At 35.8% G+C, this 144179-nt stretch overlaps 10 protein-coding genes, 2 long non-coding RNA genes and 3 pseudogenes across 17 annotated transcripts; 9 read left to right on the top strand and 6 right to left on the bottom strand.

Moving 5' to 3' along the window:
* The first annotated feature begins 19676 nt into the window (after window positions 1-19676).
* On the top strand, window positions 19677-22035 carry LOC144552634 (NAD(P)-binding Rossmann-fold superfamily protein). 3 transcript variants are annotated; one of them, XM_078300625.1, is made up of 5 exons: window positions 19677-20180; window positions 20450-20709; window positions 20805-20898; window positions 21042-21168; window positions 21500-22035. In XM_078300625.1, the coding sequence occupies exons 1-5, from the start codon at window positions 20024-20026 to the stop codon at window positions 21627-21629; spliced, it is 768 nt and encodes a 255-aa protein (XP_078156751.1). In that variant the 5' UTR covers window positions 19677-20023; the 3' UTR covers window positions 21630-22035. The 3 variants fall into 3 exon arrangements, with proteins under 3 accessions (XP_078156751.1, XP_078156749.1, XP_078156750.1); XM_078300623.1 differs by having other exon boundaries at window positions 21479-22035; XM_078300624.1 differs by having other exon boundaries at window positions 19684-20180; window positions 21042-21153; window positions 21479-22035.
* A 4583-nt stretch (window positions 22036-26618) lies between these two features.
* Window positions 26619-28395, bottom strand: LOC144553310 (PIF / Ping-Pong family of plant transposase). Its single transcript, XM_078301408.1, has one exon. It carries the CDS (start codon window positions 28301-28303, stop codon window positions 27044-27046), a length of 1260 nt encoding a protein of 419 aa, XP_078157534.1. The 5' UTR covers window positions 28304-28395; the 3' UTR covers window positions 26619-27043.
* Window positions 28396-31404: 3009 nt separating this feature from the next.
* Window positions 31405-32414, bottom strand: LOC144552500 (uncharacterized). Its single transcript, XM_078300477.1, has 3 exons — window positions 32376-32414; window positions 31880-32120; window positions 31405-31793 (listed from the first exon to the last, which is right to left on the bottom strand). Exons 1-3 carry the CDS (start codon window positions 32412-32414, stop codon window positions 31405-31407), a joined length of 669 nt encoding a protein of 222 aa, XP_078156603.1.
* Window positions 32415-35926: 3512 nt separating this feature from the next.
* LOC144552722 (putative disease resistance protein RGA3) lies at window positions 35927-42002 on the top strand. The gene is made up of 2 exons (XM_078300716.1): window positions 35927-36479; window positions 38625-42002. Exons 1-2 carry the CDS (start codon window positions 36024-36026, stop codon window positions 41901-41903), a joined length of 3735 nt encoding a protein of 1244 aa, XP_078156842.1. The 5' UTR covers window positions 35927-36023; the 3' UTR covers window positions 41904-42002.
* Window positions 42003-49719: 7717 nt separating this feature from the next.
* On the bottom strand, window positions 49720-51628 carry LOC144553637 (uncharacterized). The gene is made up of 3 exons (XR_013511403.1): window positions 51145-51628; window positions 50353-50626; window positions 49720-50278 (listed from the first exon to the last, which is right to left on the bottom strand). It is a non-coding gene; the product is annotated as an uncharacterized LOC144553637 (long non-coding RNA).
* Window positions 51629-52082: 454 nt separating this feature from the next.
* On the top strand, window positions 52083-57357 carry LOC144552723 (disease resistance protein RGA2-like). The gene is made up of 2 exons (XM_078300717.1): window positions 52083-52604; window positions 53920-57357. The coding sequence occupies exons 1-2, from the start codon at window positions 52269-52271 to the stop codon at window positions 57211-57213; spliced, it is 3630 nt and encodes a 1209-aa protein (XP_078156843.1). The 5' UTR covers window positions 52083-52268; the 3' UTR covers window positions 57214-57357.
* A 2533-nt stretch (window positions 57358-59890) lies between these two features.
* Window positions 59891-64551, top strand: LOC144552721 (putative disease resistance protein RGA3). The gene is made up of 2 exons (XM_078300715.1): window positions 59891-60411; window positions 61110-64551. The coding sequence occupies exons 1-2, from the start codon at window positions 59959-59961 to the stop codon at window positions 64395-64397; spliced, it is 3741 nt and encodes a 1246-aa protein (XP_078156841.1). The 5' UTR covers window positions 59891-59958; the 3' UTR covers window positions 64398-64551.
* A 1913-nt stretch (window positions 64552-66464) lies between these two features.
* LOC144552499 (phosphoglycerate mutase-like protein 4) lies at window positions 66465-90923 on the bottom strand (annotated as a pseudogene). Its single transcript, XR_013511161.1, has 7 exons — window positions 90879-90923; window positions 81280-81335; window positions 80882-80939; window positions 80681-80790; window positions 80438-80483; window positions 80180-80284; window positions 66465-66648 (listed from the first exon to the last, which is right to left on the bottom strand). The product of XR_013511161.1 is annotated as a phosphoglycerate mutase-like protein 4 (transcript).
* On the top strand, window positions 67926-78904 carry LOC144552725 (disease resistance protein RGA2-like; annotated as a pseudogene). Its single transcript, XR_013511210.1, has 2 exons — window positions 67926-68475; window positions 75430-78904. The product of XR_013511210.1 is annotated as a disease resistance protein RGA2-like (transcript).
* LOC144552498 (disease resistance protein RGA2-like) lies at window positions 90776-96189 on the top strand (annotated as a pseudogene). Its single transcript, XR_013511160.1, has 2 exons — window positions 90776-91374; window positions 92898-96189. The product of XR_013511160.1 is annotated as a disease resistance protein RGA2-like (transcript).
* A 5000-nt stretch (window positions 96190-101189) lies between these two features.
* On the bottom strand, window positions 101190-101948 carry LOC144552497 (uncharacterized). Its single transcript, XM_078300475.1, has one exon. It carries the CDS (start codon window positions 101946-101948, stop codon window positions 101190-101192), a length of 759 nt encoding a protein of 252 aa, XP_078156601.1.
* Window positions 101949-103620: 1672 nt separating this feature from the next.
* Window positions 103621-105219, bottom strand: LOC144552724 (phosphoglycerate mutase-like protein 4). The gene is made up of 6 exons (XM_078300718.1): window positions 105063-105219; window positions 104905-104955; window positions 104716-104823; window positions 104494-104625; window positions 104249-104324; window positions 103621-103946 (listed from the first exon to the last, which is right to left on the bottom strand). The coding sequence occupies exons 1-6, from the start codon at window positions 105171-105173 to the stop codon at window positions 103720-103722; spliced, it is 705 nt and encodes a 234-aa protein (XP_078156844.1). The 5' UTR covers window positions 105174-105219; the 3' UTR covers window positions 103621-103719.
* Window positions 105220-114736: 9517 nt separating this feature from the next.
* On the top strand, window positions 114737-117103 carry LOC144553010 (protein ACCELERATED CELL DEATH 6-like). Its single transcript, XM_078301075.1, has 3 exons — window positions 114737-115315; window positions 115821-116356; window positions 116448-117103. The coding sequence occupies exons 1-3, from the start codon at window positions 114742-114744 to the stop codon at window positions 117039-117041; spliced, it is 1704 nt and encodes a 567-aa protein (XP_078157201.1). The 5' UTR covers window positions 114737-114741; the 3' UTR covers window positions 117042-117103.
* A 5935-nt stretch (window positions 117104-123038) lies between these two features.
* Window positions 123039-123507, top strand: LOC144552441 (uncharacterized). Its single transcript, XR_013511152.1, has 3 exons — window positions 123039-123084; window positions 123313-123359; window positions 123441-123507. It is a non-coding gene; the product is annotated as an uncharacterized LOC144552441 (long non-coding RNA).
* Window positions 123508-127321: 3814 nt separating this feature from the next.
* LOC144552786 (phosphoglycerate mutase-like protein 4) lies at window positions 127322-130415 on the top strand. The gene is made up of 6 exons (XM_078300779.1): window positions 127322-127532; window positions 127856-127906; window positions 127992-128102; window positions 128212-128343; window positions 128966-129041; window positions 129925-130415. Exons 1-6 carry the CDS (start codon window positions 127350-127352, stop codon window positions 130149-130151), a joined length of 780 nt encoding a protein of 259 aa, XP_078156905.1. The 5' UTR covers window positions 127322-127349; the 3' UTR covers window positions 130152-130415.
* Window positions 130416-144179: the final 13764 nt, after the last annotated feature.

Raw genomic sequence — 144179 nt, 5'->3', positions numbered from 1 at the left:
CTCTAATAGTGTTTTTAGATTGCAAGATAATAGGGCATTTACAACCCTAATACAACACTCCAATTGAAGGTGTTCGGACCACTCTATTACTGTGTTTAGATGGCAAGATAAAAGGGCCTTTACAACCCTAATACAACACTCCAATTGAAGGTGTTTGGTGAACTTAAGTAGTGTCTTCAGATGGCAAGATAATAGAGCATTTACAACCGTAATACAACACTGCAATTGAAGGTGTTTGGAGCACTCTCGTAGTGTCTCCAGATGGCTAGATAATAGGGCATTTACAACCCTAATACAACACTCCAACTAAAGGTATTTGGAGCACACTCGTAGTGCCTCTATCTGGCAAGATAATAGGGCATTTACAACCTTAATACAACAATCCAATTGAAGGTGTTTGGAGCACTCTCTTAGTGTTTCTAGATTGCAAGATAATAGGGCATTTACAACCCTAATACAACACTCCAATTGAAGGTGTTTGGACCACTCTATTACTGTGTTTAGATGGCAAGATAAAAGGGCCTTTACAACCCTAATACAACACTCCAATTGAAGGTGTTTGGTGAACTTAAGTAGTGTCTTCAGATGGCAAGATAATAGAGCATTTACAACCCTAATACAACACTGCAATTGAAGGTGTTTGGAGCACTCTCGTAGTGTCTCCAGATGGCTAGATAATAGGGCATTTAGAACCCTAATACAACACTCCAATTGAAGGTGTTTGGAGCACTCTGGTAGTGTTTCTAGATTGCAAGATAACAGGGCATTTACAACCCTAATACAACACTTCAATTGAAGGTGTTTGGAGCACTCTAGTTGTGTCTACAGATGGCAAGATAGTAGGGCATTTACAACCCTAGTACAACACTGCAATTGAAGATGTTTGGAGCACACTAGTAGTGTCTTTAGATGGCAAGATAATAGAGGATCTACAATCTTGATACAACACTCTAATTGAAGATGTCTGGAGCACTCTCGTAGTATCTCCATATGGCTAGATAATAGGTCATTTACAACACTCCAATTGATGGTGTTTGGAGCACTCTAGTACTGTCTCTAGATGGCAAGATAAAATGGTCTTTACAACCCTAATACAACACTTCAATTGAAGGTGGTTGGTGCACTTAGATAGTGTCTTCAGATGGCAAGATAATAGAGCATTTACAACCCTAATACAACACTCCAATTGAAGGTGTTTTAAGCACTCTAGTACTGTCTCCAGATGGCTAGATAATAGGGCATTTAGAACCCTAATACAACACTCCAATTGAAGGTGTTTGGAGCACTCTTGTAGAGTCTTCAGATGGCACAACTCTAATACAACACTACAATTGAAGGTGTTTGGTGAACTTAAGTAGTGTCTTCAGATGGCAAGATAATAGTGCATTTACAACCCTAATACAACACTCCAATTGACTGTGTTTGGAGCACTCTCGTAGTGTCTCTATCTGGCAAGATAATAGGCCATTTACAACCTTAATACCACAATCCAATTGAAGATGTTTGGAGCACTCTGGTAGTGTTTCTAGATTGCAAGATAACAGGGCATTTACAACCTTAATACAACACTTCAATTGAAGGTGTTTGGAGCACTCTAGTTGTGTCTACAGATGGCAAGATAGTAGGGCATTTACAACCCTAGTACAACACTGCAATTGAAGATGTTTGGAGCACACTAGTAGTGTCTTTAGATGACAAGATAATAGAGGATTTACAATCTTGATACAACACTCCAATTGAAGATGTCTGGAGCACTCTCGTAGTATCTCCATATGGCTAGATAATAGGTCATTTACAACACTCCAATTGATGGTGTTTGGAGCACTCTAGTACTGTCTCTAGATGGCAAGATAAAATGGTCTTTACAACCCTAATACAACACTTCAATTGAAGGTGGTTGGTGCACTTAGATAGTGTCTTCAGATGGCAAGATAATAGAGCATTTACAACACTAATACAACACTCCAATTGAAGGTGTTTTAAGCACTCTAGTACTGTCTCCAGATGGCTAGATAATAGGGCATTTAGAACCCTAATACAACACTCCAATTGAAGGTGTTTGGAGCACTCTAGTAGAGTCTTCAGATGGCACAACTCTAATACAACACTACAATTGAAGGTGTTTGGTGAACTTAAGTAGTGTCTTCAGATGGCAAGATAATAGTGCATTTACAACCCTAATACAACACTCCAATTGACTGTGTTTGGAGCACTCTCGTAGTGTCTCTATCTGGCAAGATAATAGGCCATTTACAACCTTAATACCACAATCCAATTGAAGATGTTTGGAGCACTCTGGTAGTGTTTCTAGTTTGCAAGATAATAGGGCATTTGCAACCCTAATACAACACTCCAATTGAAGGTGTTTGGAGCACTCTAGTTGTGTCTACAGATGGCAAGATAGTAGGGCATTTACAACCCTAGTACAACACTGCAATTGAAGATGTTTGGAGCACACTAGTAGTGTCTTTAGATGACAAGATAATAGAGGATTTACAACCTTGATACAACACTCCAATTGAAGATGTCTGGAGCACTCTATTACTGTCAATATATGGCAAGATAAAAGGGCCTTTACAACCCTCATACCACACTCCAATTGAAGGTGTTTGGTGCACTTAGTTAGTGTCTTCAGATGGCAAGATAATAGAGCATTTACAACCCTAATACAACACTCCAATTGAAGGTGTTTGGAGCACTCCAGTACTGTCTCCAGTTGGCTAGATAATAGGGCATTTAGAACCCTAATACAACACTCCAATTGAAGGTGTTTGGAGCACTCTAGTAGTGTCTTCAGATGGTAATATATTAGAGCATTTACAACCCTAATACACTCCAATTGAAGGTGTTTGGAGCACTCTCGTAGTGTCTCCAGATTGCTAGATAATAGGGCATTTACAACTCTAATACAACACTCCAACTAAAGGTATTTGGAGCACACTCGTAGTGCCTCTATCTTGCAAGATAATAGGTCATTTACAACCTTAATACAACAATCCAATTGAAGATGTTTGGAGCAGTAGTGTTTCAAGTTTGCAAGATAATTGGGCATTTGCAACCCTAATACAACAGTCCAATTGAATGTGTTTGGAGCACTCTAGTTGTGTCTACAGATGGCAAGATAGTAGTGCATTTACAACCCTAGTACAACACTCCAATTGAAGATGTTTGGAGCACACTAGTAGTGTCTTCTGATGGCAAGATAATAGAGCATTTATAACACTAATACAACACTCCAATTGAAGATGTCTGGGGCACTCTAGTACTGTCTCTAGGAGGAAAGATAAAAGGGTCTTTACAACGCTAATACAACAGTCCAATTGAAGGTGTTTGGAGCACTCTAGAAGTGTCTTTAGATGGCAAGATAATAGGGCATTTACAACCTTAATACAATAATCCAATTGAAGGTGTTTGGAGTTCTCTGGTAGTGTTTCTAGATTGCAAGATAATAGGACATTTACAACCCTAATACAACACTCCAATTGAAGGTGTTTGGAGCACTCTAGTTGTGTCTCCAGATGGCAAGATAGTAGGGCATTTACAACCCTAGTACAACATTCCAATTGAAGATGTTTGGAGCATACTAGTAGTGTCTTCAGATGGCAAGATAATAGAGCATTTACAACCCTAATACAACACTCCAATTCAAGGTGTTTGGAGCACTCTCGTAGTGTCTCCAGATGGCTAGATAATAGGGCATTTACAACCCTAATACAACACTCCAATTGAAGGTGTTCGGAGCACTCTCGTAGTGTCTTCAGATGGCTAGATAATAGGACATTTACAACCCTAATACAATATTCCAATTGAAGGTGTTTGGAGCACTCTAGTACTGTCTCTAGATGGCATGATAAAAGGGCCTTTACAACCCTAATACAACACTCCAATTGAAGGTGTTTGGAGCACTCTAGTACTGTCTCTAGATGGCATGATAAAAGGGCCTTTACAACCCTAATACAACACTCCAATTGAAGGTGTTTGGAGCAGTTAAATAGTGTCTTCAGATGGCAAGATAATAGAGCATTTACAACCCTAATACAACACTCCAATTGAAGGTGTTTGGAGCACTCTAGTACTGTCTCTAGATGACAAGATAAAAGGGCCTTTACAACCCTAATACAACACTCGAATTGAATGTGTTTGGGGGCACTTTAGTAGTGTCTTCATATGGCAAGATAATAGAGCATTTACAACCCTAATACAACACTCCAATTGAAGGTGTTTGGAGCACTCTCATAGTGTCTCCAGATGGCTAGATAATTGGGCATTTACAACCCTAATACAACAGTCCATCTAAAGGTATTTGGAGCACACTCGTAGTGCTATCTGGCAAGATAACATGGCATTTACAACCTTAATACAACAATCCAATTGAATGTGTTTGGAGCACTCTGGTAGTGTTTCTAGATAGCAGAATAATTGGGCATTTGCAACCCTAATAAAACACTCCAATTCATGGTGTTTGGAGCACTCTAGTTGTGTCTACAGATGGCACGATAGTAGGGTATTTACAACCCTAGTACAACACTCCAATTGAAGATGTTTGGAGCACACTAGTAGTGTCTTCAGATGGCAAGATAATAGAGCATTTACAACCCTACTACAACACTTCAATTGAAGGTGTTTTGAGCACTCTCGTAGTAGTGTCTCCAGATGGCTAGATAATAGGTCATTTACAACCCTAATACAACAGTCCTATTAAAGGTATTTGGAGCATTCTAGTACTGTCTCAAGATGGCAAGCTAAAAGGGCATTTACAACCCCAATACAACACTCTAATTGAAAGTGTTTGGAGCACTCTAGTTGTGTCTTCAGATGGCAAGGTAATAGAGCATTTAAAACCCTAATACAGCACTCCTATTGAAGGTGTTCGGAGCACTCTCGTAGTGTCTTCAGATGGCTAGATAATAGGGCATTTACAACCCTAATACAACACTCCAATTGAAGGTGTTTGCAGCACTCTAGTACTGTCTCTAGATGGCATGATAAAAGGGCCTTTACAACCCTAATACAACACTCCAATTGAAGGTGTTTGGAGCAGTTAAGTAGTGTCTTCAGATGGCAATATAATTGAGCATTTACAACCCTAATACAACACTTCAATTGAAGGTGTTTGGAGCACTCTAGTACTGTCTCTAGATGACAAGATAAAAGGGCCTTTACAACCCTAATACAACACTCGACTTGAAGGTGTTTGGACCACTCTTGTAGTGTCTTCAGATGGCAAGATAATAGAGCATTTACAACCCTAATACAACACTCCAATTGAAGGTGTTTGGAGCACTCTCATAGTGTCTCCAGATGGCTAGATAATTGGGCATTTACAACCCTAATACAACACTCCATCTAACGGTATTTGGAGCACACTCGTAGTGCCTCTATCTGGCAAAATAATATGGCATTTACAACCCTAATACAACAATCCAATTGAATGTGTTTGGAGCACTCTGGTAGTGTTTCTAGATTGCAAGATAGTTGGGCATTTGCAACCCTAATAAAACACTCAAATTGAAGGTGTTTGGAGCACTCTAGTTGTGTCTCCAGATGGCAAGATAGTAGGGCATTTACAACCCTAGTACAACATTCCAATTGAAGATGTTTGGAGCACACTAGTAGTGTCTTCAGATGGCAAGATAATAGAGCATTTACAACCCTAATACAACTCTCCAATTGAAGGTGTTTGGAGCACTCTCATAGTACTGTCTCCTGATGGCTAGATAATAGGGCATTTACAACCCCAATACAACATTCTAATTGAAAGTGTTTGGAGCACTCTAGTTGTGTCTCCAGCTGGCAAGATAGTAGAGAATTTACAAACCTTATACGACCCTCCAATATACGGTGTTTGGAGCACTGTAGTAGTGTCATCAGATGGCAAGATAGTATACCATTTACAACTGTAATATAACACTCCAACTGAAGGTGTTTGGAGCACTCTAGTAGTGTCTCTATATGACAAGATAAATGGGAATTTACAACTCTAATACAACACTCCAACGGAAGGTATTTGGAGCACTCCAACGGAAGGTATTTGGAACTCTAATACAACACTCCAAATGGGAATTTGCAACCTTAATACAACACTCTAAATGAAGTTGTTCGGATCACTCTAGTAGTGTCTCCAGATAGCAAGATAAGAGGGTATTTACAACCATAATACAACACTCCAAATGAAAGTGTTTGGAGCAGTCGAGTAGTGTCTGTAGATGGCATGATAGTAGGGCATTTACTAACCTAATAAAACACTTCAATTAAAGGTGTTTGGAGCACTCTAGTACTGTCTCTAGATGGCAAAATAAAAGGGCCTTTACAACCCTAATACAATACTCCAATTGAAGGTGTTTGGAGCACTCTAGTAGTGTCTCCAAATGGCAAGATAGTAGGGCATTTACAACCCTAATACAACACTCCAACGGAAGGTATTTGGAGCACTATAGTAGTGTCCGTATATGACAAGATAATTGGGAATTTTGAACCTTAATACTACACTCTAATTGAAGGTGTTCGGATCACTCTAGTAGTATCTCCAGATGGCAAGATAATAGGGCATTTACAAACCTAATAAAACACTGCAATTGTAGGTGTTTGGAGCATTATAGTCTCCCTATAAGACAAGATAATTGGGCATTTCCAACCTTAATACAACTCTCCAATTGAAGGTGTTTGGAGCACTCTAATAGTGTCTTCAGATGACAAGATAAAAGAGTCTTTACAACCCTAATACAATACTCCAATTGAAGGTGTTTCGAGCACTCTAGTAGTGTCTCCTGATGGCAAGATAGTAGGGAATTTACAACCCTAATACAACACTCCAATTGAAGGTGTTTGGAGCACTATAGTAGTCTCCCTATATGACAAGATAATTGGGTATTTGCAACCTTAATACAACACTCTAATTGAAGGTGTTCGAATCTCTCTAGTAGTGTCTCCAGTTGGCAAGATAATATGGCATTTACAACCCTAATACAACACTCAAAATGAAAGTGTTTGGAGCACTCGAGTAGTGTCTCTAGACGGCATGATAGTAGGGCATTTACTAACCTAATAAAACACTCAAATTAAAGGTGTTTGGAGCACTCTAGTACTGTCTCTAGATGGCAAGATAAAAGGGCCTTTACAACCCTAATACAACTCTCCAATTGAAGGTGTTTGGAGTACTCTAGTAGTGTCTTCAGATGGCAAGATAATAGAGCATTTACAACCCTAATACAACACTGCAATTGAAGGTGTTTGGAGCACTCTCGTAGTGTCTCCAGATGGCTAGATAATAGGGCATTTAGAACCCTAATACAACACTCCAATTGAAGGTGTTTGGAGCACTCTGGTAGTGTTTCTAGATTGCAAGATACCAGGGCATTTACAACCTTAATACAACACTTCAATTGAAGGTGTTTGGAGCACTCTAGTTGTGTCTACAGGTGGCAAGATAGTAGGGCATTTACAACCCTAGTACAACACTGCAATTGAAGATGTTTGGAGCACACTAGTAGTGTCTCTTGATGGCAAGATAATAAGGTAATTACAAACCTAATATATCACTCAAATTCAAGGTGTTTGGAGCACTCTAGTAGTGTTTCCACATTGAAAGATAGTAGGAAATTTATAACCCTAAAACAACACTCCAATTCATTGTGTTTGGAGCACTCGAGTAGTGTCTCCAGATGGCGAGATAATAGGGCATTTACATCCCCAATACAACACTATAATTGAAAGTGTTTCAAGCACTCTAGTTGTGTCTGTTGATGGCAAGATAATAAGGCAATTACAAACCTAATATATCACTCCAATTCAAGGTGTTTGGAGCACTCTAGTAGTGTCCCTTGATGGCAAGATAATAAGGCAATTACAAACCTAATATATCACACCAATTCAAGATGTTTGGAGCACTCTAGTAGTTTTTCCACATGAAAAGATAATAGGAAATTTATAACCCTAAAACAACACTCCAATTCATTGTGTTTGGAGCACTCGAGTAGTGTCTCTAGATGGCGAGATAATAGGGCATTTACAACCCCAATACAACACTCTAATTGAAAATGTTTGAAGCACTCTAGTTGTGTCTCCAGAAAGCAAGATAATAGGGCATTTACAAATCTAATACAATAATCTAATTTAAGGTGCTTGGAACACTCTAGTAGTGTCTCCAGATGACAAGATAGTAGGGCATTTACAACCCTAATACTACACTCGAACTGAAGGTGTTTGGAGAACTCTTCTAATGTCTCTACATGACAAAATAATTGGGTATTTACAACCCTAATACAATACTCCAACTAAAGGTGTTTGGAGCACTCTAGTGGTGTCTATATATGACAAGATAATAGGGCATTTGCAATCCTAATACAACACTCCATTTGAAGGTGTTTGGATCACTCTAGTTGTGTCTCCAGATGGCAAGATAGTAGGGCATTTACAACCCTAATAGAACACTAGAATTGAAGGTGTTTTGAGCACTCTAGTAGTGTCTCTATATGGCAAGATAAAAGGACATGTACAACCTAATACAACACTCTAACTAAAGGTGTTCGGAGCACTCTAGTGGTGTTTATATACGACAAGATAATTAGGCACTTACGACCCTAATACAACACTCCAATTGATGGTGTTTGGATCACTCTGATAGTGTCTCTAGATGGCAAGATAATAGGGCATTTACATCCTTTATACAACACTCCAATTGATGATGTTTGGAGCACTCTAGTACTATCTCCAGAAGGCAAGATAATATGACATTTACAACCCTAATACAACACTCCAATTGAAGGTATTTGTTGCACTATCGTAGTTACTCTGTATGGCAAGATATTAGGGCATTTACAGCCCTAATACAACACTCCAATTGAAGTTGTTTGGATCATTCTTGTAGTGTCTCAAGATGACAAGATAGTAAGGCATTTACAACCCTAATAGAACACTAGAATTGAAGTTGGTTTGAGCACTCTAGTAGTGTCTCTATATGACAAGATAAAATGGCTTTTACAACCTTAATACAATACTCCAATTGATGGTGTTTGGGGCACTATAGTAGTTTCTCTAGATGGCAAGATAATATGGCATTTAGAACTCTAATACAACACTTAAATTGATGGTGTTTGGAGCATTCTAGTAGTGTCTCAAGATGGCAAGATAATTGGGCATTTTACAACCCTAATGCAATGCTAGAATTGAAGGTGTTGGGATCACTCTAGTAGTGTTTCCAGATGTCATGATAATAGAGTATTTACAACTCTAATACAACACTCCAATTATAGGTATTTGCGGCACACTAGTAGTGTCTACATATGTTATGAGAATAGAGTAGTTGCAACCCTAATGGAACAGTTCAATTGGAGGTCTTTGTTGCACTCTGGTTGTGTCTTAACGCCTTGTATTTTGAGTAAAAATAAATACAATTTAGTGTTTGAATTTTGAGGACAAAATTTTTTTTGAAGAGGGAAAGAATGTTGCACCTGGTAATTTGAGGTACGATATAATTGAAAATTTTATATTAAAAGTATAATTGATTAAGAAACTACAACATAATAATTAAAAAGATTCAGTTTTATTTGTTATCGATTTATTTTATTTTTATTTTGATATCCCTGAATTCATTTTAATAACAAGACAAATTAAGCCAATAAAATTAGATCAGTCCATATGTTTTCATTTTTTAAATAACCAATTCAAAAATAACTACCCTTCAAAATTTAAAAATCGCCTCGTTAGTTTGAAACCACGATCCCGTTCCCTTTGTTTGAAACTACGCATCCCCTGATGCACAAAACCCCCTTCCTATAAATTAAAGCCATCCATCTCTGTTTTGTGCCAAGACCGCTCCCTCTCATTTTAATTACTTTGTTGCCTCTCAAATTTGAGTACAAACTGCCCACATCTCTGTATATTTTATTTGAATAAATTAGAAATGAGACATTTCTAAAAATCAAAGTAGAAACCACTCTTCAATCCTCGGCCGCACTATCTCTCCTCTTTTCTTTGCAACCCCAAAACTGCACCACATATCAAAACGATTGAATCATCTCTTTTGTTTGGAAATTTCTGCAATTAAGGTACTCTATAAACTTTGATATTTTGTTTATAAAACTGATACATGAATTTCATTGATTAGGATATGATGATTATAATAAATTATTTTTCTTAAATAGTACTGATTGATGAATATATAAGTGTTCCTTAATTAAAATCTAAAACATTTATTTCTTCAACGATATTATGATCTGAAAATTTTGTTCATCAATGATATTTTCTTACTTGCATACAAATATTATATAGTTTAAGATATTTTTCACTTACCTCTCATACTTTCATATCCACGACTATGTATACTAATTTGATATTTTATTTCAAATATAACTTATGTTACCCACTAGAAATACCTATCTCCAGGTGCTCACTGACGAGATCAGTTATTATATATTTTATTTACGTTTAATAAATAATTCTTGACATAAGAAAAGATATTACTTTCATATAAATATTTCTTGTTAATAATATATTAATTTAGTTATTCTCATCCATAATTTCAAAACATAATTGAGTAATGATTTACTTTCCCAAATATAATTATATAATTACTGTTTGAAATTAATCATTATAAATATATAGTTAAATAAATGTAGGAGACATGATTTCAAAGAATGAAATTGATAATTTAAGGAAGTGTTATTACTATATTGATTTAAAACCCATGTGTACATGATTTAAGCTCACGTGGCAAGGAAGTAGAGTATGCGGAAATGATTGTTAATCATCCTACGACTACAGGTACAGATTTTTTGGACATTGTCAAATTGTTACCATTTTATTTGCATTTATTTATTTATGGAATTCTGCATGTTGAATCAAACGATCTCTTTAGCTTTGTTTAGAGAATACTAGGATAGCATTATTCGATTGATCAACGGACTCATAAGATGTGTTGTTTTGAGTATGACCTCTGTGTGATTAAACGAAACGAACGTGGAAAGTAATGGATAAGTTAAAGGAAAGGGGCCAATGTGCATTGAACGCATGTTGGAATGTATACATTGGATCTAGTATTCGACTGGACCCCTCGTTAATGTGGCATTGGTTGGACTTCCCGTCACGGGTCAATATCTTGTGGTGGTTCGAGTCTCCGTTTAGCGAGACAGTTGAACTAGTGGTGGTTCGAGTCCCCCTAGTGAGATGCCAATAGCTAGGGTGGTTTGAGTCCCCCTGGTGAGGCAAAGAAGATCTAGTGGTGGTTCGAGTCCCCGTCTAGTGGCACGGCCAAGATCTAGTGGGGTTTGAGTCCCCCTGGTGAGGTAGTTAAAACATGAAAGATAACTAAAGAAGTGTATGTGTGTTTGTGGGTGTGTGTGTGTGTTTTAAATATGCATTAGTAAGATATCATGTGAGGATATAATTTTAATATCTTGTTTGTGTTAATAAGTGAATTTGACGAATTCCGGAACTAGAACTAAATCCCATACAGACTGTTCGATCTCTCACCCGTTCTACTTTTATATGGGTTCCAGAAAATGACGAGGCCAGGAATGAGCACGAATAGAAGGGACGTGGATTAGGAGATCAACGAGCAGAGGCAATGAAGAAGGAGCGCTTAAGCAAAGATCGTGAGTAAGAGCAAGTGGAATGGTCTATATTTTGATTGAATGCCACTTATGTTCATTTTTAATTTTGTATGTTTATTTTTCAGTAAATTTGATACACTTGAACAGACATGGTTGTTGTCATATTTTCAACCTTATCTATAGTGATAATTATTGTAAGTCCTTTATATTATGAAATTGATGTAGCATTTATGAATGTTATTGATAATGTATATAGTGTGCACACGCCTTATATGTAAATACGTAGCGGGTTGTCTTAGAGTGTGACATGTCTCCATATGGAAAGAGCTTATTCTCAGTTTCTGAGCACAATATTGTGTTGATATAAATCTATTTCTTACTTTTATCCTCGGTAAAGATTTTTATATTTTGAGGACATGGTTTACCCATCTACTGAATACTGAAATATATATAGATAGGCTAATGTGCTTCCATAAGCACTTGGTCCGAAGTGCTGCCACCCCATTTTCGATTTTTCAAAATCCAAACAGTCGATCCGAACCGTTCATCTCGTTCTCCATATTAATATCTGCTTGGAGACCAAATTTTACATTTTTTCGCTATTTATTAAGCCACTTTGAAAATCGCTGATCCAACGGTGAACCCCTGATTTTACTGTTGGGCAAGCCACCGTTGGATCAGCGATTTTCAAAGTGGCTTAATAAATAGCAAAAAAATTCCAAAAAATGTAAAATTTGGTCTCCAAGCAGATATTAATATGGAGAACAAGATGAACGGTTCGGATCGACTGTTTGGATTTTGAAAAATCGAAAATGAGGTGGCAGCACTTCGGGCCAAGTGCTTATGGAAGCACATTAGCCTATCTCTCTCTCTCTCTATATATATATACTAGTATCATACCCGTGCGTTGCAACGGGGACATATTATAAGAAACACATATATCAATGAAAATAATAATTATCTAAAAATTAAAACACATGTTAATAGAAAATTTATATGATTATGTATTTTTAATTAACTTTAATCCTGATTTCTGAAAACAATTTGATGATGTGATGATTTTTTTATTTTCAAGTACCAATGATATCAAATAATAGCTCGATTCGAATCTAATATCAAATATCATACAACAATTCAATATCAACATATAATATGATATCAAAAAACATAAATAAAAAGTGTTATCGTGTGTATGTATAGGATATATACACACACACACACACATATTATAAGAAAAATATATATTCACACACACACATTCCAATTTATACTCTTCTTTGTTTCCAATTTAGAACACACACACACATTGATATATTCTATATCGGAAATATATTATAAATTGTCCACACCAATATGTATAGAAACAAAGAAAGAGAAATAAGGAAATAAAAAAAATGATTTTCATTGTGATCCGTATAGAAACGAAGAAGTAAGGAAATAATAAATAAGAAAATGGAAGGTGGAGTCTTCTCAATTGAAGATGAGAAATATGGAAGAAAAAAAAAAAGGAAACGGATAAATATATCGCTAAATTTCAGAATTTATTCAATTTTAATTGTAACGTATCATGTGGCAACATATGTGGTGGGTATGTTTTTAACTAAATTTAGGCTTCTATACATAAAACAGATGCATTTAATCAAAAGAAGACAAAATATGTAATTGGAGAGCTGAGATCAAATTCGAAGTTTTATCTCTCAATCGTAGCCGTTAGCGGATCGGACACCCAACGTGCTTAATAATAGAATAGAGATATAAAGGCAAAATGTTGTACTCAATTTACAATGTTTTACAGAGTTGTATGATGTATTGTAATGTATAGATTTTTTATATTTTATAGCAAATTACAAGTCACTAAAAATGGAATAAGATTAATATCTATATTAAAATGGGCTTCAACATCAAATTTCACATTTTTTTTTAATTTCTTTTGCCATTTGTTTAAATTTTTTGATAATAGTAAAATAACAATATTGTAATTTGCACAGGAGGATCTATACATTGTAATGCATCATAATTCATCTCATATATTTGATATTAATCTTATTCTATGTTTAGATATTGATTTGGAATTTACTGCAAAAAATAAAAGAGTTCTACACACTCTCCTTAGGGCTCTTTAGAACTCGTTAGAAAACTGAGTCTTAAGCTTGTCAAATATTTGCTTCTTTGTAAAACTCAAAATCACTTTCTTAAGTTGCTTTTTACCCATATTTTTAAGCTTGCTCCTATTTTAAGCCATCATTCTTCATTTTCTTAAAATTTTATTGCCAAACACTCTTTTTTAATTTAATTCCACCAAACTTGCCGATAGCTAAGAAGATTTATAAATAAATGGTTGATAATTTAATTACAAAGTCACGATATTTTCAAATTGTACTACTTTAGCCTGAAAAAAAAATGGAAAAGAAAAAAAAATGAGGTTTGTCGTGCATGGTAGTGCATTTAGAAACTTTCCACAAATTGCCACAGACGAAATGCAATAGAAAACTGGGCAAGTTAGTCAAAAGGAAAACTAATGAGAGAGAATTTTTTTATTCTTAGAAATTAATATAAAATAATAATAAAAATAGAATAACTGATTCAATTTTCGATGTGATAGACAGATCAAAGAAAAAAATTTAAATCTAAAGTTTGAAGTCAATTTTTTTCTTTTTCTAATCCAAAGTTTTCTTTGCTCCAAACTAGAATGAGTGTTTCCTTCCTTTTCTTTTTGTGTGAAATAGTTTGGATTTGAATTTTTTTAGCAGCTTCAAACTTTAGAAATAACCAACTCCTTCCACCATATTGAAAAACAAAGTCACTCATTCTATTTCTTTATATTATTTGGTATAAATTTCTAAAAATGAAAAATTATTCTGATCAGAACCACTAGCATAAAAGAACAAAGCTTATCATTATCTCGGAATTAAAGCAGCTTGGTTCCTTGTACATGCCATATCTGGTTGTACTATATACCTTTTTTGTAATTATCTAAATTTATGAAACAGACCCTAATTTGTTGGTATATCCAGATTTCCTGCTTCTTTTGAACATCCTTAATTCTGGTGAGTATGATTGACAGATACACTCTTAGAAAATTAGGAGTCAAACTATAAATTTTAAATTGAAAAATTGAAACGTAAAAAAAACATGATATGAGATATGTAGCATTTAAATTCTTTATAATTACAAAGTGAAATTATAACTACTAAACTACAAATACACATTTAGTATTTATGAGTTGATTAAATTATATAAAAAACTTTAAAAAATTTAAATTAAATTAAATTTAGTATATATTTCTAAATTTTTGAAATAATAGGGATAGCTAATTAAGCAACCCTATAATTGGTTGCATATTTGTCTTATCATGAAGGACAAAATGATAACCATATTCCAAACCTTTTCAAATTCTACAACTTAATTTACTCCCTTTATTTTAAAGGTTCACTATTTTTGTAATTTTGAAGACGAAAATATAATAAAATAAATAGAGACACAATCCTTATTTTTTTTCGTCAAAAAACATGTATAAGCGGCGATCTAGAGAAGTAAAATCTAAAAGCACTTTTTTATAATTAAAAAATTAAATTTCCGCATGCAATTAGCTCCTTAATTTTGGACTTGCGAACATTTTCGATCTTAATACAAATAAAAATAAATTCAATTATAATATTTGCAATCTTTCTAATTTTTCAGTATTCTTTATTTTAAACAAATGATTCTCTTCATTTTCATTTTTTATTATTAAATTAAAAATGTAAATGGGTATAGCTTTTTATGAAATCATCAAACGCAAACATTAGCAGAAAACTCAAACATATGCATTATATATGGTGCCTTAATCACTTGGTTATGTGGGGATGGCAAATCGAAATGCTATTTTTTTAGAGAAAAAAGATAAAATTTAGTTTATAAATGTTAAGGGAAAAAATCGGGAAAAATTTGCGAATAATTCGTAAAATTTGGAAAAAGTTCGTAAAATTCGCAAATCATTCGGATTTAATTCGGTCAAAGTTCGGTCAACCGAATAATTCGGCGTTCGGTTCGTCATCACTAAAAAACGAATTATTCAGGTATACTTCAGATATATTCGCAAATCTTGTGACTATGATACCATATGCATATTGGCTACATGGATATTGTATATGTTGTGTTCTCATATAATCTGCCACACACAAACTAATTAACAAGTCCATTCCTAGCTATCAGACGTACGGTTTGGACCGTTTGCAGACAAGGAAATATGATAAATATCATGGGATGTACATATTGATAAGGTACCTCTACTTTTGTTTGATCAATGTGCTGTACCAGCACTTTAAATTAAAAAACGTTCAGAAAATTTCTTTCAAGGAAAAGTTTACTTCAAGTAAATTTAAAAGAAATATAATAATAAAATATAAACACATTAAAATTAATTAACTTGTACATTTTTTATATAGCTTGACTTTATGTTTATAAATATAAGTAGATCGGTTTCAACAATATAAATTCGTTGTTTGAAGTTATTCCAATAGATTTTAGAGTTAAGCTCATCAAAAGATTTAATGAGAGTAAGAACACCTTAGTTTTACTCAAATAACATTGTCTACTACATTTGTGAGTATCCATGAGTAAAAGTATTTAACAGCATCGGTATCCTCACGGATACTGGCATTTCAATATTATTAACGACGTCCCTAATAATTTTACGGAATATACATATTTGATACGGTTATACCTGTATTTTTGTTTGATCACACTTTTATAACTCTCAATTATTTTGAATTATAACCTTGATTTTCTTTAAGAAAAAAGGTTCACTTTAAAAGTAAAATGCAAAATATATATAATCACACTCTTTTTTCATTAAAGATATATCAATACATCTTTTTTTGAAAGAAGAGTTCTAGTGTAAAAAAATATGAATTTTTTTTTTTAAAGGTACGAACTAATAGAAAATATTATGAGATAATTTAATGTGCCAATTTTATAGTTAATGTGGACTGGCGCGCTGCAATAAAATATGATTTCAGAAAAATCAGTAAAAACGAATAGATCCTTAGCCTATGTTAATTTTAGTAAGATTAGACTTCTGTATTAGGTAAATATACCTTGGATGAAGTATTTACAAGTTCTTAAACCAGTTTATTGAGAAGAAATTAAAGACCAGTTAGATGGACTTAGTACCAGTATTGTACCAGTACACATAGTACAGACCAGCTGAGAATGGTGACAATTGAAGGGATATCAGAAAAAACATATTTGTATGGGGTAACCTTTTTGTAATAATAAAGCTTTTGGGTTTTTTCTATATTTCCATTGTTGCTTGGATTTGGCAAACGTAGTACAATTAATGGCATATAATGTTTTTTTTTTTTTAAATTAGTGGCTTTTATGATAGTTTACTAATAATTTGATTGATAAAAACATATTTACAATGAGTCAAGTGATTTTAATTCTTATATTTACTTCTTTATTCTCACGAAATCTCCTAAATTACTCAAAATTATTCTAATCGCTCTTAATCACCATCTAGATTCCTAGATCTATTTTTTACTAGATCTATACTTCTAATCCTACTTGTATACACTCATAATCACTACAATATCTTAATCCCATCTTGCTCTATGATTAGATTCGCTCTTTCGATCGCTGCTGCGCTCCGACGACCGGATATACTCACCGTCGCATTCAGATCAAGATGATGACTCTACTCTCCGAACTCTAACGATACCGCACTCTCGGCTCGGCTTGACTCGGCTCCCTCTCTTTTTCTTTATTCTCATCTCCACTCAAGGAGGTAGAGACGAGAGAGAAGAAGATATTGTTGTATCGGAAGTGAAAACTCTAAGGCTGTGCTTCAGTTGGAGCGAAATATTGCTATATTGCTCATTAAAGGGAAGGAACGGAAGAGGAGGGGAAAGGCCAGTAGACCGAATCTGACCGAAATTGTTACCTTGCTCCAGAAGAGGAAAATCAGAGAAGAAGCGGAGGGGAGTGGAGGTGAGAAATTAAGGAAGAACTTGTTGTAGAAAAGCTCCGAATTTTATCACCTCCAAATTAGGGTGTAGACAAAATAAACGGCCACCGATCTCTACGTTCTCCTTCTGTTCCTTTCCTCTATGCAGTGGTTTTGTGAAGCACATCCTAAGAAGAGAGGTGTGAAGTAAGAGGCGGCGGCTAAGTAGATATAGGATTTGAGATGAAGAGAGAGCAAAAAAAAATTAATAAAAAATTCTATGAAATATAATGTTATAGTCGTATAATTAATTAGGTACTGACACTGTTGCCAGTGTTTCAGACTTTCAGGGGTGTGTGTGCCGTGATTTTTATATATAAGAAAATTGGAAAACAAAATATTAAAAACGAGAATGGGTCTGTGAAAATTTTAAAAACAGGAAGGGATACACGACTCATGGCGTCCCTGAGGGACGCCATACCAAATTCAAGTCCGACGAAAAAAAAAAAAAGAAATTTGAAAAACCAGGGACGCCATGGCATACAGCCCAAGAATTTCAGCAAAAAAAAAAATTAAATTAAATTCTAGGGACGCCATGGCATATCTAGTTCCATATACAAATCTCACGAAAGCTTTTTTTTCAGCTGAAAAACGCTGAGTAAAGTTTCATTTTCAGCTTTTGTATATGGGACTGGATATGCCATGGCATTCCTGGATTTTTTTTTTTTTTTTTGCTGAAATTCTTGGGCTGGGGTATGCCATGGCGTCCCTGGTTTTTTCAAAAAAAATTTCTTTTCGTCGGACTTGAATTTGGTATGGCGTCCCTCAGGGACGCCATGGGTTGTGTACCCCTTCCTGTTTTTAAAATTTTCACAGACCCATTATCGTTTTTAATATTTTATTTTTCAATTTTCTTATATATAAAAATTGCGGGTGTGTGTGCATGCTATATTTATTATAATCATCCAATTTGTGCTGAGAAGTGGTATTCATAGAGAAACTGGATTACAAGTCAAAAGATGTGGGGACAAAAATAAAAGTTGATAGTACCATGCATATAGGTAAGTGGTGGTGTTTTCTATGATTCGTTTGCTTTTGATTGGTTGTTAATGATTCAGGTGTAGATCTGTAGTTTTAATTTGGGTATTGTAATATGATTGGTTTCATGCAATGAAGCTTATGATCATAAATTTATCATTTTTGATAAAAAGAAATAAAACTGGTTAATAGGAGTCACATTTTTTAATAGATAATTTAAAATTTAATATCAAGAAAAAACAAGACTACAAAATTGACAATTTCAAAATTTAAAAGCTTACATCCATTCTATGCGAACTTATTGTTGATCTGCATGCAGAAAATATCAATAAACATATTTTTACATGATAGATGATATATAGTTTTTTTTTTTTTTAGAATAAGGCATAATTGTAAATTTGTAACACACATCCATTTTTTGATGTTACATCGAACCTGTATGGCATATATTTTTATTTACGTTATAAAATTAATTATCTACGAATAAAAAAATATAGTTCATGAGATCTAGTGAGAAAATAAACACACTCTAATATAAAAGGTTGCATGTTTAAATTGCCGATGAAAATTTATTGTGAATATAAAATCGGTCTTTTGACCACAACTTTACTATAGAAAAAAAAAATTGATTTTAATTTTCACGTTTTTTTAGTTTTCATGTCGGCAATATTGATTTTTAATTTTTACGTTTTTCCATATTTTTTTCTGTTTCTTGTTCTTTTTAGTGATATATTAATTAATTAGATAAAAAGAAAAATTGGATTGAAGCAACTTGGGTATTTTTCCAGAGAGCGGTGAGTGTATATATATACTGACGTGGCAAAGCATATTCCATTGATTTGTTTCATTTTTTTTCTCGACTACACAAACAAACACATGACATCAACCTCGAAATCGTAACTGCATTGGGATTGTTGCAAGATTTTATTGTTTAATTAGAAATCAACAAATTGAACTTTTGATCTAATATATATTGCAAACAAAATTCTTGATCAAATTTTCCATACTTTCACTAAACATGGGTTGTACTAACAAACAAAATCTAAGGCTGTGCTTCACAAGCTGAGAGTAAAACTTCATTAAAGGAAAGAGAAGAGAGGAAATAGGGTGAAAGCTCCCCTTCAAACAGTAGTCTGTACACTCCGATTTGGGAAGTAACGATTTCATCAAAATTGAACACGGAGCTTATCTCCGAACAGTGTTTTCTCCCCTCCGCTCCCTCTCCGATTCTCTCTTTCTGGAGCAAGTAAACTCGCCCGGTCAGATCTGATCTGATGTGCGTTCAGCTCCGCACAGTGATTTCACTCTTTCCCTCCCTCCGTGTACCCCCGTCTGGAGCACGCCCTAAGTACGACTGTTGAGTAACTGGCACGTGGCATCCACGTCATGAACATAACAGAATCCTTTAGAGATTTTGGTGTGGCTATCCGCTTCTTATCAGTACAACTGTCTTTCATTATACCAACCAAAACATCTCTCTCTCCTTCTCATCTCTCTTTCTCTCTCGGAGATGAATAGTCCTTCTCAAAAGATGAGGTCTGTTTCAAGCTACACCTCTGCAAAGGGCATAGCTGCCATTGTCGGCGTTGGCCCGAAGCTCGGTCGATCAGTCGCATGCAAATTTGCACATGAAGGCTATACTATTGCCATTCTTTCTCGTGATCTTGGTACAATCACTATATATATATATAGTGAGAGAAAGAGAGATATCCTTTCAATTTTCTTTGTTCTCAAACTAAAGTTTACTTCTTTGAATGCCCAAAGGTTTCAGAACCTTAAATTAATCAAAATTATTCACTTAATTCATCACCTTATCATTGAAATAGTTATGTGTAGTCGTTTCTTGTATCGCAATTTCTATAAATTGAACCGGCTGATATGATCAAAATATATAAATGCAATTAATCAACAGGGGTTAATAAACTTGTGTTTCTAGATAAATTGTCTCAATTGGCTGATGAGATAGCATGCGAAGCGAAGGCCCAAGTATTTGCTATCAGAATCGACTGCTCTGATTGTAAATCGGTTAGAGAAGCATTTGAAGGGGTTCTGTCACTTGGACCAGTAGAGGTGTTAGTCTACAATGCATGCGAATCGGCATCATACAAACCAAGTAATTTCATGTCTATTAGGCCTGATTCGTTCCAACAGTCTCTTGCCGTATCAGCTCTTGGATCATTCTATTGTGCCCAGCAAGTATGCCAAAAGGATTCTTAATCTTACATAATATCTACTTTTGTTATTTTTGTATACGTTGATCTAACAATCGGTTGTCGGACAATTTTGTGAAGGTTATACCCGGAATGGTTGAGAGAGGAAGGGGCACCATTATATTTTCGGGATCTTCGGCTTCCATAAATGGCTTTGCTGGATATAGTGAACTAAGTAAGAGTCTTGATCCTTGACAAAAAAAATATTTCAGTTTTTATATGAAGCACATCATTTTCATAGGTTTTGTATATATATTTTGATGTGATAAAAACACATATTCATTTCATCTACAGAGTTATAATTTTGTTTGAATGTAGGTTGTAGCAAGTTTGCAATGAGGGGTTTGTCTCAATGCCTTGCAAAGGAGTTCTTTGCATCTGGTATTCATGTTGCACATGTAGTAATTGATGGTGCAATCAGTACACCAAAGTTAGTACTTTACAGGTTTCAAATTCTGTTTACCTTTACATATTTTTCTTTATTTGAAGATTGACATGTCATATTCCAAATAATTGGGACATTGTTTCTTATCAGAAAGGGATTCTTTGGTTAAAAGGGAGAAGGTTCTAGGTGCCCACAACAAAAACTGCTCTCTCTTTTTATCTTTTTCTCTGTCTAGAATTCTCTAACCGAACAAATATTTACAACCGTCGATAATAATAATAATAATACTAGGTATCTGAGATTCTAGTTCTTTAACCTTGATTTGTTTTCATTTGTTTCTATCTGAATTCCTAATTTGTTAATTTTCAAGGTCTTCAAAAGAAGAAGAAAGCACATGTACAAATAGTACATGTTTCATGGATCCTGATGCAATAGCACAAAGTTACTGGCACATACACACACAGGATAAGAGAGCATGGACTCAGGAACTGGACCTACGGTCCCCATATCAGAGATTCTGATATTATAATTGAAGCACAAACATGATTTCTTTTATTTTTGTTACAGTTTTCTTGGAGTGTAGTTCTTGGTCAAACAAGGTCGGAATCAGTGGAATCTGGTATTTAATGGATTGGAGAAAATGTTGTGTGGCAGAGGCTGTTGAATCGTGTCATGTTTCTCTCCTTGTAATATTGCATCTTGCATTTCTGTGCCAGTGGAAGGCAAAATATCTACTAGGGTTTTCACAGCCTATTTGTTTCTCAATCTATTCTGTATTGAGTGTAATTTGATTTGCGATCTAGCTAGAATTAGAGGTCCAATTTGTAAGGACGTCTTACAATTTGGTATGGAAATTAATGGAGAGTGAGAAATTCTCTTGCTTGTAGCTTTAATTTTCTGAAAGTTTAAAATGAGGGATTGGCAATAGCATGATTGCACTTATCTACCAATAAGATTTTACTAATTTGAGGATAAAATTTTATTATTAGTTTGGATTTAATTTCGAATCTCAAAATAATGTCTATGTATCAATTGTCTCTTTCTGAACTGCGGGCTTAGTGTAGTGGTACGAGTCATTGTCTCTTTTCGAAGAGATACATGTTAAATTCTTGAGAATATATAGAATCTAAAAGATGCATGAGGTGTCTGGGCTCTTTAATAAAAATAAAAGTGCAGTGACACGAGTCCTTGTCTCTTTTCGAAGAGATACATGTCAAATTCTTGAGGATAGAATCTAAAAGATGCATGAGGTGTCCGGGCTCTTTAATAAAAAAAAAAGGGTTCTCTTTGTATGTTTTTAAGACTAGTTGACGGTTACCATTCCATAATATAATAGAAAATATGAGTAAAGTTAGTGTGCGTTATGCTCATCAAGAGGATTTGGTGAGCATAAGCTTCAAAATTTATCAGATTAGTTTTAAATGACGAATCTAAACTGTTGAAACCAATTTACTTCACGAGTAATGTGTGTACATTCAAAAAATTTAATTTTCAAATTCATCTACTATAAAATTAAACGGTAAAAAATGATAAAAAACATGAATGCATTAAAATTAACTTATAAAACTCCATTTTTCATTATTTGTTTTATTTAATAGATTTTGGAGTTATGTTCACCAAGTCTTTTGGTGACCATAGTACACGCTAGCTTTATTTGAAATGTATTATTATTGATTAATTTGATCATATAGTTGGCCTATAATTTGAAAGTCTTTGTTAATAAGATTATTATTGTAATTAGATATCCCCGAAATATCTTGTGAGAATCAAGAATGCTTAGAATGGTTAATTTGAAAATAAAATTCTCACTTTAATTAAGACCAATTTACTTTACGAGTGATGTGTGTACATTCAAAATTTTAATTTTCGAATTCATCTACTATAAAGTTAGTGATAAAAAATGATGAAAAATGAATGCATTAAAATTAACTTATAAAACTCAATTTTTCATTATTTTTTTTACTGCTTGATTTTGTACTAAATAAGTTCGAAAATTTAAAAAGTTTTGCATCTACATGCATTACTCATGAAGTATATCGGTTTGAACTGTTTTGATTTGTCGTTTGAAGCCAATCCAATAAATTTTGGAGTTATGTTCACCAAGTCTTTTGATGACCATAGTACACGCTAGCTTTATTCGAAATGTATTATTATTGATTAATTTGATCATATAGTTGGCCTATAATGAGAAAGTCTTTGTTAATAAGATTATTATTGTAATTAGATATCCCCCGAAATATCTTGTGAGAATCAAGAATGCTTAGAATGGTTAATTTGAAAATAAAATTCTCACTTTAATTAAGTATTAAAATAAAGATCTAAATGATAATTCAATTGTCACAATTCAAATTCGAAAATTTGTGAAAAAAAGTGCAACTTATTATATTATCCTGGTTTATCAAATGGTTAATTAAAATAGTTTTTTAAAAAAAATTCTTTACTAAAGGATGATGTAGCAATGAAAATCTCCACAAAAAGAAAAGAAAAGAAGCAAACTATAATCCTAACATTATGAGAAGCATCGGATAAGAATGAAAGTAAGCTTTTCCTTATGTGAGAAGATCCTTTTACATTATTTCTCTTTCTACAAACTTCCACATTCAGCTATATCCAAATGGAATTTACTATTATTTCTCTTTTCCTTATGTAACTAGATTCTTAGTTTTCATATTTACAGTGATCCAAACAGAAACTGACATCATGAATCAAGTATCTTTTTCACAAAAACAGAGAATTTAGTTTTAAAAGTTTAAACTTAGAGAAGATATAAAATATAATAACTGGCCTGCAATATAATTAACCTCTATCTTATCCCAAAATAAGTGAGAAATATAGAGAAAGAAGATGCATATATGATTTAGTAGTCGATTAGGAAGTAAGAGTTGGAGTAAATATCTTATTTCACACTTAAGTTGTTAAATGAAAAGTAAAATAGAGGCAATATAAGATGTAAGTTAATACAGAGTAATTAAGTTACTTCATCTCTCTAGACAAGTTAAGTTGTTACTCCACACTTACTCTGTCTATATAACTCATTGTCATAAGTTGAGATTTATTTTTCAAAATCTGAGTCATCCAGATAAATTAATTTAAGCTATAATTTTAAGTTTTCAAACGAGACTTAAAAATATAAAGAGTAACTAACTTAATATATCCTACTTAAATTTAAGTATCATCAAACAAACTCTGTGCATCATTATCTTTCTACCATTATGTTTTCCGACAAATTTCCTTGAGTTTCACTGTCAACCTCCAAATCTCCAATAGCAAATTGAGATAGGAAGCAGATCACCTGCCCCCTCAGTCACTGCAGGGTGGGGTCGGGTTTCGGGTGGGTGGGGCCAGGTTTAGGGTTTAGGATTTAGGGGGCCCACTAACAGTGACTCTGGGGACAGGAAATTCGGGGACATGAGATTCGATCCCATTGAGATATGGAAAAAGATATGGAAAATTCCCAAAAAGCACAGAAAATGACATATCTAGCTTGCCTTGATGGATGGATGACAATTATTTTGGACCGTCAGCTGTCAACTTTTCATGGAATCTCAATCACTTTAACTTTAGAACGAAAATGAACGAAAATTACAGATGTAATTGTTGACAGGATGATGTTTAAGTGTTGAAAGCTGAAACATTAATTAAGAAGACTCAAATTTTCTTTTTAGATACATTTGCTTGTAATATCTTGATTGAAAAGGATATAATATGTTAGGAATATTCCATTTTTTTTGTTAATTATCTGAATCCAGTTATAATATTTGGAAATACGAGGGCACAAATGAAAAATACCGTTTCTTTAAGTATTTCATTTTTCCTTGATAATTTTTTTTAAAAGGACCAAGAGGCGAGAATTTTTTTTTCATAGTAAATAATAAAAAGAAGAAGAAATAGAAAGAATACATGTGGTTTTAGATTAGTAGTAAGATTGGTATGAATTGTACTAATCCGACAATTCAAAATTTAGTATTGTTAGGAATTACATCGATTCTAAATTAGTTTTCATTTTTAATTTGACGCATAGACAAAGGGTATTCTTCTATTAGATTTCTAGTAAAATATAAATAAAAAATAAAAAATATATGAAATTCTTCTATTACATCTAACTTTTAAGATACTCTATCTATTTTTGTAAAATCTTTTTATATTTTACTAGAAAAAAACAAAAGGAAACAAAGAAACTGAATCGTTAGGATCAATAGACCGATCTTACTATCAATAAAAAAATATGTATACTTTCTATTTTTCTCTTCTTTTTTTTATTTACAATTGAAAAACGCCAGTCTAAATAAAATATCACAAACCAAGTAATATAATTTTAATTTGATATATTTTGATTTATCCAAAATTCGGACGGTAGGTTTAAAAAATCTTCTAACATTACATATATTATGTCTTGACAAGTTTGCAAATGGAACTTCACAAAGAAGTTTTCTGACAAAATGAAAAGAGAACTATTAATAATTGAATCCACAAACGATGTTATCAATGTGTTCGATTCTACGAATGAATCCTATTAAAAAATTAGTTCTCAATTTTCTGTAATTTTGATCGGCCAAATGATATCACCATTTGGATAATACAATTTCAATTTGGTATATTTTGATTTGTTGTATTTTCCAACAGCATTAAAAACCAAGAGTTGGTCGGATTTTATATCAATTTCGAATATTTGAAATAGAAAAGTCAATATCCTGAACTTCAAATATTTAAAAAACATATACAACCGAATAGTTTTGTAATTCTGAATGCACACATTCATTAATATTGTAATAATTTAAAGCCCTCCTATATTTGCATTTAGGACTCAAAACACTTCGTGACATTTTCAAACTAATAGTTTATTGTTTGATCAAAAGGTTCATTAGCCCATATAAAGGTTCATTAGCCCATATCCACTCCTATAAATGGATATTTCAGTCCAATCTGATACCAACTAAGAGAGAGATCATTGGTACTTTTAACTGAATTATGAAATTTTTTACTGAGTGAGGCTATGATACTATGCATAGTACGGATTGGTTCGTACTATGAATCAATATCATCATTTTCAATATTTAAATAGTTGATATGAACCGATCAACATGATCTCAATGTACTTGCTGACGAAATATCACATTTTTTACATTTTTTACTATTTTCTAGGTAGGTATAAAATCACTACTTTTGAATGGTCTAGAAATTTCAGATCAAGCAATTTTGTACCCATCTTAAAAAATTATAAAAAATGTAAAATTTGATCTACAAGTACATTTGTACTTTCATGTGGAGATCATTGTTGAACAGTTCATATCGACTGTTTAGACTTTGAAAACGGAGATATTGATCAATAGTACGGACCAATCCGCGCGATGCATAGTACCATAGCCTCACTCATATTTAATTTCAGAAGAGAAATTTCGGCTGAAATTTCAATCAATAATTCCCATTGTGGTACTTATATTTGTACCACTACTGGTACAATAGTTAATAACAGGTTCCGTACCAGTATAAAATATAAAGCAACTTAACAATATCAGAACTACGATTGTACTGTAGATGAAAGAACATAGACACTTCAATAATTAATTGCGTTGAATCAGAAATTTATGTCCAGTCAACTAACTCATACAAACCAGCAAAGCTCTACAAATTACAGGTTTTTGTTTGCAGCTGTTTTTCATGCCTACATAGCAAGGCCCTATTTTCTGGTATCCAAAAATAAACATCCGATTTGATAGAACAGCCAGGACGGGTTACACAAAAAGCTTCATACCAGTATAGCAGTTCCTGCTATCTTTGGATAAGATAAGCAGGAGATAAGAGCCTTAACAAGCTACATTCCTTCGCTTCTGACTAAAACTAGGTCAAATTTTACAAAACATAGGCGTCAATAATAATCAGTTGGGTTGGTTTGTCAAATGTCAACTTACAATCACCTCACACGGGGCGGTATCCTCTACTGTCTCTCATACAAATCCTCGGCCAGAGCTTCTCTCAAGCTCTCAGCAATATTGTACATTGACCACTCACTGTCCAGTGCATGTGCAGGTTGTAACGTCTCAGGTGGGTCCCGCCACAAGTACTTCCCATCATCCTCCGGTTCCTTTGCTAGTTGACACATGTTGTGCAAAACGACACAGGCAATAATAGTCTGAGCAGCATGGTCGAGACCCACGTTAAGGTTTCTAAGTATTTTCCACCGGCCTTTGAGGAGTGAAAGAGCGGGTTCAATGGATGCATCTCGATATTTCGAGAGTTCCGCATCAAAGGCTTCATAGGCTGGATTTGAAGTAGAAGAGGAAGAGGGAGAGGAAGAGAAAGGGGTAAGGAGAAATGTGAGGAGAGGGAATGATGGGTCACCGGCAAGGTAGGGTTGTAGCTTTTGGCCATCTAGGGTTAAAATGGGCTCGTTGAATAGTTTGCCGGAAGAGGCACGCTGGTAGAGGCTACTTTCCCGGAGATGTGATGCCGGGTCAGCAGATCCGGGTGCACGCACACATGCATCAATGAAAACCCGGCGGTGATCAGCCACGGCCTGGAGAAGAACAGACGGGAAAGGACGGCTCGGGGACAGTAAGGTTGGGTCAGGTGCAGCATCCCGCAACTGGACAGGTGAAGAAATTATAGATCCGATTAAATTGGGGAGGGGAGTGTGGCGGGATGAAGAGGATGAAGAAGGGGGCAAGGGTTTGATAAATTGGGAGTAGAAAGTGGTAGAGAGGAGGCGGGTTAGGGAATGTGTGCAGCGGGAGATGAGGGAAGGTGGCAAGGAAGTGGTGCGGGAAAGTGCACGGGATGAGAGGCCACGGCAGAGCCGGGAGAGAGCTAGGGACAAGGCGCGGTCAGGAGGGAGATGAACAGGGAAAGGGGAATGGGGGATGAGGGAATTGAGAAGTGAATTGAAAAGGGAGAAGGAGAGACCAAAGTAGGAGCGGAAGCGAGCGTCGCGAGTTGCAGGGTCGAGAGAGTAGATGGGGTCGGAGGAGAGGGGACGGAGGGAGGCGGGGACGAGAGAAGGGGAAGGGGAGGGGAGAGCGACGGAGGGGGAGGAGAGGAGGGAGGAGGAAATGGCGGAGGCGAGAGCGAAGAAGAGGAGAGGGAAGGTGGAGGGAGAGGTGAGGGAGGAGGAAGAGGAGGGGTCGGGGATGGGGTCAAGGTAGCTCTGGAGTTGGAGTAGATTGGAGAGTAACAGGAGCAAGGAGGGATCAATCTCCATTTGTTTTTGGTCGCTCTTCTCCGACGGCGGCAGGATTGGAGATGAAGGTAGGTCGTGCGGGAATCGTACTATGTTTCGCGAACGGAGAGGAGAGAGCAGCTGTGAAGAGACTGGACTCTGGAGTGAGAGTTGGGAATACTGGGCCGAAACCTGGGCCCAACTAAGTCCATAAAAGGGTTTTTGGTTTTCTCTCTGGCAGACTGTTTGGGTAGAAAAACCAAAGCAATTTTCTCTTTCCATTTTTAGAACAATGTGAAATTATTTTAAATAAATTAAAGTTGGCATTTGATAGAATGGCAAAGGGTACGAGGCATATAAGAAGACCACAATCAAGTGACAAAAATAATTTTACCACAGAGTGAGTTTGTTTGTTGATTACACTTCAATAATTACTACCCCAAATGCATGTATTTATTTCTAAAGAAAGACATGAGAAGTGAACGCAAAAGCTAGACTATAGAAATGAATTCAAAAATTAGACAAATGATGATGTACGGTACAGTTTTTTTACCATGATGCACCATCAGAACGAATGAATTTGTGTTGATATTTGCAAGTCAGCGAAAAAATGAAATTTACAGACTATCAAGTGACAGTTTTGTATCATCCTTCCAATTTACAAAGGAGCTAATAATCTACAATAACAAAATTGAATCAATCAGATTTGTCAGACAACTATAAATGTAAAGGAAGACATTTTTCTATATAAATTATTTCAATGAAAACCAAAAACTACCTGATTTGCATGCTGTTCCACTATGGATTCGATCAGTAGTACAATTTGTATGGAAACAAACTTCCAATTACTATACACCCCTCTTCCAAGAACAAAATTTAGCAATTTCCTATTCAGTACCGGAGTTTACACGGACCGACACTTTCCTCAACTAATTAACTTCCCCAAAATAGAACCCATTTCTGTACTCACAGATTCACGCATACACCTGTCGAACAACATTTTATAGTTACAAACCATCTCAATTTCAACCTTGTCAAAATCAGGATCAGTGAGATCCATCCACTCCTTGGATCTCCCTTCTACACAAATTCCATAAAGAAGTGAAAGAAAAGTAATACATGATGGTATAAAACCTTTACCGGCCATATCATCTCTAAACTCCAAAGCTTTTCTAAGCATATTATATCTACAGAGAGAAAATATAATCGAACTAGTCAAGAGCCCACGCGTTGCTGTGGGAATTGACAATATTACATTAATTTTCTATAATATTTAATTTGTGCTAGATTTATGAAAATATTTCAATAAGAAGTTAAATATAAAACACCTTAATTAGTAACTTCTCTAACAGAGACTAAGGATAACATTAGAGCTTGGTAATAAATTATTTATCTACAATGTTAGCAATTAAGTTTAGTAAGGTATAAGAATAATCTTAGAGCTTGTACGGCATAAGGATAACCTTAGATCACGTGCAACATAAGTATAGAGGGATTGATAGTATTACATTATAGTAATTTTAAAATTAAGATGACATATTGCTAATTATGAACTCTTCATTTTCTCCTTTTGGATACTATCTGTTGTTCTTTCTTTAGTTTCTTAGTTGTGAAAATTAGACTTATTTGAGTTAGTGATATATATTTTTTTTTTCTGACAACCTTAGTTATAGTTTTAAAGAAAATATTTGACAAAAACTTTTGTGTTTTAAATTGTAGCATTAAGAATAAAAATATGAGATCAAGAATGATCAATATTAAAGCTTAATGACATAACTCATATATCAAATCTACAATAAAAGAAGCATATAAAATTGAATAGATTGAATACCATAATCAGTAGCTAAGAAATAGGACCATGATTGTTTGGGGAATAATGCGGTGGGAATTAATAGTATTGTATTATTGTAATATTTCAATGTATGAAAATTAAAATAACATGTTGCCATTTATGAGCTCTTGAGCTTTTTCTTTTTGGAAACTATATTTTCTCTCTTCTTCAATTTCTTAATTATGGAACCTTTTCATTTATAAAGGCATCAAAATTACAAGAGTGAAAGTAAAATAAATAGAAAAGACAACTTATAAAACATAGATATTGCATTGTAAAATGTTCAAATTAAACCCAAATTTGGTTTTCAAAATTGTTATATTCTGCATGTTCAACCGCACGAACGGTAGTATGTAAAACAAGATCGATTGGTTCGGTTCTTTCTTTAACAGGTAGCTTCACCAAACACTAAAAACAATCAAACAAATAAGATTTATAGTTAGATATTAGTTTACAAAATTGTTATATTTTGCACGTTCAACCGCACGAACATCACTATGCAAAACAAGATCTGTTTAGTTAGATATATGACTAAATAAATATTTAGATAAATAAGAAAATATATTTACAACAGTGTACATCCATCCCTTTACATTTGAAACATTATATTGAAATGCACACCTTTAAAAAAAGGAAATGAAATTTTAGTCCCTAGAAAGATCTAAATGTCCTTTATACCCCTCCCTTCCACAATTACTTCAAAATATTTCCAAACTACACTATTTTTTTTTATCTACATGTTTTGTGTACACTCTAAAAGGCATTAGAGTACACGGAGATAATTCATAATTTCATAAATTTACTTTTTTCATACTATAATTATATAATTTTTTTCCCAAAGGATGTAATATGAGCTTCAATGTTTCCTGGGAGCACACATGTTTTTCCACTTTAGTATCAAAGAGACAAATCCCTTACTTGAACTCCAACATAGCTGGTTCTAATTATCATACGTCCTAGTTCAACATAAAAAATGAAAATCGAACCAACAATAACATTCTCAATTTCTGCTCATCTCTCTAATTCAAACATCAAAACCCAATACAAAAATGATCAATTTCAATCAAAAGAACAAACTGTAGAACGGAATTGTTTTTGCTTCTGAATGCACTGGAACCCACTTGTAAGCTATTTGTTTCTGGTTTTGTATCAGTTCTGCATTATCACAAATTAGGTTTGTGTCTTTTATTAATTAGCTAGTCAGCATGAACCGGCCTATATAGCATCTAGTACACAATGTAATTACAATGAACAACTCAAGAGGAATAACAATTGCCCTTCCTAAGTTCCAAAAATCACCAAAGCACTTACCTTAATCACTCAGATTACCACCAAAATCATCATCGCCATCATCATCCATACCATCATCGCCGTCATCTTGATCCATACCTTCACTGTCCAAATCATTATCATATCCTTCTTCAATCTGAGCAAGCTCAGATTGAACTCTCTCCAAAATCTCTCCTTTCCTTGACTCTAGCTCCATCTGAAACTCCATGCGCATACTCTCCAGTTCTTTCGCTTGTCTCTTTCTGTTGTTCTCCATTCTCTCACATACCTCACCAAATTTCTTCACTGAGTCAGCCAAAACAACATAACCCGACTGCCTATTACCATTCATGCCATCATCATTCATACCATCACGGCCACTGCCACCATCATTGTCATCGTCTCCTTCTGACCCAGTATCCCCTGGCCCCTCTCCAAACACATACTCTCCATTGTCTTCCCCAAATCTCAGGTTGGACATTTCTCTCTCTCTCGCCTCCTCTTAGAGTGATCTGTACCCATTAATTCATCCATCTTTGCAAAGTATACCCACTTACTACAACTGGAGCCACTGGAATTCGGGCCAAAGACTTGAGCTTTTTCCTTCTCATACCTCTTCTTCAGCACATCCACCTGGTTGCGACAATCCGGTTCAGAATACCTTGTCCCTGACACCTCATTCACTAACCTGACAACCTTGGGCCACTGGTCAGAGTGGAGCTTGCGCCTCCCGTTGGATAGAAACCGGTCACCCCACGCCTATACAGTGAAAAGTGGATTCTTTCGACCAATCAGCTAGTACAGGAGGGGGAGCTTTGGTACGAGCGACGAATTCGAAATCCTGATCATACCTATTGACGCGGCGGCGCTTGAGAAGGATTTCAGGCGAAAAATCGATTTGATTTTGTTGGTTTTGTGGTGGTTCCTCATCGGAGGATGAAGAGGGCGAGGAGGTCGAGTTGAGCTAGTTACCCCCGTCGGAGTCGGGTTGAGGCGGAAGGATGCAGAGATTACCAGGGTGGTAATCGAAACCTTCATCAGGCAGCGCGCCATCGAGCTAGGTTAGTGTTTTTCTTGGAGGAGATAGCAAAAAGAGAGAAAAAGAATCCGAAGAGAGAAAAGAGTGAGGAATCTTCTAGAGGAGCGGTGGAACTGAAATACTGAATAGAGGAAAGCAAAAGGAGAAAGACGCGTTTTCAGTGCGTCGGGAAAGGAGAAAGGTAGAAAAAAAAGAGACAATTTTCATGCAGTTTATGTAGTTTAGTATGTAGCGAGTTAGTTTATAATTAATTTTAGACTTATACACAAACGGATGCATAAAATGGATGTATAATATCTCATATTCAAGACAATAGTTTACAACAGTTGGATTTGCTAGATGGAAGGCTGAAATCGTTTCTGGACATATATACCATTCAGTCCCCTTTATTTCAACGTGCTATTATAGGAGTCCTGATTATGCACTGCATCCCTGTGGTCCCACCTGTCAGCCACCATTTGCATGAGCACATTCAAAATCGCAATCCCTGCGTGCCTTTCAATTGGGAAAGACTTCAACAATCCGTTTATTGCATAATGTAATGTAGCATTTTTGGAGTACACTTGTTAATTAACATACACTGTGATTGGAATAAAAATTAACGAGAATAGATTTCAATATCCATCAAATCCATCAAAGTGTTTGGTGAACTTAACTTCAAAATCCATCAAATAGGTTTCAAATGACGAATTCGAACCGTTGAAATCCGTCTATCTTACAAGTGATGCATCTACATGTGAAAATTTTAAATGTTCGAATTAATTTAGTATAAAGTCAAGCGGTAAAAACGTTCAAAAAATAAATGCACTAAAATTAATTTATTAACCTTTTAATTTTGACCGATTGACTTTATACTAAATTAATTCAAATGTTTAAAATTTTCACATGTAGAAGCATCACTCGCAAGATAAGCAGGTTCTAACGGTTTGAATTCGTCATTTGAAACAGATTTAATAAGTTTTGGAGTCAAGCTCACCAAACACTTTGGTAAGCTTAAGCACAACTAAACTAGTTCTATTCATAATATAATATATATATACAAGTATATTGGTCAAATATTAAGTTTCAGAAAGTAATAGTGAAAAAGAACAAACATTAATTATATCTATACCAGTAAAGGATATCTACAATAAGAGAAAATCCCATGACGGTTCAGCTAAATCTTAAACCTAAGTATAGATCTGTTTGATTATACCTTGTTGTGACAAGATGGTATGACTTGAGGTCATTACTTCTTAGGCATGACTTGAGGTCAGATAAAACAAGCTTAAAGCAAAAGGTGCTTACTTCACTTGAAATGAGTAAATTAATATATTCATTTGTGATAAGGAACAAAAGATCAGAACCTTGCGCTTGTATGATTTGCCCCTCAATCATTCATCAATGATAAAACCAACCTGTCAATTTAAAAAAACTTTACAGTAAACATAAGAAAACTACATCTTAGACCTTTTAGTTCACATTGCAGAATGATAATATGAGTACCTTATCAAGCAGTCTCTTTGGGGCTTGAAAAGCTTGTTGTCTAGCCCATTGGTGAAATAAGTGAGACACAGTCAGAGGAAGGTACTTTCTGAAACATTGCCTCTTCACGCACATAAGGTAAGCCACCAACTGGGCAATTTTATCAAATGAAGTTTCCCATCAAGCTTTGCACTATGATTCAAATAATCACGGTAGTGTACTGGTTCTCAAACTGTATACTGTTTCAAGTGCTACCAATTAGGTTTTGTACCAGTGCAGTCACCTAGGAATCAGTATTTTCAAATCTTTTTCCTTAATTTCCAGCACAACCATATCCAATTCCAATTTTGAAAATTAGAAATTAAGGAAAACAACCAAACTTTCCTTTACTCAATTCGAAAGGTAATTATTTGTTTAAAAAATAGAAGAGGAGAAACACAATGAAGGGAAGAATGAGGAGAAAGGTACAAGGTGCTAGCTGCCAGACCTTGTAATTTCTTGCCCATCTTCTCCACCTCTTTCCCCTCCCCGCCTTAAATAAGAAAAAAGATCAAACGTCAGAAAAATAAAACTAGAACAATAAAGGCAAAGCTTCAACCAGTTATAACCCCATTCTTCTCCAATGGAGAATAAAACAAACCAGCAAATAGACCGGGTAAACATGGATCAACATTCTCTAAGATCATAGATTCTGAAAATCATAAGAAAAGAAGATAGAAAAAGTAAAATGAAGAAGCTAACCTTGGAGAAGTCGCTGCAGCATTCGCCTTGAAGAGGAAGACAGCGAGAGAGAGAGTGTATGGAGACACTTTCTCTCACTGGCTATTCTCTCACGGCAATGTGTGAGAGTAGTGAAGACAGCTGTCTTTGCCAGGAAGACGCGACGAAAGTCTTGGTTGAGAAGACGCAACAGAGCAAACATGTGTGCAGGAACAGAGAAAAAGGGGAGAGGAAGACGCGTATTTGCGCCGAGGAAGGATAAAGGAGGAGCGCGTGGGGAAAGATGAAGAAAGTGAGGTGACCTGGTAGGAGAAAAAGGGGTATCGGGGAAGGAGAGAGAAAAAAAAAATGCATTTTCTGCATTGGAAAGGAAAAAAAAAAAAGGAGTAAACGCGGGGAAGAAATCAAGAGTCAAGACGGACAGAGAAAACGCGAAGACTTTTGACTAAAACAACTTTTACGTAGTTTTTTGGCGAGTACGTTTTGAATTAAATTTAAACTTTTATTTGTTTGACAACATGAAATATACGTATAAAATCTAAATATTTAATTAAAGGCTGAGATTGAAATATATTTTTGATGAGTGGCTGAGATCAACTCAATGAAGGGCTCAGATTTTGTCTGGGTGAATAGGTGCTTGAAGACTAAAATTTTCAACGTGGCATTATAGTATATATATATATATATAGAGAGATGGGCTATGGTGCATTGCAATGCATAGACCATGGTGTGCATTGGACCATAAATCACCGATTCAAAGTCCAAATGACCGATCCAAACCGTTCATCTTGTTCTCCATATTAATATCTGCTTGGAGACCAAATTTTACATTTTTTGGAATTTTTTTACTGTTTATTAAGCCACTTTGAAAATCGCTGATCCAACGGTGACTGTTTGGAACAGTAAAATCAGAAGCCACCGTTGGATCAGCGATTTTAAAAGTGGCTTAATAAATAGTAAAAAAATTCCAAAAAATATAAAATTTGATCTCCAAGCACATATTAATATGGAGAACAAGATGAACGGTTTGGATCGGTCATTTGGACTTTGAATCGGTGATTTATGGTCCAATGCACACCATGGCCTATGCATTGCAATGCACCATAGCCCATCTCTATATATATATATATATATATATATATATATATATATATATATATATATATATATATATACTGAGTACTGATACTGATACTGATTATCAATAAATTATGACTATTTTTGTAATTTTTTTATTTAGTTGTGGATATTAATTAAAAAATTCGGTCCACACTGCGTTAATGAGTTTCGAATCCCTCTCAACCTCCAGTACCCTCTCCAAGTCTCCAACCACTCTCACTCTAGTAAACACTCAAATTTCCCCATATCGATCATCGTTTCAGAGCTCCCTACAAGCCCCAATCGATCCAACTGATTGCCTCTCTCTTTTTCTTGGATCCATGGTGACTGTGGCAGTAGATGTAGCCATCGCAGGACGGTTTGCCTCAACAATCATCAGTAAGCTAATCGACAAAGCATCCACCTACTTTAAAGACCAGAAAGCATGGCAATCCGGCATGAAGGACGAGGTGAAGCGCCTTTCTGACTCCCAGCTTCAGGTCATGACTCTCGTCTACGCGGCAGAGAGAGGTGATCTACAAGGGGACCCCAACCCAGCTCTGGTGGAATGGCTGGGCAAGCTCCGGGATGCAGTCGAGGACGCCGATAATGTGCTCGATGAGCTGGAGTACCAGCGTCTAGAGGAGGAGGCAGATGAACCTCCTGCAAAAAAGTTACTGAAGAGGATTGCGAAGTTTGGAGTGCGGGCGGTTCAGCAGGATGATGTGCTGAAGAGATTGAGAGAAGTGGTGAAGACTTTTGATGAACTTGTTGCTGGTCTGGGCACCTTTACTCAGGTTGTTACCTTTTCGCCATGCTTTTAAATTGATTCTTCTTTGAGTTTCATCTTTATGGTACTCAAACAAGACTACTTGATTGGATGAGGAATTCTTGTTATTGATCGATCTGGCTCCTTGTTTGAACTACAACACATAATAAGTTCAACCAAATATAATTTCTCCAAATGAGAGTAGTTTCTCATGGCAATATTACCGGTTTTTTTATTAATAGAAATAAAATAAATTAAATATTTAAAAAGAACACTACTTTTGAGTTTTTTCGAAAACTAAGTAGATCGGGTTCTGTAAACCCGTCCCACCGGACGGGTCTAATTGACCCGTCCCGGTTAATCGGATTAGCCGTTAACCAACATCACGAAAAAAAAAAAAAATTCCCGGACGGGTTTAAGCATCCCGTCCCGGGCCTTGAAAAAAAAAAGAAAAAAAAAAAAGAAATCTGGACGGGTTAAGTAACCCCGTCCATAATTTCAAAGATTTTATATTATATTATTATATTATATTATATTATTATATTATATTATATTATATTATTATATTATATTATATTATTATATTATATTATATTATATTATATTATATTATGATTTTATATATATTATATTTTTTTGTTTTTTATATTATATTATTATATTAATATACTTATATATATATATTATATTATGAATAGAACTAGTTTAGTTGTGCTTAAGTTCACCAAAGTGTTTGGTGAGCTTAACTTCAAAACTTATTAAATCGGTTTCAAATGACGAATCCAAACCGTTAGAACCTGCCTATCTTGCGAGTGATGCGTCTACATGTGAAAATTTTAAACATTTGAATTAATTTAGTATAAAGTCAATCGGTCAAGATTAAAAGATTAATAAATTAATTTTAGTGCATTTATTTTTTGAACTTTTTTTTACCGCTTGACTTTATACTAAATTAATTTGAACGTTTAAAATTTTCACATGTAGATGCATCACTCGCAAGATAAGCAGGTTCTAACGGTTTGGATTCGTCATTTGAAACCGATTTAATAAGTTTTGGAGTTAAGCTCACCAAACACTTTGGTGAACTTAACCACAACTAAACTAGTTCTATTCATAATATAATATATATATATAAGTATATTAATATAATATATATAAAATCATAATATAATATAATATAATATAATATAATAATATAATAATATAATATAATAATATAATATAATAATATAATAATATAATATAATAATATAATATAATATAATAATATAATATAATATAATATAATAATATAATATAATATAATATAATATAAAATCTTTGAAATTCTGGACGGGGTTACTTAACCGTCCAGATTTCTTTTTTTCTTTTTTTTCAAGGCCCGGGACAGGATGCTTAAACCCGTCCAGGAATTTTTTTTTTTTTTCGTGATGTTGGTTAACGGCTAATCCGATTAACCGGGACGGGTCAATTAGACCCGTCCGGTGGGACGGGTTTACAGAACCCGATCTACTTAGTTTTCGAAAAAACTCAAAAGTAGTGTTCTTTTTAAATATTTTATTTATTTTATTTCTATTAATAAAAAAATTCGGGGCAATATTACTTGGGAAAAAGTGCATGTGAGGAGGCCAGCCTTTTTTCTTTTAATTATTATGTCCGGGTTCACACTGAAGAAGGATTAATTGGATGAATGGTAATTGTATTGATGGTTTTTCTTTGTTTAAACTAAAATACATCATAAGTCCGCAGAAAATTAATTCCTGCAATACTAATTTCTTCAAATTAGGCCTTCATATTTCAGATGACAACATTGATAAGAGAAGTAGCATGTCAAGACCATTTTTTTATGCCAATAAACATGTGGGCTGTAGACAGAAATCTTAATAAGTAGCACACGAGTGCATTTTAAACAAAATACGCTCCTTTGCAATTGAAGGGGGGACAAAGGGAAGGAGACTGTATAGTTTCTATTAGAGAAAGTTTGAGACTATTTTGACAAATGTGTTCATAATAAAAGGACTCTTTTTTGGGTTCAGGATTAGCCCTATTTTGTTTCATAAAGTCATATCCAATAATTTTATGAAGATCGTTATCTTTTAAAGTTTAGCATTTATCCCTTTTTTTTTCCCTTGCCATTCAAAATATTATTTGACAGACTGGAATCTCTTTTCAGGTTCTTAGTTGGTTAGATGGGCGTACTGCTACAGAGGTGAGGGGAGAGAAAGGCCGAGAAACTGGCAGGATATTTACAGAGGATGAATTCTTTGGTAGGAAGAAAGAAAAACAGATGGTCATACACTGGTTGAATAACTCTGAATCAAAGATAATTTCAGTCTTTTCAATTGTTGGAGTTGGTGGTGTTGGAAAGACAGCTCTTGCGCAAAACCTTTTTGATCATCCAGGACTTGATTTCCAAATTAAGATGTGGGTATGTGTATCTACCTCTTTTGAGGAAAAGGCTATTATAATGAAAATGCTGGAGTCATTAACAAAAGAAAAACACGAGTTTACTACTCTTGATGCTGCTCAAAGCATTCTGAAGGAGAAGATAACTGGCAAGAAATTTTTGCTTGTCCTCGATGATGTATGGAATGATGAAGAGAGAGAGAAATGGAACAAAGTGATGGCCCCTTTAAAATATGGCTTTGCGGGAAGCAAGATCCTCTTGTCTACAAGGATGAAGTCAGTAGCAAATACAGTTGCAAAAGTGGTTGGTGAAACTAAGAGGTCTCTTAACTTAAACAGTTTAGAAGAGTGGGATAATCTATTGCTCTTTGAGAAATATGCCTTTGCCGGTTTCAACCCAAATGAGTATGCAAGATTGCGGTTGATTGGTAACAAGATAGCTAAGAAACTAAGGGTACCTCTTGCAGTGAAGACCATTGGTGGGATGCTGAACTATAAACTGGAGGAAGAATACTGGAGCAGAGTTTTGGAAGATGGGGCACTTAACTTGGACAAAGGAACTGATGGCATAAAAGCAGCTATTAGGTTGAGCTATGAGCACCTCCCACCTGAGTTCAAACCTTGCTTCAGGTACTGTAGCATATTCCCTCCAGATCATGAGTTTGATAAAGGCAAATTGGTGGATGTGTGGATTTCCATCGGCCTAATTCCCGAAGGCGAGAAGAGTCAGGAGGAATTAGCGAGCGATCTCTTTGATACTCTTGTGCGAAAATCCTTTTTTGAACCTAAGGCCTCATACTACAGTATGCACGATCTTTTACATGAGCTTGCACAGATTCTTTCGAAGAATGAGTGCTTACGAGTTGTCAGTAATGATCCAATTCAAATTCCACAAAGCATTCGTCATTTGTCCTTAAGGACAAATAACATACTGGTGCTTAAAAATCTTTCAGAGCTGAAGTACCTGAGAACTCTTTTGTTATTTTGTGAAATTGAGGATGCTGAGTTAACAGGTGCCATTGATACTGCTCTGAAAGGGTTGAAAACAATCCGATGGTTGGAATTATCATCTAAATGGCTTCGTGATTTTCCCAAATCTATAGGTGATCTCGTCCACCTTCGTTGTTTGAGCATAACGAGAACAGATATACCCAAGTTGTCTCAATGTGTATGCTCACTTTATCATTTGCAAATCCTAGAGTTCATAAACAATCCCTCCTTCGACCACTCAGAAGGGAGTATTCCAGCTGACATTTGCAAGCTTTCAAAACTAAAGAGGCTGCATCTTCCCTCAGGTGCTATTTCAACCATTCCGCGCATTGGGAAACTGAGTTCTCTTCAACAGCTAATGGATTATAGTGTGAAAGGTGAGGCGGGGTATGATATAAGCGAGCTAGAAATGATGTCAGAGCTTCGTGAATTGGTGATCACCAATCTTGAGAATGTGAGAAGTACAGAAGAAGCTTCTAAAGCCAAGCTACACTCGAAGAAACATCTTCATTATATTTCACTGAGTTGGGGTCATGGTATTGCGAATATAGAAGGCAGGAATGAGATGGACAAGGAAGTTGCTGATTGCCTCCAGCCAGGTTTGAACCTTACAAATCTGTTATTGAATGGCTATAGGGCCATTAATCTGCCAAATTGGTTGAGACATCAAATTGTTCCCAATGTGACTTCTATCAACTTAGCCTACTGCAGCAGTTTAGAGAGGCTTCCTCCTTTTGGGCAACTTCCGTACCTTAAATTTCTCACCCTAGAAAAACTGATCGCATTGAAGGAAATTGGCTTGGAGTTCTATGGGTCCAGCCAATCTGGCAACACATTTCCTGCATTGGAAAATCTCGACCTTTTGATTCAGTTGGATGAGTGGAGAGAGGACACTCAAAGCGAAAAATGGTTTCCACGTCTGAAAATACTTCGGGTACATGGCTGCCCCAGCCTGAAGAAATTGCCACCCATTCCCACTTCTCTGAAAGAGCTCAAGTTAATGTTTTTAGGGACAACTACACTTCCTGAATTTAAACAGAAGAATGGGGAATGTAACACCAATCAAGGCCCATGGTCTCTCTCTTCATTGTATATTTATGGATGCTCAAAGCTAACCTCCCTAAAATCAGGATTTTTCATGCACCTTGAACAACTTGCATCTCTTGAGAATCTCAATATCTGCAACTGTGCCGAACTAGTTCAACTGCCATTAGATGGATTTAGAGAGCTCATCTGTCTAAAATCACTTAGGATCGACAATTGCAGGAGACTCTTTTTGCTGCCTCTGTTGCTACCCAAAAACTTCTTCCCTCCATCTATTCAACGGCTTATGCTGCACTCTTGTGGTGACCTTGTCGCGTGTTTACCCCAATTACTACTAGACCTTTCTTTGCTTTGTTCTCTAGAGCTGGTGAATTGTGCTAATCTTATATCATTACCCTCGGCAAATGTGCTGCAGAGTTTAACATCACTTAAGGAGCTAAAGATACACAATTGCGAGGGACTGAAATCGCTCGGTGGTTTAGAAGGCATCCTAACCTTAAAGGTCTTGGTGATCAAAACATGTCCAAATCTTGCAACAAAATCACCGCTGGATTCCATCGAACAGTCCTCAAGAAATAGACTGTCAATGGCACTTGACCAGCTAGACATAGACCAACCAGAGATTTTACTTGCATTGCCTAACATACACGTTACAAGGTTATTGGAGATAAGTGGCTCCCATGGCATAAATTTGTTGCCAGAGCAGTGGTTACTACAAAACGGGGCCTCTCTCCGATATATGGGTCTATTGGATTTGAGGTCAGTGGAGACATTGCCTGATAGCTTACAAAGCCTCCCGAGCTTGAGGGTTTTGGTGCTACACAATGCTTATAAGTTGACGAGGCTTCCTGAGTTGCCAAGGTCATTGGAAGTTCTAGAGATTTTAGGGTGCAGTGAGGAATTGGATGGGAGATTGAAGGAGGGTGGTCTAGATTATGATAAAATCCGGCACCTTGATGTGACAGTTTTGGGAGTTGGAAGTCAATCAATAATTAGTCAGTTAATTAGTTAAGAGTATTACATTTGAATTTCCAAATTATGTTTCACTTTGTAAATTTTTTAATGTAATTTACTTCTAACACGAATATTTTTGTTTTCTTTTCTTGGTTGATTGTTTTTTGTCAGCCCATGTATACTTCACAAGTTATTATTACTTTTTTTTTTTTTATATATATAAGTAGGTATTCCCACTGGTTCATTACGAAACAATGTAGTGTCTATTACAAAATCCAGCACTATAAATGCCTCAGTAAGCTAATTAGAGGAAGAGTTCATAATGTCAACTGCTTAACAAAAGAGACTTAAGGTGAGCTCACATGTTTCAGTGCCTTTTTTGTATACTCCACAAGAAATTCAAACTAACGTTCTAATTTTATGTCTTCAGCAGCGAGGTCATTGATTATTATTTGACGGCCATAATCCATTTCATTAATTGGAATCCTTGGCATTTACGATGTTGATAATATTTTCCAAATCGTGTGAAAAAGGGTTTCAAAATTAAAAAAAAAAAAAAAAAAACTGTAGAAATTCATATATAAGTTGTGCGATGCAATTAAAATGAAAATAAAAAAAAAGGTAATGACCACGAATATTTGTAACATATAAAATACAAACATCTCTCAAAATTAAATTTGTTCTACCCTTAAATGGATTATTCGTGTAGTATCTAAACAACACCGAAGTCATGTCCAGTTTAAAGCGGTTTATTTCTTAAATAATTGTATATGATTTTTATTTCTATACCTTCAATTATTCTTATTTAGTAATTTTACAATTTCAAATTTCATATCTCTGTACTTTTTAATTGTAAAATAACAATAATTATACAGTTCTGCAACTAGAATTATGTTTTACTTAATCAATATTTATAATTTAAGCACTCAGCCATGAGGTCGGATCAGGAAAACCGCCCCCGATATTATTTAAACAAAACCACTTTCCAAGTTCCTCAACGGGCCGTGGCCCAGAAATGGGCTTGCACTTGCATCTGAGAGGTATGGGCTAGCTATTACGGATCCAACCCGCTTATGTGAATTGACTGGTTAACGGGTAGAGAGTTCAGTATTTCTTGATTCCTATATTTCCTTTCCTAGACAATTCGTCAATTCCTCTTTGGTCTTTCGAATCGGATCGGATCTCAATTAATTACGAATACCCGTTATTATCGCACAGTGGTCAGTACTCAGTAGCCGCTAGACATTGGATAAAACCCGGGCGGGCTAAACCCGGTCCAGTCCGTCCATGTCTGTGCCCAGACTAGACCGTGCCCGTGCCACGGGTATGCACAGGTACATTGGTATATGGGCACGGGTATTAAACGGTCCGGACCCAATTTTTCAGGAAAAAAACACATACACACCCGGACCGTAGCGCCCGTTAACCCGTGCCCGTGAACCCGTGTACCCGTGACCATGCCCGTGTACCCTATACCCGTGTACCCGTACCCATTTATATTTTAAATTTCAAAATTTTTCAAAATCCCCCCGGGACCAGTCAAATCAAACCAGGCCCGGACCGGTCGAACCCGTGCTGCCCCCGATTTTTTTTTTATTATTAAATTTCAAATTTTATTTCCCCTCCAATCAAAACTCTTTAAATACCCCCTTCTACTCAATTTGTTCACATTCTATCATTCTCTCAATATCAAATTTTAATATTCTCAAATTTTTAATTTATTGTTTAAAAAAAATATAGTTGTAAATTTAATTTGTTCTACAAATACTCAAACGGAATTATGAAGGTATTGAAATTATGAAATTCGGCACCTCCTGCAAGATTTTTCCGCGAGATTTAAAGGTTGCATTTATTTCATGTTAGATTAATTTATTTTTGTAGAGTAAAGTTAGTTTATGCTAGATTTATTGAATGTTAAGTAATTAAATTTGTTAGATTTATTTTATGTTAGATTTGTTAAATTTGTTAAGTAATTAGATTTGTTAGATTTATTTTATGTTAGATTTGTTGGATTTATTGAATATGTTATATTTATTTAGTTTATGTTAGATTTGTTATTTGTGAAGTAATTAGATTTGTTTTGAATATGTTATATTTTATTTTTGAAATTCGGATTTATTTTTAATAGGTTAAAAAAAATGTTAGATTTATTTTTGTGAATATGTGAAGTAATTAGATTTGTTTTGAATAGGTTAGATTTTATTTTTTAAATTCGGATTTATTTTTAGAATAATTATACTAATCCCCTCACCCCTGTCCCCCATTTTTCCCCGCAATATCTCTTCTCAATATTAACTTCCTTAACAGTCTTTATCCCACCATGTATTCCGCTAATAATTTCTATTTATCCCCGCATTAAATTAGACTGTCATTTAATAACAATCTCTGCATTAATTATGTTGTCCTCTAATAACAATCTATGCATTAATTATGCTGTCCTAAAATAACAAGCCTATCATATATACTTCAAAGACAAATACAAACTATTAAAACCGATCTACTTCGATATTTGATGCATTTATATGTTAGATTTATAAATTTTCGAGTTCATCTAGTATAAAGTCAAACTATAAAAAAATGATAAAACATGATTGTATTAAAATTAACTTTAAATCATTATTTTTTTACCTCTTGACTTTATATAAATGAACTCAAAAATTTATAAATTTGACATATAAACATATTAATGATGAAAATAGATCGGTTTTAACGGTTTGGGTTCCTTATTTGAAATTTTTATACGATAAATTTTCAAAGTTATAATACGGAAAGTCTTATGTTATCCATAACACCTTAAGCCAAACTCAAATTTTAAATGAGTTTTAGTAGAAAATTAATAAAATGTGTAAATTTGTGAGTTTTTCAAAATTTAAAGAGTAAATATGATATTGTGAATTTTGGAGGGGAAAATAAGAAAAAATTCAATTTTTTTGAGGATACACATGAAATTAGCCATTTGTTAATATGTCGAGTATGAAACTATGGCTTGGAAAATTCAATCAACTGATTTCGAGTTGATTCAGCTGAGTCGGAGCGGAATCGATCGGAACGATCCGAATTTTGCCTAGTTGACTCGGTTAGACGAGTTATATATCAAAAACTGATAAAATTGGAGCCAAATCGAAACAATAAAACGAATTTTCACTCATTTTCTCGTCTCTAGAGCAAAAGTAACATTATGCTATTCACAGGATTTGGTAATTCAATCGGATCAATTTTGTATATTTGCGAGAGCAATCGAAAGGATTTCGTAAAATAACATTATGCTATTCACAAAGAAAAAGAAGAAGACATTATAAAATATTGAATAGGCTTGGTTTACTGTTTTGTTTTGGATATACTTGATTCTGACCAGTGGGACCATTTCTTCAGCCATCCTATTAAGTCAAGCTTTGTATGACATGAAATTGAACGTTTCAGATTTTACAAGTTTTCGTCGGTTATTTTGCAGTATTCAGAGCTAGTTTATAATTATTTGTAACGAGTCACTTTGTAAGTTTTTTCTTTTATATAATTAGTGATTAAAATTACCACTAATAAATATATTGATAAAAAAATATTATAATATAAAATTTTAGATTCTATATAATCATATAACATAAAAGTAAATATTTATATTTATATTTAATTTAAAAAAGAGCATTCGGTATTACAATATCTTAATCTTTATTTCTCTCTACGATCAGATTTGTTTCTTCAACTGCTGTCATGGATTGACGATAATCGAATTTACATACTGTCAAACTCTGATTAAAATGTGAACTCTATAATACACAGGGCGGACTTAGGATTTTCTTCAAGGAGACAAAAAAAATATCAAATCGGGCTTAAATAACTAATCGGATTTAAATCCATTAACTAATTAGATACTCGACAGAAATACTTTAACTTATACTTTCCAATATTCTAACTTGTAATTTATAATTCCTAACCTATAATTCTAATTATCAATCATAATTTCAAAAAATTATTTTAATTTTAATTCTAAATTTAACCTGAATTACAAATCAAATATTCAGAGAGGGACAAATATTTTTTTAAAAAGAGACAAAGTCAATCAAAACATCCCGATCTCTACTAAAACTTCAAATCTATAAGAGCAGCTAGGAAGCAGCTGCCCTCCCTGAGACGACATCAGTGCGCCCCTGATAATACTCTTGATTTTGATTCATTCTCTCTTGCTTCATGATTGAATCTACTTCGACGACTGTCGTCGCACTCCAACTATCACTGAATTTACGCAAAATAGCCAAAAAAAAATGTTGGCTTAATAATAACTGAAGTCCTTTCTAATGTTTATATGGTATATAAATAAATTATAAAATCAGCTGCAACGAACGTTTTGACCAAAACATTTGCATCAAATCACGCGTGGAAAACTCTCACACCACGTGGCGGGCCGACAAAAGCGAATTCGCATCCTCTGAGATATCTCATATTTTGCGTGACTTTTTGGAGAATGTCAATCGTTCAAATACATTCTACACGAATCTCAAAGCTCGAATAATACTGGCCCCCTGCGCTACCCCGAATAGGCACCGGACACGTCGGTCACGCAAAATATGAGAAACCCATTCGACAAAAGCAGGATGCCATCCTCCGATTTTTCATATGAAATCTAATGTGTCCTTTCGTGTTGCGTGAACTTCTACATTGTTACTAAACTTTTATGAGCAGAGTTCAAATGCCTCCATTTTTTGTGCCTCCATCATGCCTTCATTTTTAAAAACTTTAATAACTCAAAATTTAAATCTTAAAATTCAAAATAAAACCGTTAGATGTGATCTACATCATTTTATCTATGCACATGTAAAAAATTATGGCATTTCAACTTTGTTTTGGTTGTCATCTTGAGCTTGTAAAAATGTATACTAATGTGGATAATTTCTAGGCATTGATTTTTTAACTTATTGATTCACATAAAAGAAAAATCAAAATGTGATAATTTTTTATGGACACATAGAGAAAATAACATAGATCACATCTAACGGGTTTATTTTGACGTTTAAGTTTTAAACTTTAAGTTATTTAAGTTTTTAAAAATGGAGGCATCAAAAATAGAGGCATTTGAACCCTCCTCTACTTTTATAGTGGTAATGAACAAATCAAATGAATGTCTGTATGCCTGAAGGTTTATATTATATTATATAAGTGAATTATAAATATTATTGTATTGCATAATATATATTTTACATTTTTAGCAGGAAATGTTTGTCAACTTTTAACTAACTTTTTTCCTATATGTTTTTTTTATGCAAAATAATCTTTTACTAAAAAAAAATCCAAGTTTTTGGTCTGATTGGACCTATTTTGATATATTTTGAATAGATTTCAATTTCGATTCCGATTTTTCTTCAACCATGTATGAAACTAGGAATAGTGATATGATCTCTTATTAATAAGGGTATCAATATGTACGATAAGAGTTGGATGGAAATATTTTTTACTATTATTAGATAACGAATTTTTTTACTATTTATAGTTATCAAATAACCAAATTCTACTCTTACTCAAATTCAATTCGTTTCAATAGAATAGAGTTCAAAAGAGACGATTTAAAATTGAATTTTGATGATTGAAATGGTTCGGTTAAAAAAACAGAATTGATTTGAAGATAAACTAAAATAGTCATAGAGTTCATCTTATTTACAGTGATGCCATTGAGTAGTTTTCCTGCCTCCTTCACATACGACTCATCTCTTTCCTGTTCTCTCTGTACCTTTTCCTCTCCACTCCTCCCCTCCTTACCTGCTCAAGATCTCTCTCTCCCTTTCTCTCTCAAGTACTCTTCTAGCTCAAGATCTCTCTCTCCCTTTCTCTCTCAAGTACTCTTCTAGTACTCTCAACTAGTCTATTGTTCTCCCATTCAGACTTTCTCTCTTCACTGCTCTGCTCCAGCACTCATCCCAGGTTAGAGAAGGACAAGGGTATAAGGGGCTTATCGCATCAGCGAATTCAATTCTCGTGAAATACCTTCCTTTTTCATGTGATTTCTCCACGGGATTTAGAGCTCTTGAAATTCCGTTGAATCATTTCTATTTTCTCTTCTCTTTGTGTTCCGATCAGCAAATTGAAAATGAATTCTAATTCTGTTTCTTGTTTGAGAGAAAATTGCCTGCTTCGATCAGGAGTTACTCCTTCACATAAATTATACGACGAGGTATGAAAAATATGAATTATTAAATTCTTCTTTAAATATAAACTAGTATCGTACCCGTGCGTTGCAACGGGACATAAAATTCTCATACAAACATCTTTTTTGTAAAAGAGAATTTCATGTGTACTTCTCAAAAACCTCAAAATTACATATTTATCCTTTCAAATTTTAATAAGTCGCAAATTTTCCTTGACTTTTCAATTAAAACTCATTTCAAATTTATAAAATACTTAATTTACCCTCTATTAAAAAAATAAAAATCATGCCTCCCCTATATCTAGACCAAAAATATGGCAAGTATAATCAAACAATTTCTAGTTAATGTACAACAGTAATCAAATATTTCATTCCAATTAAAATGTAGAACAAAAAAATAAAATGTGGATAAAGAGAAACAAATTACGCAAACCCCTCTTCACTACACCTAAACCGTATTGTATTCGATGGAAATTCTATCAAGGCCAACCCCTCAAAAGTTTTTAACTAATTCATTTTATTTGCTGATATTTAAGTACTGTTTTTTTTAAGGTCGGTAAGCTTGGCCTACCAACATTTTCGTTAATAAAGATTTTTTTTTTGTTACAATCATCTATTTACATCTCAGGAAATTAAAATACAATCATTAATCTCTAACCCCTTTATAACTTAATTAACCTCAATTACAATGAATTTAGTACCACAATAAAGTGCAAAATCTCCCAGCCCAGTCCCTATGTCTAATCCCTACTTGTTTCCTATAATGTGGAGTGCAACTGTTGAATCTGGGGTACTATTTCATTTTACCAGTTTCTTTGTGATTTTGTACTCCGCTGAGAACATTGTTCCTCTCTCCACAAGGCCCACATCCCAGCCGCCCAAATTATGTCCCAGTTAGGTCCCATTTGCAAGAAGATAGTCTTGGTTTGTCACGTATCTATAATCGAAGCAACCGACTGATTTGGAACTCCCATACTGAATCTATTCATAAGTCTATGCTAGAACCGCTTTGAGTTAGTGAAGGTCCACAATATGTGTAAATCTGTCTCCAGCAGGTTATTCAAACAGAAGACAACCATGTGTCACATTGCATCATGTCAGCCTCAATGTATGCTTCTCAACTTATAAGTATTGTTATCATGAGCAACTTATAAGGAGAAACAAAGCTTCTCAATAATTAAGAAATACTAAATTCTAAATACACTATTCAATAAGCTATCACTTTTAAAATTACAAATAGCACATCACTAATATATTAGTGAAAGAGTAAATCAAATGATATATATCAAGATACTTCACTTATGTGCTTTGTAATCTTCTTGTGGTTTCCTAATCTGGCCAACTCAAAGAATAATGTGACAACGATACCAGAGAAGTGATAGTACATGTCGATACTTAACTCTAATCATATATCCGAGAAGGTTTTGAATCTATATTTGAAATTTATACAGCATATAGAACATGTTTATATGCACATATTTTCCATTTTTACAGATTTTCTTAAGTAAGAGATTAAGAGAAATAATCAGATCAATTCTCATCTGAAAATAAAGGAACAGGTTGAGTTTATAGTTGATAAGAGTTAAATAAATTGAATTTTGATGGAGCAGAAACTTGTACCTTTACAGATACGCATATACACCTTTGTTACATGCTTCTAAATTTTAGCCTTTCATTAGATAATCATGAAAACAAAATGTAAAGAAAATCAGCACACAACAAAAATGAGTATAAAAACCAGTAAATAAGAAAGGATCTATTTTTTAATTTCCAAAACCTTAAATCTGATTGATATAAGTTTAGATACATACTATGTACATAATGCAAGATTAACACAATGTGAATTGCTAAAGATTTAGCTTGAAACCTCAAAGAACATGAAATGGTACGGCACCAATTGTCAGACCTTGCACCAGTTAGGTCATCTTCATATGCAACCTCATAAGCTGACTTAATTAATATGTTTTGAGTTCAAAAACAATTATGTTGTAGCAGGAATTAATTTAGTTTGTCAAGAATGAGTTCAAACTGATCAAAAATCTTCAATCTAATGCCTACTTAGTTTCAGCTTTGTTTGACAACCAATCTATACCTTTTACAAAACAGTTATAAGCAAAGAAAAAGGAAGGCAATACTTTACCTCTGTGCAGGTAGAGACACACAAAGAAAGCATCGTAAGTATTGCTCACTCACACTACTCTTCTTCCTTGTAAAGTACAAAACTAATCTTCACGCCCAGTAGGAGAGTTCAACCTTCTCAAATTAGATGAAGTCGAAGCATATGTGAGACAATTCGACACCTAAATGAAGAGTAAGAGCATATTAATTTACTCATACTGTTTTGAAATAATGAAAAGAACATGATTTCATATACCTATGATACCCCAGCTTTTGTACCAGCTTGAATTGCTTGGCCCCAGTAGCAATGGAGTACATATTACCTAAGTAATGCAAGAAACCCCTTTACTGCTAACCCATGTTAAAAATGAAGGACTAAAGAGGGCAAGCTATATATTATGAAACAAAGGAAAATTATTTATAAAAATGACTCAACAATATTGGATTGTAGGTTGCTATTAGTGACATCTTCATTCACTCGAGATTCTAAATCAACATTCATGACACTGTTGGTTGTCATGTAGCAGTACCTAGTAATGAAGGAATGCAAAAAGGTAAGAAATTTTGTTTGGACAAATTTTTGTTTGGCGGATCAGGGACCAAAGTTGTAATTTGTTTGAAACTTCCAGGACCAAAACAGGAAGTGGACAACATTGAGAATAATTATTGATAATTGAACTATAAACAAAAATTATAAGAAGATGCATGTTCCACAGAAGAAAATAACCGTCGAAAGTTCATGGTTTCCAATTGGAGAAAGAAATAATGTTCTCTTATAAAAAAAAACAAATTGGGGAAAGAAATATTGAAGAAAGGTCGTGATTTATGAGAACGATTATTTTTTTCCCAGAATACTACTACGGTACTACCAGTATTCTTTTTTATTCTTGTAACATCTTCCTTGGATAAATCTTCTTCATTTATTAATAACTACATGAATATCTAAGAAATACCTGAGAAAGAAATAATGGAAAGAAATAATGGAAAGAAATAAAATTAAAATAATGGAAAGAATCAACTGACGGAAGTGTACAAATTATGGTCGTACCGTCCAACAGGAAGAAGAAGAAGGGTCGTACGGGAAGATGGAGGAAGGGTTGTATCGTCTGGTAGCGTCCCTTCTAAAACTTCCGATTAGTTGACAGTTATGCGACAAAAACTTCTGACTTTTTCAGCGACAATAGGCGAGGCGGGCGGAGCGGCGAGAGATGGCCGATGCCGTCGACTTGCACGTGCACTGCCCACATCTCCTACTTGTTCGTCTTTGTTTCTCTTTTTAATTAGTTAGTTAACAACGAACAGAGAAGAGCGGGGAGGGAGACGATCATTCGTTGTCTCCTCCTCTCTCGCAAATCTAGGGTTTTTTTATTTTCTTTTTTTTGGAAGAAGGGAGAGTGGAGAAGGGATCGGGGAGGGAGACTGAAAAAATAATGTTGCTGGGAAAGAGGTGGAGTGTTCCAGCGAAAAAGTTTACAAACGTTGGATTTAATCTGCACGATTTTTGATTCAAATCCAATGGTACAGAATGAAAATACGTGCGGTAATATGTGTGACGATACGTGTGGCGGGTCTAATTTTAACTAAATGTAGACTTCTACACATATAAGGATGTATTTAATTAAAAGAAGACAGATTATTTGTTTAAATGGCTCAGATTCAATTCAAATTTAGATCAATAAATCACAACCGTTAGACTTTCTGTCATCCAATTCAATTTAAGATGCATAATATAGAGGAGAGATTTATTTTCCAACAATTTAATCCTTCACATAAATTATTTAATTTCACAATTTAAATTACTAAACGAAATATAAAATTTAAAAAGTAAGATAAAATAAGTAATTTAATCTTCATTACCTCTACTCCACAATCAAACATCCAAACATGGCCCTACTGTTTAATCCAACCCCTCGAAATCCAAGTCAACGCGCCTTGCAGTACCTTCCAAACCCTCTATCGTCAACACCTAAATTTCTATCGATCATCGATCGGTTTTCAGTGCTCCGCCTACAAGCCCCAATCGATCCTACCGATTAACTCTCTCTCTTGGCTCCATGGTGACCATGGGCAGTAGATGTCGCCATCACAGGATGGTTCGCCTCGGCGATCATAGGCAAGCTCATCAACCAAGCATCCTCCTACTTGAAAGGCCAGAAATCATGGCAATCCGGTATGAAGGCCGAGCTGGACAGCCTTTCTGAGTCCCGGCCTCAGATCGAGACTCTCATCTACGCGGCAGAGAGTGGTCGTCTACAAGGGGCCGACAACCCGGGTCTGGAAAAATGGCTGAGCAAGCTCCGGGATGCGGTGGAGGAAGCTGACAATGTGCTCGATGAGTTGGAGTACCAGCGTCTCAAGGAGGAGGCAGATGAAGGTAAGGGGAAGTCGATGAAGACGATTCGGAAGTTTGTGGTGCGGGCAGCTCATCAGGATGATGTGCTGAAGAGATTGAGAGCAGTTGTGAAGACTTTTGATAAACTTGTTGCTGGCAACAGCACCTTTGTTCAGGTTGTTACCTTTTCCTCATTCTTTTAATAGATTCTTCTCTGAGTTTCATCTTTATTGTATTAAAGAAGACTGGATTGGATGATGAATTCTTGTTAGTGATCGATCTAGTTCCTTGTCCGAACTAGAACACACATAAGTTTGAGCAAATATAATTTCTTTAAATAAGAGTTGGCCTTGATGGCGATATTACTTGAGAAAAATTGCATGAGGAGACCAACATTTTTTTCTTTAATTATAGTGTCTGTGTTCATTTGGACTGAAGAAGGATTAATTGGATGAATGGTAATTTGTATTGATAGTTTGGGTTCTTTGTTTAAACTCAAACACATTGTAAGTCCGCAGAATATCTCACTTCCTGAAATACTAATTTCTTCCAATTAGGCCTTGATTTATTTCAGATGACACCATTTCATAAGAGAAATGGCATGTCAACACCATTCTTTCATTCCAACAAACATGTGGCTGTAGAGACAAATGTCACAAATCTTAATTTGTAGCAGAGGAGCTCATTTTAAAAAATTATTCTGGAATTGAAGGAGACAGAAGGAAGCCCAATTGATTGGAAATAAACTGTTCTCCAACAAATATGAATCCCATCCTTCAAGCAATCTTTGTAGAACAATGTTCAAATAACAAATCCTTTGGATTTCTGCGATTTCCATTAGACGTTTAACTTGTATTCTTAATATGTAGACTGTATAGTTTAGTAAAGTTGAGCTTCTCAGTTTGCAAAGTTAGGGAGTCACAGATACATCTGGAACACTAATCTATCTCATATCAAATGGTCCTTATTAGACATATAACTTTGAAAATCAGTTGTTTTGCATCTTCTCAATCATGGTGATGATGTGACTTTTGATCACCTAATATGAAAATGACGATCTGGATCTATTTAGAATTCTCCAATTCAATCAATAAAATTAAAGAAATAAAGGAACATTAAATAAAATCCTGGTCCTCTCTCATGCATTTATTCAGGGGTCCTTTTGTTTCAAGAAGTTGGAATAGGGCCCGTTCTATTGGGTTTACGTTTGAAGGTCTGTTCTTCTAAATATCTTTTTGACAATATCAAGCTATAGTGTTTTTCAGATTCAATTAAAGGAAGTTCCAGACTATTTTGACAAATGTGTTCATATTCAAAAGGACTCCTTTTTTGGTTCAGTATTAGCCCTATTTTGTGTCATATTCAATGACTTAATGAAGATCATTATCTTTTAATTAAGGTTTAGCATTTATTCATTCTTTCCCTTCGACAACCATTAGAGTTACACGTGCCATTCAAAATATTATTTGACAGACGGGAATCATTTTTCAGGTTCTTAGTTGGTTAGATGGGCGTATTGCTACAGAGGTGAGGGGAGACATGGGCCGAGAAACTGACTCCTTGTTCTCAGAGAATGAACTCTTTGGTAGGGAGAAGGAAATACAAACTGTCTTACACTGGTTGAATAACTCTGACAAAAAGATTATTTCAGTCTTTTCCATCGTTGGAGTCGGTGGTGTAGGCAAGACCGCTCTTTTGAAAGAAATATTTAATCTTCCAGGACTGGATTTCCAAATTAAGATGTGGGTATGTGTATCCACCTCTTTTGAGGAAAAGGCTATTATAATGAAAATGTTGGAGTCACTAACAACAACAAAACATGAGTTTGTTGCTCTCGATGCTGCTCAAAGGACTCTCAAGAAGAACATAAGCAACAAGAAATTTTTACTTGTCCTTGACGATGTATGGAATGACAAAGAGAGTCAGAGATGGAACAAGGTGATACCCCTTCTAAAATATGGCTCTCAGGGAAGCAAGATCCTCCTGACTACGAGAATGGAGTCAGTAGCGGATACAATTGCAAACATGGTTGGTGAAACTAAGATGTCTCTCAAGTTAAACGGTTTAGAAGAGAGTGATAATTTATTACTCTTTGAGAAATATGCCTTTGCCGGATTCGACCAAATTGAATATGCAAGATTGCAGTTGATTGGTAACAAAATAGCTAGGAAACTAAGGGGCATACCTCTTGTGGTGAAGGCCATTGGTGGGATGCTGAATATGAGGCTGGAGAATGAATACTGGAGTAGAGTTTTGGAAGATGGGGTACTCAACTTGGACAAAGAAAATGATGGCATATTGGCATCTATTAGATTGAGCTATGAGCACCTCCCACCTGAGTTAAAACCTTGCTTCAGGTACTGTAGCATATTCCCTCAAGATCACAAGTTTAATAGGGAGCAATTGGTGGATATGTGGATATCGATCGGCCTAATTCCTGATGGTGAGAAGAGACAGGAAGACGTAGCAAGTGAATTCTTTGAAACTCTCGTGCAAAAATCCTTTTTTGAACCTAATGACTCATGCTACAGTATGCACTATCTTTTACATGAGCTTGCACAGATTCTTTCAAAGAACGAGTGCTTACGAGTTGTCAGTAATGATCCAATTCAAATACCACAAAGCATTCGTCATTTGTCCTTGGGGACAAATAATATACAGGTGCTTAAAAACCTGTCAGAGCTAAAGTACCTGAGAACTCTTTTGTTATTGTGTGATATTGACGATGTTGAGTTAGCACGTGTCATTGATACTGCTCTGAAAGGGTTGAAAACTATCAGATGGTTAAAATTATCATCTACATGGCTTCGTGATTTTCCCAAATGTATAGGTGATCTTGTCCACCTTCGTTATTTGAGCATAACAGAAACAAAAATACCCAAGTTGTCTCCATGTGTATGCTCACTTTATCATTTGGAATTACTTGAGTTCAAAAGAAATGATTCTGACGATCACATATATTGGACCATGCCAGACAAAATTAGCAAGCTTTCAAAACTAAAGAGGCTATATCTTCCCGTAGATTATATTTCAACCATACCGCGCATTGGGAAACTGAGTTCTCTACAGCAACTAATAGGATATCGTGTGAAAGGTGAGGTGGGGTATGATATAAATGAGCTAGAAATGATGTCAGAGCTTCGTGAATTGAAGATCACCAATCTTGAGAATGTGAAAAGCACAAAAGCAGCTTCTAAAGCCAAGCTAAACTCGAAACAACATCTTCTTCATATTGAACTGATGTGGGGTTATGGTTTCGAGAATGGAGGAGACAAGACTGAGAATGGAGGAGACAGGACTGAGTCCGACAAGAAAATTGCTGATTGCCTCCAGCCGCACCGGAATCTTACAGATCTGTTATTAAAGGGTTATAGAGCCACAAACCCACCATATTGGTTGAGACCTGAAATTCTTCCCAATTTAACTGAAATCAACTTGGCCCACTGCAGCAGTTTAGAGAGACTTCCTCCTTTTGGGCAGCTTCTGTACCTTAAATCCCTCATCCTAGAAGACATGGGGGCATTGAAGGAAATCGGCTTGGAGTTCTATGGGTTCAGCCAATCTGGCAACACTTTTCCTGCATTGGAAACACTCGAGCTTATGCACTTGATTCAGTTGGAGGAGTGGAGAGAGGACACTCAAAGTGAAATATGGTTTCCACGTCTGAAAAGACTTGTTGTATCTAAGTGCCCCAGCCTGAAGGAATTCCCACCCATTCCAGCTCTGAAAGAGCTTGAGTTGAATTTTATAGAGACAACTACATTTCCCAGATTTAAACAGAAGAATGAGGGAAGTGGCACCAATCAAGCCCCATGGTCTCTCTCCTCATTGCTCATTACTAGATGCTCAAAGCTAACCTCCCTGAGTTCAGGATTTTTCATGCACCCTGAACAACTTGCATCTCTTGAAAAACTCGAAATTCGGAACTGTGAGGAACTAGTTCGTCTGCCATCAGAAGGATTTAGAGAGCTCATCAGCCTAAAATCACTTTTGATCGAACAGTGCGGGAGACACTTTTTGCTACCTCTGTTGCTACCCAAAAACTTCTTTCCTCCATCTGTTCAACGGGTTGTGCTGAGCTCTTGTGGCGACCTTGTTGTGTGTTTACCCCAAATTCTACTAGACCTTTCTTTGATTTCTCTTCTAGAGCTGATGGATTGTGCTAATCTTATATCATTACCCACGGCAGATGTGCTGCAGAGTTTAACGTCACTTAGGAAGCTAGAGATACGAAATTGCGAGAGACTGAAATCGCTAGGTGGTTTAGAAGCCATCCCATCCCTAAAAGTCTTACTGATCAGAACATGTCCGATGCTTGCAACAAATTCCCCACTGGATTTAATTGAAGAGTCGCCGAGAAATAGACTGTCAATGGCACTTGACAAGCTTTACATAGACCATGCAGATCTTTTACTTGTAGTGCCACTGAGAAACCTATACTTGACAAAGTCACTGGAGATAAGTTGCTCCCATAGCATAACGTTGTTGCCAGAGCAGTGGTTACTGCAAAATGGGGCCTCCCTCCAATCTCTGGGTCTATTTGATTCGACTTTGAGGTCAGTGGAGACATTACCTGATAGCTTGCAAAACCTCCTGAGCTTGAGGAATTTGGTACTGCATAATGCTTATAAGTTAACGAGGCTTCCTGAGTTGCCGAGATCATTGGAAATTCTAGATATTGATGGGTGCAGTGAGGAATTGGCTGAGAGATTGAAGGAGGGTGGTCTGGATTTTGATAAAATCAGGCATCTTGATGTGTCAGTTTCTGGAGTTTCAAGTCAATGAAGAATTAGTCAGATTAGAGTTTTACATTTGATTTCCCTAATTCTTGTCACTTGTGGTAAAATCTTTAATGTAACTTCTTTTTAGGATAATTTTTGTTGCTTGATTGATTGGCTGTTATTTGTCAACCCACTGTATATTTGATAATTTGATTTGGTGAAATTGTTCTAGAATTAATTGACCTTCTTTTTTGGAATTTAGCGAGTGAACTCTGAACTCTTGATAGCTCTCTATAAATATACGCCTTCTACAAGAAAAGTACTGTGAAATTGTGCAAAAGTCTCTAGCTTGATCACAAATACGTTAATTATATTAGTTATTCCGAAAAAAAATCTTGTTATGTGAATTGTTGATATTTTTTTATTAGATATTTGTATTTGTTATTAAGAGACTTAATTTGATTAATTGCCGTCCATTATTCCATTGATCATATTTGAGAGTAATAATCATTTTTTTTATTGTAACCTTTGTTCAGTTTTATTTTTATTTTTTTATTATTACAGCCCTTAGGCAACCTTTGTTCAGTTCAAACATAGACAATGGTGCATATATAGTTAGGCGTTGCATATCTCCGAAGACGTAGGTGCTTAGATGTAATTAGTCCGTTCGGTTAAAACCAAATAAAAATATTCAAATTAAACTTGTATTTGACTTTAGAAAATAAAATCAAACCAACCGAATTAAAATTATCAATCGGATAATAATCAGATCAAATTAACTGATTTAAATTTATTCAGATAAACTGAAATAAAAGATTAATCATAAAAATAAATATTTTACAAATAGTCCTATCCGAATTCGATTAATAGGCAAAAAAATTTAGGCCCAAGACTGTTTCTTCTTTCTCGTGTTTACTATTATTAATTTACAGCCGGCCCAAAGCCTTTTGTCCTTCTCAGCAGTCCTAATTCCTAAAGCCCATATCAATTTTACTTATTTTAAATTCCAGCCGTATGTAACCCAGCCAGATTCGGTCGGTTTTGAAAAAAAAAATTAAACCGAACTAATCTATTTAAACTGAAATAAATAAAAAATTAAACAAAACCAATTCATTTAAACTCCATTTAATCTAAATTTTTCCGGTTCGGTTAAAAACTAAATAAATAGAATCCAATGAACACTTTGGCTCTCTTCTCTATTTAAATTTATTCTACATTTTAACATGATTATTCCGCTGCTTACTTTAAGAGTGAACCAATAATTTGTTTAAGATGTGAACCCGTTTGAATCAATTGAATTGCTAGATCACCAGTACACGGGTTTAACCAAATTCGCCTCCTTTGGTTGCCATCCAGCCCATCACAAGTGGCTTCAAATTTGAACAATGCGAATAACAATTTTTGATGCATTATTAAATATTAATTAAATTGCATATATTTTGATTGTGTAACATATTTATAATCTATTTATTTTAATTTTAATTTTATTAATATTTTTAAAAGTTGATTATGGATGTTGTGAAAATAACCATCTTTAGTGATATACTGATATGTACTTAGGGTGTAAACGGATTCGGATTATTCGGTCCGAATCTGCCAACTATTTGAATTCGTTTAATTCGAAGCGGATAGTTGTCGGATAGGGATCTGAATAATTACTAACTATGAAGAATTCCTTCTGAATTCTGTAACAGTTCCATATCAGAAAACGAATCGGATATTCAGATATATCCGAATCCATTTATCGTTTGATAAACTTACAAATTCTCTCTCCGCAATCTGTGCTTATTTTGTATCTATCTTAAAAATTATAAGTAAAAAAGTTTCAAAAATTATAAATTTTTTCTCCAAACATGTTTTAATATGAATATCATATTGAACAGTTTAAATCAATAGTTTGAACTTTGAACACAAAAATATAAAATATAAAACATTATCAGATATGAATAGAACCCTCTTCTTTTAAATTAAATTATTTTAAATTATTTATTTATTATATTTTAAATAGAGTGAGTCTATGGTACTATGCATATTACGATTTGTTACTGTGCTACGGCTCTATATTCGAGTTTTTAAATCCTAACGGTCGATCCGAACCGTTCATCTTGTTCTCCATATTAATATGTGTTTGGAGACCAAAATTTACATTTTTTGAAATTTTTTTACTATTTTTTTAGATTTATTTAAAATCACTGTTTTTGGATGGTCCAGAATTTTCGGATCAAGTGATTTTCTAAATATCTAAAAAAATAGTAAAATTTTTTCAAAAAATATAAAATTTGGTCTCCAAACACATATTAATATAGAGAACAAGATGAATGGTTCGGATGCCGATTCCTGATCCAACTTCATTAAAAACTCAAATATAGAACCATAGCAACCCGTGATATGCATAGACTCACTCTTTTAAATTTAATTATTTTAATATGTTTCGCAAGGATGCCGATTCCTGATCCAACTTCTTTAAAGTCAAACACATCTTATTGGTCCTGAATCCGCATCCTCCCAGGTACCTGACTCTAACAAATTACCAGGCCAAAGTCAATACGATGCTTATAAAACCTATATGAGGTCTGTTTCAAGATTCGTGTCAAATTAAAAAAAGTAATCTAAACGGTCCGTTTGTAATTTGCATGAGTCAGGTACCTGGGATGTCCGAATTGATTTGTCCAAGCCCCCAGACCCCAGTCACAACTCACAACTCACAACTCACAAGTCACAAGAGCCTCTCCGAAGTCCAACCCCTCTTAAGTCAACATCCAAATTTATCATCGATCCAACTGATTGCCACTCTTTCTCTCTTGGATCCATGGTCACCGCAGCAGTAGAAGTTGCCATCGCAGGATGGTTTACCTCGACGATCATTGGCAAGCTGATCAACAAAGCATCCTCCTACTTCGAAGGCCAGAAATCATGGCAATCCGGCATGAAGGTCGAACTGGACCGCCTTTCTGAGTCCCAGCCTAAGATCGAGACTCTCGTCTACGCGGCAGAGAGAGGTGATCTACAAAGGGCCCACAACCCAGCTCTGGAAGAATGGCTGGGCAAGCTCAGGGATGCGGTCGAGGAAGCCAACAATGTGCTCGATGAGTTGGAGTACTGGCATCTCAATGAGGAGGCAGATGATGGTAAGGGGAAATCGGTGAAGACAATTGGGAAGATTGCGGTGCGGGCGGCTCAGCAGGATGATGTGCTGAAGAGATTGACAGCAGTTGTGAAGACTTTTGATAAACTTGTTGCTGGCCTCGGCACCTTAGCTCAGGTATTTAATTACCTTTTCCTCTTCCTTTTGAATTGATTCTTCTTTGAGTTTCATCTTTATTGTATTCTAACAAGATTGGATTGGATGAGGAATTCTTGTTATTGATCAATCTGGCTCCTTGTTCGAACTAGAACACATAATAAGTTTGAGCAAAATTAGGGAGTCACATATAGATCTGGACCACTAATCTATTTCAAATAAAATGATCTTGATTAGACATATAATTTTTAAAATTAGTTGTTTTTGCAACTTATGAAATTGACGATCTGGATCTATTGAGGATTCTCCAATTGAATGATTAAGATTAAAGAAATAAAGGAACATTATATAAAGTTCTGGTCCTCTCTCATGCATTTGTTCGGGGATCCTTTTGTTAAATTTCAATAAGTTGGAACAAGATCCATTCTGTTGGGTTCATGTTTGAAGGTCTCTTCTTCTATATTTCTTTCGGCAAGTATCAGCTATAGTGTTTTTCAGATTCAATTAAAGAAAGCTCCAGACTATTTTGACCAATGTGTTCGTATTTAAAGGACTTTTTTCGGTTCTGGATTAGGCCTATTTTGTGTTATATCCAATAACTCAATGAAGATTGTTATCTTTTTAGGTTTAGCATTTATCCCTTTTTCCTCTCAACAGGCATTATTAGATTTTCCCTCGCCATTCAAAATATTATTTTACATATAGATATCAAAATTCAGGTTCTCAAGTTGTTAGATGGGCGTACAACTACAGAGTTGAGGGGAGGCATAGATCGAGAAACTGGCTCCGTGTTTCCAGAAAGAAGACTCTTTGGCAGGGAGAAAGAAAAACAGACAATCATACACTGGTTGAATAACTCTCACACAGAGACAATTTCAGTTTTTTCCATTGTTGGAGTCGGTGGTGTTGGCAAGACCGCTCTTGCGCAATACCTTTATGATCAATCAGAAGTTGATTTCAAAATTAAGATGTGGGCATGTGTACTTACCTCTTTTGAGGTAAAGGATATTATAATGAAAATGCTGGAGTCATTAACACAAACAAAACATGAGTTTGATACTCTAGATGCTGCCAAACGGACTCTCAAGGACAATATAAGGGGCCAAAAATTTTTGCTTGTCCTCGACGATGTATGGAATGACAAAGAGAGAGAGAAATGGAACAAGGTGATGGCCGTTTTAAAATTTGGTGGTGAGGGAAGCAAGATCCTCTTGACTACGAGGATGGAGTCAGTAGCAGATACAGTTGCAAACGTGGTTGGTGAAACAAAGATGTCTCTTAACTTAAATGGTTTAGAAGAGAGGGATAATGTATTACTCTTTGAGCAATATGCCTTCGCCGGTTTCGACCCAAATGAATACGCAAGATTGCGGCTGATTGGTAACAAGATAGCTAGTAAAGTAAGGGGCATACCTCTTGCGGTGAAGGCCGTTGGTGGGATGCTGAACAATAAACTGGAGGCCGAATACTGGAATAGAGTTTTGGAAGATGGGGCACTCAACTGGGACAAAGAAACTGATGGCATAATGGCAGCTATTAGGTTGAGCTATGAACACCTCCCACCTGATTTAAAACCTTGCTTCAGGTACTGTAGCATATTCCCTCCAGATCATGAGTTTGATAAAGGTAAATTGGTGGATGTGTGGATTTCTATCGGCCTAATTCCCGAAGGCAAGAAGAGTCAGGAGGAATTAGCGAGTGATATCTTTGATACTCTTGTGCGAAAATCCTTTTTTGAACCTAAGGCCTCATACTACAGTATGCACGATCTTTTACATGAGCTTGCACAGATTCTTTCGAAGAATGAGTGCTTACGAGTTGTCAGTAATGATCCAATTCAAATTCCACAAAGCATTCGTCATTTTTCCTTAATGACAAGTAATATACTGGTGCTTAAAAACCTGTCGGAGCTAAAATACCTCAGAACTCTTTTGTTATTCTGTGATATTGAGGATGATGGGTTAGTGAGTGTCATTAATACTGCTCTGAAAGGGTTCAAAACAATCCGATGGTTGGAATTATCATCTAAATGGCTTCGTGATTTTCCCAAATCTATAGGTGATCTCGTCCACCTTCGTTGTTTGAGCATAATGAGAACACATATAACCAAGTTGTCTCAATGTGTATGCTCACTTTATCATTTGCAAATCCTAGAGTTCATAAACAATCCCTCCTTCGACCACTCAGAAGGGAGTATTCCAGCTGACATTTGCAAGCTTTCAAAACTAAAGAGGCTGTATCTTCCCTCAGGTGCTATTTCAACCATACCACGCATTGGGAAACTGAGTTCTCTTCAAGAGCTAATTTATTATAGTGTGAAAGGTGAGGCAGGGTATGATGTAGGCGAGCTAGAAATGATGTCAGACCTTCGTGAATTGTTGATCACCAATCTTGACAAAGTGAAAAGTACAGAGGAAGCTTCTAAAGCCAAGCTACACTCGAAGAAACATCTTCATTACATTGCACTGGCGTGGGGTCATGGTTTTGAGAATATAGGCAGGAATGAGATGGACAAGGAAGTTGCTGATTGCCTCCAGCCAGGTTCGAACCTTACAAATCTGTCATTTAATGGCTATAGGGCCATTAACCCGCCAAATTGGTTGAATCATCAAATTGTTCCCAATGTAACTTCTATCAACTTAGCCTACTGCAGCAGTTTAGAGAGGCTTCCTCCTTTTGGGCAACTTCCGTACCTTAAATTTCTCACCCTAGAAGACATGGGGGCATTGAAGGAAATCGGCTTAGAGTTCTATGGGTCCAGCCAATCTAGCAACACATTTCCTGCATTGGATACACTCAAGCTTGTGCGCTTGATTCAGTTGGATGAGTGGAGAGAAGACAGTCAAAGAGAAAAATGGTTTCCACGGCTTAAAAGACTTGTGGTAGTTAACTGCCCCAGTCTGAAGAAATTACCACCCATTCCCACTGCTCTGGAAGAGCTTGAGTTAAATTATTTAGAGACAGATACACTTCCTGAATTTAAACAGAAGAATGAGGGATGCAGCACCAATGAAGGCCCATGGTCTCTCTCTTCATTGCTTATTATTGGATGCTCAAAGCTAACCTCCCTGAGTTCAGGATTTTTCATGCACCCTGAACAACTTGCATCTCTTGAGGAGCTCGCAATCTGGAACTGTGCCGAACTAGTTCATCTGCCATCAGATGGATTTAGAGAGCTCATTAGTCTAAAATCACTTAGGATCGACAATTGCAGGAGACTCTTTTTGCTGCCTCTGTTGCTACCCAAAAACTTCTTTCCTCCGTCTCTTCAACGTCTTATGCTGAGCGATTGTGATGACCTTTTCGTGTGTTTACCCCAATTACTACAAGACCTTTCTTTGATTTCTCTTCTAAAGCTGGAGCATTGTGCTAATCTTATATCATTACCCTCGGCAAATGTGCTGCAGAGTTTAACATCACTTAAGGAGCTAGAGATACGAAATTGCAAGCGACTGAAATCGCTCGGTGGGTTAGAAGTCATCCCATCCTTAAAGGTCTTGCTGATCAGAACATGTCCAAAGCTTGCAACAAAATCACCACTTGATTCTATTGAACAGTCCTCGAGAAATAGACTGTCAATGGCACTTGACCAGCTAGACATAGACCATCCAGAGCATTTACTTGCAGTGCCTAATCTACACCTTACAAAGTCAGTGCAGATAAGTGGCTCCCATAGCATAACGTTGTTGCCAGAGCAGCGGTTACTGCAAAACGGGGCCTCTCTCCGATATCTGAGTCTATCTGGTTTGACTTTGAGGTCAGTGGAGACATTGCCTGATAGCTTACAAAGCCTCCCGAGGTTGAGGTTTTTGCAGCTGCATAAAGCTTATTGGTTAACGAGGCTTCCTGAGTTGCCAAGGTCATTGGAAATTCTAGAGATTTTTGGGTGCAGCGAGGAATTGAATGGGAGATTGATGGAGGGTGGTCTAGATTATGATAAAATCCGGCACCTTGATGTGGCAGTTTTTGGAGTTTTAAGTCAATCAAGAATTAGTCAGTTTAGTTAAGAGTATTACATTTGATTTCCCGAATTACGTTTCACTTGGGTAAATGTTTTAATGTAATTTATTTTTTTGACACGAATATTTTTGTTTTCTTTTCTTGGTTGATGATTGTTTTTTTGTCAGCCCATGTATACTTCACAAGTTATTATTTATTTTTATCCTCACTACTAATAGCACGTTGGATTTTTTGAGATCCAAACATCTATTTGTCCAAACAAGATCTGAGTCATCCATTGAAAAGATCTGAGCCACTCATCAAAAATATATTTCAATCTCAGCCATTAACCATTAATTTTGATTTTATATATCTGTTTTATGTTGTCAATCGTGTAGAAGAACAAATTTAGTTATATACGTAAGCACTACATGAAACACCACATAAAAATTGTTTCATTTAAACAAACAGAAGGACGCACTTTTTCTTTCTGACACTCCTTGCCTTTTCTCCTTCCCGACGCAACGACGCGTTTTTGAAAGAAGAAAAGACCACCACTGTCGCTAAATTCGCACAACTCACGGAGCCGTCATATCTCTTCTCAGGTTCGCGATTTTGCAGTTAATTCGATGCTCCACCTTGCGATCTCCACAGCTGACTCCCGTAAGCACCCTTCTTTGTTCCCTTTCTCTCTCCCTCTCTAGCTTTCGTCGTGCGAAGAGAAGATTGAGATCCATCCATAAGCAACAACAGGAATTTGGGGGCACGGCAAGCCTCCTAGGTTATCAGATGGGAAATTTACTTTTTCCTTTAAAATGATATTTTTTGCTCAAATTGATGCTTCGATTTGGAAATTTTAGCTAAAATATTAAGCGATTTCTTCCTAAACATGAGCACATGACAGAAACCCAATTTGTAACCTAGCTAGCATGAAAATCCTGTATTAGCTTGAATTTGAGTTCGTATATGTTAGCAAAAATAAATAAATTGAGCTTTCTAGAAAGAGGGTCAAATTTGCCAAGGAATAGTCTCTCTGTCTATGGGATTCGTCTTAATTTATGTGATAACTTTGTGTTAGCAGTGCTTGGTAGATTATCTTTGTTATTTTCTGTGTACTTGGTTATTTGTTAGCTGTGCTTGCTTGGTAGATCATGTACTTAGTTATTGTTGATTTTTTTTATTTTTATTTTATGTGAATGACCCAAGGACCATTGTTTTAAAAATTTGTAATCTTGGCATATTTTTAGGGTCAAACACTAAATTTTCATTTGCTTTTATTATTGACTAATACATAATTAGTCAATCAATTTTTAAATTAATCACATTTAAAAAAAGTGATTAAAACAGATTTTCAATCCTCACGGCGTAGCGTGGGCACTTGACTAGTTTTTATAAAAGCAGGTATTCCCACCTGGTTCATTAGGGTTCAGGGTTTAGGGTTTAGGGTTTAGGGTTTAGGGTTCATTACGAAACAATAAAGTGTCTATTACAAAATTCGGCACTATAAATGCCTCAGTAAGCTAATTAGAGGAAGAGTTCATAATGACAACTAAACAAAAGAGACTTAAGGTGAGCTCACATGCTACAGTGCCTTTTTTGTATATTCCACAAGAAATTCAAAGTAACGTTCTATTTTTATGTCTTCAGCAGCGAGGTGATTGATTATTATTTGACGGCCATAATCCATTTCATTAATTGGGATTCTTGGAAATCACAATGTTGATAATATTTTCCAAATCGTGTGAAAAAGAGTTTCAAGATTGAAAACAAATTAAAATGTAGAAATTCGTATATAAGTTGTGAGATGCAATTAAAATGAAAATAAAAAAAAAAGGTAAGGACCACGAATATTTGTAACGAATAAACTACAAACAACCAGAGCAAAACTAATTCAGAAAATAATTTCGGCTCGTAATTCTTAAAATTAAATTTGTTCTACCCTTACATAAATTGATTATTCGTGTAGTATCTAAACAATTACGTGTGATGCTGCATATCCAAAAAGAGAAACGATTTTGAGCCGTCAGCCAAACCATTTCAAACATCCATCCGAGAAACAATAGAGCCTTCTCATCCACCATCAAACATACAAGTGATTCAAAATTTAAACCACAATTCCAACGCTACCCTGGTCATTTTTATAAAACACTTTCCTGATGCCTTATCCCCGCCAAATCCACTACCAAGCACACCTATTCCATGAAGATGGCTGGTATCACCCCGTGTTCTGTATTTTGCCTTCCAGATTTCTATTTGGAGCGGCTTTTCTGTGCAGTTCTCTGACGATACTACCATGACTAACCACAATAACTCTTTCACCTGACAAATTATAATACACTAGGTTTGTCGGAGTGACCGAACATCAGAGAATTTACGGATTACATACCTAGTTGCTGACATGAGAGACTTGAAAGTGAAGGTTGAAGAATCTATAACGCTATATCCTATATGTATTACTACTGTTAGTGCTAACTACTAGGAAATCAGCAAGTAACTAATCTTGTAACAACAGAGTAGCCATTCTCTATAAAAAGACACTTGTATCTTGTGCTCATTAATCAAGAATGAATAAATTCTTCTGATTCATAAAATCCTCTTCTTTCTCTTTACTCATTTCATGGTATCAGAGCTCCACAATGGAGTCCGAAAGCGGAGGTGAAGGTATGAGAGGGAGAAAGCTTATCGTATTTATTATTTCGAGGTGAGAGAGAGAAATAGTTTATCGATGTAAAAAACGGAGGCGGATGTGAGAGAGGGAGGCAAAGGCGAAGGTGAGAGAGGCGGAGGCAGAGGTGGGAGAGGGAGGTAGAGGTGGAGGTGGGAGAGGGAGGCGGAGGCATAGGTGGGAGAGAGAGACGGAGGTAGAGGTGTGAGAAGAAGATGGAGGTGAAAAAGAAAGATGGATGTGAAAGATGAAGAGAAAAAAAATAAAGAAATAAAGGTTGTTAGAAATAGTAGTTATAATTAAAATAGAAAATTAGTTAGTAGAGGAATGAATAGGGGATAGATAAATGAGGGATATTATAATTATTCTTAAAAATAAGCTTAAATTTTAAATTCAACATTATAAGTATGATTTATATTATCCGTAAATTATATCTATAAAATTTGACATAATTGATATATATATTTGACCGTACATCAAATAGCTACAAATATGAACAGTTCTCAATTATTATTTTTTATGCATCAACAATAGAATAATTAAATGAAATGACATGAAATTTGATTGTTTGATTATCAATATGTCTAATGACATACCTATCAATTTATTTTTTCTAATTTTCGTACTTTCATTTAAAACAAAATAATTGTTAAAAGTTAAAACTATCAAAAATAGCAATCGTGAGTGATCCCTATTATCTTTGTTAATATATACGTTGATGAGTAACAACAAAAAGAATTCAACCGGAATTCATTCACCGCAAGTAACATAATATTTGAGTTTGATCCGGACCATGCTATCTACTTTGGCACGGATCTAATTTCTCATCGGACGGTCCAGATCGAAACTCAAATATTCTGTTACTTCATAGGATCCCTCAGGCGAGCACCACTTATTTCTCCAGTACCCTGTAGACCACTCACTCAGTAAACACTCAAATTTCCCCATATCGATTATCGTTTCAGAGCTCCCTACAAGCCCCAATCGATCCAACTGATTGCCTCTCTCTTTTTCTTGGATCCATGACTGTGGCAGTAGATGTAGCCATCGCAGGACGGTTCGCCTCAACAATCATCAGTAAGCTAATTGACAAAGCATCCACCTACTTCAAAGACCAGAAAGCATGGCAATCCGGTATGAAGGACGAGATGAAGCGCCTTTCTGACTCCCAGTTTCAGGTCATGACTCTCGTCTACGCTGCAGAGAGAGGTGATCTACAAGGGGACCCCAACCCAGCTCTGGAAAAATGGTTGGGCCAGCTCCGGGGTGCGGTCGAGGAAGCCGACAATGTGTTCGATGAGTTGGAGTACCAGCATCTCAAGGAGGAGGCAGATGGACCTGCGAAAAAGTCGAAAAAGTTAATGAAGAGGATTGCGAAGTTTGGGGTGCGGGCGGTTCATCGGGATGATGTGCTGAAGAGATTGAGAGAAGTGGTGAAGACTTTTGATGAACTTGTTGCTGGTCTGGGCACCTTTACTCAGGTTGTTACCTTTTCCTCATGTTTTTTAATTGATTCTTCTTTGAGTTTCATCTTTATGGTACTCAAACAAGACTACTTGATTGGATGAGGAATTCTTGTTATTGATCGATCTGGCTCCTCCTTTGAACTCCTTGTTTGAACTAATACACATAGTGAGTTTGAGCAAATATAATTCTTCCAGTAAGAGTTATAAAGGCCTTGATTAGTTTCTGGTGGCGATATTACTTGGGATAAAGTGCAGGAGGAAGTAGGGATGGAACTAAAAAATTTAATTGGGAGGGATTGAAACATAAAAATGCATAATTCGTAGCAGTGAGATTTGAATCCAAGTCTCCACAACCATATAAATCTAATTAAATCTAAATACACGATAAAATTATACGGGTGGCTAAGCACCCGTTTTAATACAGTAGAAATGGCATGTGAAGACCATTTTTTTATGACGAAAAACATGCGGGCTGTAGAGACAAGTCTTAATTTGTAGCAGAGGAGCGCATTGTAAACAAAATATGCTCCTCTGCAATTGAATGGAGGCAATATAGTATGGTGACGGAAGGCAGCCCAATTGAAGAGAAAGGAATTGTTCTCTAACGAATCTGACTTGAGTGAATCTTTTTTTTTTTTCAAACAAATTTTTTTTTTATTAAAGGGTCCTGGGACACCACAACATCTTTTAGATGCTATTCTTGTGAATTTAATATGCGGCTTTCCGAAGAGAGATGAGGGCATGTGTAACTGCATTAAGCTCATGGTTCTCTTTCAAGTAATCTTTGTAGAACAATCTTCAATAACAAAGCCTTTGGATTTCTTTGATTTCAATTAGGCCTTTAACTCGTGTTCTTCATATGTAGACTGTATTGTCTAGTAATGTTAAGCTTCTTGAATTGCAAAATTAGGGAGTCACAGATAGATCTAGACCACTGATCTATCTCAGATCAAATGGTCTTGATTAGACATAATTTTGAAAATCAGTTCCTTTTGTATATTCTCAATTGTAGTTATGTTTGGACTTTTGATCATCTAATGTGAAAATTGACGAGCTGGATCTATTTAGATTTAAGAATTCTCCAAATGAATCAATTAATATTAAATAAAGAATGGGAGTCTACTCTCATGCAGTTATTTGGGGTACTTTTTGTTGGTATGTTAATCATTGTATTAGGATAGTTTGAGGGGTTTATTTGTAAGAGTGTTTGTAAGGCTCTATATAAGCCTAACCCTTTGATTAATAAATATAATCCTTTTTACACAAAACTAGTTGGTATCAGAGCCACTTTTCAGATCTAGGGTTTTGCGTCAAAAACCGTGCAACAGCAGCCACCTTCCGCCAGCACAGCCAGCACCTCCGCCAGCACCACCGGACCTCCGCCAGCTCCGCCAGGGGGTCCGCCAGCCCTCCAGGGGCTCCGCCAGCCCTCTGCCAGCTCCGCCAGGGGCTCTGCCAGCTCCGCCAGGGGGCTGCCGGCTCTGCCAGGGGTCCGCCGGGTTGCCAAGTGCTCCGCCGGCCCTGCTGGTGCTCCGCCAGCCGCTGTTTGTGAGTCGTTTTGGCTGTTTTATCTTGGTAACAGATCTGATCTGATCTCCGTTTGGCTGTTTTTGGTGACAGATCTGATCTGATCTGATCTCTTCTTCTTCTTTTCTCTCTTGATTTGATCTATCCTCTTCTCTTTTCTCTCTATTTCTCTTGTTGATTGTTGCTTGGCCGGCGTGGGGGGGTTTATACCCCACGATACCCGAGAGACGGGTATTAATCGGGTTGTTTGAAACTCGAATCTTGATGTTTTGAGATCAAGATCGGGTTAAAAGGAAAGGGAAGGGGTTCGAGGTAATGATTTTCTAGATCTTACGGGTTCGAGATCGTGTCTTGGGGAAGAAGGAGGATTTGACTCAATCTTGTGTGTAGATCAGAGTCAGATCAATGGCAGGTGAGGGTTCGAAGATGGGTTTAGCAATGAAAGAGGCCTTGGAGAAGCTGAATGGTGATGAGATCGCAATGTTGATGCGAGCATTTAGCTTTGCCTCTAGTGACACTGCACCGAAACCAACCCCAGCACCTGCACCAGCACCAAGGGTGGAGCTTCCCCCGATTGATGTGAAACTCGATGGTCCAGGTTCGTATCTGAGCTGGTCACGTCGGGTGCGGTACACTCTAGTTGGGAGGAAACTAGAGGGGTACTTGACTGGAGCGATTGCTGAGCCAGCTGAGGGTACTCCAGCGAGGGATGAGTGGAGGTCCACTCACATGTTGGTGTACATCTGGCTCTTAAACTCGATGACTCGAGAGATCGCGGCCAATGTTGATGGCATGGAGGATGTGAAGTGTGTCTGGGAAAAATTGAGGAAGACGTATGATGGTGTGGAGAACAACCTGAAGGTTTATCAGGTAAAGGGAGAGATTGCTGCTTGCGTACAGGGGGAGAGGACTGTGCAGCAGTATGCCATAGAGCTGGAGCGCTTATGGCTGGATCATGACTACTGCACGAGGACGTTGTGTTGTCCTGATCCTGCGTGCAGGAAGACTGAGGCTTGCATGCAGGATAGGACCATGGGGTTCCTTAGAGGTCTGGCCCCAGCCTTTGAGCGTAGGACTGCGATGTTACTTGCTCAGCCGAAGATTCCCTCGCTGGAGGAGGCAGTCTCGGCCATGATACAGGAGGAGACTCGGATCGGGCTCCAGACCGGGGCAGGGGGACTTCCAGGGGTGAAGTCAGCTCTAGCCGTCTCCAACTCAGGTGGTACCAGGTCTAGAGGTGAGACCCGGGAGTGCTACAACTGTGGGGAGGTAGGCCACCTGAAGTCGGCTTGCACTAAGCCACCAAAGGTGAGGAACTCTGGTGGACGTGGTCAGTCTGGGGAGCGCGGTCGTGGTCGTGGCCGCAGAGGAGGTGGAAGAGGGGGCTACCGGGCAAACCTGATGGTAGCAGGAGAAGAGGATGAAGGGGGTGTGCAGGATGAGGAGCTCTCTGCGGAGGATCAGGAGCTCTTGAGAGCCTACTCCCAGTTACTTAGGAGGAAGGGAAAAGGTGCGGCAGAGGATGCATCTACCTCGGGTAACATTGCCACTTATGCTCATTCAGTTGCAGGTACTAGTGACACCCATGCTCTTGCCTCCATATCCACCGTTAGTTCACCATGGATTATTGATTCTGGTGCGTCCAGACATGTGACGGGTACTGTTGGGGAGTTTTCTTCTTATACTCACATGGCAGTCCCTGAGAGTATTCAGACAGCCGATGGTACGGCCCAGCCTGTAGTGGGTAAGGGTACTGTGCGATGTACCGACTCCTTGACTTTGTCCAATGTTTTGCATGCTCCATCTTTTCCAGTAAATCTCTTATCCATTAGTGCTATTATCCTCCAACTGAAATGTGTTGTTTCTTTTGATATTCCAAAGGTGATCTTCCAGGAGAAGGGAACGGGCAAGAGGCTTGGGACTGGCACATGGCGTAACGGATTGTGGTTCCTTGAGAGAGAAGGGATGGACTCAGCCCTCGCATCTGTGGTGGAGAGATCTGGAGGAGTGAGGAGTAGTGTGGAAGACTTGTTGTTGCTCTACCATAGGCGAATGGGTCATTCTTCTTTTAGTCTTTTGAGTCGTTTGTATCCAGCTATGTTTGAAAAAGCTAATAAAGAGAGACTTGTTTGTGATGCTTGTGAGCTTGGCAAGCACACCAGGAGTTCGTATGTTAGTACAGGTAGTAGGAGCACCTGTAGTTTTGATTTGATACATTCTGATGTGTGGGGACCTTGTTCCACAACTTCTGTTAATGGTTTTCGATATTTTGTGTCTTTCATTGATTGCTTTTCTCGTACTACTTGGCTTTATTTGATGAAAAACAAGAATGATGTGCTTGCTTGTTTTAAAGATTTCCACAAAGGGGCTCAGACTCAATACGGGGCAGTAGTGAAGGTATTGAGGTCTGACAATGGAACAGAGTACACGAACAATGCGTTCAGAGAATACTTATCCTCCCAGGGAATCCTGCATCAAACCACGTGCCCATACACACCAGAGCAGAATGGAGTGGCAGAAAGAAAGAACAGGCATCTCCTTGAGGTAGCGAGAAGCATGATGATCTCAATGAATGTACCAAAGTACTTGTGGGGACAGGCAGTCCTGACAGCTGCGAGACTGATCAATAGGATGCCGTCACGTGTGTTGGAGTGGAAGTCCCCGCTTGAGTTATTGAAAGGTGAGATTAGAGATAGTCTCCCCTTGAAGGTATTTGGTTGTGTGTGTTTCGTGCAGAACAACAGACCAAATGTGGGAAAATTGGATCCGCGAGCGGTCAAATGTATTTTTGTGGGGTACTCGGCCACTCAAAAAGGCTACACATGTTGGAGTCCTGTGGAGAGGAGGTTGTTTGTTAGTATGGATGTCACATTTCGAGAACATGAGCCATACTACTCCTCTCATGTTACATCACCTTTTGGAGACTCGCTCGATACTGGAGGTATGAGGCGAGAGGGGGAGAGTAGCAGTGGTAGTGAGAGGAGGATGGTGGGTGTGAGCGATGTCCCTTGCGCGCCAACAGTTGAGGAGTCGACTGTTGTGGAATCGGCTGTGGTGCCGGAACGAGGCGGGGATGATCCCGATAATGGTGGCACTCAAGCTCAAGGGGAGCTGCGAGTGTACACGAGGAGAAGGAGGCAGGTTGAGGATACCGCGCCTACAGTGCCGCTTGATACCGCGCCTACAGTGCCGCTTGTGCCAAGTCCCTTGTCTCTTCCTACCCCGACTTCTGAGACACCATCCACTGACTCAGAGCACACAGGTGATATGATTCCTCTCTACTCCTCCCACTCCCATGTCGGTAAGGAGGACTCCTCGCCTCAATGCGGGAGTTCCCCCTGATCGATACGGTTTCCCACATGATATTGCCCAGTTTGTTTCTTACTCTCACATCTCACCTGCACATGGAGCATTCATTGCATCTCTGGACATTGTCTCTATTCCTAAGTGTTGGCAGGTTGCTAAGGAGGATCCAAAGTGGAAAGCCGCCATGCTTGAGGAACTTGAGGCTCTCGCGAAGAACAAAACCTGGACGCTTGTGCCATTACCACCAGGAAAGAAGGCGGTTGGATGCAAGTGGGTTTTCACTGTGAAACAAAGCCCAGAGGGTCGGGTTGAGCGCTACAAGGCCCGGTTGGTGGCAAAGGGGTACAGTCAGACGTACGGTATTGACTATGATGAGACTTTTGCACCCGTGGCGAAGATGAGTACAGTGCGGACACTTGTTTCCTTAGCAGCGAATGGGGGTTGGAAGTTATATCAGCTTGATGTGAAGAATGCCTTCCTTCACGGCGAGTTGTTGGAGGAGGTATACATGGAGGTCCCACAGGGTTTTGGCACGAAACAAACGGAGGGTAAGGTGTGCAGACTCAAGAAATCTCTTTATGGGCTGAAGCAGTCCCCTCGAGCCTGGTTTGACAGGTTTAGGAGGGCTATGGTAGGCATGGGGTATCAGCAGACCAATGCAGACCATACAGTGTTCTTCAGGCGACATGGAGTTCACATTACGATGCTGGCAGTGTATGTGGATGACATGATTATCACTGGTGATGATAAGGGTGAGATTACATCACTGAAGAAGAGGTTGAGTAAGGAGTTTGAAGTGAAAGACTTGGGGCAACTCAGATACTTCCTTGGAATTGAGATAGCTCGTGGTGCAGAGGGGATTGTTTTGTCTCAAAGGAAGTATGTGCTGGATTTGCTTACAGAGACAGGTATGCTAGGGTGCAAACCTGCGGTGGCCCCGATCGATCAAAAGTCTAAGCTGAGTGCTGAGACAGGAGAGCCAGTTGATAAGGAGAGGTACCAGAGGTTAGTTGGTCGCTTGATCTATTTGAGCCACACTCGTCCCGACATCTCCTTTGCGGTGAGTGTGGTGAGTCGCTACATGCATGACCCTAGGGAGGGTCACATGGATACTGTGTACCAGATCCTGAGATACCTGAAGAGTGCACCAGGAAAGGGGTTGATCTTTCGCAAGAATGGGCATTTGAATATTGAGGGATATTGTGATTCAGACTGGGCAAGTTGTGCCGATGATAGGAAGTCCACGTCTGGGTATTGCATGTTTGTAGGAGGCAATCTGGTCTCCTGGAAGAGCAAGAAACAGTCGGTAGTTGCGAGGTCCACAGCTGAGGCAGAGTACAGGGCCATGGCTTTAGGTGTTGCAGAGATGATGTGGTTGAGAGCTCTGTTGGTGGAGCTCAAGATGGACCAAGGGGCACAAATGAAGCTGTGGTGCGACAATAAGTCAGCTATTAGCATTGCTAATAACCCTGTGCAGCATGACAGGACCAAGCATGTGGAGATCGACAGATTCTTCATCAAGGAAAAACTGAATAGCGGACTACTTGAGCTGGGACATGTAGCTACTAGAGAACAAGTGGCTGACTGTCTCACTAAAGGGCTTAGTTCGTTGGATTTGTTGAGACTATGTGACAAGATGGGCCTAGTGGATATTTTTCGTCCGTAGGCTCATCTTGAGGGGGAGTGTTGGTATGTTAATCATTGTATTAGGATAGTTTGAGGGGTTTATTTGTAAGAGTGTTTGTAAGGCTCTATATAAGCCTAACCCTTTGATTAATAAATATAATCCTTTTTACACAAAACTAGTCTTTTGTTTCAAGAAATTAGACCAGGATCCCTTTTATAGTTTTCATGTTTGAAAGTTTCTTCTTCTAAATTTCTTCTGACAGTATCAGCTGTAGTGTTTTTCATATTCAATTAAAGAAAGTTTCAGACTATTTCGACAAATGTGTTCATATTCAAAGGACACTTTTTTTTGGTACAGGATTATGCCTATTTTGTGTCATATCCAATAACTCAAAGAAGATCGTTATCTTTTTCGGTTTAGCATTTATCCTTTATTTTCCCACTCTACAAGCATTAGATTTACCTCCACCATTCAAAATATTATATTTAACAGACGGGAATTTCTTTCAGGTTCTTAATGTGTTAAAAGGGCCTATTGCTACAGAGGTGAGGGAAGACATGAGCCCAGAAACTGGCTCCTTGCCTAAAGGAAATGAATTCTTCGGTAGGGAAAATGAAAAACAGATAGTCCTAAACTGGTTGGATAACTCTGAGACAAAGATACTTTCAATCTTTACCATTGTTGGAATCGGTGGTGTTGGCAAGTCTGCTCTTGCGCAAAACCTTTTTGATCAATCAGGAGATGATTTCCTAATTAAGATGTGGGTATGTGTATCTATCACCTTTGAGGAAAAGGCTATTAAAATGAAAATGCTGGAGTAATTAACAAAAACAAAACCAGAGTTTTCTACTATCGATGCTGCTGAAAACACTCTGAAGGAGAATATAACGGGCAAGAAATATTTGCTTGTCCTCGATGATGTATGGAATGACAAAGAGACAGAGAAATGGAGCAATGTGATGGCCCCTTTAAAATATGGCTCTCCGGGAAGCAAGATCCTCGTCACTACGAGGAAGGAGTCAGTAGCAGATACAGTTGCAAACGTGGTTGGTAAAACTAAGATGTCTCTTAACCTTAAAGGTTTGAAAGAGACGGATAATTTAAAACTCTTTGAGAAATATGCTTTTGGTCGTTTCAACCCAAATGAATACGCAAGATTGCAGTCGATTGGTGAGAAGATAGCAATGAAACTAAGGGGCATACCACTTGCAGTGAAGGCCATTGGTAGGATTTTGAACAAGAAACTGGAGGTCGAACACTGGACTAGAGTTTTGGAAGATGGGGCACTCAACTCGGATGAAGGAACTGATGGCATAATGGCAGCTATTAGGTTGAGCTATGAGAACCTCCCACCTGAGTTAAAACCTTGCTTCAGGTATTGTAGCATATTCCCTCCACATCATGAGTTTGATAGGGACCGGTTGGTGGATATGTGGATATCCGTCGGCATAATTTCCGAGGATAAGAAGAGATCACTGGAGGAAAAAGGAAGGGAATACTTTGAAACTCTCGTGCGAGAATCCTTCTTTGAACCTCATGCCTCATTCTACTTCTACTCATACTACAGTATGCACGATATTTTACATGAACTTGCACAGATTCTTTCGAAGAATGAGTGCTTACGAGTTGTCAGTAATGATCCAATTCCAATTCCACAAAGCATTCGTCATTTGTCCTTAAAGACAAGTAACATACTGGTGCTTAAAAATCTTTCAGAGCTGAAGTACCTGAGAACTCTTTTGTTATTTTGTGATATTGAGGATGCTGAGTTAACGGGTGCCATTGATATTGCTCTGAAAGGGTTGAAAACAATCCGATGGTTGGAAATATCATCTAAATGGCTTCGTGATTTTCCCAAATCTATAGGTGATCTCGTCCACCTTCGTTGTTTGAGTGTAATGAGTACAAATATACCCAAGTTGTCTCAATGTCTATGCTCACTATATCATTTGCAAATGCTAGAGTTCGAATTCAATTCCTACTTTGACCACTCAAAAGGGAGTATTCCAGCTGACATTTGCAAGCTTTCAAAACTAAAGAGGCTGTCTCTTCCCTCAGGTGCTATTTCAACCATTCCGCGCATTGGAAAACTGAGTTCTCTTCAACAGCTTAATTATAGTGTGAAAGGTGAGGCGGGGTATGATATAAGCGAGCTAGAAATGATGTCAGAGCTTCGTGAATTGGTGATCACCAATCTTAAGAATGTGAGAAGTACAGAAGAAGCTTCTAAAGCCAAGCTACACTCGAAGAAACATCTTCATTATATTGCACTGAGATGGGGTCCTGGGTTTGCGAATATAGAAGGCAGGAATGAGATGGACAAGGAAGTTGCTGATTGCCTCCAGCCAGGTTTGAACCTTACAAATCTGTCATTGAGGGGCTATAGGGCCATTAATCCGCCAAATTGGTTGAAACATCAAATTGTTCCCAATGTGACTTCTATCAACTTAGCCTACTGCAGCAGTTTAGAGAGGCTTCCTCCTTTTGGGCAACTTCCGTACCTTAAATTTCTCACCCTAGAAGACATGGGGGCATTGAAGGAAATTGGCTTGGAGTTCTATGGGTCCAGCCAATCTGGCAACACATTTCCTGCATTGGATACACTCAAGCTTGTGCGCTTGATTCAGTTGGATGAGTGGAGAGAGGACAGTCAAAGTGAAAACTGGTTTTCACGCCTGAAAAGACTTGTGGTAAATGACTGCCCCAGTCTGAAGAAATTACCACCCATTCCTACTGCTCTGGAAGAGCTTGAGTTAAATTCTTTGGAGACAACTACACTACCTGAATTTAAACAGACGAATGAGAGATGTAGCACCAATGAAGGCCCATGGTCTCTCTCTTCATTGCTTATTATTGGATGCTCAAAGCTAACCTCCCTGAGTTCAGGATTTTTCATGCACCCTGAACAACTTGTATCTCTTGAGGAACTCACAATCGGCGACTGTGCCGAACTAGTTCAACTGCGATCAGATGGATTTAGAGATCTCATCTGTCTAAAATCACTTACGATTGACACTTGCAGCAGACTATTTTTGCTGCCTCTGTTGCTACCGAAAAACTTCTTCCCTCCATCTATTCAACGGCTTATGCTGAGCTCTTGTGGTGACCTTGTCACGTGTTTACCCCAATTACTACTAGGCCTTTCTTTGATTTCTTTTCTAAAGCTGGATGATTGTGCTAATCTTATATCATTACCCTCAGCAAATGTGCTGCAGAGTTTAACATCACTTAAGGAGCTAGAGATAAATAATTGCAAGGGACTGAAATCGCTCGGTGGTTTAGAAGGCATCCTATCCTTAAAGGTCTTGGTGATCAGAACATGTCCAAATCTTGCAAAAAAATCACCACTGGATTCAATCGAACAGTCCTCGGTAAACAGACTGTCAATGGCACTTGACAGGCTAGTCGTAGACCATCCAGAGCATTTACTTGCAGTGCCTAACCTACACCTTACAAAGTCAGTGCGGATAAGTGGCCTCTATAGCATAACGTTGTTGCCAGAGCAGTGGTTACTGCAAAACGGGGCCTCTCTCCAATATCTGAGTCTATCTGGTTCGACTTTGAGGTCAGTGGAGACATTGCCTGATAGCTTACAAAGCCTCCCGAGCTTGAGGACTTTGGAGCTGCATAACGCTTATTGGTTAACGAGGCTTCCTGAGTTGCCAAGGTCATTGGAAATTCTAGAGATTAATGGGTGCAGCGAGGAATTGGATGGGAGATTGAAGGAGGGTGGTCTAGATTATGATAAAATCCGGCACCTTAAAAAACTGGTAGTTTTTGGACTTTTAAGTCAATCCAGAATTAGTCGGTTTGAAGAGTATTACATTTGAATTTCCGAATTACATTTCACTTGGTAAATGCTTTAATGTAATTTATTTTTAACACGAATATTTTGGTTTTCATTTCTTGGTTGATGATTGTTTTTTTTGTCGGCCCATGTATACTTCACAATATTTTTTTTTTATAAAAGCAGGTATTCCCAACTGTTTCATTACGAAACAATAAAGTGTCTATTACAAAATCCGGCACTATAAATGCCTCAGCAAGCTAATTAGACGAAGAGTTCATAATGCCAACTACTTGAAAAAGAGACTTAAGGTGAGCTCACATGCTTCAGTGCCTTTTTTGTATATTCCACAAGAAATTCAAACTAACGTTCTAATTTTATGTCTTCAGCAGCGAGGTGAATGATTATTATTTAACGGCCATAATCCATTTCATTAATTGGGATCCTTGGCAATCACAATGTTGATAATATTTTCCAAATCGTGTGAAAAAAAGTTTCAAAATTAAAAACAAAAATGTACCAATTCATATATTATGAGTTGTGAGTGTAAAGATAATTTTTCAAATTTACACATTTTCGAGAAATTCCGTCCACACAAAATAATTTACCATGAAAATGGAAATAAGAAAAAGGTAAGGACCACGAATATTTGTAACGAATAAACTACAAACACCCAGAGCAAAACTTATTCAGAAACTTCAAAATTATATTTGTTGTACCCTTACATAAATTGATTATTCGTGTAGTATCTAAACAATTACGTACGATGCTACATATCCAAATAGAGAAACGATTTCGACAAACATTAGAGCCTTCTCATCCACCACCAAACATACAAGTGGTTCAAAATTTAAACCACAATTCCAACGCTACCCTGATTTTTTTATCATAAAGTACTATCCTGATGCCTTATCCCTGCCAAATCCACTGCCAAGCACACCTATTCCTTGAAGATGGCTGGTATCACCCCATGTTCTGTGTCTTATGTCTTGCTTTCCAGATTTCTATTTGGAGCGGCTTTTCTGTGCAGTTCGCTGATGAAACCACCATGACTAACCACAATAACTCTTTCACCTGACAAATTATAATACATTAGGATTGTCAGAGTGACCGAACATCAGAGAATTTACGGATTACATACCTAGTTGCTGACATTAGACTTGAGAGGGAAGGTTGAAGAATCAATAACACTATATCCTATATGTACTACCAAGACTCCCAATTAGCATGTACTAAACAAAAGGCTAATGAACAGGACAGTATGGGTTGACAATAATTGGTGTTTACCAGTCCCAGTACTGGAGATGAGTCATAAGGGTAATGAGACAATAAATCAATAATGCTGCTCTTGAAGAGAATTTCTGACACAAACCTTGGTAGCCACAGCTAAGTTTCTCAAAAGGAAGATAATTTTCTGATAGTAAAATTATTAGTTTTGGAAATGTAAAGCAACACCTTTTAAGGGGTTTTACCTCTGTGTTGGTTGGCTATCTTTCGAGAAAAAGAAACACACCGCTGATGCAGTTGATCAAAACTTTGTCCACCACCAATAATATTAGAAATAATGGTATCAACTGCTAAAAAAAACAAAAGCAGCCAATATTAACTCCTATCTAAAATTATAAAACTAGCTTCTAAAATCTAGTTTGTACACAGAGACCTTTCATTTTTCATTTTTCTGAAACTAAACAAAATTAAAATAAAACATGAAAATGTCAGGAAAAAATTACTGGAACTTCTTGTTCTCTTTTGCGTGACAAGAACAAAATATAAGCACTAGGTTTCATCTCTTGAGCATACACTAATGTCAAGCCTTGAAGATCTCCTCGATGCCTCTCTCGCAGTGCTTGATCCAAACTAACCTATAATGCATAACAGAATAACAGATAGACAATTTTTCCTAGAGAAAATACAAAACTAAGCTTCGTCGAGATCTAAAATTAAAATATATGTCATGATCCAAAATGATTTACCTCTTTCAAACCACACTGGTTTGCAATAATCCGTTCAGTCTCAGATGCTCACTTTAGATCAGAGGAATATATGACATTGAGCTTGGGCTCCTTGGATAAGCGACTAGCAACTTTCCGAAAATGTAATGAGATAAAAAAAATATATAAATTGAAAAGGAGAGCAATTGCAATTTTCATTGCACAATTAAAAGCATACCTTACCAGTTACCACTGCCGCTTGTTGCCTTCCAATCTCATTTAATTCTGGATCCAAGTGTCCCTGTTTATAAAGTACAAAATATAGAGGTAAATAAAATTTTGCGTATACCAGATACGAATCTGTCTCAATATGGATAAAAACTTTAAACTACTCCATCAAATATTCAAATGTGCTGCTCTAGCTAGTTTACAGGAGGTTTTATCAGAAATTTAACTTTATGTAGTAATTACTTTTCGTCTCAATATTGTAATTTAAAACGCAAATCGAATTTCAACAGCTTGAATCTGTCTCCCCCCGCGCCCCCCTCCTTCTCGGTCACTCTCTCTGCTTCAATCGCTACCAAACCACAAATTTGGGAAAGAGGAAGAGAGTGAACAATAAGTATTGGGAAAAATGAGACCTGGAGGATTCGAGAAGCCTGTTCCAGGAGGTCTCGCCGTGTCGCACCACCACTACCTCGGCTTAACCCTCCAGTATCTCCATCTCTTCCTCCATGGCTACGCTGGAAGACATGCTTCGCTTCGTTGAAACCTAAAAGTACTCGCCAGTGGCGAAACGCTTACAAGAGTTGCTAGTCAAAGGAAATCAAGATGTTTTATGTTACTCTATTGTAGTCTTTTGCTTCTACCCGAACGGGTATGACCCGTTGTACCCGACCCGTACCCGTTACCCGAGGTACTCGTACCCGTGTCCGGGTATAGGCGGGTAAACGGGTACACGGGCACGGGTTTGAGACGGACCGGACTCATTGATTCGGGAAAAAACCCGTCCAACCCGTATCCGTTTTACCCGTACCCGAAACCCGTCTACCCGCACCCGTTTTACCCGTACCCGCACCCGTTTACCCGACCAACTTTACCCTTTTACCCGTTTACCCTTTACCCGTTTACCCGTGACCTTTACCCGTTTACCCGTGACCCTTTACCCGTTTACCCGTTTCATTTGAAATTTGAATTTTTTTGCCGTCGGTTCAGACAAACCGGGCCCGGACCGGTCAAATCAAACTCGGCCGGACCCACCCGGGTCAAATCCCGGTTTTTTTTTTTTTTTAATTTCGAATTTAATTCCCCCCTCTAATTTTTTCTTTAAATACACTCCCTCTAACTCTCTTTCTCTCCACATTCTATCTCAAACTCTCATTCTCTCAATTTTCATTATTCTCAATTTCTCTATTTATTTTTTTAAAAAATTATATAGTTGTAATTTAATTCATTCTACAAATACGCAAACGGAATTACGAAGGTATCGAAATTACAAAGTTCGGCACCTCCCGCAAGATTTTTCCGCGAGATTTAAAGGTTAGATTTATTTTATGTTAGATTAATTTATTTTTGTAGAGTAAATTTAGTTTAAGTTAGATTTATTGAAAGTTAAGTAATTAGATTTGTTAGATTTGTTAAATTTGTTAAGTAATTAGATTTGTTAGATTTATTTTATATTAGATTTGTTAAATTTGTTAAGTAGTTAGATTTGTTAAATTTGTTAAATAATTACATTTCTTAGATTTATTTTATGTTAGGATTGATAGATTTATTGAATATGTTAGATTTATTTAGTTTATGTTAGATTTGTTAGATGTGAAGTAATATTTGTTTTGAATATGTTAGTTTTTTTTTTTAAATTCGGATTTATTTTTAATAAGTTAGAAAAGATGTTAGTTTTTTTTTTAAATTTGTGACGTAATTAGATTTGTTTTTTGAATATGTTAGATTTTTTTTTTAAATTTGTGAAGTAATTAGATTTGTTTTTTGAATATGTTAGATTTTTTTTTTTGAAATTCGGATTTATTTTTAATAGGTTAGAAAAGATGTTAGATTTTTTTTTTAAATTTGTGAAGTAATTAGATTTGTTTTTTGAATATGTTAGATTTTTTTTTTTGAAATTCGGATTTATTTTTAATAGGTTAGAAAAGATGTTAGATTTTTTTTTAAAATTTGTGAAGTAATTAGATTTGTTTTTTGAATATGTTAGATTTTTTTTTTTGAAATTCGGATTTATTTTTAATAGGTTAGAAAAGATGTTAGATTTTTTTTAAAATTTGTGAAGTAATTAGATTTGTTTTTTGAATATGTTAGATTTTTTTTTGAAATTCGGATTTATTTTTAATAGGTTAGAAAAGATGTTAGATTTTTTTTTAATTTGTGAAGTAATTAGATTTGTTTTTTGAATATGTTAGATTTTTTTTTGAAATTCGGATTTATTTTTAATAGGTTAGAAAAGATGTTAGATTTTTTTTTTAAATAGATTAGATTTATTTTTCTGTTTTTTACTTTCTGTTTTTAATTTCTGTTTTTAATTTCTGTTTTTAATTTCTGTTTTTTAATTTCTGTTTTTTAATTTCTGTTTTTAATTTCTGTTTTTTAATTTCTTTTTTTTAATTTCTGTTTTTTAATTTCTGTTTTTTAATTTCTGTTTTTTAATTTTTGTTTTTTAATTTTTGTTTTTTAATTTCTGTTTTTAATTTTTGTTTTTAATTTTTGTTTTTTAATTTCTGTTTTTAATTTCTGTTTTTAATTTTTGTTTTTAATTTTTGTTTTTAATTTTTGTTTTTAATTTTTGTTTTTAATTTTTGTTTTTAAATAGGTTAAAAAATGACATCTCCTCGTCACGAATCGGTGGAAGAAACATTTGAAGCGAGAATGTCGACTTCTATTTTTGGCCCCGATATGCCACCACCTAATTATCCACATAATTATCTTGATAGTTCCTCCCAAATGCCACCACCTAATTATCCACCTAATTATCCACACAATTATCAAAGAAGGGACCAAATCCTAGATTTAAATTATCAACAACCCCCACAAATGCATGCACCGTATTATACTTCAAACGATCCAAACACCTACATTCCACAAGAAACATTTCAACCGACACCATCGTATGCATATGGAGGCACTTCTTCTGTAGCATCGAGTCAATTTACTCCCAGTATAGAAGGTACTCCTTCGAGAAGTGCCCCTGAAATTCAGGAAGAAGTTGTCCCTCCTTCGACAAGTGCCCCCCCGCAACAACCAGTGGTAAAGAAGGCTAGAAGAGCTCCGGAATACAATCAGCCGTGGAAGAGATTTTATGAGATTAAAAAAGATGCTGATGGCTTTATGGAAACCCTTGAATGTAAGGTACCCAATTGCAAGAAACCTTTTTTTTGTGTATAAGCAAAGTAGTGGTATGAGTAGCTTTAAAAGACATGCCGAAATGCATGAAAAAAAGGATGAGGAACCAAGCGAAAATGTACCAACGAGACAAATCCAAACCCTTATTAATGCGGATGGTACCAGAACCAACCCAAAATTTGATGAAAAAAAATGCTTAGTGAATTGGCCCGGTACATAACCCACAAAGAACAACCAATCAGTATGGGTGGTTGCACAGCCTTTGCCCGGTTGGTCATTCGGGGGTGTGCTCAACCAATGTACAAGAGCATGCATCATAGAAAGTTGGTTGGTGAAATAAAAAAACAGTTTACAACCATAAAAGATGACCTCAAAGGTACATTTGCATATCAATCCAATAAGGTCTCAATTACCTCCGATATATGGACTGCTGGTAAACATTGCCTTGGGTACTCTTGTGTTACTGGGCATTGGATCGATGATCAGTGGGTATTACAAAAGAGGATATTAAGTTTTCGAGTGTTAGATTCCCCGCACACCGCAAATGTAATTTTCAAATCTATTATTGAGGTTTTACAAGAGTATAACCTTAAGAGGGATATGGCTAACAAGGTTTTTTCTATATCTTTCGATAATGCTAGCAACAACATTGCTTCCACTGAAATTTTTAAACGGTCACTAAACCCGATTATGAATGGTGAAATGTTTCACCAAAAGTGTGCTTGTCATATACTTAACCTCGTCGTGAAGGCGGGACTTAAAACAGAAGCTATAAAATTATTGATAGTTAAATTTAAGGATGCCCTCAACCACATTGTTTCAAACCATGAAAGAAGACAAGAGTTTGCAAAGTTGTGCGTAACCTATCGACTAAGCAAGTTGAAAGTACCTTGGGATATAGATACCCGTTGGAACTCAACCTATAGGATGTTGAACCGATGCCTTCCTTACAAAGCTGTCATAGGGGAGTTTTTGAGGGGATCCACCCCTGAGGGAATGCAATTGGAACCCACCGGCGGGGAATGGGACCAACTAGAAAAGCTTTCAACATTCCTAGGAACCTTTTTTGAAGCAACCGTCAAACTATCATGCTCGTATTCACCGACGGCATTTGAGTTGTTGGGGCAAATCTATCAAATTTCCAAGGTGTATCGTAATTTGGAACAAGCAGAAACACACGATAAATCTCTCACACCGATCGTAGAGGCCATGAAACTAAAATTTCTAAAATATTGGAAAGATGTACCCCTCCTGGCCATTATCGCAAGCTGCCTCAACCCGGCATACAAGAAATTTTACACAATCAAAATGGTTGAAGCGTACAAATATAATCTACATTTAGAAGCAACCGGGGTCGAGGCATACGTGGATGCGAAGTTCGCTGAGATGTTTAACATATACAACTCAAGAATTAGTGGCAACCAGAACCCCTCTTCGTCCCAGGCTGGTCCTATGTATGAATAAATATACATTATGCTTTTAATATTTATTATTTATAATATCTGCATTATTTTTCCACTAATTTTTTTTTTATTTTTTAATAGTTCCACTTTCAGGAGCACTAGCAGTAGTGGATTGTTAGCAGATTTCCAGTCAGATAGCGAACCGCACGCATCCACAAACGAGTTAGTGAGCTATTTAAATATGCGCAACGAAAATGAAAACGTTGACATCATGACGTGGTGGAAGAGGAATCAAAGGTCTTATCCAACACTGGCGATGATGGCCCGCGACGTCTTTGCCGTACCCGTGTCAATCGTCCCTTCAGAAAGTTGTTTTAGTTCGGCGAACAGGATCCTCTCCGACAGACGCAGTAAATTGGGTCCACATGTTTTTGAGAGACTTGTGTGCTTGAAAGATTGGATTAATGCTGACGAGCGCAACCAACATCGAGACAAATAATCATCATCCGCAGCTGATACTGAAGAAAGTGTTACCGAGCCGCAGCCCCAAGCTAATTCAGATTCAGACGGTGCGGAACAAAGCGAACAATGGTATATGAATCCAAACTACTAGATAGGTAGTGTCGGTATAATTTTCTAATCTCTTTTAATATTTATGGTTATTTTTAAAATTATAATTTCTAAACATTTCAATTAGTTTTTAAATTATTCATTTTAAAGAACAATTACTAATAAAAAAAAGTTAGAACTCCGCCTATGTTATTTTACATAGCCGGTCCCAAGCCCGGAATAAAGGAGGAGGGTAACTTTTATTTTTTAATCTATTGTTTTTAAATTATTCATAATTATTTTTAATGTAATAAATTAATTTAAGATATTTTTATTTATATTTTATTGTTTTAATTAGAATGAGAATTTGAAAATAAAATAAAATGACTTGCTTAAAGAAATAAATAAATAGATTTGTACTTAGCCGTATAAATATACAAATTTTCGCACGAATAATTTTTATATATAAGGTACAAATTTTATTCATTTATAAATTATAAAGTTGCGACTTGATAATTTCATGTTTATATATACTCTATTTGATATCGAACTATTCATATTATAAAAATCGAATTATAAACATGTAATAATATTCGTACGACACTGTAAAAAAAACAAAAAAACAAAAAAAAAACATTAAACAAAACAGAAAAAAAATTAAAAAAACGGAAAAACAAAACAGAAAAAAAAAACTAAAAAAACAGAAAAAAAAAACATTAAACAAAACAGAAAAAAAAAACGGAAAAACAAAACAGAAAAAAAAACTAAAAAAAAAGAAAAAAAAAAAAGTAGAAAAAAACAGAAAAAAAAAAACCGAAAGAAAAACAAAAAGAAAAGAAAAACAGAAAGGAAAAAAAAAAAAAATACCCGTACCCTACCCGCCTGTAACACTGTGAACTTTTAAAATTCAGATTTAATTAAAATAATAAGTGGTTAAATTGAATAATATATATATACGTATATACGAAATTAGTGACGTGGATGGTGAACAATAATTATACGATTAATTGTGTTAAGAAAGAGGAACAATAGGTGTTATATAAATCATTTAAACAATATCGAACAAGTGGAGGGTTTATTTTGCAAAAAGACCACTTACAAGTGGGGGCCCCTTGTCATTCTTCTCTCTTCCCCTCCTTTCTTTCCTTTCCTGCGTCCCCATCCCCTTTTTCTCTTTTCTTTGTTTCCGCCAAGAGAGAAAGACAACGAGAGAGTGAGAGAGAGACGATCCCCGGTGACCGTGTGACCCGAAACCGGAGATTTAGGAAGAGGAGCTCAAACCTCGCACATCCATCCGTTCCTTTGGTAATTCCCCTTTCTATTTCTCGCTCATTTCTCGATTCCGTGTTTTTAGGGTTTCGGTGAAAACCCGTAGAATCGTACCAAACTGATTATTCCGTGCCTTTGTTGTTTCTATAGTGTAAATTGATTGATTTCGTGTTCCAAAGTGCAACCAAATTTCCAATTTGTGGATTTTCCCAAAAAAAAATTGATTAGGGTCTAAATTGCAAAAGTGCCGGAATTTAATAAATTGACCTATGTATAGATCCTAACGAGCACGGCTAGCGGGATTGACGAGCTTACCGAGTCGCGAGATCGCGGACCCTCTACGTGCCCTACGTAACCAGGTGCGGGGGTTCACGGGATCTGTTTTGGGGTTTATTCGTAGAACTAAATAACGGTGCATATTATTATATTTATGTTGATTGCTTGATTTAAATAAACTGTGCATAGCATGTTGAATCTCTGATTGAAAGCATTTGTTGCCGCATTGCATTAATTGTGATATTAGTGTAATTGAATTGTATAACTGTTATGATCCTCATGTTGGTACGGTTTATCGATTGTTGATCTGTCGTTTTGAATAAGTGAGTGGAACCACAGTATGACTTGGATTGATTGTGTGAAGTGAACAGTGTATCGTAGTGGAAAGTCTAGCTAGCTACTAGACTTTCATCCAGGACCCTTATGCGCATCTGGAGAATGGCCCTAGTGAACCCAGTACCGGTTGGGTAAGGGAAGTGCAGTGTAATTTTAGGTAGAACTGTGGTTCAGTGGTTCAGTGATTCAGTGAAAGTGTCAGTGATTTCTTTTTGAGAAAAGTGATATTCTGTTGCATATTCGCGGAATATGCCCGTGTATATTTTAAGTGATGAATTGATGAGATTGTATGACTTGAAACCAGAAAATAGAACTGTTAAGCCGGAGGTGACCGATAGTTGATATCTGTACCTCATAACCAGACTTATATATATTATATCTGTGAAACCAAATCTTTCTGGAAATTCGTTGATTGATGTTGATTTTATGTGAATTGAAATCCGTTTGAATCTATTCCCGGTACATGTGCATTTATTATTATTGGTGAATAAATAAATAGATGCCCTATTGCTAGTGTATTTAGTTCTGGTGATGGATTTCTCACAAATCCAGTAGCCCTTTAAATTCCGCACTGAGAAAACGGATGACAGGTTTTCTCACCCCCTCCCCTCGGGGAATTTTTCCCTTTGAATTGATATGTGCAGGTAAACGCGAGTGAAGTGGGACTCGGGCTCGACACGTGAGTATAGGCCGGGATAATAGGTTATGCCAAACCCTTTTTATGCCATTTTGAATGTGTAGTTGAACCCGTAGTCGGTTATTTTGATGTATAGGTTATTATCGAACCGTATTATGTTATAAAACGCTAACGGTATGTTTTAAATGGTTGTTATGATTTAAATGTTGAAATTGCATGTTAAACGTCATTAAAATTTCTAGTGAATGGGGAATAATTGTATAATTATACGGGGATTTGATCGGGTTTGAAAACGGGGTGAAATTCCACGAAAATGGGCAAAGGGATGAAAAACAGTACCCTTATTGCGGGCCGCAATAACCCTATTGCGGGCCGCAATGAGAGTAGACAGAGAAAAATTCGCAGCCTAAAAAGCCAACCAGGTCATTGCGGGCCGCAATAAATTCATTGCGGGTCGCAATGAATGGAGGCAGAAGCGCTTTGCAGAGGCTGGGAATTTTGGAATTTGTTGCGGGCCGCAATAAATTCATTGCGGGCCGCAATGAATGGAGACAGAGGCAAATTTCAAAGGCTGGAAATTTTGGGAACTGTTGCGGGCCGCAACAGCCCTATTGCGGGCCGCAATGGGTTCTGAAAAATGCTGTTTTAGGGTATAACTTAGTCAAATTAATTCGGTTTTGAACCAAACTTGTTTTAAATCAAATCATAAGATAATTTGACTAATCTGGGCCGTCGGTTAAAGGATTTTCATACCATTTGACTTCTCCAAAATAAAATTTTCAGGGGGCTGCCGCCCCCCTGCCACCCCCCGCATACTCCTAGAAGCGGGCCCACACACATAAACATAACAATTTATTTATATATATATAAATCTACATGAACAAAACCGCATTTTAAAACAAAACTGCGCGACCCCCTGTTCCGGGGTGTGACACCGCCCTACCCGACTACCCATACCCGAGGTACCCGTACCCGTTACCCGGGACGGGCACGGGTTTGAAACGGGTAGGGTACACTTTTTTAAAACCCTACCCGACCTACCCGTACCCGCCTACCCGACTACCCGTACTCGCCCTACCCGTACCCGAGGTACCCGTACCCTACCCGAATTCAATCCACTACTCTATTGTCACAATCAGATTCTGCTGCTTTTAAATCGCTGACAGTAAGCTATTCGGTTTGAGTTGTGAGATCAAATTCGGAAATAATTCAGGAGGATAAGAGATTAATTCTGTAAGTGAGCAAAAAAATTTTAAAAAAAAGTAATGTTTCAGAAAAAAAAATTGAAAAAAATTCTCGAATAATTCGAAAAATTTAAATTTTTTTCTAAAATTCGCGAATTATTCAGATTTAATTCGATTAAAGTTCGATCAATTGAATAATTCAGCGTTCGGTTTGATATCACAAAAAAAATGAATTATTTAAATTTAATTGGCGAATTTTGTGATTATGAAAGTTCACAATTCAGATCCTTCCGGAACCGTAAAAGGGTATCTTTTAGAATTAGTGGATCTGGAAAAAGTCAGTTTATGGATATAATTAAAAAGTAAGAAAATCTTATGAAAGTCGTGTCCGGTTTAAAGAATTTAATTTCATAAAAAAATTGTATATTATTTTTACTTCAATAACTTTTATTATTTTCATTTAGAGATTTTATAATTTCAAAATATATATCTCTGCAATTGTTGTACAATTCTGCAACTAGAATTATGTTTTACATCAATATTTATAATGTAAGCACCCAGTCGGCAGCCCGGATCTGGAGAACAGGCCCCCAATATTTATTTAAACAAACCACTTTCCAAATTCCTCAACGGGTCGTGGCCCAGAACTGGGCTTGCATCTGAGAGGGCTGGGCTGGCCAAGTGGCCATAAACCCAACGCGCTTATGTGAATTCTGGTTAACGGGTAAGGTCCCAAGTTCAGTATTCCACTATTCCTTGATTCCTTCCCTCCACAATTCCTCTTTGGTCTTTCGAGTCGGATCGGATCTCAATTAATTAGTAGTACCCATTATTTTCGGACAGGGCTCAGGTAGCACTCGTCCGATATCTGACACGATTATCCGACATCAATCTAGCCGCTTTAAAACAAGCTCAGAGTTTTTATTTTATCTTTTGGAGATAAAACGGGACTCTTTTTAATATCAATTTGGGAATTCGTATCTAATTAAGAATATTCTGCATTAACTAAAATTTTGAGTTAAAACCAGATCGAATTGGTGACTATGTCTAGCCCCTAGTTTGTTAATATATTGATGAGTAACAGCCAACAGAACTCCGATCTCTCCAGCACCCCTAGTTTCTCCAAACCTCTAACGCTTTCGCCCCTTGTAATCACAACATGCAATTAGTACCTCTCAAGTCAACTCCCAAATTTCTCCATATCAATTATCGGCTCAGAGCTCCCTACAAACCTCAATCAATCCAACTGATTGCCCCTCTCTTTCTCTTGGATCCATGGTGACCGTGGCAGTAGACGTCGCAATCGCAGGATGGTTCACCTCGGCAATCATTAGCAAGCTCATCAACAAAGCATCATCCTACTTCAAAGGCCAGAAATCATGGCAATCCGGTATGAAGGCCGAGCTGGACCGCCTTTCTCTCTCCTGGCCTCAGGTCAAGAGTCTCGTCGATGCGGTAGACAGAGGTGATCTACGAGGGTCCCACAAACCGGCTCTGGAAGAATGGCTGGGCAATCTCCGCAATGCGGTGGAGGAAGCCGACAATGTGCTTGATGAGTTGGAGTACCGACATCTCAAGGAGGTGGCAAATGAAGTTACGGGAAAGTGGACAAATACAATTGTGAAGTTTGCAGTGCGGGCAGCTCAGCAGGATGATGTGCTGGAGAGATTGAGAGATGTTGTGAAGACTTTTGATATCCTTGTTGCTGGCCTCGGCACCTTTGTTCAGGTTGATACCTTTTCCTCGTTTTTTTTTTAATTGATTCTTCTTTGAATTTCATATTTAGCCTGTATTCAAAAACCTGGATTTGATGAGGAATTCTTGTTATTGACCGAATTTTTTTAAACAGCGTGGATGTTCAAAGTACTCACGGTAATAAATGTTACCTCGAGAATTCAAAAAAATTATCTCGGCAATAGTAGCACTGTATATAATCACGGCGATAATATTTGATGATGAGTGAACGATGAAGGAAACTTTTTTTTTTTTTTAAGGTTAGTGACATTAAGTACCAACTATCAATGAAAAAAGACGAAGTTACAACGAGTCAAATGACTCTCCAATACAAAATCTAATATTTTATTCTCACAAAACTACTCAAAATAACTATAATATTCTAATCTCACTTATATATACTCATAATTACTCTATTACCTTAAACCTTAATGCTTTTTACAATCGGATATGCTCTTTCAACTGCCGTCGCGCTCCGACATCCGGATCTAATCATCCATGCTCCGATTGAGAGGACGTAGAGTTTTAATATTCCGAGCTCCGACGATACTGCATTTTCAGCTCCGATCAGCTCCACTCGGCTCCACTCGGCTCCGGTCCCTCCCCTCTCGCTCATTCTTCTCTCCACTCAAGAAAGTAGAGCCAAGAGAGAGGGGAGAAGCTATGTGAGAGGTGAGATCTAGAAGAGTGAGAAACTTCACGAATAACATTCGTTAAATCACGCTGAAACCAATCCAATGAGAGTAAAAAAACTGAAAAAGAAACACAACTGTTTTCATTTTTTACTATCCGAAAAAAGTACCACAGTTTCCATATTATTTGATATTGAAAAGAACCGTAGTAGAAGAGTTTTTCAGTTTAACTCCTAAATTTCAAAATCACAAATGGAGATTTAAGTAAATACTAAATATATTGAAATATAATTTTTTGAGTTTTTTCCATTTAAGTGTCAACAATGACTTGAGGAAATCTTCCGATTCCTTGAAGCCATATTTGTTGAACAATGTTCAAATTACAAAACCTTTTTATTTCTGTGATTTCGATTAGGCCTTTACTTATATTCTTCGTATGTAGACTGGACCACTAATCTATCACAGATCAAAATGGTCTTGATTTTTTTTTTTTTTTTATTGACACAAGTGGGATCAAGCTACCGATTTCCATTTAATAGAAACCATACATAGTTTTACAGGTACGACCTCTATGATACCCCAACAAGAAATAAGGCATATATCAATGCCTATCAAAACACTAACACAACCTATGAAAGATCAACAACAAGTTTGTTCCTACTTATTACAGCATAGCATCATAACAAATAACCAAAAGTTACAGAACTAGTCTTCAAAGGACTCATTTTTTTGGTTCAGGATAAGGCCTATTTTCCATCATATCCAATAATACAATGAAAATCTTAACTTTTAAGATATAACACTTTATCCTTTTTTTCCCTCAACAAGCATTAAATTGCCCATGCCATTCAAAATATTATTTGACAGACTAAAATCTTTTTTCAGGTTCTTAGTTGGTTAGATGCACATACTTCTACAGAGGTGAGGGAAAACATGGGCCGAGAAGCTGGCAGGATGTTTACAGAGAAAGAATTCTTTGGTAGGGAGAAAGAAAAACAAATGTTAATACACTGGTTGAATAACTCTGAGACAGATAATTTCAGTCTTTACCATTGTTGGAGTCGGTGGTGTTGGCAAGACCGCTCTTGCGCAAAACCTTTTTGATCATCCAGGACTTGATTTCCAAATTAAGATGTGGGTATGTGTATCTACCTCTTTTGAGGAAAAGGCTATTATAATGAAAATGCTGGAGTCATTAACAAAAACAAAACACGAATTTTCTACTCTTGATGCTGCTCAAAGGACTCTGAAGGAGAAGATGATGGGCCAGAAATTTTTGCTTGTCCTCGATGATGTATGGAATGACAAAGAGAGAGAGAGATGGAACAAGGTGATGGCCCCTTTAAAATATGGCTCTGAGGGAAGCAAGATCCTCTTGACTACGAGGATGGAGTCAGTAGCAGATACAGTTTCAAAGGTGGTTGGTGAAACGAAGATGTCTCTTAATTTAAACGGTTTAGAAGAAACAGATAATGTAAAACTCTTTGAGAAATATGCCTTTGCCGGTTTCAACCCAAATGAATACGCAAGATTGAGGTCAATAGGTAACAAGATAGCTAAGAAACTAATGGGAATACCTCTTGCAGTGAAGACCATTGGTGGAATGCTGAACGATAAACTGGAGGTCAAATACTGGAGTAGAGTTTTGGAAGATGGGGCACTCAACTTAGACAAAGGAACTGATGGCATAATGGCAGCTCTTAGGTTCAGCTATGAGCACCTCCCCCCTGAGTTAAAACCTTGCTTCAGGTATTGTAGCATATTCCCTCAAGATTACGAGTTTGAAAGGGACCGATTGGTGGATATGTGGATATCCGTTGGCCTAATTCCTGAGGGCACGAATAGACAGGAGGAATTAGCAAGTGAATTATTTGAAACTCTTGTACGAAAATCTTTCTTAGAACCTAAGGCCTCATACTACAGTATGCACGATCTTTTACATGAGCTTGCACACATTCTTTCGAATAATGAGTGCTTACGAGTTGTCAGTGATGATCCAATTCAAATTCCACAAAGCATTCGACATTTGTCCTTACGGACAAGAAATGTAGGGGTGCTTAAAAACCTGTCCGAGCTGAAGTACCTGAGAACTCTTTTGTTAATCTGTGATATTGAGGATGATGAGTTAGTGGGTGTAATTGACACTGCTCTCAAAGGGTTTAAAACTATCCGATGCTTGGTATTATCATCTAAATGGCTTAGTGATTTTCCCAAATCTATAGGTGATCTCGTCCACCTTCGGTATTTGAGCATGCTAGCAACAAATATACAAAAGTTGTCTCCATGCATATGCACACTTTATCATTTGCAAATCCTAGAGTGCATGTTGAATGACTCCTACCACTCAGAGTGGAGCATTCCAGCTGACCTAAACAAACTTTCCAATCTAAAAAGGCTAGATATTCCCTCATATGCTATCTCAACCATACCGCACATTGGGAAACTGAGTTCTCTTCAAAAGCTAATAGAATATAGTGTGAAAGATGAGGAGGGATACCATATAAACGAGCTAGAAATGATGTCAGAGCTTCGTGAACTAACGATCACCAATCTTAAGAATGTGAAAAGCACAGAAGAATCTTCTAAAGCAAAGCTAAACTCGAAGAAACATCTCTTTCGTATTGAACTGAAGTGGGGTCATGGTTTTGAGAAGACAGGAGGCAGGAATGATTCAGACAAGGAAGTTGCTGATCGCCTCGAGCCGCATCCAAACCTTACAGATCTGATTTTAAATGGCTATAGGGCCATAAACCCGCCAAATTGGTTGCATCATCAAATTCTTCCCAATTTAACTGCAATCAAATTAGCCCACTGCAGCAGTTTAGAGAGGCTACCTCCTTTTGGGCAGCTTCCGTTCCTTACAACTCTCATTCTAGAAAACATAGGGGCATTTTAGGAAATTGGCTTGGAGTTCTATGGGTCCAACCAATCTGACAACACTTTTCCGGCATTGGAAACACTCAGACTTGATTGCTTGATTCAGTTGGAGGAGTGGAGAGAGGACACTCATAGTGAAAAATGGTTTCCGCGTCTGAAAAGACTTGTAGTAAGTGATTGCCCCAACCTGAAGAAATTGCCACCCATTCCCACTGTTCTGAAAGAGCTCCACTTAGATTATTTAGAGACAGCTACACTTCCCGGATTTAAACAGAAGAATGAGGAAAGTAGCATCAATCAAGGCCCATGGTGTCTCACATTGCTTACTATTGGATGCTCAAAATTAACCTCCCTGAAATCAGGATTTTTCATGCACCTTGAACAACTTGCATCTCTTGAGGAACTCAAGATAAAGAACTGTGACAAACTAGTTTATCCGCCATTAGAAGGATTTAGAGAGCTGGTCAGTCTAAAATCACTTGAGATTGAAAATTGCACGGGACTTTTTTTGCTTCCTATGTTGTTACCCAAAAACTTCTTTCCTCCATCTGTTCAACGGCTAAAGCTGAGCTCTTGTGGTGACCTTATCGCATCTTTACCCCAATTACTACAAGACCTTTCTTTGCTTTCTCTTCTAAAGCTCGAGAATTGTGCTAATCTTATATCATTACCCTCGGCAGACGTGCTCCAGAGTTTAACATCACTTAAGGAAATACAGATACGAAGTTGCAGGGGACTGAAATCGCTAGGTGGTTTAGAAGCCATCCCATCCCTTAAAGTCTTACTAATCAGAACATGTCCAATGCTTGCAACAATATCACCACTTAATTCAATTGAAGAGTTGCCGAGAATTAGACCATCAACATTGGCACTTGACCGGATAGACATTGACCATCCAGAGCTTTTAAATGTAGTGCCACTGAGAAACCTACACTTGACAAAGTCAGTGGAGATAAGAGGCTACCATAGCATAACGTTGCCAGAACAGTGGTTACTGCAAAATGGGGCCTCCCTCCAATCTCTGGGTTTATATGGTTTGACTTTAAGCACAGTAGAGACATTACCTGATAGCTTGCAAAGCCTCCAGAGATTGAGGGTTTTGGAGCTGCATAAGGTTCATAAGTTAACGAGGCTTCCTGAGTTGCCGAGATCATTGGAAGTTCTAGAGATTGATGGGTGCAGCAAGGAATTTGCTGAGAGATTGAAGGAGGGTGGCCTGGATTATGATAAAATCAGGCACATTAATAAGGTGGCAGTTTATGGAGTTGAAAGATCAATCAAGAGTTGGTCAGTTCTTTAGTTTTACATTTGAATTCCCTAATATAGTTTGTCATTTGTGGTAAAAATAATTTATGTAATTTCTTTTTTAGCATGGAGATTTATTTTTCTTTTTTCTTTTGCTTTATTGATTGGCTTTTATTTGTCAACCCACTGTATATTTCACAAGTTATTATAGAGGAACTTATTTTATGGATTTACAGGTAAGAATCTGATGAGTGCTCCTTTTATATATTCCACAAGAAATTCACACGATAGTTCTACTTTTGTGTTACCGGGATCATTGATTATTATTTGCTGGCCATCATACATTTCATAAATTGGATTCCTTGGCAATCACCATGTTGATAATTTTTCAAATCGTGTAAAAAGAGTTTCAAAAGAAGAAAGAAAAAAAAATATAAATTCATAGTACATAGATATATATATATTGGGAGATGTAAAGATAACTTTTCAAACGTAAACATTTTGAGAAGCTGCGCATCCATACAAAATAATTTGCCAGGAAAATGTTTGTATCAAATAAACAACGAACAGCCTGAGTAATACTTATTCAGCAAATTAATTTTGAAAATTGAATTTGCTCTACTCTTGGATATAAATGGATTATTTGTGTAGTATCCAAAAAAGTAGGTATGATGCTACGTACCCAAATAGAGAAATGAGATTGAGCCGTCAGCCAAATCATTTAAAATACCCATCCGATCGAGAAACAATATAAGACAATGATGCTACGTACCTGATGTTTTGTCACTTGTCAATCGTATTCCTCCTCTAGCTATCCGTGTCGTATTTTTAATAAGCGAATATAAGTAATAATATTTTTTTTTATTTAAAGGATAAATGTATGGGCAACCTAATTAAATTTTGTTTATCTTGTTGATAAAAAATTAAAATAATAATTATTTTATACTTATTATTTTAATAGGATTGATAAATATAAAATTGTATATGGCAAAAAAAAAATATTATTATTATGATAATGATGATGATGACGACAACGATGACGACGAGATTGATATATAAAATATTGTATATAGTTTAATATAATATATATTCTTTTGTAATAATATGATCAATAATTATAATTTTTTATGTATTGATGAAGTGTTTTGTTGAATTTAACAGTTGAGATCAGAGAGCTTTTTTATGATGAAAAATATTGTATATATCATATATGCTTTATCTGTGTACATGGCTTATATAGCCAGAGTTGTAACGGTAAAAAATCCTAACGGTACAGTCCCTAAAAAGGTAACAGTACAGTCCCTAAAACAGGAATAAATAAATTGAAGCTCCTTAAATGTGAGCTCTTTATTTTTCCTAGAAAGTGCCTATGACGAAAATACTCTCACGGGTCTGAGGCCTTTTATTTCTCAACACTCCCCCTCAAGCTAGGATTATAGAGATCATATAATCCTAGCTTGCATGAAATATTCTCGAAAACCTTAGAGCTTAATCCTTTCGTAAATATATCCGCTAATTGATCTTCACTCTTGACAAATGGAGTTTCGATTTCTTGAGTTTGAATTTTTTCTCGAATGTAGTGGCAATCCACTTCAATGTGTTTGGTACGCTCGTGAAAGATTGGATTTGCCGCAATGTGTCTTGCCGCTTGATTGTCACAAAACATTTGCATTGGTTCATTAGCCTTCACATTCAAGTCGGTCAACACTTGCTTAATCCATGTCAATTCACTTGCGGTTGATGCCATGGCTCGATATTCTGCTTCTGCACTTGATCGCGCCACGACATTTTGCTTCTGCACTTGATCGCGCCACGACATTTTGCTTCTTGCTCTTCCATGTGACTAAATTTCCGCCTACAAATGTGCAAAAACCGGTGGTCGATTTTCTATCGAAGCTACCGGCCCAATCTGCATCGGAATAGCCACATATTGCATTAGTACCATTTTTTCTCATCCAAATTCCCTTTCCGGGAGAACTTTTTAGATACCTTAATATTCTATCAATGGCATCTAAGTGAGGTGTTCTTGGTGCATGCATAAACTTGCTAATTTGACTCACGGCAAAAGCAAGATCCGGTCTAGTTACGGTTAAATAAATTAATTTTCCTACGAGTCTTTGAAATTGGTTGATATCACTTAATGGTTCACCATCTTCGGTATTGAGCTTTATATTGGTGTCAATTGGTGTGATAGCCGGTTTACACCCTATTTTTCCGGTTTCTTTGAGCAAATCAATAACATATTTTCTTTGTGATAAAAATAGCCCCTTTGTGGAGTGGGCAATTTCTATCCCAAGAAAATATTTTAATTTGCCCAAATCCTTTATTTCAAATTTTTGTTTTAAGTTTCTTTTAACATCTTCAATTTCATTTTGGTTATCTCCGGTTATAATTATGTCATCGACATAAACCAAAACCACAGTGGTACCGTTAGAATTATGCTTGGTAAACAAGGATGAATCGGCTAGACTCATTTTGAAATTACAAGATAATAAGAAATGGTTAAGTTTACCGTACCATGCCCTTGGAGATTGTTTTAGTCCATAGATTGATTTTTTTAACCTACAAACAAGGTTAGAAATTCCTTCCTTTTTGTGACCGGGAGGTAATGACATATAAACTTCTTCCTCGAGCGTCCCTTGGAGGAATGCATTTTTTACATCCATTTGGTGTAAACTCTAATTTTTATTAACCGCAATGGAAAAAAGAATTCTCACCGTATTCATTTTGGCTACGGGTGCAAAAGTTTCATGATAATCGATACCGTATGTTTGGGTATTACCTTTGGCTACTAGTCTAGCCTTGTACCGTTCAATGGTGCCATCACAATTGTATTTAATTTTGTACACCCATTTACACCCAATCGGTTTCTTATTTTTTGGTAATTCACACAATTCCCAAGTTTGGTTTTTTATTAAGGCATGTAGTTCTTCTTCCATTGCTTTACACCAATTTGGATCCAATTTTGCTATTTCATAATTGGTTGGTTCTTCTATTTTTGACAAAGAGTTTAAGAATGCATAATGATCATGAGAAATATTATTGTAGGAAATATAATCTTGTATAGGATATTGTACCGAATATGTGACAAAATCCCTCAATCTTGTTGAAGGTTGAATTTGTCGGCTAGATCTTCTCAATGGTATTTCTTCTACTTGGACTTCTTCATAATCCCCACTTTCTTCGGTTTCTTCCAATAATTGCTCATCTCCTTCGGATTCTTGATTACTTATCTCAACATTTTCAAAAAGATTTTCTCTTCTTTCGAGATTAGTAACACAAGGTATAACAAACTCATTTGAAAATGATTTATTAGAGTGGTTTTCTTCATTTTTATTATAAAATGATTCGTTCTCAAAAAAAGTTACATCTCTTGAGATGTAGAGTTTTCTTGTTTTCGGATCATAACACTTAAACCCCTTTTTTTCAAGAGAGTAACCAACAAAAAAGGTTTTTATCGAGGTGAAATCTAATTTATCTATTTTATTTTTATGAACAAAATAAGTGCAACCAAAAACTTTCAAATGATCAATATTCGGTTTTTTATTATAAAGTATTTCAATAGGACATTTAAAATCTAGAATGGCACTAGGTAACCTATTTATCAAATAGGTTGCGGTGAGGACGGCTTCCGACCAAAAAATCTTTGGAACATTATTTTGAAATAAAAGTGTTCTTGTCATCTCAAGTAGATGACGGTTTTTTCTCTCGGAAATACCATTTTGTTGGGGGGTATAAACGCAAGAAGTTTGATGAATAATACCTTTTTGTTTTATAAAATTTAAGAAATTTTGATTTACAAATTCCGTTCCATTGTCCGTTCTAAAAGTTTTGATTTTTATATTAAATTGAGTTTCTACAAAACTTACAGATGTTTGAAAGTGAAAGAAAACTTCACTTTTATTTTTCATCAAATATATCCAAGTTGTTCTTGAAAAATCATCAATAAATATAACGTAATATCTAAAGTCATTATAAGAATTTACGGGAGCGGGTCCCCACACATCGGAGTGAACTAGCTCAAAAATTTCATTACTCTTAGAATTTGAATTACAAAAAGGAAGTTTTGTATGCTTGGCAAGCTTACAAACTTCACACTTGCTACAATCAATATTAGTAAAATTAAACATATGTTTAAGTATCTTGTCGGAAGGATGCCCCACCCGCTTGTGCCAAAGTTCACTTAAATCTTCATTTTTCCTAGTGTTGAAAATAAACTTGTTGCTATTCAAAAAATATAGTCCATTTTCTAGGAAACCTTCACCAATCTTCTCCTTGGTGAAAAGATCCTGAAAAATAACATTTTTTTCTTTAAAAATAATCTCACAATTCAATTCTTTAGTTAGCTTACTAATAGATAATAAATTGACAGAGCAATTTTCAACAAAAAAAGCATCTTGAAAAATTCTTTTTGGAAAAATGCTAACCATGCCCCACCCTTTAATTTTGATTTTCTCATTGTTGGCAACAGTAAAGAATTGTTCACCATTGATTGGACGATAATTCTTTAACAAACTTTGGTTCCCGGTCATATGATCGGTAGCACCGGAATCAAGGACCCATTTGGTACATTCTTGAGGTGCATTTTTGGTTGAAAAACCTATAGCTAAGCATTTGTTTTTAAAACTATCCTTATGAATCTGTTCACTGTGTATAGGCTTTTCTATACCGAAATTAAATTTTACATTTTCTGGGCTGGTTACATTTCCTGGGCTGGTTTTAAGTTTAGAGTTTAAAAGAATTTGAATTGGACCTTGGCCCATTTTCTGGCCCAGCAGCGAAGCCAACATCGACTCCAGTCGGTCGAGTCGGTCCTCCCGATCATTCTCGTTTCGACTTGGTCCAGTCGCTTCGCCCAGGCTTTTAGACCCCTCGTCTCCATTTCCTCCCTTCGTTGAGATCAGACCTCTCCTCTCCCCCTCTTTCGGATCTAGGGTTTTGAACTTCTTCTTCGCCGCCTCTGGATTCCGATCATTCCTCTTAGGTCGGAGGTGAGGATGAAGCACCCAGCATTTCTCTTGAGTATGCCCGTCCCGTTTACAGTGCGAGCATTTCTCACTCTCCCCCTTTCTCCCCCTTACCCCTTCCTTTGGCGCTGAGGTACTGGGCTGAGAAGGCATGAGCCTCCGGCTTTGGGTTCAAGTCGGAGGTCTTCATTGCAACTCGCCTTGTTGCCTCTTGCCGAATACGGGCGGTGACATCATCAAATGTCAGTTTCTCTTTGGAGAGGAGGATCTGAGCTCTAACAGCTTCATAACTTGAATCAAGAGCTGCCAGAAATGTATAAATTTTATCCATTTCTTCCCGTTCTCGGAGCACATTAAGGTCAGTGGTTGGTGGTCTGTACAATTTGAGCTCTTCGTATTTGGCTGTTACAAGTCCGATTAATTCTGGTATGTCTCTTGATTCTTGAGTAATTTTGACGATTTCGGTTTTTAGTTGATAGATTTGAGAATGGCTTGTTTGATCACTAAACTGCTTCTCAATGGCTTGCCATAGCTCTGCTGCTGTCTCGCAAGCCCAGAAGGAAGTGGTTAGTCGTGAATCAATCGAATTGGTGATTAATGTCATTGCTTGACTATCTATCACATCCCATTCTTCTTGATCATCCTCCCCCTGAGTGGGTCTTATTTTGCTGCCATTGACATACCCGAGCAATCTTTTTGCTTTGAGAGTAACTCTGGCTGCTTTGGCCCACTGTATATAGTTTTTTCCATCCAAAGGGATATTGGTTAATTTTTTAGATGAATTGAAATCGGCTTGATGCCTGATTATTGTGGTGGTTTCCCTTGGATCTGGAAGGATTTCTGCCATTTTGACAGTGCCCCTTTTTTTGAATTTTACTTGGTTGAGGGATCTTGAAGAGATTTTGCGGAAGCCTTAGTTTGGATCAGAAATGCTCTGATACCATGTTGAATTTAACAGTTGAGATCAGAGAGCTTTTTATGATGAAAAATATTGTATATATCATATATGCTTTATCTGTGTACATGGCTTATTAGCCAGAGTTGTAACGGTAAAAAATCCTAACGGTACAGTCCCTAAAAAGGTAACAGTACAGTCCCTAAAACAGGAATAAATAAATTGAAGCTCCTTAAATGTGAGCTCTTTATTTTTCCTAGAAAGTGCCTATGACGAAAATACCCTCACGGGTCTGAGGCCTTTTATTTCTCAACATGTTTAAAGTAATATATTTATTTGTTTGCAATATTTTGTGTTAGATTATATAAGCTATCATTTACGATATTTATTCATTATTTATTTGTTTTCTCTTATAGTTTTAACAGATAAGTGTCGGATATGAATAAATTTAAGGTGGATAATAAAGATTAAAAAAATCATACAAAAAAGACAAATTTTAAATAGCTTTAGATACATATGACCCCCAACAACACCAAAGTCGTGTCCGGTTGAAAGCGGTTTATTTCTTAACAAATTGTATATAATTTTTATTTGTATAACTTCAATTATTTTTTATTTAGTAATTTTACAATTTCAAATTTTACATCTCCATAATTTTAATTGTAAAATAACAATAATTATACAATTCTGCAACTAGAATTATGTTTTATAATTTAAACACTCCGTACGTCTTGAGGTCGGATCTGGAAAACCGAAAACAGGCCCCCGATATTATTTAAACAAACCACTTTCCAAGTTCCTCAACGGGTCGTGGCCCAGAAATGGGCTTGCACTTTCGAATCGAATCCAACCCGCTTATGTGAATTGATTGGTTAACGGGTAGGGTTCCGAGTTCAGTATTTCTTCATTCCTATAATTCCTGTCCGGAGATGGATACGGACACGGATACGAATAGTCTCACTGATAGATATGGATACGTTCTATCGGATACGGATAGGATAATTTAGGTAATTTTCGAATACGGATGCGGACGAAATCATAATATCCGATCCGTTTACATCCCTAGCGACTACCGTCAATCTCTTCCCCTCAATCAGAGCACACCATTTCTCGCCTCCAGAGCTCCCCATCAAGCGTCGCCCCCAAATCCCAACTTCGCTGTAGAGTACCTTGTCCAATCATGTAGTCTTTCTTCTGACGAGGCGCCTCAAGTCCCCCAATAAGCTCGACGCGATGCTCTGTTTCCTGAGAGAAACCGGCGTAGGCGAGCTCATGGATTATCATTTTAGGGCCAATATACATTTCATAAATTGAGATTTTCAAAATTAAAACAAAAAATGTATAAATTAATAAATTTATTGTGAGAAATAAAGATAACTTTTCAAACTTAATTACACATTTTTAGAAATTGCGTCAGCAAAAAAAAAATTCGCTTTTCATTTGTAACGAATAAACAACGAACAGCGAGAGCAACACTTTTCAGCAAAACTAATTTTGGCTCGTAATTCTGAAAGTTAAATTTGTTTTACTCTTGGATAGAAATAAATTATCCGTGTACAATCTAAAAATGTAGGCATGATGCCACATACCCAAATAGAGAAATGATCATATTGAGCAGTCAGCCAAATTATTTCAAAGACCCATACGAGAAACTATTAATTAAAGTGGTTTAAACTTTAAACCACAATTGTAACTCTACCCTGATATCTTGTTTCAAAAAACACTATGCTGATGTTTTATCCCCACTAAATCCACTGTCAAGCGCACGTATTCCCCGAAGATGGCTGGTATCGCCCCATTTCTTGATAAACCAATGGTTGTTAGAAGGAGAAATGAGGATAACATTAACTGAAGTATTCTTTATCTTGCCTTCCAATTTTCTATTTGGAGCAACTTCATCTTGCAGTTCTATCATGAAACCGCCATGACTAACCACTATTACTCTTTCACCTGACAAATTATATTATATTATATTATGTCTATTAAATTCACTAAAAATCAGAGAATTATAGTTGTTTTTTTATATACTTAAGGTAATACATATATACCTTGTTACTAACATTAGAGACTTGAGAGTAAAGATTGAACAATCTTACCAAGATTCCCAATTAGCACATACTAAACAAAAGGCTAGTGACCAGGACAGTATGGGTTTGGCAATAACTTGTATGTACCACAGTCCAGTAATGAGACAATAATGCTTCTCGTGAAGAGAATTTTCTGAAAATGTAACACCTTCCAAGGGATTTTACCTGTGTGTTGGCTGGCTATCTTTTGAAAAGAAGAAACACACCGCTCATGTAGTTGATCCAAACTTTCTCCACCACCCTTAACAAAAAAAATTAAAAGCAGGCAATAACAATTTGTATATTTAAAATAATAAAACCCGCTTAATTCCAAAATAGAGTAGTTTGTACTCAAGAGACCTTTCATATTAAATTTCTATGAAACTATAAGAAATAAAAATTCATAAAAGAAAATGTCAGGAGAAAATTACTGGAAGTCCTTGATCTCTTTTGTATAATATGAAAAGATTATAAGCACTAGGTTTCATCTTTTGAGCATCCACTAATGTCAAGCCTTGAAGATCTCCTAGATGCCTATCTCTCAATTGTTGGTCCAAGATAACCTATAATACATAACATATTAGCATATATACAATTTTTCATAGAGAAAAACAAAGCTAAACTTTGTCAAGATCTAAAATTAAAAGCAACACCTTCAAATCACATTGCTTTGCAATAATCTGTGCCGTCTCGGCTGCTCGTTTTAGATCGGAAGAATATATGGCACTGGACTTGAACTCTTTCGATAAGCGACTAGCAACCTTCCAAAAATGCAATGAGAAAAATAAAATTAAAAGGGAGATCAAATGCAATTTTCATTGAACAATTAAAGCATAGCTTACCGCTGCCGCTTGTTGCCTTCCAGTCTCATTTAATTCTGAATCCAATTGTCCCTGTTTATACAGTGGAAAACAGAGATAATTAAAATTTTCTCTCCTGGTACCAAACCACCGAATTTAGGAAAAGAGGAAGAGAGTTGAAGTATTGGAAAAAATGTGACCTGAAGGATTTGAGAAGCGTTACAGGAGGTTTCGCCATGGCGCACCACCACTATCTCGGCGTATCCCTCTGGTATATCCATCTCTTCCTCTGTGGCTCCGCTGGAAGACATGCTTCGGTTCGTCGAAACCCAAATGCACTTGTCAGAAATGCCAAGGGTTGCAACTTGCAAGACTACGAGAAGGAATGTAGATCTTATGTTTCATACTTTCGTTACCATCTTAGTATTTTAAAATTTTAACCTTACCGGCTACTTTTTTTTTTTTCATATTTTAAAATATTAATATTCCTGAGTTGGTCACTTGGGGTCCCACTCGAGTACAGAGCTAGCTGTGACGCTCTTTTTTATTATATTTCTTTTGAATTACTATATTTATTTTACGATCATGTGGCCTTTGATTTGTCTAATGAACATATTACATATATATAATTTATTTAATGGTGGCGGCTTAGTGTCATATTCCACTATAAAAAGATAAACACATATTTTGTCACTAGCAATGGCACTGCTCAACTATAGTTATGTATTAGTGCGCTATTTGATGAAGAAAAAAAATAATAGGTTCTGCGCAAACTCTGTAAAAGGTAGAAATGAAATATGAGAAAGTCGTTAATAAAGTTAAAATTTTAACGAGTGAGCTACGGTACTATGCACAGTGCAGATTGGTCTATACAACGGATTAATAATTTTTTTTTTTTGTTTTTAATTCTAACTGTTGATCTGAACTATCATGATTTTTATATAAATATGTACTTGTAAACTAAATTTCATATTTTTTTTAATTTTTTTACTACTTTTTAGATAGATACAAAATCATAGTTTTTGGATAGTCTAAAATTTTCAAATCAAGTAATTGTTCTGTTGTGTTTGAAATTTTTGGACTAATTTTTTTCTATTATATTCTATTTTGTTCTGTGGTGTTTAGAATTATATGTACACATCAAATTTGACGGTGAAATTATAGAAAATATAAAACACACTTGTTTAACAAACAAAAAATTGTACTAAATTTGAACTAAATTACTACAACAAATTATTTGCACAATTTGAGCAGTGATTTGTCCTAAGAATGTCGGTGCGCAAATTACTACAAATTATACGCAAAACTAGACATAACATAACTAAAAGAAAAAGAAAAAAAGCACTTCCTTAGAGTGTGCACCAAAAAATTAAAAAAAAAAAAACAATTAATTTAGTGCGCATCCTCAACTAGTCCACCAAAAAAATTGGTGTACATCACGAGGATGCGTGAGTGGTAAGAATTGTAATTTGGAGATATGAGTGGTGGTTGTTTAATTTTGATTTATTAGGGTGCTAACTAAAAATATTTTGGTATTTTTTCTACCACTGGACTTATATAAAATGAATTAAAAAATTTATAAATTTTGCATATAAATACATTACTAGTAAGATAAATCAATTTAAACTGTTTGGATTCATTATTTGAGGTATATTTGATAAATTTTAAAATATCATTATGGACGAAATAACACTGATCAATACTTATTCATGAATTTTGATGAAGAACAGAGGGTGCAGATTCGCCTCAGCCAATCTCTTTCAAGTACACCGGGACCTCATTCATCATATTCGTCACTCAGAATTGAAATTGTAAGATCAACTTACAATTTGCCCCCTTACTTTTTTTTATTTTGAAGATTTTATTCAGTAACATGCAATGCAACAATTAAAATAAGTTAAGAAGATGAACTCAAGTACTGCTAATAGAAGTTAAAAAAAAATGCAATACAAAGAAAATTTATAATGAATCAACTCGAGATGATAAATGCCAAATCAGGATAATTGTAGAAAAATATTATCAATTAAATTCAAATGCAGGAATAATACTGATATTGTTTGTGAACATCCGTTTATTTCATGAAAAATCAATGCAAGAATATATCTATAGGAAACATGGTGGACCCAAATGCTAACTATATCCTAATATCCATCCAGAGCCCATAACTTCAATTTCACACATGCAACAAGTATAAAACAATTACAAGTTTAATTAATTCAATTTTGTAAATAATGGTATGCGCTTGTCGAACGAACATGATATAACTAAGTGATTAATCGGAAATAATAAGAATTAATCAGTCATATATAATCGGGAATAATCGACCGATAAGTCTTTTTTTTTTTTTTTTGAAATGGGCGGGCAGAAGCTGCCAGGTTTTGTATATATATCATAGAATATAAACATTACAAACATTACAAACTAGGGACTATACGTTCATGCCAGCTCTAAGGCCCAATATCCAAGCTCTCAGTAACTGGTGTCCTGCACCCATGCTCGTTTATCATCCTACCCACTACATGTATAGTACCCTAGATCACTGTCAAGATAACAGAACAAGAATTAAAATAAAAGGGACTTTCAAACTACATAATTCCATTACTTGTGGCCTTGCAACACTGTTCCCAAAGAGTTGCTTGCCTAATAATCCAGTCTGTTACCAAGTCCAGTGGGGGTGCTCTTCTTTCAAACACTTTGCAGTTCCTCTGCCTCCAGATTGACCAACATGCAGAGGAAAATAGATTTTTCCATCTTACACGCACTTGTTGACTTCTTCTAAATCTTGAGGCGGATTTCCTCCAGACTTGCCCCACTGAATCACCCCTTGTCACCACCTGACAATGAACTGCAGAAGCAATGTTAGTCCATATCTGTTTGGAGTATGTGCACTCAAAGAAAAGGTGGTGAGCCGTTTCAAAGTCACATGAGTTACATAACGGGCATGAACTATCTTGAATGTTGAAACACCTTGTTACCATGACCTCTCTAGTTAACAATTTGTCATTCAGTAGTAGGAATAGGAAAATCTTGACAGACGGTGGAACATGATACTTCCAAACTGCTATGAATTCTCCCCTTATTAACCCACCACCCGTTAACAGTTTGTAAATTGAGGCTGCTGAGTACTGTGCATTCTCTTCCCAGTTCCATCTTAATTCATCCACCTGCCCCTGAGTGAATTGAAGATCAGCCGGGGTTAGGTCTGCATCCAAGGTTGAGGCTTCTTGTAGAGACATAGCATGATTAATACAACGTGATCCCATTTGCTTTAGCACCTGAGGTCCCCATTTGTCGTACCAAAACGAAATTGAGGACCCATCCCCTATTGCCCACATAATCAACCAATCAAAGCGGTGTTTGAGTGACAGCAGCTGATTCCAGAAGTAGGAGCCCTGCTTTGACCACAAGATAGGTCCCGGCTGATACTGACCTTGCCATCTAATCATACAGATTGTAGCCCCCCATAATCCACTTGGATCTTTATATCCCTTCCACCACCATCTTAAAAGGAGGGATATGTTCCTCACGTGTAAGTCTGGTAGTCCAAGGCCCCCCCACTGTTTTGGAGTTATAACCATCTCCCAATTGCAAAGTGAAATTGCTCTGGTATGGCCATTTTTCCTTGCCCAGAGAAAGGCCCTTCTTGCCTTGTCAATCCTCTCAATTACCCATTTTGGCAAAAGAAAACAGGTCATGAAATATAAAGGAATCGTGGAGAGAACCGATTGAACTAACTCCAACCTTCCACCTCTTGAAAGTAGCTTGGACTGCCATCCTTGCAATCTACTCTCAATTCTTTCTATTAGAGGGAGAAATGAAGCTTTAGGAGGTCTTTTGATGGACAGTGGCATCCCAAGATAGGTGATTGGGAAACTGGAACAGGTGAACCCGATCACATAGTGTATCCATCTACTATCTTCCACTTGCGTGTTAATTGGGATGTAAACACTCTTTGAAAAATTCACCTGCAGCCCTGATACCCCAGTAAACAGCCTGAGAACAAGTTTGAATGTGATCAGAGTATCGATGTCGGCACTAGCCACTATAGCCGTGTCGTCCGCGTACTGAAGTGCCAGGATCGGGTCAGTTAGCTTGTTCGACAGAGAGGCTTCAAGTGTTCCATTTGCAGCTTTGACCATTCTTTGAAAGACATCCACGGCAATGATAAAGAGCATGGGAGATAACGGGTCTCCTTGACGGAGACCCCGTTTGTGCGTGAATGGTTCGGAATCATCTCCATTAATTGAAACCCTAGAAGAGGAGGTATTCCAAATAGTGGTCATCCAAGCTATCCATTTCTCCGGGAATCCACGTGCCCGCATAACATTGATAAGAAACGGCCATTCCACCGTATCAAAGGCCTTCCTGAAATCAATTTTTGCGAATATGGCCGGATTGCCCTTAGCCGACACATGTTGGAGAATCTCTCTCGTTGAGACAAAGTTCTCCTAGATTTGTCTACCATGCACAAATGCGGTTTGGTTAGGAGATATGAGTTGTGGCAGCATGGTCCTCAACCTATTCGATAACACCTTGGATATAAGCTTTGGAATTAGGTTGAGTACACTAATAGGGCGGTAATCCGAAGTAGTAGCTGGAGAGTCAATCTTGGGGACCATCACAATTCTTGCTTCATTGAAATGTTGCAGCTGAATTCTGTGGTCATGGAAGTCATTCAAGATTTGAAGTAACTCCCCTTTAACCTCGGTCCAATAGGTTTTGAGAAACTCGTTTGGTAAGTCGTCCGGGCCGGACGCCTTATTGTTGGCGAGTTGCTTGACTGCCTTCTCAATTTCCTCCAAGGTGAAATTGTCTTGAAGACTGTGTAGGATCGGATTAGGTTCATAGATAGCAGCCGCATTGAACGGCATCACCTGAGAAGAAGTTCCCAAAACTTCCTGCATCGACTTTGTAAATATTGCCCTTATACAAGCCGGGTCAGTTGATGCTTGATCTCCCTCTTGGATCTGTACAACCAAATTCCTTCTTAGTCTAGAAGACGCGAAGGCATGAAAAAACTTTGAATTCCGATCACCGTGTGATAACCAATTGCATCTTGACCGTTGCTTCCATTTTAATTCAATGTTATTCGCCAGATGGAATGCCCTCTCCTTGATCTTTAACCTTGTCAGGAATTCATGATTCTCCAGGGGTCTTTGTTCTTCAATTCGGTCAAAGAATAGAATTGACTCCCTGCAAAAGTCTAGCTGTTTCTGCATGTTACCAAAAGAGTCTGAGTGCCAAAGCCTAAGGGAGCGGTGTAACAGCACTGTACGGTTATGGAAGCTGTCTATGGGGCTTCGGTTGGTTGGGTTTCCATCCCACAATAGGCGCACCATCTCTCTAGGGACACTGTATTTGAACCAGAAGACTTCTAGTCTGAATTTTTTTTTGGGATGTTGTTGCAAGCCCTTGCATGTGAGAAGCAAAGGAGTGTGGTCAGAAACAATTATGTCAAGGGCCTGTAGTGCAATTGCCGGGTAGGAAGTCGACCATTCCGTTGACAGAAGGACCCGATCTAATTTTGATAGGGTCGGTACTGGTCTTTTATTAGTCCAAGTGAACGCTCGGTTGTGAACCGGGACATCTATCACGCCCAAATCTGCAATAAGATCATTAAACAACTCCATTAGTTCAAAATTTCTAGTGCTCGTGGATCTATCAATTAACCATCTTATGAGGTTGAAGTCCCCCACAAGTTGCCAAGGTTCATTAATCAATGTTGCACAGTAACGCAATTCCTGCATGAATTCCCGTTTGAGAGAGTCCTCAGTCGGACCATAAGCATTTGTGACAACAAATAGCTTCCCAGTTGACACATGTCTGAGCCTTACCGAAACGGTATGTTTAGTTGCCCATGCTATAATTAAAGTAAAAGCATGAGTCCAGGCAATTATGATACCCCCTGCTGAATTATCGGCTAAGTTGTAAACCACATCACGGTTGAAAAAAGAAGGTAAAAAACGCGACACGTAAAAATAATCAATTGTATTGCCTTTAGTTTCCTGTAAAGCCAATACATCACATCTTGCTTTCCGGATAACATTCCGTACTACATTGCATTTGTCATCATTTCCCAAACCTCGAACATTCCATGATAAAAGTTTGAAATTTTTAATAAACATTGGATAATAATTAACTACTCAGCACAGCAACCAGCTCCTGTTTGCAAACCAGGCTCTCAACCCAGTTCCTCTTCGGAACCCAGCTCCTCATCCGAGTCAAAGGAGATGTTTGGGCCCTCTGTTAAGGGATTCGGGTCCCCTTCACTCATCTCCATTGAACGCCTATGCGCATTGTCATCCAATAAGGCCTGCGATACTGCATCAGTTGTGACCCCACATCCTCTAGCAATCGCCTCACAATGATGATAGTGGACTGCTACTTCATAGAAGCCCTCTGAGTTCAGGCTGACCTCAGCCCGCCTTGTTAATTCCTTAGTCTTAGGGAGTTTACGGCCTGTTGTGGTCTTGAAAGTAACGGGCCTTGGAGGTATTTGTAGATTAATTACTCTCCCTATCTTGGGTTGCTGAGAGGCCTTTGGTTTCTTGGGCCTGTTTTGGGCTTTGGTGGCTACCACCTCTTTGTCACGACTTCCAGCTGTCCTCTGCCTAGCTTTAGAAGACTCTGCTTTGTCATTTTCCCTGACTTGTCCTTTGTTACGGACCTGAAACTCAGAATCAGACTGCACGACTGTCCCCGGGATCAGTGCACATGCAGGCTTCATTTGTCTCGGAGAAGGACGTTGCAAAATTTGAATCTGTCCGTTGATCCGCTGTGGCTGTGGGTCCCGTGTTTGATTAGAGTCGGATGAAGCATGAGAGGAGTTTAGACCCGCTCCATCCTGAGGACCCTTTCCTTGTTCTTGTGGCCGTGTCGCCTCACGTGCCTTGCAGCTGTCCCTCTGGATCTCCTGAGGCGAATCTAGTGTGGCTGAGCCGGTGTTGTCCATACCAAAGGGAATATCATTATCCGTTACAGCTCAGTCCTCACCGATCGGACCAGGCCTAGGCGTAAGGTTTGCCACCAGCTCCACCTGAGCGATGGGTATGGCTGCCGCTTTGGCCGGGCCTGCAAGTAGGTCCCTGATTTCCTCCGGTAGGTCGTCAGGATCCAAGTTTTTGCATAAGTCACGTAAGACTCTCATGGAGACGTGAATTGTATCGACCTCTTTGGTTAGGTTTGCTGGCCGGAGAGGTTTAGAGTACTTGGGTAGGGGCTTGGGTAGGTCGGCCGTGGAGTAAAGCGGAGCCCTAATCCAATTCATGGTGTGGATCTTGAGGATGAACTCTAGTCCCATCTCATAGAGTGCAAGCTCATCCGGAATGCGTTCCAGTTGATCCACGGCGACTACAGCTGTCCAACGTGAGAGGTCCGGGATGCCTTGTTGAGGGACTGTCCCGAGAAAGGTACCAAACAAGGCTACTGCTCTTGCCACCACTGGGTCTTTTCTCAGGAACGGGGGTAATCCTTCAAGGGAGAGGAGGGCCTTGTATTCCGGTACCGCTAGCCTTGCCCCATCGAGCGGGGACCAAGGCTGGAATGTAAACCCAGCATCCCAAAGCTCGGGCCCGGTAGCATTGATGAAGGTCTCAGGGGCCATGCCTTGAGGTAGTGTTATAATGAACTTCCCTGGAGAGAGCATGCCCAAAGCTATCTCCTGAGCACTCACCAGTTTTGTGCGGGTGGCAAACCCCACCACATCCTCCAGCTTGAACCCTAATTCATGGCCATGGGTGTCGAAGACAACCCCATTCCTCAGTTTCTCAATTTCAGTGGCTATCTCTGTGTCTCTTTCTATGAAAGCCGACAGTCTTTTGGGCCTGTTGGTGGGTAATGCCGGCGCAGTTAGAGGACAGGGCTTGAGTAGGAGATCATCGAAAGGCGGCTGGGAGGTAGTCTGTTGTGCCGACGGCCTAGTCTGGTTAGACCAGTACGGCATGGTTGCTGGATTTAGCATCTTACTCTTGCATCGAGTCCCGAGGTGGCCTTCTCCCCAGCATTTCCCACAACGCATGGGATTGCGGCAGGCAGCTGAGTTATGTCCAGTTCGGCAGCACCGGAAACATCTCCCGCGCCATTCGGTGAAGTGGGAGGAAGGGGGAAATCGGAGCTGGGTGGGGCTATGAGGAGAAAAGTAGTATGTGGGGCTAGTCGGTGGTGGAGATGAAGGGGGGGAGGGGTTAGACATGGCAGAATGTGAGTGAGAGTTGTGGTGAAGTGGGAGGGGACTGTTGCTAGGAGAGTGGTTTAGGGTTTTGGGAGAAGGGATAGTAGAAGAGGATGCTACTATCTTTGAGTAGAGGGGCTTAAAAGGAGTGTAGAGATTCACCCTAGCTGAGTTGTCACCTTGCGTTGAGCCGCCGTTGCTTGAGTTCTTGCGTTTCCTAGAGACCAGTTGCCACTCACCTCTGTAATCGCCTTGAGTGCTCCCACCGCCTAACTCCATTTCCATTTCCCAGCCTTCCTATCAATCGACCGATAAGTCATAACGGGAATAATCACCAACGACTAATTGACCGATTAATCGGTCTAAACATATATTTTTTACAACACTGATTTATTGACTCGTTGTTTTAATAGAAGTTTGAGGTCAAGTCATCGAACTATTAAATATTTATAAAAAAAAAAAAAGTTGTTAAAATTTTAAATCTGCGAGCTTACACAAAAACTATTGTTATTGTCACTTTGACCAAAAGCTAATTTATCATTTGACAGAGAACACGAAAATTGAAAGTTATGATTGGGGGGGGGGGGGGGGGGGGGGGGGGGGGGGGCATCAAAACTACTTCTCCATCCAAACTTGGTTCAGGTTGTAATTCATACGACGAACCAAATTAGAATTAATTTAATAAGAGCTTGCAACTTCCAGGAAGTTTCTGGAAGTATAAGAATTAGATCACTCACCATCCATCGACAAAAAAAGGGATATATAAGAAGTTTCTGGAAATATAAAAAAACTAGCCGAGATGTTGAAATCCCATCCGTCGACCAAAAAAAAAAAAAATTAGATCACTAACCATGCGCGACTTATTAGTGATTAGGTCAATGATTGCCTCCTAATTAAATCAAAAATTCGGTTTTATCCAAAGAGATTTGGACAAATTTTATTCAAAGCTTGACATTAACCGTCTGACCTGAGTTGAATTTGCGTGCGAATGGATAAGGCTTAAATTTAATAAATATAAAAGGGCCTGTGAATCTAATACAAATAATATACTTGTTTTAGGACAACATAAAAGTACTTCTTTTGTTTATAATACAAATAATATATTATAATTAATATATACAGCATAAAAGTATTTGTTCACAAATTGATGTCTAGCCGAGCTAGTTCGCGAGCTGACGAGCAACCTTGGCTCCAGCTTTAACTTTTTAATTCTGGACTAAACTAGTAGCGAGCTGGCTTGTTAACAACTATGTCCAATAATAAGTGAGCTGTTAGCGAGCGAGTCAGTGCGAATCATGATCGACGAGCTACGAGCCTTTTTGCCACCCCTAAGAGCACAATGAAAACACTTGTTTTAAGTAGTAATTCATACAACGAACCAAATTAGAATTAAATTAATAAGGGATTGCAACTTCCGGGAAGTTTAAGCATAGTAGAATATAAAAGAATATTAGACCAGATGTTGAAATCCCATCCGTCAACAAAATAAAAGAATTAGATAACTGACCATGCGCGACTTAGTGATTAGGTAATTGCTGACCAGCATGCATGATTAATTGCCTCCTAATTAAATCATACTAATCACCTACTTCATGGAGCCCACTGTCACTGTCATGTGGGGATCCTATATATATATACCCCCATTATATATCAGTTGAAATACAAGGAACTAAATAAGCAAGCGTCAAAATTAAACCCAATATCTGACAATGGACAGAGAGCTCCTCAAGGCATGCAGCAAAGGTGATCTCAGCCTCTGCAACCACTTGATTCTCGCCGACCCTCATTTCCTCCTTGCTACCACTCCTCATTCAAACAACTGCCTTCACATTGCTGCCATGCTCGGCCATCATGATTTCGCAAAAGAGGTCTGGTCCAGAGCCCCTTCCCTCTTATCCGGCACTAATGTTGATGGCGAGACCCCACTGATAACTTCTCTCATGGCTGCTAACCTTTCGTTGGCTTCTGACATCATCACTGCTGCATCACATCATATGCAGCCTGACAATTTGAAGCACATGCTCTTGAAGGTTGATAGGCGCCAAGAAAATGCATTGCATCATGCAATGCGAAATGGCTTTGAAAATTTCGCACTGCAACTCTTGAACATGGAGCCGCGACTGTCTGAGCAAGTTATCAACACAGGTGAGTCACCGATGTACATGGCAGCCCGCAGAGGATATTCTAAAGTTGTAAAACAATTGCTAGACATCCCGTCTTCGGCAGATTCTGGAACAAAAGATGAATCTGCTCTGCATGCTGCTGTGAGACTTGGCCACAGAGGTTATTTACTTATAAAGCCTGATTCTGTGCATCTTAATTTTTCATACTAATTAGAGACTTCTTATGCAGTTGTACGCTTACCAGTGTAGTTAGTTTTTATGTATTTCATTGAGTCAACTATTGGCTTCTGAACTAACAAAATTTGACTTGAAATCAATATTTGTGTAAATTATCTCCAAGTCCAACAGTTGAAACTTTAGAGTCAGAGGTCAAAACACAAAAACTAATAATTTCTTTTTCTGAAATCAAGCACTCTATGAAGCACAACAATAATTATTCACTCAGCCACAGGCAAATATAAGCACAGTACCAATGTCTCTTATTCCAATGCTATATATATACCTCACTATTGCCACTTACTGACATCGCTAGCTCCAGATAGGCGCTATGTTGCTCCCTTGATTGTGATAGGGCTGTGGTTTTGTGGCCTCGACACATTTGAACTACTAACTACTCATAGATTCTAGGTGGTCTCACTAAATTTTTTTTTTTTGGTGACATGTAGATATAGTTCTGCAACTGTTGAGTGGACGGCCACAACTCGCATACAGTAAAGACGCGTATGGAAACACCCCATTGGAGAGAGCTGTACTTCACAACAATCTCGAGCTAGTAAAGATGTTCTTAGAACATGATTTTAATTTGGCATATATTAAGAACGAACAAACAGAAAATACTCCATTTATTACAGAAGCACAAGCAGGCTTTGTGTCGATTGCTGAAGAGATAGTGAGCGCTTGCCCCGACTCTGTGTATACTCCCAACAAAAATGGGTATAGTGCACTCCATGAAGCTATTGGGTGTGAGAAACCTGATTTTATCGACTACATACTTAAAACACCCCAGCTTCATAGGCTTATTAACCAAGCCACCAATAGTGGCAGTCTTCCCCTGCATCATGCTGCTGACAAGTGTGATCCGAAGCTTCTTCGTTCTTTACTAGCCCATGCAAGACAGGATTATACTGCTGTTAATGTTCTAGGCAATAATGCAGTTAACGTAGTTTATGCAAAGACCGCCTTGTTGAAGACTTTGAAATGGGTCAGTTAATTAATATTTATGTATATCTAGTATTTTTTTTTATACAAGGTTAAAAATGATCATGCCTAATTTTTTTCTTTCTCTATCACAGAATGAGTCATTCACATTGTTGTCAAATGTAATTCCCTCTGGATGGAAACACTTAATAAGCGATAGCGCAAAAAAGAAGATCAAGAAGCAAGCAATCCAGGAGGTGAAGTCACTTACAGAAAAGTACACTTCCAACACATCTCTGATTGCTGCCCTTCTCGCTACTATCACTTTTGCTGCGGCTTTTACCTTGCCAGGAGGATTCAGTACTGATCCTGGTGATGCCGGACAGCCCTTTTTTGCAAGAAAAGCCGTTTTTCAGGTGTTCCTCATCTCTGACACCATAGCCATGTGTTCATCTCTTGCTGTCGCATTTCTTTGCATTTTGGCGACATGGGAGGATTTGGATTTCCTGCTGAATTACAGAAAAACAACGAGGGCGCTCATGTGGTGTGCTTACGAGGCTACTGCAGTTGCATTTGGTACCGGATTGTTCACCGTAATGGCACCCAACAACTTGTGGCTTGCAATTCTCATACTGATACTCTGCACCATTCTTCCGCTCCTCTCCAAGATCATCGGTGACTGGCCCTTATTAATGCTTCGCTACAGGCTTCGTGGCCTCTTTCGAGAAGACCTCATTCCAAAGATTTGAAAATGTGCAAAATCATATCAATATTCATAGCAGAGTAGGACCATTATTTAAATAAATGTCAGAGCCTTTGTTCTATGAGTTAATTTGAAGAAAAAAATTAGAAATAATTTCAAATGTATTCCTGGATTTGTTGTCTTGAATGAACTTATGAATTAAATTAATTAACTCTTTTTAGCGCAATTTTCAGTGCAACACATAATAGCCACACTGTCTAGGCTTCCAAACTTGAGTTGTCCCAAAACAGCCCAGGAACAACCCCTATATAAAACCAAAAAAAAAAAAAAATTGAACATTTCTGTGTTTGCCTTAAATTCCATGGTGATGGACTGATGCCTGATGGGCCCAGCAATTTGGTAAGGGAGGCATTTCTTATCTTGATCAGCGATTGGTTCACCTTCTCTTCTCCTACTGCCTCTTGTATGCTCCACTTGCAATCTCTCTTTTCTATTTTAATACTCATTTTTTAATTTTCTCTTCTATCTTCTTTTTTTTGCTCTCCTCCATGCCTCACTCAAATGTATCAAAAAATAAGAAACTTTACAAAATAAATTAAAAATACTGTTGAAAATATTGGTCATGTGACATGACCAAGTTCAACACATAATAGCAGTGTTTTAAAATGTAGTTTTGTTGATGCATGCGGAATGCCACTGCATACCGCATATGCGGTATGCAGACGTATATGCGGATTTTAAAATAAAAATTCACGTATATATATATATATATATATAGGACTTGGCTACGGTGCTATAGGTTGCATAGAGGCCTCCCGTGCTACGGCTCAATATTCGACTTTTCAAAATCCAAACGATCGATCTGAACCGTTCATCTTGTTCTCCATATTAATATGTGTTTGGAGATCAAATTTTATATTTTTTGGAAATTGTTTACTATTTTTTTAGATTTATTGAAAATCATTGTTTTTCAGACAAATCTGGACCATAAAAAACAGCGATATTCAATAAATCTAAAAAAATAGTAAAAAATTTTTAAAAAATATAAAATTTGGTCTCCAAACACATATTAATATGGAGAACAAGATGAACGGTTCGGATCGACCATTAGGATTTTGAAAAGTTGAATATTGAGCCGTAGCATGGGAGACCTCTATGCAACCCATAGCATATTAGCCAAATCCTATATATATATATATAGAGTTAGGCTGGGGTGCTATGGATAGCATAGTGGTCTCTATGCTACGGCTCAATATTTGAGTTTTCAAAATTCAAACGGTCGATCCGAACCGTTCATCTTATTCTCCATATTAATATCTGCTTGGAGACCAAATTTTATAATTTTCTGAATTTTTTTACTATTTATTAAGCCACTTTGAAAATCGCTAATCCAACGGTTTTACTGTTCTGTGCAGCCACCGTTGGATCAACAATTTTGTAAAATACTTAATAAATAGTAAAAAAATTCAGAAAAATGTAAAATTTGGTCTCCAAGCAGATATTAATATGGAGAATAAGATGAACGGTTCGGATCGACCGTTTGGATTTTGAAAACTCGAATATTGAGCCGTAGCATAGAGGCCACTATGCTATCCATAGCATCCAAGCCTAACTCTATATATATATATATATATATATATATATTCATATTCATATTCATATATTTGAATTTATTTTCACATAATAACATAACCAACAATAATTTTTTGATTTTTTTAATATAAATTTTAATTAAAATACAATCAAATCATCAAAACCGCATAGAAAAACTGCATGGCCGCATATTCGGATCGCATGACTGCATATTTGGACCGCATATGCGGCCGCATGGAAAAACTGCATAGGCATTCTGAGCACAGCTGCCGACTGCATACGCATATGCGACCCATGCGGCTGCATTTTAAAACACTGCATAATAGCCACGCTGTCTAGGCTTCCATACTAGGAGTTGTCCCAAAACAGCCCAGGAACAACCCCTATATATATAAAAAAAAAAAAAAAAAAATGAACATTTATGTGTTTGCCTTTAATTTCATGGGTGCTGGACTGATGCGCGGATCCGTATCCTCCCAGTACCTGACTCAAGCAAATTGAAACGGACGGTCCAGATTTGGTCTCAGCCGGTGCCTATCCAGGATAACGCAGGGGGCAGTATTATATGAGGGTTGAGATTCGTGCTACGTTAAAAGAACAATTCTGGACCATCCATTTCAATTGTCCTCGGTCAGGTAACCTGAGGGGATGTGAATTCGTGATCTGATGGGCCCAGCAATTTGGTAAGGGAGGCATCAGGCATTTCTTATCTTGATCAGCGATTGGTTCACCTTCTCCTCCTACTCCCTCTTGTATGCTCCACTTGCAATCTCTCTTTTCTATTTTAATTCTCTCTTCTATCATATGCCTCACTCATCATGAACAAGTAGAGATTTCCATTTTGCTCTCCTGCCTCAGAAAAAAAAAAGAAGTGATGTGATGTGATGTGATGTGAGGTGACATGACTATTATGCTGTAATTTAGTCACATCACGTTACGTCACACGATCAAAATTTAGTTTTACGTGATGTAACTTAAATGGTAAAAGACGATCATGTCACGTGTGGTCAACGACGTAACCACACCTCACGTGACTTTTAGTGTGATGGGACAGATCGTGTTTAATTGTTATTTTCATAAGTTAGTTCAAAAAAATAATAATGAAATGTACCAAAAAATAAGAAACTATTACAAAATAAATTGAAATTAATGTTGAAAATATTGGTCATGTGACGTGACTGAGCCAATTTACGTGATGTGACATGATATGTCTAAGATGGTGGATGACAATCACGTCACATGATCGACACACGTGAAGTGACGCGACATTACTAATAACAACGTCACTATTTTTTTTTCTCTACAATCTTGCTAGTGGCAGTCCAATGCACTGTGGGGGCAACTATCCTACACTAGAAATTTAAAATCAGCTTCCAAGTATTGAGTTTTGGACTCTTGCTATATCCTCGAAACCAGTTTGTTCTACTCTTAGCTCATCCAATCCCAAATGCAACTTTGAAAAAAAAAATTGTGCAGACGTAACTCAATTTGATTAGAAATTAAGTTAGACGCGGCCCATTTTGTTTAGAAATTAAGTAAGGCATAACCATTTTGTTTAAAATTCGCACATCTGGAAAAGAAAATCGCCCAACTCATTATCGTGATTTCCTTTCTCCTGGCTCCATTGGTAAATTTATCTTAGTGATTAAACCTAATTCGATAATTTGAGAGTTACCTTCTAATGTGTTTAAACCCATTTCGATAATTTAAATCCGATTTGATTAACTATTTAAATATAATTCGATAATTTCTTATCATATTCTGATGAAAATCCTGCATTCATCCCTGCTCTGTCCTTCCTTGTTGCTCACTCAAAGCTCTTTATCTATCAGGTATATATCTCCATTATGTTTTCTTATAATCGTTTCTTATTGTCATCTTAATTGATATGCGAAGAAGAGTAAAGTTTAAAGCAACGAACAAATTAAAATGATGCTTAAAATTTTACAAATCTACTTATTTACTTGTGAATAAAATCTCTTTCTTTTAAAATTGTTTTCATCGTAGCAGTGAGATTTTCACAACCAAAATGAAATCTAATTTATTCGACTAATTCAATTGATCCGCTCGTTCTGATCGAAAAAAAAATGAAGGATTCAAATTTAATTTAGTGACATTGAATTTTGGTTAACGAGGCGTATAAATCTTGGATACAAATTTTATAAAAAGTTGATAAATTCCTTCTGAACATGCAAATTATTTTCTTTAGGATTTTACATTGTATCATTAGTAAAATTATATAATATTGCATGAATAAAGTTCTATTTTTTATTATTTTAACATTTTTAATAAAAGCATTCTTTACATTATGGTGTGCTTTGTAGATGTATTTTTTTATGATTAATTAATGTTAATTATATATATCCGTCAAATTCGACCATCTTAAAAGCATATGGTCTCCGTAGAGAAGATTACAAGGACTGGACTTTTGGAACGGATTATTAAATCATAAATTAATCAAGTTTTTTTTTTAAATTCAAATCTAAAATCTATCGGATTAGCTTTAAACGACAAATTTGAACGGTTGAAACTCATCTATTTTACGAGTAATGCATCTACATGTGAAAATTTAAAACTTTCAAATTATTTTAGTAGAAAGTCAAACGGTCAAAACTAGAAGTTTATAAAATAATTTTAATGCATTCATATTTTGAACGTTTCCTTTACCACCCAACTCTACACAAAATTAATTTAAACATTTAAAATTTTTACATGTAAATGTATCACTCGTAAGATAGATAAATTTCAATAATTTGAATTTATTGTTTGAAGTCAATTTTATAAATTTAATAAAAGAGTTTAAAAAAAGAGAAAAGGTAACGTCCCCCGACCTTTAGTCCCCCGATAATCCCCGCCTACTAATTTTTACGCGGTTTTAACTGTTTCTAACGGTACCATTTATCTTATCCAGTTCAACAGAAAATATAAAGTGTCTCGCTTTCCCCAAAATTAACTTCCCGTCTTCTCCTCCGCTTCTTCTCCTTTGTGCCAGATCTCTCTCCGTGCTCTCTTTCCCTCTCTTCAAATTTGCCGATCACCGAGATCCGACCCGACCTCCTCTCCGACAGCCTTCCCTCCAATGGCTTCGGCTCTCCGACCTCCTCCCTCTGCAACGGAAGCGACGCCACCGCACAGAGAGAGGGATGCTAAAGCGAGATCTGGAGATTAACCTCCTTATCAGTTCGAAGAAACAAATATTCTGAACTTCTGAGTTAATTGTTCGAGATTTGATCAAACGGATCGCGATGTCAATGCTTGATGGCTTCTTCATCAAAGGCGCTGGTAGTTTTAGGAGCACTAAATGGTAAGTACCCTGCCTTTTGTTCTATTTTTCTCTAATTTCGTTGATTTTGTTGTACTTTTATTGAACAATTCGAACTCATTAAATACTCATGGGTTTTCACATATCAAGATCTCTGATTTTTGTGTTTAAGGTCATATTAGACAGTTTATTTTACATACTTTTATAATTTTTTGTTTTCCTTCCTCCAGGAAAACACTGCTGAATCTAACAATTCTAGGGATAAAATTTTGCACAATAGAAGAGAAATTCAGCTAAAGAATATGCACAAAGACAAACTTTTAGAGAACGGCCAGGAGGCTACCGCTCGGATTCAGGTAAAAAGCTGGTCTCAATCAGTTAATTGTTTTCTTAATGAGTGTTAGCAAGGAGATTTTGAACTGCATTAATTGGCTAATAACCGTTTCAGTTTTATGTATTACTTTAGTAGTCTTCTTTCTAATAGTTATGTTCATTAATTTTGTCTTTCTTGAGAGAAGAAGAAGATTCAGTACCAGTCAGTACATTTGCTTATTCTGAACTGTACCAGTCAGTACCAATGGACTAGTACATTATGTTGGAAGATTCAATGTAATTTTAATTTTTGTTTTTTCAAGAGTATATATTGAAAGTCTAGAAGGGAGTGCTGACATTGCATAGTCTAGGCATATAAAGTTCAAGTCATATTGTTTTAGGGAAGAAGTAAGATTTGGTGTTAAAGTAGTTAGTTTTGTTGAATCGTACCTAAACCAATGAGTTGAGTCTAAAACATACAGTTTTAGGGTGCCTGTTGTAGAAATGGAAGTGCTAGCGAAACAGGCAATGGAAATGGAAATGGGAAAGGAAAGGGGGCAGTGGGACCCAACTGTCATACTAAGAAGGAACAGGAAAAGCAACATGTGCTTGAGGTATATGAAGAGGTGCTCAGGAACCTCAAAGTGGCCGGCGTGCCAGAGTTCACGAAGCCAGGGTTTGCCAAAGAACTGTGGGACCATTTCATATCGCCTCCTGGCAAGGTAGAACTTTTCCTTGTTTTTTGATGCCCACAACCTGTTTGACAAAAAAAATTGTGTTAATTTGCTTTTATCAGTGCATTGATGTAGGTATGCCATGGATGTCAATGTGGAGAAACCAGAGGATATTTTGATGCACATGAACTTGCGAGGATGTAAGGAATCCTGCAAAACAGTCGTCTTTCTTGGTCAGAGTAGTTAATGTAAGGATCTTTTTTCATTTTGTATTTTCTTCATTTTTTAACTTTTATAAAACTAAATCGTGCCAATTTTACTTGTATTGTCAGCTCTGTCGACGAATTATTATTTTTAGCTTTTGAATTTTTAAATATTGGCTTACACAGGTGCATTCTGGTACTGTGTACACAAAAAAAGTGTAATTGTTGTGCTGAATTGTGTTATCTTTCTTTTTCTTCCTTTTGCTTCCTTAGGTGTCACCCGATGAGGATGATACTCCTAGTGATACAAATAATAGAAGGTTATTCATATTTGAACATTGTTATCAAATAAATATTACTTTCTTAATACTCATTTAATTTGGTTTTTTTTTTATCTGTAGTATCCATCCTTCACCGTCTTTTGATACATCCAAACTGAGGGATTTGGTTCTTTAGGCGAGCATATCTAATCGACACAAAGCACATCAGGTTTTTTGAACAGTACAACATCTGATGAAAATGTTATGTTTGGTGGAAAACATTTATGTTATTTATTGGTAATTAATTTTGTTTTATGTAAGAATTATGTCTCATTGTTAGACATAATAGTATGTGTTTTTTGAGATTAGTTGTTATGTTTATAGTATTTAGAGTACCGCTTTACAAAGATTTACAGTAAGATTTACAGAATTAAAAATATAAAATTTTAGTTCTTTCACGCAGCACATCAAAAAGGATAAAATTCAGTATTGCTGGAATTATGAGATTCAGTATTGCTGGATAAAATTTAGTATTAGAAACAGTCGCTAATTTCTCGACAGATTCAGTATTGTTGGAATTATGAGATTCAGTATCGGCAGAGGCTACATAAGGAGGATCATCTATTTTCTTCATTCTATTCAAATTCCTAATACACAAATATATCACTCGAATATATCCGACAAATGATCTATGTTTATAGAACAACAGCGGAGTAAAACCTACACTTCGAAAAGGTCGCGAGTTTATAGAAGAACAGTGGAATAAAACCTAAGTCGAAAGGTCGAGACTTTTAGAAAATATTAAAATATTATTATTCTTTTCTTTTTCCTTTTTTTTAACGAAAAGACGGATGGGGAGTTGCGCACTAATAAAATAATAAAAAAAATAAATACATAAATACATGAGCGATAATATGAACATTCACATATAATTCTATGAACATTCACATATTGTCCTGTGAACACTTATAATCCTGTGAACATTCACATTCAATCCTGTGAACATTCACATATTATCCTGTGAACATTCACATATTATCCTGTGAACAAACATACTGTAATTGAAATTATATTTTTTTTATTTGGTTCATTCTTGTTGAATTGTACTAATTTTATAAAAAATCTCTTTACATAGATTTTCACATATAATCCTGATATAGATGGTCATAGGAACTACATTGTCAATTTGGAATAGTTGAAATTCACATATAGAAAACTATAATAACATGTGTTAAATTCTATAAACATATTGTCCTAATCCTGTGAACATTCACATATAATCCTGTGAACATTCACATATAATCCTGTGAACATTCACATATTGACCTGTGAACATTCACATATTGACCTATGAACATTCACTTATAATCCTGTGAACATTCACATATTATCCTGTGAACATACATTTAGTAATTAAAATTATATTTTTTTTATTTGGTTCATTCTTGTTGAAACGTACTAATTTTATAAAAAATCTCTTTACATAGATTTTCACATATAATCCAGATATAGATGGTCATAGGATCTACATCGTCTATTTGAAATAGTTGAAATTCACATATAAAAAACTATAATAACATGTGTTAAATTCTATAAACATATTGTCCTAATCCTGTGAACATTCACATATAATCCCGTGAACATTTGAAATATTATCCTGTGAACCTACATATTGTAATAGATATTCTAATATTTATGTATTTGGTTCATTGTTGTTGAAACTCAATATATATATTTTTTTTACATATATCTATTTACTTAATTTTAAATTACAAGGAGATGCTTAATCATGGTTGATGCCAGAACCGATGTAAAGGCTGAGTGAATGATTTATAGTTTGTATACATTACATGCTTGTACTTCAATTCATGTATTAGATTTACAGTGTTTAAATAAATAGTTTACAGTGTTATGTAATAAGATTTAAAGAATTCAAAATAATAGGAAGTAGCATCTAGATGTAAAATAAAAAAAGTTGTAAAAAAATTTTTGAATTTTTTTTGCCGGTTTATAGTATTCAATGAAACTGTCTACAGAGTCATGTGATAAGGTTTATAGAATTCCAAAAATATATAATTGAATTTTTTTTACTGGTTTACAGTTTTCAACGGAAATGTCTACAGAATTATGTGATAAGGTTTATAGAATTCAAAACAATTGGAAGTAGCATCTAGAAGCAAATTTTTTTTACCGGTTTACAATATTTAACGAAATTGTCTACATATTTATATCATTAGGTTTAAAGAATTCAAAACAATTGAAAGTATCATTTAGATGCAAATTTTAAAAAATAAATTAAAATTTTGAAAAAATTAAAATTTGAATTTTATTTTTATCAGTTTACAGGATTAAACGAAACTATTTACATAGTTATGTGATAAGGTTTACAGAATTAAAAAAAATTAGCAGTAGTATCTAGAAGAAGATTTGAAAAAAAATTTGAATTCTTTTTTACATTTTAAAAATTAAAATTTGAAAAATAAAATAAAATATTGAAAAAAATTTAAAAATTGAATTTTTTTTACCGGTTTATAGGATTAAACGAAACTATTTACAGAGTTATGTAGTAAGGTTTATAGAATTCAATTCAAAATAATTAATAGTATCTAGAAGGAGACAAAAAAATTTTTGAAGAAAAATTAAAAAAAAAAAGAATTTTGAAAAAAGTTTTGAAAAAAAATTCCCAATAAAAATTTCAAAAATAAATTTTGGAAAATAAAAATTTTGGAAAATAAAAATTTCGAATATAAAGTTTTGAAGAAAAAAAATTTGAAAAAAAAACTCGAATATTTTTTACATATTTCTGTTTACAAAGTTTTAATGTAGTCATAGTTAGTTTTTAGTTTTGAAAAATTATTAGAGATCTTCTAGATGTGGTCCTAGTCAAAGGTCTAAAAGTGGTCCCAATCAAAGTAGTTAAAGTGGTTAAAGTGGTGGTTAAAGTGGAAGTTAAAGTGGAAGATATTGGGGACCACACATAATTGAAAGTTTTATGTTGACAGAATTTGTTGAATTAGTTTACAGGATTTAGTATTGATGTTTACAGGATTTAGTATTGATGTTTACAGAATTAGTCCGGGAATTTTTGGGAGACTGGAGTTGGGGGACTTTTAGCTGCTTCCTTAAAAAAAAACTCGATGAACTTAAGAACGCCCTAGTTCTACTCTTATTTGTTAGCCTTAGTGCTACTGGAATCTTTCTGTACGTAGGGGTATTAATGAAAACAATAGAATCGGATAAAAATATTTTTGTATACAAAAAAATTACTGCTACTTATATTCTACTCTTATTTATATCTTATTTATTAAACGAGTAATGGGGACGAATAATTATCAAATAAATTAATAACTTATGTAACCTAACGCAAACTATAACAAACGAATTACTATATTACTTTAAACCGTCATGCATGTATATATTTTTATAAAATATATAGATATAATTATTGATCCTATTATATTTAAATTAATATAAAATTAATCATTAAATAAATAAAACTATATAAATGTTGTAATGAACATTAATATGTAATAGTGCTTATCATTATTTTTGTGTTCCATAAAATGATACAACATGGATTAGGTTAAAAAACAGTAAAATGATTTCATTGGGCCTTCTGTCAGCGATTCGAAAGCAGGATCTGATTGTCGCAGTATGTAACATAAGATCTAGATTCCCTTCGAGTAGTCTTGCAAGTTGCGAGTGCGTATCCTCTGAGATATCCCAACTGTTGCGTGACCTACGTGTCCGGTGCCTATTCGGGGGTGATGTAGGGGGTCCGTATTTTGTGTGCTTTGAGATTCGTGCAGAACGTCCTTAAACGGTTGGGATTTTCCATAAAATCACGTAAAGTTTGAGATATCTCAGAGGATATGAATTCGTATCTTCTGAGATGTCTCGTATTTTGCGTGACCGACGTGTACGGTTCCTAGTCGGGGATAGCGCAGGGAGCCAGAGACCAGTATTATTGTGCCTTGAGATTCGTGCAGAACTTATTTGAACGGTTGAGATTTTCCAAAATGTCACGCAAAATATGAGATATCTCAAAGGATGCGAATTCGCAAGTTGCAACCCTTGTTGGCGTTTTCTGGCGAGCGCTGTTGGGTTTTGACGAAGACAAGCATGTCTTCCAGCGGAGCTACGGAGGAAGAGATGGAGATACCGGAGGGATACGCCGAGATAGTGGTGGTGCGCCACGGCGAGACCTCCTGGAACGCTTCTCGGATCATCCAGGTCTCATTTTTCTCAATACTTCTTTGTTCAACTCTCTTCATCTCTTCCCAAATTCGGTCGTTTAGTAGTAATCTAGAAGGGGCATGGGGGAGACGAAATCAAGTTGTTGAAATTCGATTTGTTTTTTAAATTGCAATATTGAGATGATAATTAACTACTACATTCTCTAATGAAACGGGCGCAAAGCCTTTTATCCAAAAAAAGAAGAAGTAATTACTACATAAAGTTAAATTTCTGATAAACTTGTTCCTGTAAGAGCAGCAGATTGGTACCTTTATAGGCAAAATTTTAATTTCCTCTTTATTTTTCGATTGTGTGAACAGGGACACTTGGATCCAGAATTAAATGAGATTGGAAGGCAACAAGCAGCAGCGGTAAGGTATGCTTTTAATTGTGCAATGAAAGTTGCTATTTATATCATTTTTAATTTATATATATTTCTAATTACATGTTTGGAAGGTTGCTAATCGCTTATCCAAGGAGCCTAAGTTCAATGCCATATATTCCTCTGATCTAAAACGAGCAGCTGAGACTGCACAGATTATTGCAAACCAATGTGATTTGAAAGAGGTAATTACTTTGGATCATGATGCATATTTTAATTTTAGACTTGATAAAGTTTGGTTCTGTTTTTTCTCTATGAAAAATTGTAAATCTGTTAATTTGTTTTGTATTATAGGTTATTTTGGATCAACAATTGAGAGAGAGGAATCTAGGAGATCTTCAAGGCTTGACATTGGTGGATGCTCAAAAGATGAAACCTAATGTTTATAAACTTTTCTTATCACACAAAAGAGATCAAGAAATTCCAGTAATTTTCCCATAACATTTAGTTTTTATGAATTTTATTTTCTTATAGTTTCAGGAAATGAAATATGGAACTCTCTGAGTGCAAACTACTCCATTTTGGAAGCTGGTTTTATTATTTTAGATAAGGAGTAGAACTAGGGTGTTCCTAAGTTCACCAAGCCTCTTTGTGAACTCAACTCTGAAACCTATCGTATTGATTTCAAATGACGAATCCAAACCATTGAAACCCCATCTACCTTACTAGTGATGCGTCTACATGTAAAAATTTTGAAATTTTAGAATTAATATATAAAGTCGAATGGTCAAAATTAGAAGGTTTATAAATTAATTTTAATGCATTCATTTTATTTAAAGTTTTTTTACCACTTGAATCTATACAAAATTTAATTCGAAAATTTAAAATTTTCACATGTAGACTCATCACTCGTAGGGTTGACGGGTTTCAATGGTTCGGATTCACCATTTGAAGTCAATCCAATAAGGTTTTAGAGTTTGAGTTCACAAAGAGACTTGGTGAACATAGGAACACCCTAGTGCTACTCTTAGATAACAGTTGATATTGGCTGCTTTTGATTTTTATGTTAGCAAATGTTGATACTAACATTTCTAATATTATTATTAAGGGTGGTGGAGAAAGTTTGGATCAACTACATCAGCGGTGCATTTCTTCTTTCCGAAAGATAGCCAGCCAACACAAAGGTAAAAACCCTTGGAAGGTGTTGCTTTACATTTTCAAAATTAAATTAATTTTACTATCAGAAAATTCACTTCCAGCATTATTGTCTCGTTACCACATGACTCATCTCCAGTATTGGGACTGTGGTACACGCCTGTATTGTCAAACCCATACTGTCTTGGTCATTACCTTTTGTTTAGTAGAGCTTTACAGATGTACCAAATAAAACCACCTAGTGATTTCAGTTTATGTAATAACTTCTCAATTAATGATTTCAGTTAATCTATTAGCGCCTTGTCGGTAATTGTGTCATATTCATAAACAATTTATAAATATCTAATTTTTCCATCAAAATTTGAAAATTGCTTATTTCCCACCAAAAACAAATAACTTTTTTCATTTCCCCTTTTGTTAATCTAATTTTAATTTTTTATTTGATTGATTGGGATAACCCAGTTTTCAAATTTGTTAACTTTTGAACAAATAACTTAGTTTTTTTTATCAATACATTAGCAAAACCATGACATTAACAGTCAACATTTGATTGATTAGAATGCTTTTATTGATTGTAGTTGGACAATAAGAAAGTGTCCGTTTCAAGAGAAGAGTAAATTAGTCCTTTCATGATCTAAAAACTCTCAACTTGCAATTTTCAAATTTTGATGGAAAAATTAGATACTTATAATTTTTTTATGAATATGATAACAATTACTAACATGAGGTTTATAAATTAGCTAATTGGGAATCTGGGTAGTATATAATATATAGCTTTATAGATTCTTCAATCTTGACTCTCAAGTCTCTAATGTCAGTCATTAGGTATGTATTACCGTAAATATGAAATAACAATTATGATTCTCTGATTCTCAGTTGCTCTAATAGACCTAATATAATATAATTTGTCAGGTGAAAGAGTTGTAGTGGTTAGTCATGGTGGCTTCATTAGAGAACTGCACAGAAAAGCCGCTCCAAATAGAAAATTGGAAGGCAAGATACAGAATACTTCAGTCAATGTGGTTCTCATTTCTGCTTCTAAAAACCATTGGTTTATCAAGAAATGGGGTGATACCAGCCATCTTCAGGGAATAGGTGCACTTGACAGTGGATTTGGTGGGGATAAAACATCAGGATAGTGTTTTTCGAAACAAGACATCAGGGTAGAGTTAGAATTGTGGTTTAAAATTTAAACCACTTATTTGATGGTGGGGGATGAGAAAGCTATATTGTTTCTTGGATGGGCATTTCAAATGATTTTGCTTGAGGCTCATTCAGTTCTCTGATTATCGTATGTAGTATAATTTGTTGCATATGTGGAATTTAAGTAATGTGCTCTGGTTTATGGTTTCGGATTTGAATATAATCATGACTAAATGGAATGCATGATTATATGACCTTCAGATTTTTGCATTTTTTTTTCTCATGCGCATAATTATATATACAATCTTTTACATTCCCTATCTTTTATTTCAGAATTATATATACAATCTTTTTTTTTTCAGAATTATCTTTTATTTTATTTTTCTCATGCGCATAATTATATATCAGGGTTCTAAATAGCTAGCTATAGCGGCGCTATAGCTTAGCAATAGCTTTTTCGGACCATAAACGCTAAGCTATGAGATAAAATTGCGCTAACTCAGCTACGACCGCTATAGCTATAATAGCTGACCGCTATATGAGACCTGCTATAGCTATCGCTATGCTACATGGTTTTTTTTTTTGCAATTTATATGGATTTATCTACTTCTATTCTTATTTCTAGTGCTACATGGTCTTCTACGATAAGTATACTAAACCAAACTATATGTTTTTATTTTTATTTGTGATTTATTCTATCATTCTATATCAAGAAATATTCAAATACTAATTTTTCATTTTGATTACTCTTTTTATAGTATTCATTTGTAAAATTATTATCGTTCGTTTCAATTGAAAGTTGATTTTGATTATTATTATTATAATTATAAAATGTTTAAATATGTATATTGACTTCATTTACCTTATAAAATTAATTGCTTTGTTTATTATAATATGTAATACCATGAAGTATAAACTATTAAATAATGTTATTTTTTAGATTTTTTTTCCTTCTTATTTGCGTAATTGATAAAAAGTATAGACTTAGATTAGTTGTCTTTTAGTTATTACCTCAATTCTCTAATATTGATTATGTTGATAATTAGTAGAAATATAGAATATAAAGTTTGAAAAGGGAAAATCGCTATGTGTAATAGCTTCCGCTATAGCTACGCTATTCGCAATAGCTTTTTTTTTGTCTCCCCGCTATGCCGCTATAATCGCTATTTAGAACCTTATTATATATACAATTTTTTTTTTCTTGTTCTTCTTTTTTAGTTATTATTGTCTTTTTCTTCTATTTTTTATAAATTTATTCATTTGAACTTTGTAAACTTTATTGCCTATCTTTCATTTCAGAATTACAATTATGGTCCTTTTACTCCGACATTTTTATTTTTACCCAATTAAAAAATTATTTTAATAATAATAACCAAGATTTATCAAAAATTTTAAAAATACCCAATCCGTGGAAAAATTCCACGGGCCAAACTTTTTTTTTTTTTTTTAAAAACAGAAATTTGTATTTATTTTTTATTTTTTGTATTGAAATATTAGAAATATTGGATATATTTCTTTGAAAATAGATGGAATACAATATAATTTGATTTATTAGAAAGACTGCAACAAATAACCCGGATCAATATTTTTCAGATCTGATTTTTCGCGGCTGTAAGAAAAATTAATATATTTCTTTATGTGATATTGGAAAAAAATAAAAATGCTTAGATTCCGAGTTATTGATCCAGATTCAAAAGTCACTTCTATGTAATCTAGAAAATATTATGATCTTTCTAGTACATTTAATTTATTAAAAGTTATATCTATTTTGAAAAAAAAACAAAAACTTTAATTTATTTAATGATTATTATTCAAAAATAATTCTCAAAATAGATAAAACTTTTAATAAATTAAATGTACTAGAAAGATCATAATATTTTCTAGATTACCTAGAAGTGACTTTTGAACCGGGATCAATAACTCGGAATCTAAGCATTTTTATTTTTTTCCAATATCACATAAAGAAATATATTAATTTTTCTTACAGCCGCGAAAAATCCGATCTGAAAAATATTGATCCGGGTTATTTGTTGCAGTCTTTCTAATAAATCAAATTATATTGTATTCCATCTATTTTCAAAGAAATATATCCAATATTTCTAATATTTCAATACAAAAAATAAAAAATAAATACAAATTTCTGTTTTAAAAAAAAAAAAAAAAAAAGTTTGGCCCGTGGAATTTTTCCACGGGTGGGAATTAAAATTCCAACCCGTGGAAAAATTCCACGGGTTGGGTATTTTTAAAATTTTTGATAAATCTTGGTTATTATTATTAAAATAATTTTTTAATTGGGTAAAAATAAAAATGTCGGCCTTTTACTTATTTAAATTAATTAAAGAGGAGTTCAATGAAAATTACATTAGCAAAGGAGACAAATGAAACTTGTGACATATTCAGAGTTGTTCATTGTAATTTTACATATTGATATTGTACAGTGACACTCACAACCAAATATACAAAATTGGAACAATTATGGATAAATTACGTCTCAAAATCATATGATTGAATTATTTTTCTCATTGCAATTTAATTGTTTATATTTTTCTCTACAATTATTCTAATTTGGCATTTATTATCTGGAGTTGATTCATTATAAATTTTCTTTGTATTTGTATAATATTTCAACTTCAATTAACTTTAATCGAGTTGATCTTCTTTTAGAATTCATAAATTGTCAAACTGGCTGAAATATGGAGGGAGATTTTAAACAAATAAAACTGAAAACACATATTTGTACAATTATACTCGTTTAAGTATATTGTAGAATCTCCGAGGGTGGAAAGAATTTTTTTTTTTTTAAATAAGAAAAAGAAGGAACTCAATCAGTTATTACCTACGGTTGGCGTTGCATGCATCAATTTTGTTTCAGCTGAGCATGAAATTTTGATGTTGTATCAATTGTGGAGCATAATTTTTGTGACTAAACTACTATACTGTTGTTCAACTTAATATATAGTATGCTTGCTTAAATTTATGTTGCAAGCACTCAATCATTTTTCAATTGTTTTCCAACAAATGAATCTATGAAAGAACAGGCTTTTCATTTAGTGACTAAAGTTATAATATTTTCCGTATTTAAAGTTTGAAAGATTAGATTTTTAATTTCATCGTAAAAAGAATTAAAATATTAGAGGAAAATCAAGACAATAACTGTGACAAAGTTATAATCTGGTGTACTTCAAGCAGGTGATGTATACACTCAACATCAAATTAATTACGGTTTTCATTATACTGTGAAGGAATTGTTAATTGATTATTTAATTCAAATTTGTAGATAACAGTTCAATTTTAATTAACGTTCCCTCTTCACCAATTAATTTTTTTTTAATTAAATAAGTTCATTTTTTAATTATAATTTAGATCAAAGTGAAATCATGAGAAGAACTAATTCTAAAGATGAAGCTATGGAACAAACAATCTGGTGCTCACAATCAGATTAAAAGAGAATCTCATGCTTCATGGGGAACATGTCTCAGTGCAGCTCCTATGGTAAGGAACTAAGGATGAACAAATACAAGCACAAAGGTTGTGCTTGGTACTACGAAGCTTACGATAAACCCCCTGCATTAACATATGTTTCTCCTATTATCTGAATATTTTTTTTTTGTAATTTCATTTGTTTTTGTTTGATTTATGTTTAATTTATTATTACTATGTCGCATCTAGCTAAAACTTTTAGCGATCTCAATAATCAATCCACATTAATCATTTTCTTTCTTTTGGTCATTTATTATATAGTTTTTATTGAGTGAATCTATGGTACTATGCATATTATGATTTGGCACCTTGCTAGGTTCTATATTTGAGTTTTTAAATCCTAACGATCGATCCGAACCGTTTATCTTGTTCTCCATATTAATATGTGTTTGGAGACCAAATTTTACATTTTTTGAAATTTTTTTTATTATTTTTTTAGATATTTAGAAAATCACTTGATCTGAAAATTTTGGACCATTCACAGTGATTTTCAATAAATCTAAAAAAATAGTAAAAAATTTTCAAAAATTGTAAAATTTGGTCTCCAAACACATATTAATATGGAGAACAAGATGAACGGTTCGGATCGATCGTTAGGATTTAAAGACTCAAATATAGAACCGTAGCACGGTGCCAAATCATAATATGGATAGTACCATAGACTTGCTCGTTTTTATTACTTCACATACTAGAAACTTCTAATAAGTAGCCATCATAGCTCCATTGTTTCGATTATAAACTCAATTATATCTAAAATATATTACATGTTTTGATGTTTACATTTTGGTTCTTTATTTTTAGTCGTCTTCTTAATTGAAAGAAATTAGAAAATGAAAAATGGCACGTCGTATATGTGAGGGACACCTCTCGATATGTTGCACATAGGGCGCCTAATGATTAAGGTTCGGTTCAAACTCGGCTCGGCTCAATAAGAGAAGCAAAATGATTCGGCACTAACTCGGCTCACTTTTAATAGATAAAAACTCAGCTCAGCTCGGCTCATGTAAGTACTTGGCTCAACTCGGTTCGGCCCATGTAAGCACTTGGCTCGACTCGGTTCGGACCATGTAAGCACTTGGCTCGACTCGGTTCGGCTCATATAAGCACTTGGCTCGACTCGGTTCGGCTCATGTAAGCACTTGGCTCGACTCGGTTCGTGAGCTCGCAAGCCTACTCGCGAGCCAGCTCATATTACATGTTGAAAAAATGATCGAAGTGGAATAGAGATATCCTTATGACTTTAAATTACATGTTGAAAAACTTTAATTATTTTTTATAGAAATGATTGAAAGAAATTAAAAAAAAAAGATCATTTCTTTAAAATAATTTCAAAATGACAGCTTATATTACATGTTGAAAAACATTGAAATTTGAAATCTGAAAAAATTTGAAATTTGAAAAAATTTGAAATCTGAAAAATTTTGAAATCTGAAAATTTTGAAATCTGAATAAAGTTAAAATCTGAAAAAAAATTAAATCTGAAAAATTTTGAAATCTGAAAATATTTGAAATATGAAAAAATTTGAAATTTAAAAAAAAATGAAATTTGGAAAATGTTCAAATTTCAAATTTCAAATTTTTTCAGATTTCAAATTTTTCAGATTTCAAATTTTTTTCAGATTTCAAATTTTTTCAGATTTCAAATTTTTTTCAGATTTCAAATTTTTCAAATTTCAAATTTCGAATTTTTCAGATTTCAAAATTTTTCAGATTTCAATTTTTTTCAGATTTCAAACTTTTCAGATGTCAAAATTTCAGATTTCAAAATTTTTCAAATTTCAAATTTTTTTCATATTTCAAATTTTTTATTATTTCAAATTTTTCAGATTTCAAATTTTGCAGATTTCAAAATTTTTCAGATTTCAAATTTTTCAGATTTCAAATTTTTTCAGATTTCAAAATTTTTCAGATTTCAAAATTTTTTCAGATTTCAACTTTTTTCATATTTTAAAATTTTTCAGATTTCAAATTTGTTCAAATTTCAAAGTTTCCAACATGTAATATGAGCCGACATTTTGAAATTATTTAAAAAAAATGGTCTTATTTTCAAATTTCTTTAGATCATTTCTTTGAAAAATAATCAAAGTATTTCAACATATAATTTAAAGTCACAAAAATATCTCTATCTCACTTCAATCATTTCTTTAAAATAATTAAATGATCATTTTTTTAACATGTAATATGAGCCGACTTGCGAGCTCGCGAGTCAAGTCGAGCCGAGTCGAGCCAAGTGTTTACATGAGTCGAGCTGAGCTGAGTTTTTTTCTTTCAAAAGTGAGTCGAGTCGAGTTAGGGCATTTTTTAGTTTTGAGTCAAATTCGTTATGAAATATTGAGCCGCTCAACTCATTGATTCACAAGCCGACTCGACTCATTAGCAGCCCTAGTTGCACATGTCTATCATGTAACATGACTTGTGTGTTTTGTAATGGATGACTGTTTCACATGACATGTTTATTTTTGACAAAAAATAGCAGCACACACAGATATCATGCAACAAAATCGTTTTGACACATCACAACACGACATATAACATGTCACAGTTATGCGACAGAACGACACGTCATGAATATAAAACTATTATTTTAGCAAACAAAATTGTAATGTTTTAAGCACCATCGAATTTTATATACATTTTTCGCATAATTTCAAAGTTGAATTTATTTTCGGCTTAAAAAAAGTTCCTAGTTTGTTAAAATAGTGAAATATAACGAAATTTTTTTGAACATTTTTTCCATTTTAAAATAATTTTCCAATTTGTTTCCAAAATATAGAATTATTAAATTTATTCAATCATCAATTTTAAATTTAGACCAAAAATAAAAGTTAAAATGTATTTTTTGACATGACAAAAAATTTCCCAATATTTTTTCTTCGTTTACAATATTTTGAGAATTTTTATGAACTAAAAAGCTATGTTGCTTGATACGGCCCTTAGGGCGTGCTTCAGAAACTGTCGCACAGAGGAAGGGGACGGGAGACGAAGGAAGGAACACGAGTGACTCGTTACTCCGTGTACATTCCGAATCGGGGTGGGGGTGAATTTCAGATCTTTGTACGTAGAGTTACCCCTGCAACAGTAGCGTTTTTCTTCCTCTCCTCTCCGATTTTTCCGCTTCTAGAGCAAGTAAGAGTGAGGTCAGAGAGCGTCTCCCCTTCTTTTCCTTTAATGAAGAATTTACCTCCTGATTGAAACATAGCCTTAGTTAGGTGACCTTGTGGGATTATTCACTTTCTCTATAATGGATCTGAGAATCAACCCGTCACCACGCTGGGTCCGTAACACAAACTTAGTTTGAATCCGGACTGTCTGATCGGATAAATCCAGTTTGAAATTCACACGACTCTTAGAGCATCTACATCCCTGAAACTATTAGAGTTTCTAATCTGACGTGACAGTTTCTAATCCAGTTTCAGGGATGTGGGAGAGTTTCTTATTTAGAAACTATGCATGAAAGTTTATTATTAAGAAACTGTTTATAAACTTTATGTTGGCCAAATGATTGGCTCAAATTGTTTCTCCTTTTTTAATTTGTTGCTGACGTGGCTTAATAGAAACTCTAAAATGAGTTTCAGGAATGTGAGACTTAGAAACTTTAAATACTATAATTTCTAAAATGTAGTTAACAGTTATTTAGAAATTATGTTGAGTTTTAGGGATGTAGATGCTCTTATAACACTTGTGCGAAAATTTCAATTGAACGGTTCGGATTTAAACTCAAAAGTTTTCTGAACTCTACTACGATGCGAATTCAGATCTACTCAGTCAGGTACGCAACCTGGTAGAATGAAATTCAAATCGTTTATTATAGTCTGACACGAATCTCAAAGATTTCCGTATATTTAAGACATTCAAAAGATACTCTCTCGCAAATGGGCCAAATATTTCGGGCCTAGATTCTCTTATGCTGGATTACAGGCCCAAGTTGTTGATTCTAAACAGAGTCTAACAGGACTATTAGATTGCATAGTTTTCTCTTTTGCTTTCCAGGATTACATCATTTTGGTTTCTAGTAATTTGTCAATACGAGGTCAATTTAGCTTGAAGCATTTGACTTGTCAATGTTATTTGTGATAGGTGGGTCCCATTCCGCTGGAATTGAGATAGGTTTGTTTTACATGTTTATAATTATTCTATGTAGGTCTTAAGTCTTCTTATTTGTCGTTTTGTGGCTGGTTATTCTTTATCGACAGTGTCCATAGAGTGCAGTAATATTTGTTCTATTCGGTAATATTCAGTCGAATATTTATATTTGATTGTCATCTCAATAGAAAATCTATATTTGATCCGAATATGTGGTTTAGAGTATATTACCGGTTTAGAGTATAATAACAGTGATAAAAATACCGATTTAGAGTATATTAACAGTGGTTTATATCATATATTACCGGTTTAGAGTATATTACCAATAATTTATACCACATATTACCGTATACTTGTTTATATATATATATATATATATAAATTCTCATTTAAAATCCACATATATAAATCTGCATACGGCCGTATACGGTATGCCACATATAAATCAAATATTAAAACATTGACCCGTACAAATAATATGAGTGAGGCTATGATACTTTACAAAATGCAGTCAGCTCATGTTATAGGATTATTTGTTCAATCCAAGGTTCTAAATAGCGATTATAGCGGCATAGCGGGGAGACCAAAAAAAAAAGCTATTGCGAATAGCGTAGCTATAGCGGAAGCTATCACACATAGCGATTTTTCCTTTTCAAACTTTATATTCTATATTTCTACTAATTATCAACATAATCAATATTAGAGAATTGATGTAACAACTAAATGACAACTAATCTAAGTCTATACTTTTTATCAATTACGCAAATAAGAAGAAAACAAATTCAAAAAGTAACATTATTTAATAGTTTATACTTCATGGTATTACATATTATAATAGACAAAGAGCAATTAATTTTATAAGGTAAATGAAGTCAATATACATATTTAAACATTTTATAATTATAATAATAATCAAAATCAGCTTGCAATTGAAATGAACGATAATAATTTTACAAATGAATACTATAAAAAGAGTAATCAAAATGAAGAATTAGTATTTGAATATTTCTCGATATAGAATGATAGAATAAATCACAAATAAAAATAGAAGCATATTGTTTGGTTTAGTATACTTATCGTAGAAGACCATGTAGCATTAGAAATAAGAATAGAAGTACAAAAGTCCATATAAATTGCAAAAAAAAAACATGTAGCATAGCGGTAGCTATAGCGGGTCTCATATAGCGGTAATAGCGGCCAGCTATTATAGCTATAGCGGTCATAGCTGAGTTAGCGCAATTTTATCTCATAGCTTAGCGTTTATGGTCCGGAAAATCTATAGCGTAGCTATAGCGCTGCTATAGCTAGCTATTTAGAACCCTGGTTCAATCAATCTATCTGTACTGTTTAATGTAATATTCATATAAAAATATACTTTGAAATAAAATTTATATTTTTTAATTTGTTTACTAACCTTTTTAACAAGTAGAATAGCATCCGAACTAAAGATTATATACTATTAAAATATAGCGATTTCTATCCATCTGAAATATAGTAAAAGATTATATATATATAGGGTCCGGCTAATTTGCTACCGGCAGCATTTCTGCCTAAGGTGTTGTCGCCCTTTTTTTTATTTTGTGATGTCCAAACAACAAATTCAAACCGTTAGATGTTTAATCTATATTATAATCTACTTGGAGACCAAATTTTACATTTTTTGGAATTTTTTTACTATTTATTAAGCTGGTTTGAAAACCGCTGTTTTCAGTAAATTTCTGCAGCATTGAAATCAGTGGTTTTCAAACCAGCTTAATAAATAGTAAAAAAATTCTAAAAAAATATAAAATTTGGTCTCCAAGTAGATTATAATATAGATTAAACATCTAACGGTTTGGATTTGTTCTTTGGACATCAAAAAATAAAAAAAAGGGCGGCAGTACCTTGGGCAAAAATGCTGCCGGCAGCAAATTAGCCGGACCCATATATATATAGATGGGCTACGGTGAGTTGCGAAGTAAAGCGACTATTTTATTTTACGCTCATATTTTGCGATTTTAAAGTTCAAAACATCGATCTGAACCATTCATCTTGTTCTCCATATTGAAATGTGGTTGGAGAGTAAATTTTATATTTTTTGGAATTTTTTTACTATTTATTAAGCAATTTTGAAAGCCGCTGATTTGATGGTCTAGAAAATTTTACTGTTCATAGCAAAATAACAATTTTTAAAAATGCTTAATAAATAGTAAAGAAATTCCAAAAAATATAAAATTTGGTCTCCAACCACATTTCAATATGGATTAAACATCTAACGGTTCCGATCGGTCGTTTGGACTTTCAAAATAAAAATACGGCGTGAAGTAGAAACGCGTTTTACTTCGCAACTCACCATAGCCCATCTCTCTCTCTCTCTCTCTCTCTCTATATATATAGAGCTAGGCTACGGTGAGTTGCGAAGTAAAGCAACTATTTTACTTCACGCTCATATTTTGCGATTTTAAAGTTTAAAACGTCGATCCGAACCGTTCATCTTGTTCTTCATATTGAAATGTGCTTGGAGACCAAATTTTACATTTTTTGGAATTTTTTTACTATTTATTAAGTATTTTTGAATGTCGCTGATCTGATGGTCCAGAAAAATTTACTGTTTTTTACTGTTCACAGCAAAACAGCAATTTTCAAAAATGCTTAATAAATAGTAAAAAAATTCCAAAAAATGTAAAATTTGTTCTCCAAGCACATTTCAATATGGATTAAACATCTAATGGTTCGGATCAGTCGTTTGGACTTTCAAAATAAAAATACGGCGTGAAGTAGAAACGCGTTTTACTTCGCAACTCACCGTAGCCCACCTCATATATATATATATATATATAATTTTCAAGTACATTTTCATATGAAAATCATGTTGAGTGGTTCGAATTGACAGTTTTAAATTTAGAAACAAAAATATGAATATGAACTTTGTAAAGTATCATAGCCTCACTCTGATAATATGCCAAGTTAGAGCAACAATTAGACTTTGTCTCGAAATGATCAGAGGTTTCCAATGTTCTAAATAACTAGCTATAGCGCAATTATAGCAGTTTTGGATCTAAATAGCTAAGCTACGGAATAAAATTGCGCTAATCGAGCTACGGCCGTTATAGCGGCAATAGTGGTCCGCTATGCTACATGGCCTTATTATTATTATTTTACAATTTAAATAGACTTTAAAGTCCAAACCGAAATTAAATTACATGGGCTTATTTTTAAATTTAAGAAGCTATATCAATAAATTTGAACATCGTGCGTCGGACTATATCAATTAAATTATTTGTATCATAAATTGTGCTTTAGGCTCTTCAGAAATTAAAACAAAATCTAGTCCCTGAGATAATATTATAACTTTTTAATCAATTTGGTGTTTTTTTTCTATGAGACTTTAGATAATGTTTATTATTAGTAGAAATATAATTTTTGAAAAGAAAAAAAATAATATGTATAATAGCTTTCGCTATAGCTCCGTTATTTGCTAAATTTTTTTTTTTGTTTTTGTTTTCCCGCTATGCCGCTATAAATGTTATTTAGAACCTTGGAGGTTTCTATTGAAAAGAGATCTAAATTTAATGGAAAAATTTCCTGTGTTAACTAATTTTGGATTCATTAAATTGTGAACAAATGAACTGATCTGGAAGTTTCATTTTAGTTTGAAGGGCCACCAGATATGATTGATTTGTGATTATGGAAAACGGTGGCGTTTCACAAAAGCAATTTCCAGAAATTGGAGGAGCATTTATCTCAACCAATGGTTTAAATAGCGTTTATCGCGAAATAGCATACGGGTTAAAAAAATCGCGCTATGCTCAAATAGCGGCGCTATAGCGCGGAATAGCGCGCTATAGCGGCGCTATTTGGGCATAGCGCCATAGCTTTTTTGGTTGAAAAACGCTATAGCGCCGCTATAGCGCGCTATTTAAAACACTGATCTCAACCATGAGAAATGGATGATGCATTTGTAAAGCGAGGAAGAGAAGAGAAGCATCAATAATTGCATAGAGGCATTGATAGGGAAGTTGGTAAAAAAAGCAACCATGGACAGAACCATTGTACCTTCATGGCAATTAATATCCCATGTTATGTTTTTTTTTTCTTTAAAAAAATAAAAATAATATCAATCAGTATTTTATAAACCCGGCAGCTAAAAAATATAAATTTAAATAATATCAATTAGTATTTTATATGATTTTATTTTTCCTTGTGTTCATGCTTCGATTAGCTTGGAGTTTGCTCCCTACAATATAGACATAATAAATATAATCTTAAATAATGTGTTTTTCACAATACCTGAGCTATAAGCAATCAACATTTAGCTGTTAACTGTAGAGATATTATTTTTCGTAGCAATCTATTGACTATAAATAAATTGACTTCCTTATTTACTTTTAATTTTATATTTTAGTTGAAAAATACATCCAATATTTATGATATATTAATTTTATGTATGAAAAAATATTATTCAATTAAAATCTTAAATTAGAAGATGTTTTTTCATTATTTAAATTTAATGTGTATCAAATTGTAGACCAATTTGAAAGTAATATAGTCTTTTAGAGACTTAAGGTTGTTTATAGTTAATGGTTGATTTTAATTTAAATAATATTTTTTAAAATTATTGAATGAAGAGTAGAACTAGGGTGTTCTTAAGTTCATCAAGTCTCTCGGTGAACTCAAGTCAAATCGGCTTTAAATGACAAATCTAAACCGTTGAAGCCCGCCTACCTTACGAGTGATGCGTCTATATGTAAAAAAAAAAAATTGAAATTAATTTTGTATCAAACCAAGTGGTAAAAATAGATTAAAAAAATGAATGCATAATTTATTAACATTCTAATTTTGACCGCTTGACTTTATACTAAATTAATTCAAATGTTTAAAATTTTCATATGTAGATACATCACTTATAAGGTAGGCAGATTTCAACAGTTCAAATTCATCATTTGAAACCGATTCAATGAATTTTAGACTTAAATTCACCAAAAACTACTCTTGAATGAATGTTTAACAAAATGAGAAACACTGTGTTACAATTTTTTTTTATTTTTTATTCAAACTGTGTTACAATTCGGTGCATATTAAGAGAGGATGCATGCTTGTAGCATATAGGTTGGGACACATGCCACGCTAGCTAGCTAAGCAAAGTATAAAGCAACCTTTGATTTACTTCCAACCCCCAACCAATGTGGACAAGTGGTCCAAAATCCCCACTGTTTTTTCCACATCCATCCTTCCATACCCTTCCAATCCAATTAACCTTTTCTTCACAAATTCTTTTATTTTTAGAAATTAAAAAAAAATTAAATTATGAGAAACAAGAATGATTGTTTTTTTCTTCAAAAAAATAGATGGGATACAGAGGGTAGGTTAATATGACCGAATAAATGGTTTGATCCAATTAATTTAATTCTATTAGTCTGCCTCCTCTGCTTACAACTTGCAAAAAAAAAAAAAAAAAAAATGGTTCAGTCCTAGTATTTCTCCGATTTTTTGTGGACATGGCACTGACAACTAAATAAAACTGTTGTGGTTGTGATCGATCTATTGATTCAGTTAGTAAAATTTATTTCACTAGAATCAAGTCAATGGTTCCGTTTCATCTATGAAAAATAAAACAATCAATTTTATTTTATATAATTTAATTTTTTTAATTTCTAAAAATAAAATAATTATTTCTTCGCATTGCACTGGCATACATGTCACGTCAATCTCGTACTCCACTTACTCAAAGTTGGTGCCTCTTTCCCTTCCCCCGTTCAAGTGCATATCCTCTGCATTAACTCAAAAAAGAATCCTTTAAACATAGAAGCTAATTCCGCACTTGCTTATAACATAGGAAACCTTTTAATATGAATACAGATCTAATCCGCACGCAAATCGGACGGTTGAAATTCATTAACTCAAAAAATTATCTTTTGAGTTAATGCAGAGGATACGAATTCTTCTTTCACTAGAAAGAAAAATCAAATGTGATTTGTCACCTTTTCACTTGCATTCCATATTTCCATGCCAATTGGATTTCCAATGATTTCAATTAAGATATTCTGAGATTTGGCAAGTGTATAATCAAACGTCGAGTGACAAGATTGATTCATTCTGTGTGCTCTGAAACATCATGAGTTGTGAATTTAAGATACCAATTGTAGAAATGAAATCCATTATTTAATCCCCAATTTTTGTTTTTTTTACAAAAAAGAAAAGAAAAGACAAGTAAATAACAATTCTTTTCTTGACAAGTATATATACTGTTATCATACCAGTACCAGTACTGCTAATTTTCATCCCTATACCAAGTACAACAGAGATGCATATAAACATGTTACGGAATTACACATTAATGCAAATCAAGTACAACTTTAACACATATCACTCTCATACACAGCTGCTAGTTCATCATTTTAGAAACCCAATCCAACAGCCTACATGCTATGGTTTAATTAGTGTGCTTTTGACACAGTACATGTTCCAACAAAGCAGAGTAC

The sequence above is a fragment of the Carex rostrata genome, chromosome 4 (genome assembly GCF_964058835.1).
Source record: "Carex rostrata chromosome 4, lpCarRost1.2, whole genome shotgun sequence".
Lineage (NCBI taxonomy): Eukaryota > Viridiplantae > Streptophyta > Magnoliopsida > Poales > Cyperaceae > Carex > Carex rostrata.
This window is presented reverse-complemented; position numbering and strand designations above follow the sequence as displayed.

Coding starts and splice junctions, on each gene's coding strand:
- LOC144553310 (XM_078301408.1), bottom strand. CDS start 28,303: ATGGAGATTGATCCCTCCTTGCTCCTGTTACTCTCCAATCTACTCCAA.
- LOC144552634 (XM_078300623.1), top strand. CDS start 20,024: ATGAATAGTCCTTCTCAAAAGATGAGGTCTGTTTCAAGCTACACCTCT. Junction 20,181..20,449: donor CATTCTTTCTCGTGATCTTG/GTACAATCACTA, acceptor TTGTGTTTCTAG/ATAAATTGTCTCAATTGGCT. Junction 20,899..21,041: donor TGCTGGATATAGTGAACTAA/GTAAGAGTCTTG, acceptor GTTTGAATGTAG/GTTGTAGCAAGTTTGCAATG.
- LOC144553010 (XM_078301075.1), top strand. CDS start 114,742: ATGGACAGAGAGCTCCTCAAGGCATGCAGCAAAGGTGATCTCAGCCTC. Junction 115,316..115,820: donor TGTGAGACTTGGCCACAGAG/GTTATTTACTTA, acceptor GGTGACATGTAG/ATATAGTTCTGCAACTGTTG. Junction 116,357..116,447: donor TGTTGAAGACTTTGAAATGG/GTCAGTTAATTA, acceptor TCTCTATCACAG/AATGAGTCATTCACATTGTT.
- LOC144552497 (XM_078300475.1), bottom strand. CDS start 101,948: ATGGCAGAAATCCTTCCAGATCCAAGGGAAACCACCACAATAATCAGG.
- LOC144552500 (XM_078300477.1), bottom strand. CDS start 32,414: ATGGCGCGCTGCCTGATGAAGGTTTCGATTACCACCCTG. Junction 32,121..32,375: donor AGGTTTCGATTACCACCCTG/GTAATCTCTGCA, acceptor TTCACTGTATAG/GCGTGGGGTGACCGGTTTCT. Junction 31,794..31,879: donor AAAGATGGATGAATTAATGG/GTACAGATCACT, acceptor ATGTGTTTGGAG/AGGGGCCAGGGGATACTGGG.
- LOC144552722 (XM_078300716.1), top strand. CDS start 36,024: ATGGTGACTGTGGCAGTAGATGTAGCCATCGCAGGACGGTTTGCCTCA. Junction 36,480..38,624: donor GTCTGGGCACCTTTACTCAG/GTTGTTACCTTT, acceptor ATCTCTTTTCAG/GTTCTTAGTTGGTTAGATGG.
- LOC144552723 (XM_078300717.1), top strand. CDS start 52,269: ATGAAGGCCGAGCTGGACAGCCTTTCTGAGTCCCGGCCTCAGATCGAG. Junction 52,605..53,919: donor GCAACAGCACCTTTGTTCAG/GTTGTTACCTTT, acceptor ATCATTTTTCAG/GTTCTTAGTTGGTTAGATGG.
- LOC144552786 (XM_078300779.1), top strand. CDS start 127,350: ATGCGAATTCGCAAGTTGCAACCCTTGTTGGCGTTTTCTGGCGAGCGC. Junction 127,907..127,991: donor GAAGGCAACAAGCAGCAGCG/GTAAGGTATGCT, acceptor CATGTTTGGAAG/GTTGCTAATCGCTTATCCAA. Junction 128,344..128,965: donor AAAGAGATCAAGAAATTCCA/GTAATTTTCCCA, acceptor ATTATTATTAAG/GGTGGTGGAGAAAGTTTGGA.
- LOC144552724 (XM_078300718.1), bottom strand. CDS start 105,173: ATGTCTTCCAGCGGAGCCACAGAGGAAGAGATGGATATACCAGAGGGA. Junction 104,626..104,715: donor CAAAGCAATGTGATTTGAAG/GTGTTGCTTTTA, acceptor TATGTATTATAG/GTTATCTTGGACCAACAATT. Junction 104,325..104,493: donor AAAGAGATCAAGGACTTCCA/GTAATTTTCTCC, acceptor TTTTTTGTTAAG/GGTGGTGGAGAAAGTTTGGA.
- LOC144552721 (XM_078300715.1), top strand. CDS start 59,959: ATGGTCACCGCAGCAGTAGAAGTTGCCATCGCAGGATGGTTTACCTCG. Junction 60,412..61,109: donor GCCTCGGCACCTTAGCTCAG/GTATTTAATTAC, acceptor ATCAAAATTCAG/GTTCTCAAGTTGTTAGATGG.